The sequence below is a fragment of the Elaeis guineensis genome, chromosome 1 (assembly GCF_000442705.2).
Source record: "Elaeis guineensis isolate ETL-2024a chromosome 1, EG11, whole genome shotgun sequence".
NCBI lineage: Eukaryota > Viridiplantae > Streptophyta > Magnoliopsida > Arecales > Arecaceae > Elaeis > Elaeis guineensis.
Window position 1 is genome coordinate 107,450,119 of NC_025993.2, and position 144,179 is coordinate 107,594,297.

General features: G+C 39.5%; 4 protein-coding genes and 1 long non-coding RNA gene across 5 annotated transcripts; 3 read left to right on the forward strand and 2 right to left on the reverse strand.

The window, feature by feature from the left end:
- The first annotated feature begins 2,608 nt into the window (after nt 1-2,608).
- LOC140856470 (uncharacterized) lies at nt 2,609-44,987 on the forward strand. The gene is made up of 8 exons (XM_073253822.1): nt 2,609-2,684; nt 27,324-27,568; nt 27,647-27,850; nt 27,953-28,045; nt 28,206-28,307; nt 28,401-28,760; nt 37,890-37,920; nt 44,923-44,987. The coding sequence occupies exons 1-8, from the start codon at nt 2,609-2,611 to the stop codon at nt 44,985-44,987; spliced, it is 1,176 nt and encodes a 391-aa protein (XP_073109923.1).
- Nucleotides 44,988-53,803: 8,816 nt separating this feature from the next.
- LOC105038365 (uncharacterized) lies at nt 53,804-65,288 on the reverse strand. The gene is made up of 3 exons (XR_830716.4): nt 65,114-65,288; nt 56,268-56,425; nt 53,804-54,086 (listed from the first exon to the last, which is right to left on the reverse strand). It is a non-coding gene; the product is annotated as an uncharacterized lncRNA (long non-coding RNA).
- Nucleotides 65,289-91,023: 25,735 nt separating this feature from the next.
- Nucleotides 91,024-92,531, forward strand: LOC105038453 (probable serine/threonine-protein kinase At1g01540). The gene has a single exon (XM_010914263.3). It carries the CDS (start codon nt 91,251-91,253, stop codon nt 92,337-92,339), a length of 1,089 nt encoding a protein of 362 aa, XP_010912565.2. The 5' UTR covers nt 91,024-91,250; the 3' UTR covers nt 92,340-92,531.
- A 12,260-nt stretch (nt 92,532-104,791) lies between these two features.
- On the forward strand, nt 104,792-110,505 carry LOC140856472 (uncharacterized). Its single transcript, XM_073253827.1, has 4 exons — nt 104,792-105,001; nt 105,285-105,749; nt 106,086-107,288; nt 110,407-110,505. The coding sequence occupies exons 1-4, from the start codon at nt 104,792-104,794 to the stop codon at nt 110,503-110,505; spliced, it is 1,977 nt and encodes a 658-aa protein (XP_073109928.1).
- Nucleotides 110,506-113,322: 2,817 nt separating this feature from the next.
- On the reverse strand, nt 113,323-115,079 carry LOC105038366 (U-box domain-containing protein 25-like). Its single transcript, XM_010914155.4, has one exon. The coding sequence runs from the start codon at nt 114,811-114,813 to the stop codon at nt 113,578-113,580; it is 1,236 nt and encodes a 411-aa protein (XP_010912457.3). The 5' UTR covers nt 114,814-115,079; the 3' UTR covers nt 113,323-113,577.
- Nucleotides 115,080-144,179: the final 29,100 nt, after the last annotated feature.

Below are 144,179 nucleotides of genomic sequence, written 5' to 3' on the forward strand. Positions count from 1 at the left end.
GAGCAGTATCGTAAGCCGGACAACTTCGAGTGTCGGAGAGCCGACTTGGACCTCTTACCCGAGCTCTGATGCGAGGCACAACTTCGTATGGCTTCCTACCGATAAAAGGTGGCCCGATATTACAACGTCAGGGTGAAGCCGAAGCTCTTCCGGCCTGGAGACCTGGTCCTGAGAAAGGCGGAGGTCTCGAAACCCCTGGACCGGGGAAAGCTGTCCCCAAACTGGGAGGGGCCCTACAAGGTAGCCGACACCTGCGGACCAAGAGCTTACCGACTAGAGACCCTGGAAGGGACGGCCATCCCACAGACTTGGAACGCCGACAATCTGAGGATGTACTATCAGTAAACTCTGTATCCCCCTCACTTGGAATACGAACTCAGTTTTAAACTTTGAAGTCTGGAATGTCGACTCTCCGACTGTTGTTCGGTGCTCACCAAGGGATGCGAGTCCCTGGCGTCACAACTCGGACTTGACGATCTGCTACGACCCGACGGACCGACCACCAACGATGCATCGAACACTTAAAGGACCGACGCATCTGCGGCGATGGGAGTTACACTCTTTCTACATCTAAAACTCTCGATCAAAATGATCGAGCGGAATGATCGGCCGACTCACCGACCCCGCTCCGGTCGGGAAAGGCAAAGCGCCAACGCAACCAACGTCGCGTTCGCGACTTACCGATCGGGTCGAGGTCGGTCGAAGGATATTCGGTTTACCACCGTTTATCACACGGCGCGACACAAGTGCCCGACCTAAGTCTGGGTACTGAAAACTCGACTTGCCATCGCTTTCCCGACCAAACACGTCGACTGCGTACGATGATGTATCAGACGCAGTCCGACCGATCGCATCGGACGACATTCAGGTCATCGGGGTGCACCCGAAAGTCGGTCGACTTTCGTCCCCACGAACAACCTTCGACTTCGCCGGCACGACCGACTCAACGGACTCGTGCCTGGAAGTTGGTCGACCCCCTACTCATGCCAAGACAACGTACGTTCGACTCTGGCATTCGGTTTATGACCTAACGACGGATGTTCGGTCCGGGTCTTAGGACGGGCGATTAATGGTCGGAGTTCGCCTTGCTTACCCTATGATGCACTACCGACTATCTCGACTAACAACTTGGGATGTCGTCGGGTGTCCTAATGCGGTACGTCGGGACTACGACTCTCCGACCTTATGACCCCACGACTACAAGTACATCCTGACAGACAAAAAAAAAAAAAAGAGAAGAGAAGTCGAAAAGGAAATCAGAAATTCCTTAAGTCCATTTGAGTCTACAAAATCGGGTCGAAGCCCGGTTACAAGTGCGCAAAGAAAAACAAAAACGACAGAGAAAGATAAGGCCGCGATCATCCTTCGGAGTCGATCTCTTCGACTGATGAAAGTTCGGGGATGACCGGTGTATCCACAATGTTCGGCACTGGATCGACGGTCGGTGCTGGATAGACGGTCGGCACCGGGTCGACGGTCGGCATTGGATCATGGGCCGGAGCTTGGTTTGGAGTCAGGACCGTCGCTCCTTCGGTGATCTGCTCTGGGACGGCCTCTCCCATCGCAGCGGTGTCCCCCGACGACAGGTCGGCCATCTTCTCCGTAGCTTGGTCCTCGGCCCCCGGTGAAATGATACCACTGAGGTCCAACTCCGGGTACAGAGCTTGGACTGCATCCCGACCGTCTTCATACCCCATCCGGTACGACGCAAAGTCGGTCTCCAGCAGCTCCTCCCGATACCTGTCGGAGCCACGGAAGTCGTCCACCGCCCGACTCAGTGACTCCTTCGCCGACCTCGCCTCCGCTTCCACTCGATCGAGAGAGTCCTTCGCCGACTCCGCCTCTGCCTTCGCTATGTCGGCATTGGCCTGGGCAATCGACAAGTCCTTCTCAGTCTTGGCGAGATTCTCCAGGCTGACCCGGAGCTGCTCGCGTTCAGCCTCGAGCTCGACGACGACGCCGTCCCGTTCACGCCGCGAACGGTGCGCAGTCCGACCCTTGTGCTTGGCTTCCTTTCGGGCCGACTTGAGTTCGGATCCGAGACGAGAGACCTCGTCTACCAGCCTCGCCTCCCGGTCGGTCGACTGCTTCAGGTGTTCGACCAGCACCGCCTTGTTGGCTTCGGCGGCCGTCGCCCTGTCCTTCCAGGCCGCCCGGATGTTCCCGAACCTCCGGTACCCGGCCTCAAGTTCGGACATGGTATAGATTAGCTGCAAACGTGGACGCTACGTCAGGTAAGCGAAATAATGAAAACACTAAGAGGGAAAGAGACGAAGTGGAACTTACCCTGACCATGGTCGGGTAGAACGAAGATAGCATCTCGGTCACCTGCCGAGACTTCAGGACCTCCACGTCGGCTGGGAGAAGGATTCCCTGGCATAGCCTTCTGGCCAAGTTGTGGTCTGCCAGGGCCGACACTCCTTCGGGGGCCTGGGCGCCAGGTGGCACGGCGATGCTCCCCGACCTTTGGTCGTCGGCAGGGGCCATCGGGGTTTTCCCCCGATCGGCCGCCCCGGCTTGTAGATTGGGTAAGGAGGGGATGCTCGAGCTTGACGGAGCACCCCCCGTTGCAGCTGCAGATGCCGTCGGGTGACGTTCGGATTTCCGAATGGCGTCCGATGCCACTCTCATCGACGAAGCCGCCGACGTTCCTTCAGCCGCTTCCTCCGCCGGTCGCTCCTCCGGTTGCACCGTCGGAGCCGAGAGTGCAATCACCGGCTCCGACTGATCGATCGCCGACGCTGCAACGGTCGGCGTCGCTGTTGAGGGTCTCTTCGACGGTCGCGAGGGTCCGGCCCCGGACGCCGGCCTCTTCCTCACCGCATATTGTCTGATTTCGGCATCGGTTGGCCTCATCCTCGATGGTGTCCCTGCGATTCCGACAAGAGGATCAGTATATGCTCGAGAACGAATGCTAAATAAAAAGACAATCGATGGATCGGGCGATACCTAGACGGGGGACCAGGCTCAGGCCAGCATCATAGAGGGCTTGTTCGGTAACAAGCTCCCTCTGCTTCGGGACCGACATGTCCTTGAGTCGGTGGAAGTCCTCCCGGTCGTCCGCCTCCACTCGGCTGTTCTCGTTTGCCTCAGTTCGGGGCACGCCCCAATGAGAAGAGAAGCCCCAGGGAGAAGAAGAAGAAACAAAGAAAAACTGGTTCTTCCACCCGTGGATGGACGATGGAAGGCCAGTGATGAAGGAAAGACTCTTCCGGGGGTTGAAGAGCCACCACCCTCGGGCCTTAGGGTGGGGTCGAAGGACAAAAAATGTCCGAAAGAGAGAGATCCGAGGGTTGGTCGGCAGAAGCTGACACAACAGGGCGAAGCTGATTATTAGCCGAACAGAGTTCGGCGCCAGTTGCGCCGGACAAAGTCCGTAATAATCTAGCAGATTCCGAACGAACTCCAGAATCGGAAGCCGAAGACTAGCCCAGAGGTCCTCGACGTACAAGGCCACCTGACCCGCGGGTGGGTTGTTAACCCGACCCCCGGCCCCAGGGGCGGAAAGCTGGAACTGCTCCGGGATATGATACTGATCCCGAAGCCGATCCACGTTCGGCCCCGAAAGCGAGGAACCTCAACTTCCGGAGTCGACCGAAGGTCATCGGTCGGGTTTTCCGACCGAGCCTCCTGCGGTGAGGTTCTGGCCATGACACCAGAACCAAGAAGAAGACAAGACCGAAGAAGAAGGAGAAGGAAAAGGAAGGGTTTTAAGGAAAGCTAGAGCAAAGCAGGAGGGGGGACGAACCCCGGACTAACCCTTGCGAGAGTGGGGGTGGGCGCAGCTGCCGTCGACGACAGAGAGACCGTTTGGGCAGAGTCTCCGCAGCAAAATCGTCAAAAATAGAGCTTCGAGTACAAGTGGCCCCATATATATAGGGCTGTCCGACGGTCGAGATGACGTCGCGCTGACCAAGACTTCTCGGATGAGCGACACGTGGCGGCATCCGGGCCCTCTTTCGGTCTGGTGGTTCGGTGCACCCATCCCGGAAGGGCCACGTCGCCTTCATTAAATGCGCAGGACGCCGGCCCAACAACCTCTGATGCATAGCGGAAGGGCCACGATTCGGAATTAAATCGCCCGCGGTGATTCGCGTCCCCAATGGGATGCCTGACAGTGGCCCGCGCTCCCAAAACTGACGCCGGATGGCGGTTTGCGTTCCCCAAAAGGCGTCGGACACCCGATCACCTGACACCGGATCGTCCGGCACTCGATCGTCTGACACCCGATCGCCTGACACCGGATCGTCCAGCACTCGATCGTCTGACATCCGATCGCCTGACACCGGATCGTCCGGCACTCGATCGTCTGACACCCGATCGCCTGACATCGAATTGTCTGACGTCGCATCATCGAACAACAGGACACCTGACATCGATTTGCCCGGATCGTCCATCGGTGAGATCAGCAGACTCGGGCCAGGATGCGGTAAAGAATCCACTCCTTTCGCCCAACGTCCCACCCACGTGGAGACGCGGGCCGATGCGACATCAGGCTCAGGAGTGAGGGGGCAACTGTTGGGATATACCGACCGACCGACTCCATCCGACCGACCGACTCTATCCGACCGACCGACTCCATCCGACCGACCAACTCCACCCGACCGACGGCGACTACCGATTGTGCCCCGACCGGAGCGGATCGGCCTAACGAGCCTACGTCGCCTCCGATCGTCTGAGAGCCGACCCGTCACCGACTTCCTATCTGGTGGGACACCGCCGACTCACCACCAGTTTGGATGACTGACATCCCACCTCTACGGGCCCTCCTAGACGCCGAATGAGCGGCGTGAGCTGCAATCCCATCAAATAAACGCCGTACGAACGCCAGGGGGCATTATCCTGCCAGGAAGCCTGGGGCGCTGTCCTGCTAAGGACGTGAATTAATTCCTGGGACCTGTCAGCTTTGTCAACGACGTGACAACCTCCGACGATTTGACAACTCTCCAGTTGTCTACATCACCAACGGCGAGGCTATACCGCCTCCTACTATAAATCGGAGGAGGCAACAGTGCTAGAGATCTCTTCGAAAACTCTCAAGCTCTCTCTCTTTCTCTCTCCCTCTCCTTCTCTCGTAGAGCTCCTTTCTTCTTTTCACTGTTGCCTAGTCTCCTCTCTGACTTGACCGTCGGAGGGTCCCCGCCGGAGCCGCCTCCGGTCAGCGTGGACTTTCTTTTGCAGGTGCTCGTTCCCGGTGACCAGGCGACGAAGGGATTGGCCGTAATATTTTCTAATTAAATTTTGTATTTTTCAACTATGATAGAGTTTTTTTTTTTAGAGAGAGGAAGAGAGAGAACACTATAATTGCTCTTAATATTTAAGCAATATATCCATCTATCATTGTTCAGATATCTATTCCCCAACAATAACATGCGTGAAGGATGCAGTCTAGGATTGTTTAATTGCTTGTCTCACCATAATTTCTTCAATCACTAGTTAATACTATTCTATATATTTAATGAATGATTTTAATGTAAACCTTAATTTATTTGTTCCTGATAGACTACTGTATCAAATTTCAAGTACGGTCATTATGAGTAAATATTCATTGCAACTCAAATTTGTAATAAATCAATGGGAACACTTATATTTCATCGATTATCATCATGTATCTTATCAATTTTTATGATGATATTTTATATTATTTTATTAATTTTTAATTTTTTATTAATTTAATATAAATTTGATGTGATACCGCTATTGCAACGAATATTTATCCAGTTGTAACGCATCATTCGCCACAGCAGCGGAGCCTGTGGATGATGTCCAAACGGCATCTCCGAAACTAGCTTGACATGGACCTTCTCGACCCTAGTGGAGGCCTACAAGATTGGTCAAAAAGAACGGTCCTCGGTCAACCCAATACACATCGCCAGCATAAAGCTGCAACTACTAGGAAGCCCCTTGGCTATTATCTTAATTATACAATTAAAGATGATACTTTATTATTATTGTTGTTGTTGTTTGTATTTTTGAGTTGCTTATATCTCGTTATAAATGATATCAGTGCTACATCGATCAATGCTCAATTGATATGCTTATTGTTGGTTAATAACATATTGGATCAATTAGAATTGGTGCAAGAGTGTATCAAGATAGGAAAATCAATAAATTATAGTTGATGAGCTCCCCTGAGAAGCTAATGAAAAAATTAAACTCAACAAAGCAGACATAAAAATTTGAAGATTACTAGAAGTGATGCTTTGTTTTTAGGTCTTTTTCGTATGAACGCAGTGCCACCCATTTTGGTGAGGACTCAAAATTAAAATAATAACCAAGGCAGCAAGACGGTCGACATGGTTTATTAATTTTATCTATTTTCAGGCATCGGGATTGAGGAGATTAAGCATCTTAGCTTGTGCGCGGAAGCAGCCTCTGATGCTTTTTCTGAATAAATAAAGAAATGAGGAAAAGCAAACAAACAAAATTTGTGGTTTTTACTTCATAGTTTATACTGCCAAATATATTCTTGGCATTCAATAATATGTTGGGGAAGACGGCACATCGGATCCAACCCAAGTAGCACCGGTGCAGTCAAAATAAATAAATAAATAAATAAATAAAATGAAGAGAATGGAAAAAAATTTAGTGAAAGAACTGTTTTGGTTTTTTGGTATTTTGATTTCTCTTCTATTTATGTCGGAGTCATATTATTTTGGGTTTCTTTTTCTTCTTATCTTCATGATTATAACGTCACTTGCATCCTAAGAGCAGTGTTTTTATCTAAATTTTTTGGGTCTAGCTTACCGTATAACCATGTCGAGATGAATTTAGCTTTCATCCTTGTCTGATTTAATTATTGTTGATTGCTGTAGAGAAGGATAATTTTGAAAGACCTCTCGTGATATAATTTTTATATTTATTTTTATCAATATATATCTTAAATTTTTAATAGTATCGGAGGATCCTATTACAAGTGTATACGATTCGATTTGATTTGGTTTGATTTAAAAATATTATTAAATTAAATTAATAAATTATAATTTATAAATTTTATAAATCAAATTATATTATTTTATCACTTAAATCAGGTGAGGTCAGCTCGTGAATTATGATTTAATCTGATTTAATTAATAATTTAATATATTATAATATAAAAAATTAAAAAATATTTTAATATTTCTATCTAAAAATAAATTTTTTTATAATTTTAATTTTTAAAATTATTAAAATGAAGATTACGTCTATAGCCAATCGAAAGCTAGGTTCTATTCTAGATTTTGTGTGTTAGTATGTGTATACGTGCATATATTATGATTTATAATTTGGTCTTGATCTAATATTTTTATAAAATCAGATGAAATCATTAAATTATTTTATATTAAAATCATAAATCCAACTAGATTATTTTAATTTTTAAATCAGTCCATATTGATAAAAATAATTTAATCTAATTCGAATTAATAGTTTGAATTATTTAGTGAACATCTTTATTTATTATAATCTATTTTATTTCTAGTAAATTTTATTTGGAGACGCCTCATATTTTGGTTTCAGAACTGTTGGAGTAAACCAACTGATCTCCAATACACATCGACTGACGTCCGACTCTGACCCACCAAATGAATAGACAATCCTGGAAGCGACTACCGACTATATGTCGGCTGAGCAAGCCGACACTGCTTTCAACCGACCGACCGAACCTCCTTTACCGACTTGATATCGATAAGCAGTCGATGTTCAGACTCTACAAACAACAGACTACTTCGACCATCGATATTTCAGAGATACTAACCGACAACCGACTCCCGACACACAGTCGGTCGACTCATTCAAATATATCATAACCGTCACGGACGGTTACTCCACTGATATCGCGGCGTAATCCATGGAGATTAATAACCCACTGCGAGATTACCGTCCTGTGATTTTACGTCGCTAAATGCGGGACCATATCCGACTATTACGATGATCTACTCTATAAAAAGGGGGGTAACGCAATAGTTTCGGTAAGCCAATTCTTATGCGCTGAGCTCTGTCTCCATTCTCATACTACTGTTGTCCAGTCTCCCCTTCTAACTTAGGCATCGGAGGTCTCCATCGGAGACAACTCCGATCAGTGCGGACTTCGTTTTGCAGGTGCTCGTTCCCGACGAACAGGTAACAAGGGGATTGGCAATAACAGATTAGCGCACCAGGAAGGGGGAAGACAGCAATAGATTGGCACGTCAGGTAGGGGGTTGACAGCGGCAAGAAAAAAACTCGCAATAACGAGAACCAGAGCTCAACGATCAACGACGACCGGCTCGGCGAGATACTCTTCCTGTTGGGAAGAAACCCCCTCCCTTATCTTCGGTAGCAGAGCCCAGTTCTCCACGCCCCGTGGTTACCACAGATGCTCAGATTGCTGCGATTGTACAATAAATGAACGTCCTCACGGAGGTAGTCAAAAGCCTCCAACAACAGCAAATCCAGCCACCACAATCACCGGCGGAGCAATCGGTGGCGCATTCAGCGCCTTCTAGGCATAGCCGCCGTCATCCACGATGATCTCCATCTCCTCCACTAGAGCGGCGATCTCGGCTCTCTCAACGAGATGAGCAGCGACACTCGCGGCACTCTCGACGTGTCATCCACCATTCATGACTCCCCTCTCCTTCTCAGTTAGATTGAGCAAGGAAGGAAAAGTGACTGCGAACACCATCTACCTCTCCCTCTAATTTATCGGGAGGATCAACCCCTGGAGTCTCCCACCATCGACGGCTTGAAGACTATGAACGTAAGTTTGAGAAAATCAACCGCCGACTCGCCCAGCTCCAGACGGACGGTCAGAAATCGTCAAATGACTTCGATTTCCATACCACCCAGCCTCTTTCCCGACTTATTTTGAACAAATCGATTCCGACTCCATTCAAGATGCCGCATGTGGAGCCCTATGACGGTTCTACCGACCCAATCGATCACCTCGAGAGCTACAAGGCTCTCATGACAATTCAGAGAGCAACCGACGCCCTCCTGTGCATCGGCTTCTCGGCTACACTTCGGAAAGCTGCTCGGGTCTGGTACTCTGGGCTTCAGTCGGGAAGTATCCACTCCTTTGAACAGCTAGAATATTCCTTCGTGGTCCATTTCAGCACCAGCCGGAGGTCGGCACAAATCTTGGATAGTCTCTTTTCGATCAAACAAGGAGAGACTAAAATACTCTGAGATTTCGTGGCCTGATTCAACGCGGCCATGCTTGAGGTCAGGGACCTCAACGAAGATATGGCCATATCGGTCATGAAAAGAGGTCTGAGAGGGTCCCGATTTACGTATTCACTGGATAAGATCCTCTCTCAGACATATGCTGAACTCTTAGAGTGTGCATACAAATACATGCATGCGGACGAAGGAGCCTCTAACCGACGCCAGACAGAAGGCAAGGATCAGAAGAAGAAGAAACAAAAGAAAGAAGAAGCTCCGACTGAATCAAGTTAGCCACCTACTGATGAACGAGTTTCGCCTCAACGACAGAGTCCGAGGTCGAATTACGACAGGTATGACTCCTATACTCCTCTTTCTGCTCCTCGTGCACAGATTCTCATGAAGATTGAAGGGGTGGAATATCTACGGCACCTTCCACCGATGAAAACTAGAAATCGCAATTGAAGGAAGTATTGGCGGTTTCACTATGACTATGGCCACGACACCAAATAATGCATCCAGCTCAGAGACGAAATAGAGACCTTGATACGATGAGGCTATCTCGAGAAATATCGGAGGGATCCACCGACTCTACCTCTTCCTGATCGACGACCCCAATCGACTGAGGAAGTTGTGAATAACCAACCAACCGCGGGAGTCATCAACATGATCACCAGACGACTGGACCGGGGGGCAACTTCCAACGAGGAGTCAATGAAGTGACTACAACTCCATGATGTAATAACTCCCTTAGAAGATGATGTTCGAAGAATTTAAACTCCTCACGACGACACTGTTGTTGTTTCGACAATTAGCTAATAAAAGCATGATGGATGTTTTATCCTACTCGACTTCCTTCCAAATGCAACTACTTGGAGAATCAACTGCTTCGGTGTCGACTACATTTCGATCTTCTTGCAAAAACTGACATCCCGACTGTGATTTTAAAGCGACACTGAATATACTTCGACTTTCACTGTAAAAGCCAGAAGATCGACGATCTCGACATCGCGTATACTTCGGCTTTCACTGAAAAAGTCAGAAGATCGACGATCTCGATACCGAATATACTTCGGCTTTCACTGAAAAAGCCAAAAGATCGACGATCTCGACATCGAATATACTTCGGCTTTCACTATAAAAGTCAGAGGATTGACTATCTCAACACGACTACATTTTGATTCTCTTACAGAACCGACTTATTGACTTCAACTGGAGGCCAGCACCGACGACGCAGACTTTTTCTACAAAAGCCATGCTGCCCCCATAGTCAGCTTTCTATTGAAGCAGCTGGCTAATTTGCTGACTTAGTATCAACTAAGAAAGGTAAAATGCTAAGATGATTAAGGTCGGATTGGAACTATACGGACATGACCATTGCCAGTCGAGGGATATTCAACTTACCACCGTTTATCAAATAATACGATGTATTCGATTTAACATCATTATCCCAGCTAAATACGTTGAAAACTATACGACTAGCAGATTCCACAAAGTCTGCAAAATAGTCGGATCAACGACCCACATCCAGAGATTATTCTACATACAATGCGACGTATAAGCCCGACCAAGGTCCGAGCCATGGGTATTCGACTGGCCATCGTTATCCTAACTAAATACGTCGGAAACTACATGACTAGCAGATTCTACAAAATCTGCGAAATAGTCAGATTTACAATCTACATTCAAAGATTGTTCTACAAGCAGATATTACAAATTCGACGACACAAAGGCATTTCAAAAAAATATTTTCATTATCAAAAAGAAAGATTACAAAATTGGACCGAAGTCTGATTACACATCTTTTTTTATAAAAAGAAAAATCAGAAGCACCGACTAATCCTCATCGCCGCTCTTTAAATCGGCAGGCCCACCTTGGATCGGCTTCTCCGATAAAGTTCACCTTCCAGCTCGAAGACGATACGACTCGAGTTGAGTTGTGAAGATGATTGACTGATCCCATTGCTCGGCCAACCACATCAATAGCTTAACCCACTCGTACGGAAACAGAGAGGGTCTCACCTGGTCAACGACTACACCCTCCTTACTGAAACCCGACCAGCAACCAGAGCTAGAGGTGGGCTTCAGATTTTCGTCCGCCGATGAAAATGACTTTGATCATGCAGCTGAGATGGGGATACGGAATACACGGTAACGGGTTGTCGACCCCACCATCGACACCATAGGTGAAAAGCTGACGTCGGCTCGAAGCACGATTTCACTTTCAAAACTGACTTACAATTAGACCAGATAACAGGAAAACCTTTGGATCCGACAGGGAGCCATCGATCGAAATCTCCAACCAATCACCCCCTGCAAGAACCTCACCCATCAAAACCATTTGGAGGGCTCTAGAAAACAACAAGGAACAATTTTTACTCGAAGAGCGGCTCTCTGACAAAGCTCTCCCATCAGAAAGGATGAAATGAGGGATGAGTACCTGGTTGATAGCGGTCCCTTTATATAGGAATGCCCGACAGCCCAGATGAAAGCAGTCAGATCGAGAACACACTGGATGATGACACGTGGTAGCATCTGGATCCATCACCGGTCGACGGTTCGATGCACCTGCACCAGATCAAACCACGTTACTTTCATCCGCGTGAACAACTCCGACCCAATGACACCTCGACACGTGGTGAAAATCTACATGCCATAATTAAATCCCACGACGCCGGTTCACATTCCCGATACGACGCCTGACACCAGATCCTCCTGTCGATACGACGGCTCGAAAGCGACAAAATGACTGTTCGACCATACTCCAACGAAAATGATGTCAGAGTCGGGATTCGACATGACAGACAACAACTCCTTTCGTCCAAGGCAATTAACCACGTGATGATACATGCGCTGATTCACCATTCGACTCGAGAGTGAGGGGCAACCGTTGGAGTAAACAGATCGACCGTCATAAACTGATCGATCTTCGGCACACACCGATCGATGCCCGACTCTGATCTACTAAACGAACAGACAATTCTGGAAGCGACTACCGACTATATGTCGGCTGAGCAAGCCGACACTGCTTTCAACCGACCGACCGAACCTCCTTTACCGACTTGGTATCGGTAAGCAGCCGATGTTCGGACTCTACAGACAACAGACTACTTCAGTTGTCGGTATTTCAGAGTTACTAACCGACAACTGACTCCCGACGCACAGTCGACCGACTCATTCAAATATATCATAACTGTCACGGACAGTTACTCTACTGATATTGTGGCATAATCCATGAGGATTAATAATCCACTGTGAAATTATCGTTCTGTGATTCTACGCCGCTAAATGCGAGACCATATCCGACAGTTACGACGATTTATTCTATAAAAAGAGAGGTAAGGCAATAGTTTCGGTATGCCAATTCTTATGCACTGAGCTTTGTCTCCATTCTCATATTACTGTTGTCTAGTCTTCTCCTCTAACTTAGGCATCGGAGAGTTTCCATCGAAGATAATTTCGGTCAATGCGGATTTTATTTTGAAGGTATTTGTTCTTGATGAACAGAAGATGAGAGGATTGAGAGCAACAAGAACAAATTTGGACCCTTCAAAACAAACACACAAGGAAGCAAACAAATAAATTATTCCAACGTGAATATCACGAGAGAGAGATTTTGGAATTATAACATCAAAGGATAAAATCAAGCGTCGGAGTTGAGCTGAGAGTTTGGTCTGTTGTCGGAGCCAGCGGCTGACATTTCTGGAACAAATAGGCATCAAGACTTCTTGAGTCAGATCTTGGACGTGAGCGGAAAATGTTCATGGCGGATGTTCAGCGGCAACTTCGTCAAAAGTCCAAAAAAGGAAAGCCAAATAGAGAGTTGGAACTCAAAAAAGTCGAATTGATTCGAGTTCGAAAGCGAAAATGGTGTGCAGCTTTTTGACCTTTACAAAGATTCGAGTTACCCCGTCAAAACACCATGCCAGTCATCTCGTTGTTTCGTAATTAAATTTTATATTCTTCAGCTACGATGGATCTTTGTTCAGAGAGAGAAAATTACGACGGTCGTTAAAAATTGAGAATATTCATATTCATATTTATTTTATTTAAAAAATTATAAATATAAATATAAATATAAATATTATTTAAATATAAAATTTTATAATTATATTTATTTTAAATAATTATAAATATAATATAAAAATAAAAAATATAATTATAGATATTATTTATATATATAATTAAACTTTATGACTATAGAATCAAAGATATTACTAAATAGATGATAAATTAAGTTAATAACATATTTATATAGTTATCTATTTTTTAAAAATTTAATAAATATTATATAAAATTATATAGGATTACATATAGATTTAAAATTTGGATACGGATTGGATAATTGTTTATCCATATCTATATCCATTTTTCTTAATGGATATGGATGCAGATATAGATATTAATAGAATTATCAAATTTCTATCGTATTCGGATTAATTCAGATACAAAAATAAATTCGGGTGGATAATATTTATACCACTTTCACCTCTATAATAATTTATTATATTAGTATAATGCTAATATATATTAATATTATATTAATACAATACTAATATTTTAATATAATAAATTTATTAATATAGATATAAATATAATATTATCTCAATATAAATATTAATATATTAATATAAGTATTATATTAATATTAATAAAAATAATATATTAGTATAAATATTAAAATAATAACAAAATATAATAAATATTATAATATTAATATCGATATTTATATTATATTATATTTATATAAATATTAAGATAATATTAATATAATATTATATTATCATTGTTCAGTATTTCATCTTAATTATATTTTATAAAATCATAATCATCGATCTTAAAAGAATATTTTTGGAAGGAGAAAAGCACCATCAATTTTCATTAAGAATGAAAGTGGTATGAATATTATCCATCCGGATTTATTTTCGTACCCGAATTGATTTAGCTAGATATAGATAGAAATTTAAGGATCCGACTAATATCCATATCCATATCCCTATTTGTTAAAAAAAATAGATATGGATATGGATAGACAACTATCCGCTCTATATTCGAATATTCGAATTTATATATAATTCTATATAATTTTATATAAAATTTATTAATTTTTTAAAAATATATATAATTATATAACTATGTTATTAACTTGATTTATAATCTATTTACTAATATTTTTGATTCTGTAGCCATAAAGTTTAATTATCTAAGTAAAATCCATAATTATATCTATATTTCTAATATTCGAATTATATCCATATCTATTTAAAATAAATATAAATATAAATTTTTATATCTAAATAATATCCATATCTGTGTTGTATTCATCAAACAAAACAAATATGGATATGGATATCGTGGTATCCGATCTATTTTCAGTCATAATTTTCATTCTATGAAAAGTTCAAAAATCTATTTTTTTTCATAAATTTTTAATTTTTATGAAATATAAAAAATATCTTCTAATAGAAAGAGATTTTTGTATTCTCTTTCTTCTTAAAATTTCAACTAAATAAAAGATCCCACCTTCATTTTTCAGAAATTATCATTTTTTTCTTCCACTACCGGTGAACCAAACGAGTAAACGTTCCAGCAATGTATCCATTTATCACTGTTCGGAAATAATTGCATATGGGATGGTTGTGGCATCTATCCTATGTGGAACTATTCCCTAGTTTTCATGGGCATGGATTGTTTGACGGAGTCGAAAGCTTGCTTGTCTCACTAGTTAGTACTGTTCTGTATATTTAATAATGACTTTAGTGTACACCTTAATTTATTAGTTTTTGATAGACCACTGAGCCACATTATGAGATTCGGCTGTCAGAATGGGTCTGACGTCCGTCCCATGAGGTCGCACCCAACGTAATCACAGGAGCAGCCTGCGGACGCTATCAAAATAGTATCCCATAAACAAATGAGATGGCTCTGAACGGAAGAGGGACGGCTTTACCAAGATCTTTCACCAACATGCAACCGAACATGAGATGGTTTCACGCGAATAGCCATATGTTTCCTCTCGTTTAATCTTTAGTATCCTTGTTGGATTAAAATTTAAATTCATTTAAATTCATTCATAGATATCATAGTTGGCGATCAAATAGATCCATGATGCAGTTTCTCTTGATCTATATCAATCATGGATCCAATCTACTCTGTTATCATTGGTGATAATTCAAGGCTTCATTCAAAAAAATTAATTAAAAAAAATATTATTTATATTTTTTAATTTTATATAAATATTTAAAATATTTTTAAAAAATAATCAATATGATATTAAATATATGGCCGCATAGAAGTCCTTAATAAAATTTGATTCCTAATCTTTTTTGAGATCTTAATGGGGCCCACATGTCTTTTCTTTTGAAGTGATCCTTTATATTTAGGGCTCATTTTGTTAGAAAGAATTTCCACTTATCGGAATATTTTTCTGTAAAAATAATTTTCGAAATATAATATCTGAGAAAGTGATTTTAACATATTTAGTTGATTTTAAAAAAAATAATATATTTCAAAATATCTTATATTTGATTGAGTATATATTTTTTTGAAAAAATTATATAAAATATTTATTATATTTTTTATAAAAGAAAAAAATTATCTCATTGTATTTATAACTTTTTTAACATATTTTTTAAAAAAAATCAATTCTCAGTTCACGAAAAGTCAAAAACTCATATAAATTCTTTTTCATAAAATATGAAAATTTTATTTCTATCAAAATGCTATTTTTGGTTTATCTTTTGAAAACTCCAACCAGGCAGGAAAGGTTTCTTCGTTAACCATTGTCCATGCTCTCGCCTTCTTCCAACCAAACGAGACCTTGGTCCTTTATCGTATGAACACAGTGCCAAGCCACCACACATTTCTCTGAGGATGCAAAATTAAAATAATAACCAAGGCAGCACGACGGTCGGCAAGGTTCATTAATTTTATTTATTTTCAAGCATGTGGATGGAGGAGACTGAGATCATTAGCTTGCGTGTGAATAAATAAAGAAATGAGGAAAAGCAAACAGACAAAATATGGGGCCCTTCCTTTGGTTTATACTATCAAATATATTCTTGGCATTCAATCCAGAAACAAACACCCAGAGAACCAAGGAAATGAAGACTTTTTAAATTATTCCAACGTGAATCTCATAAGAAGAGAGAGAGAGAGATTTGATTTTTAGAACATAAAAGGACAAGATCATAGTCAAAGTTCAGAATTAAGCTGAAAGTTTGGTTGATGTCTTTTCTTTTTTTATGGTAAAGTTTGGTTTGATGTCAGAGCTCGTTGTTTAGACTTTTGGAACAAAGAGGCAACAAGACCTTTTGAGACAAAGATGTTAGATATGGGCAGAAAATGTTCATGAGGGTGTTCAGCAGTTACTTTGTCAAAAAGTCCAAAGGAGAAAGCCAAGAAAAACCCTTGGGGAGTTGGAACTCAAAAAATTCAAGATTCGTTACATAGACAAAACGGCATGCAGCTTTTTGACCTTTTCGTGCTAGAGCCGAAATTAGTGCATGCAGTCTCGTTAGGTATGCTTTCCACTGGAAACAGGGAACCATGCAGATGCTACTGTTATTTCCTTTCTTCTATATTTGACTAGCAAGGACTTGGACTGCTAGTTCTTAGTATTTGTTGATGGTGCTAAAGATGTTCCGTTCAATTACTGAATCAAAAGTAACTTTAAAAAAAAAAAAAAAAAGAGATTCTCAATGTACTCGATTAATGAATGTTCCGTTACCTGAAAGTGAAAGTGGAAGTGAATTATTCCGCTTCATGTTGTGAAAGTGAATGTGAATGCCAGAAAAAACACCATTTTTTCTTGCTTTCAGAAAGTGGCATGGATAGCTTGTTGGTGTTTTCCAAAGTCTGAATATGAGCAACCTTCTTTCATTACAAAATGATCTGTCTCACTAATTGAAAAGTAGCCAAACCCCAATAGCCAGGGTTCAGCTTTTAGGAATTCACCTATGCAAAACTCACAATAATTCTTCTAAGTGGCACATGGCCTAAGAAATAGTTGGAATGGGCTAATTAAGATCTAAAACTGAGATACTATTATGGTTTCAAGGGCCATGTATATCGGATAGAGTTGTATCTTTCGCATGAAAGATCCTTCATTCTTTCGCACAAATCCATCATTAGATCATGCAATACTGGTTTTGCAGAGATGGATATGGAAAGGTTTGAAGTGCTTTGAGAGCTATGTGGAGCATTATCCAATGGGTGACATTGTGAAAGACGATCGATCATTTTTCGCACGAAAGATACAACACGAGCCCCATGTATATTTGAACCAAATGTGATTGGCTAGAAGTCCAAGTACCCTTCGTGCAACCAAGGCTTAAACTCAATCAAAATGTGCATTCTCCATTTGTATATGTTCATGTTCAATTTGTTAAGGGGATTCAAGATTATTTACCTGATGTAGGTAAAGATTTGTCAGAGGATGCTTGATATGAGGACAGACCTTCCTAATTGAGGCAATGTCTGGTGTCATAATATGATAATATGAAAATTCTAACAATTAGCAATTGCATATAGTTTTCACTTTCCCCATTTTTGAACTCCCTCTGGTGTCCTTACAATTCCCTTCGCATCGGACAAATTCAACAGTTCACAATGCACATTAAAAGTAAGGTTCTATGACATAGGAAAAATGTTTTTTTGGTGACAATAATTGCTATAATCCCACCAAGTACAACAATTTAGCTAACTTCAACAAAATGCCCAAATGAACTCCTGAACAAGATCTTTTGAGTGGTTCGCTCAAAGAATATGCTTTCCATTTGACCATGGAACTTCCATGCTAGAGGTGTAGTGTTGAACTAAGGATAGAGACTAAAGATTGATTCAAAATTTTAGCCCACTTGTAATATTACAGAGTCACAGACTCACAGCTGTTCTAACTTAGGTTCACATACCAACTAAAACGGTGATCCATTTCATTGATGGTTGGAGGTTGCAACACCGTCAAAGTGGTCAAAGCTAGTACTTATTAAATGGATTTGATGACTAATAGATTAGAGTTGACCACCTAATTGCCTCAAATCTATTCAAGTTGGAGGTTTAATTAAATAATTTGTACAATTCCAGTCTTAACACCACCGACTCATCATTCCAAACAGATCACAACTATTTCATGCCTGCCTTGATTCACGCAGGAAGTCCTTGGGCCATGTGATTATAACAATATCATAACATAGCATCTATTATTTATTAATTTTTTGTTTTTCTTTTTAATAAGCAAAAGGGTGGTAGATCCATCTGATTTTATTAATTTTATGGGGAATAAGGTAAATAAAAAGAATTCTACCAATATTTTTTATTCTAATTTTGTGCTTAATTTCATCACACCACGTGATGGCAAAATAATACACTTCGTAGCAAGGAGAAGACATTAGTTGACGCAAGAATTCTTCACTAATTTTCATTCTACCATATCTGTAGCAAATTCTCCCCTTTTGACTGCAAGTTGCTCATAACTCGTGTACCATAACTTGAATGCCAACCAAAAAATCATATCAGCAAGTCAATCTTTGTTGGATAAGGATCCGCAAGTCAGTCTTTGATGGAGAGAGAAGAGAGAGATAAGGGGTTTTTATTCATGCATATATCAGGACTTGGATTTAATTGATGGATGCATTGCATTCACCGCAAAAAATTTGATGTCAACCAACCTAGGTGACATCCTCTCCTCTAGAGATTGCATTGTACACCTGGTGTAACAACTCAAGAGATGTCCAGCTTTGGACCTAGTGATTGTTGCCCAAGGCAAATCTTATGCCTTAGATTAATGACCACTTATCGTTAGACTGATGACCTCACTTGGATCAAATTTTAAGAAAGAATACACTATAACAAAAAGGACATATAGCGACATTTTTTTGCCGACGCTTTTGGAAAGCGTCGGCAAGTTGCGCTGACCTGCCGACGCTTTTAAAAAGCATCGTCGTTTAACGACGCTTAAAAGCGTCGTAAAACTATCCAACGTCAACGCCGATGCTTTTAGCAAAAGCGTCGTTAAATAAAGAAAATGCCGACGCTTTTGTACAGTATTTAACGACGCTAAAAAGCGTCGTTAGGTTCGTTTAATACCTCCGATCTCCCGTGCCCTGATCTATCTCCCGCCGCCCCTGCTTTCCATCCTTTCCTCCGCCGACGGCCGACCCCATCTCTGCCACCGGTAGCGCAGCCGCCGTCCGCCGTTCTCGTTGCCTTCAAAGAAGGAGAAGTCGAGGAGCAGCAAGGCGGGGCTTATTTTTCCCGTCGGAAGGATCTCCCGCTTCCTCAAGAAGGGCAAGTGCGCGGACCGCGTGAGCGCCGGCACTCCGGTCTTCCTCGCCGCCGTCCTCGAGTACCTGTCCTCCGAGGTTGGTCCTTCTCCTCCCTTTTTCTCTTCGTCATTTATGCTTTTGAGTTGCTGGCCGGCTTTCTTGCATATAGCTTGTTCTTGTTAATTAGGGCCGGTCTCGTTTCTTTTTCCTCAAATTTATTGTCCGTCATTGCTATTTGCTTAAACTTGTAGTATGATTCTCAAGGATTAACCAATTGTTAAGCATCTAAAAATGCAGTGGTCCCTTGATTAATTTGTGTCTGAATATTTTGGGTGACAAAATGTTTTGAGCGGACAGAAGTCCTCAAACAGTACAGGATGCATGGTTAAAATATGGGGGGGGGGGGGGGGGAGAGAGAGCACGATTAGGCTTAGGCTTCAACGGTATTAGATTTTCAGGCTGGGACTGGGAGGCAAAGAAGGAAACACAATTTAGCGTTAGGTTTTTCATCAAAAGAAATTAGGGTCAGGCGAAGCTTAGTTGCATTTGATGGGACCCTTAATAGCAAAAAAAAAGAAAAAACATTAGATGGGACCCAGATGAATCCTAGCCCTCCCATTTGGCCCAATTTGTCAGAGGGAATGAGCTCAGGGTGGCTGACCTATGTGATGTTATTATTATTATTATTATTTTCCGAGAAAGACCTACGTGATGTTATCATTGAGGTCAGGTGCGATGGATGATGCTAGAGGAGCCCAAGGAAAATCCCCAACGTTAGCCCACAGAGTGATTTAATTAATTAGGAGCCATTTCTTATAATAAAATGTTGCAATGCTGGAGGAAGAAGAATGGCATGGCAACGTTATTTTTGCTTTTTTATTTTCCCCTGCTCTATTTTTCTTGTTTCAATCATTTTGGTTGGCTGGTTTACTTCTTTGTTTCCATGTCTATGCTTTAATGAAAGGAGGGTTAGGCATTACATATGATTTTTATGAACCACTAGTATGGATATTGGCATCCATGAAAGATTTAAATGCCGACCAATGTTGTGAATATCTCTGTTTTGCTTTATTTATTTTTATTTTTATTTTGAGGCTTGTGGATTACAGTTTGATCACAAAGTCAGAACTTGGTTTTTTTGATAGCAAAAGTCAGAACTTGGTTGCTGAGTTTTATGGATATATAACAGATGAAAGCTCAGTATATCTGAGCTTTTGAAAACGTTGCTGATTGCTTTTCTTCTAGTTTGTTTTGGAAGACATTGATCTTCTTGTTTCTCACAAAATATGGTATCAGCCATAAAATCAATGAAAGTACTCATTGCAGTGCAATGAGTTAAGAACGTACATTGGCTTAAGCAAAAGATCTATGCTCTTAAGAGAAATTATTCAGGTGGATCAACCCAGGACTACTGGACTAACCCTAAGTACTTTGTGCCGTCCGGTTGATAAATGGCATATGTTTTGTAAAATTAACTCAAAAAGTTCTTGAGATAATGCCATAGCAAAATATATTTCATTTAGTTGCTCTGAGTTGCTGAAAAATGTGCAACCATATTTTTAGAAAGTTTCATTAACATATTTTTACGAGGAGTTGTGCAAGTATCTGTTGAGTCTCATATTAGCTATGTGCTAGATAGATCTTAGATATAAAATATTATTAGACATTAGACTTTAATGTTCATTGAGCTTATAGGTGACATATTCAGCATCATCTATTCATATAGGAATTCACTATTAAAATAGTGTTCAGACTCTTTGGGCAGACGTGATCAAGTCTTGGAGCGACTTTAATTTTTGTCACTCTCACATGAGATGGCAATAGCGACTTCCTAATTAGAAGATTGCCGACAAGTTAAGCCAAAAGCTATTGAAAAATATTAAGTAGAGTTGAATAAACATAATTTTCTATGATCAGGTTAGCTACCTATTGCTTCCCCAACTAACATGCCTGTGGGATACTAGTGCACGGAAGTGTGGTTGGTGTCATCGGAGTTAGCTCGACCATTCATGAGGTGCCACATTGGACTGAAAGCTCGCACTGCAACTAGTTTTGGTGTTATAGTTTTCTACAGAATGTCTAATTTAAGTAATATAATTTGTTTCTATACCGAATGCATGTTTTGAGCGTCTATTTTGCTAAAATGAAATATATATATATATATATATATATATATATATATATATATATATATATATATATATATATATATATATATATATATATATATATATATAGGCTTAAACATGCAACATTAAAGATGAAGTAGGTCATTTTTGTAAGTTTGTGGGGTGTGTTTTCAGAAATAGATGTGAATAAACTACTTTTTACGGTCTTTTATGAAAGTTTCATAAAGGGTGGATTTAGAAATACAATAAAATATGAGTGATCAAACGGTATTCAAGGTTTGTACCAAAAAATACTAATAATATCTAAGGTAAACTACAAAGGATATCACATTGTAAATGGTCATTTTAAATTAACTATAATTGAAGTATTAAAATATTTTTCATCTTAATAACTAATATAACTTAAGATTTCCTCAAAAGCAAAAATAAAACTTATTTATTTTAACTAGTAAGTTGTGTAAAATATGATGTCCTAATCAAGCACCTTACAAGATAAAAAGCTAATTAGCTTTAAATTTTGAACTTTCGCATGAGAATTAGGCCCATAAGACAACTTAGCATCTACCATGGACTCAATTTAAGGTGGAGGAAAGCTCTTTTATTTTGATTGTGATCATTTTTAGTTATTGATGTGACTATCCAAATCTAGTTTGTATGTCCTTATTTGACATGTATTTATGGTTGAAAGTGGCTTTGTTTGATTTGTATGGTCTAATGTTCACATACTACTTATCAGTCCAATCAAATGACACTTGTTTTTTTTTTCCTTGTGGCTCTTAGCCTAATGCTAGCGAGATATCAAGCTTTTCATTTATCAGATTAGACTTCATTTTGTCGTGATTGAAAAGTTAAATATCTTTTTTATTATATGGAGATTATGAGCACATGGTGCATAGTTTTCTATATCATTGTGAAATATTCAAGTTGGTTGATAATCTCTCATTAAATTGTAGTATTAGTTGCAACTTTTTATCACAGAAATGGCTAGAGTTGAAATTTATCTAAATAATTTTAAAATGCATTAACATAAAAATTTATCACAGAAATGGCTAGCAATAATTTTAAAATGCATGCTAAGTAGATTTTCATGGGTGTTTTTGTGATGGTTGTGAATTTAATGCCAGGCAATGTTAATTATGAATTAATTTTAAAAAAAATTGCATTTCATAGAAACGTAGACCCGTCTTTTGATTAATGTACATATTCTATTGTATCCGTATATTTATTTATTTTTGTACGGATAAAAGAATTATGTACATTGATCAATTGATTGTCCAGTATGGACAGTTTGGAAAATATGAGTAATTCTATAGGTCATTACCATAATCAAATGGTATGCTGAGGGTTCGGAATAAATTTCGGATGGTATTTTCTTTTTGTTCTTCCTATATGGAAGAACTAAGGGGAAATGCTGTCGAAATTTTTTTCGGCTCTTGTTGCATATCATTTGATTTTTGTAATTGACCTATAGAATTAATGCATTTTCTGAATGAGATAGGACCTTCTTTACCTATTAGTTGAAGATAGCAAGCATTTACTATGTAAACTTTATCTAGCTGTTATTTTTTTGGATTTTATGAAATGACTGATATTTTTTACTCATTGCATTAATATAGATTGTATAATTTTTTTTATTTTTAGATAAATTGCAAGTTCGGTCAGTTTTATCCTACAATGGACAAAAGTTGGATAAATAAACCAAGGAATAGTAAAGAATATTTAGATGGAGTTCATGACTTCATTAAATTTGATATGGAGAAAAGTAGTTTGAATGAAAAGATTTTATGTCCATGTCGGAAATGTGTAAATAGTTCTTCTTTAGATCCACAAAATGTTGAAGAATATTTGGTATGGAATAGTTTTTTAAGAGGTTATACCGACTGGATTTTTTATGGAGAATTTATGTTGCCATCATCATGTAACCAATCCCTGACTCATTTTGGATCCACTAGCCTAGAAGACAATTCTGCAAGAGATGATGATATAAGGGGTTTGATCACAGATGCTTTTGGATTTGATATTCAAAATTTAGGAGAATCCAGTAGTATACAAGAAACAGTTGGGATGTTTGATGGATGTACGCATACGGAACGTATGCATGTTGAGGAGCCCATACATACATCTAATGATGAGACAGCTCGTTATCACACCTTAATGAAAGATGCAAACGAAGAATTATATCCGGGTTGTACAAAATTTTCTAAGATTCTTTTCTTGTACATTTATTTCATATAAAATATTTGAATGGATGGTCTGGAAAGAGTTTTACCATGCTGCTCAAGTTATTAAAGGATGCATTTCCAGAAAGCACTCGTTTACCACCATCGTATTATGAAGCCAAGAAAGTAGTAAAGGAATTGGATCTTGGATACGAAAAGATTTATAGTTGTCCGAAAGATTGTATGTTATATCGGGGTGAAAACGCTAATCAAGAGTCATGCAATGTATGTGGATCTTCAAGATGGATAACACAAAAAGAAGATCGAGATGATGTACTGAATGAATTGGATGCAACGCAGAGTAAAAAGAAACCGGTCAAGGTATTGCGTTACTTTCCTCTTATACCTAGATTGAAAAGGATTTATGCATCATCAAAAACAGCTTCATCAATGAGATGGCATCATGAAGGACGTACAAAGGATGGAATGTTGAGACATCCAGCAGATAGTCTTCAATGGAAAGCATTTGATGATAGGCATCCTGATTTTGCCTCTGATATTCGCAGTGTTAGGTTTGGCTTAGCTTCTGATGGCTTCAATCCATTTCGGACCCTGAGTTCTACCTACAGCACTTGGCCAGTCGTTTTGATACCTTACAATTTGCCACCGTGGATGTGCATGAAACAATCATCACTTATCTTGTCAATGGTTATTCCAGGAGATAAGGGTCCAGGCAATGATATTGATATTTTTCTACAGCCTTTGATAGAGGAATTGAAACAATTGTGGGAGGGTGTTGATGCATTTGATGCTTCCAACGGCCAAACATTTAAACTACGGGCAGCTTTGTTATGGACTATTAATGATTTTCCAGCATATGCCAATTTATCTGGCTGGAGTACAAAGGGACGGGTCGCATGTCCTTGTTGTGGAGATTCAACACATTCAATTTGGTTAAAACATGGAGGTAAATTTTGTTACATGGGACATCGTCGTTGGTTGGAAGCAAATCATCCGTTTCGATTTCAGAAAGATTTGTTTGATGGTACTATAGAATTGGGATGTACCCCTATTCCACCTTCTGGAACTGATGTTCATAGACAAATGGATGGCATGAATTACAGCTATGGTAAGCACTCAAAGTCCTCTAAAAAAAGAGGAAGGGATGATGTTGAAAGCTCAGTGCACGAAGGGTTACCAGAAGAAGTCAGTATCAGTACTATAGATGCAGAGGTGTTTCAAGATCCAGACAATTATTTCGAGGATGAAAATGAGGAAGACACACAGATAGCATCTACACAACAGCTAAGTAAATATTTATGAAAAAAATGAAGTATCTTTTTTGACTTACCTTATTGGAAACATAATCTTATTCGGCACAATCTTGATGTCATGCATATAGAGAAGAATGTTTGCGATAATTTACTTGGAACATTTTTAAACCTTGATGGAAAGAGCAAAGATAACATGAAGGCACGTCTTGATTTAAAAGAAATGGGTATCCGACAGGAACTTCATCCTAAAATGCTTGCTAATGATAGAATTTATGTGCCTCCTGCATGTTACACAATGTCTGCTCGAGAAAAGGATAATTTTTTGGGAGTTTTGAAAAGTATCAAAGTACCCGATGGATATGCATCAAATATTTCATGATGTGTGCATCTAAAGGATCGAAAACTTTCAAATCTTAAAAGTCATGATGGTCACATATTGATGCAAGATATTTTTCCAATAGCTTTAAGATCGTCATTGCCGAAACAAGTTGTTACAATTGTACTTCGATTATCGTCATTCTTTAAGGTGTTATGTTCCAAAGTTATTGATCCTCGGAAACTTGATCAGTTAGAATCCGATATTGCAATTACACTTTGCCAGATGGAAAAGATTTTTTCTCCTGGATTTTTCACTATTATGGTACATCTGCTCATTCACCTAGCTTCAGAAGTTAAAGTTGGTGGACCGGTACATTATAGATGGATGTATCCTATTGAGAGGTATTATTACAAACCTTAAATCTTTTGATAATTTTATTAGAAACAACAGCATACTGATATTTTAATAAATATTTAATTTTTGAAGGTATCTTGTGCGTCTTAAAGATTATGTGCGAAATAGAGCCTATCCCGAAGGCTCGATTGCTGAAGCATATATTGCGGATGAATGTTTGACATTTTGTTCAAGATATCTTCAAGGTGTAGAGACTATTTTTAGTCGACCTCAACGGCATAATGACTTTGTGGAGAATGCAGAACTGTATAAGTTCTTAACTGCTGGAAAATTTTTGGAAAGAGGTGAAAGTATTGTACTTGATCAAAAATCCTTAGCACAAGCACATCGTTATGTGTTACTTCATAGTGACATAATATCTGACCATCGCAGGTTAGTATATTTAAGGAATGACATCAAAATTTAAATTTTATATTAGATATAATGTTCTAAATGATATATTTATATTTTATGCAGTGAATTTTTAATTTATCAGAGACGAGCCAATCATAACATTCGTCCTAATGCAAGGATTGAACAGCGATGGTTGGTCGAGTTATTCCCTATGTGGCTTTCGAATCAGGAGTGATTTATATTTAATTATGGGATATATTAATTTTTGATACATATTTAATATCAGATAACTCAACTGCACTTCGTCATATCATTTTTTGTTAGGTATCAAAGATGATGGAGACAAATAATTCAGATGAACTAATAGCTCTTGCTCGAGGACCTAACAAGATTGTGAATAGATATAAAGGTTTCATAATTAATGGCTTTAAATTTCATACTAGAGAACGAGAGAAATTTAGAAAAACACAGAATAGCGGTGTTATGGTGGAAGCGGATGGAAAATCCTATTATGGTGCACTTAAAGATATCTATGAGTTGGATTATTATGGAAAATTTAAAGTAGTACTGTTTAGATGTGATTGGATAGACATAAACTCACCAAGGGGTTTGAAACAAGATGCAAATGGATTTACACTTGTAAATTTTTCAAGGTTGATACACACTGGTGTGTTATTGAAGGATGATCCATTCATTTTTTCATCTCAAGCTCGTCAAGTATTTTATGTACAAGACGCAAAAGATAAAGATTGATTTACTGTCATCAAAACAAAACCTAGAGACTTATATGATATGGGAAACCAAGTAGAGGAGATGACGATGACACTTATACACAATGTATGCCCTATAATTTTGTGCCAGCTGATGATTTAAATACTACGACGATGTTGGTTAGAACAGAATTCGAAGAAAACACTACTGCTTGATTGTTACTGGTAATAATTATTTATGATGTATATATTTTGCATTAATTATTGTGTTATTTTACTCCATATATTAACTGATTCTACCTTTTATTTATATAAATGCTAGGTGACATCATGCGTCGCAGGGGACGATATGCTGGTGTGCAGTTCCAGTTTTCACAGACAGAGGCCGGTACGTCTTCTTCAGCACAGCAGCCTGAGGCCAGTTCAGCTGCACAGCATTCTGAGCCCTGTCCTTCATCATCAGCACAGCACGATCCTCCTGTTCATCAGCCAGATGATGAGATACACGTGCAGGGTATATATTGTCTTTCATGTAATTTTTTTTTATTTCATTTTATGTATATTTATGATATAGTTACTTTTATGTATTTTTTGCAGACGGATCTGGAAGAGTATGCCCCAGACGCGGACCCACAGTAGTAGGAGATGTGTGGCAGATGCGTGAGGGCGAGAGGATTGTTGTGGAGTGCAATCAGCTAGGTCAGCCAATTAAGAAAGCTGCCTGCTTATTGACTTCATTTTTGGGGACTGTTGCTCGGAGGCCTCAGCTATGTCCGTTGGGCTATGCAAAATGGAATGACATGCTTCCAACGTACAAAGTTGAGCTCCTCCGAGTTATAGAGGTAATGAATTGATGTTCATACTGTATATTAATTGTTAATCATTTATATAATTTATTTTATTTAACTTTTTTTTTATAGAGCAAGTTTGTTCTCCCTCCATCCACTCATGATTTTGTAATGAAGTCTCTCAACCGCAAATGGAAAGAATATAGATCACAATTGAAGAAGGACTATATGAGACAGGGTATGACAGAGGAGGAGGTTGCTAGGAATTGTCCTCCTGATGTACCCCCTCATCAGTGGATGGAGTTGGTTCATTATTGGTTCTCCGAGAGGGCACAGGTATATTATCTGTTTATTATCTTTTTTTCCTAAATATTTTATAAAAATATTAATTTTTATTATATATTATATATATAACAAGTTCTTTACTTTATTTTATAGACTTATTCTGCTATTGGTAGAGCTGCACGAGCAGCTCAGTCTGTTCCTCATACATCGGGGTCGAAGAGTTATGCACGACTCCGACAGGAGTTTGTATGTTCCTTAAACTTTCATAATTAACTTTTAATTTTTATGTTGAAATATTTATATAACTAATATCATTATGTATCGTGGATCATGTCTGTATCATGATACTCATATATTTTTTTAAATTATTATAACTGTTTGCTTAAAATTAAAATTATTTATGTAGGAGGATGAGCATGGGAGGGAACCCGGACAAGTGGAGTTTTACCGGATGACTCATACTCATCAGGATGGTACTTTTGTTCGAGATGAGTCGAGAGATTTATATGTACGGCATTATTAATATTATATTTTTTGCAATGATTTAAATTTAATCTTGTTAGCTATTAATGTATAACTCTTGTTTTCAAAAAAAATACAGGAGAGGGCTACATCTCTCATTGCGGAGCGTGACGACGAGTCCGCAGCATCTACACAGCAGAGCCGTATCGAGGCCGAGGTGTTCACAGAGTTGATGGGACCAGAGCGCTACGGCCGAGTGAGGGGTTATGGAGTAGGAGTCACCCCCACTCAGTTATCTGAGGTTAGTAGATATACGCAGCATGCTGTAGCAGATGCTCAGGATTCACGCGTTCGCAGACTCGAGGTGGAGATACAGGAGATTAGACAGAGTCGTGCCGCTGAGATGGAGGAGATGCGACAGAGCCGTGCCGAGATGCAGGCCATGAGGGGACAGATTGATCGCCTTACATCTTTATTAGAGATGTATGGTTCATCTCAGGTAAACACATAATATTAAATATATATTTTTGTATTAATTTAATGATTTATATATTTTTATTTATAGATATGCAAATCATGCTTTTGATATGTTTCTTGTAGGCTCCTGACACATCAGGCACCCTTCGAGATAGCGGCACGTCACGTGGAGACAACGACGACCATCCGCCTGCAGATTGATATTATTTTATTTTTATTGTATTTTTATATTTATTTATATTACTCTTGATTGTAATGGACGATTAGTACTTTATTTTTATTTATATAAAATATTATCTTTTGGTTTGGTTAAATTTTCTATTTAAGTTTGCTTTTGATGTGAATGGTGGTGATGATTGTACAGGTGTGAATGTGAATGTGGTGATTGTACAGGTTTATGTTCGAATAATTGATATAATTTCGTACAGAAATATATGTATTCTTTTTTTTTTTTTATAGATAATACCTGTATTTTTTTTTTCTCTTAAAACCTTTAACGATGCTTATAAGCGTCGTTAAAATTACTTTAACGACGCTTATAAGCGTCGTTAAAGACAAAAAGCCGACGCTTCCAAAAGCGTCTTGGGAGAGTTTATGACGCGGAGTCATTAACGACGCTAAAAAGCACCGTTAAAATTGCTTTTTGCGACGCTTTAAAGCGTTGTTAAAAATATATTTAACGACGCTTATAAGCGTCGTTAAGACAAGTTTAACGACGCTTATAAGCGCCGTTAATGTTAATTTTTACGACGCTTTAAAGCGTCGTTAAAAAATAACGACGCTTTTAAAAAGCGTCGGCGCTTTTCATCTCCACTCTTACATAGGCGACGCTTTGCCGACGCTTTTCGAAGCATCGTAAAGCGAAATAGCGACGCTTTAAAGGGTCGTAAAATAACATTAATAGCGTCGTTAATGACCATATTTTCTGTAGTGATAGGATATTTATAGAGAGAAAAGAAAGAGAATGGATAAATGAAATTGTTATCACTGAAGTGATGCCTCTATGCCTTATTTATAGACACTAATAGCACTAAGATATCCTTTCATCAGGTCTCTCTAAGCCGTCGTAACTTTTTAATCACATCTATTCATTCACCACTCTTATGAATGGTTACTTATCATATCTTCTCATAATGTACCTTTACCACAAGGTATCTCTTCCCAATAGGTATCTTTTCCCAAAAGGCACATTTTCAAGTGAGAACTCTTGGGTCTTTATCTCAATCACAATCACTTTATCTTGAAAGGAAGGAAAGAATATGGAGTTAATGCAATTCCAACAAGTCAAAGAAACCTCGATGTCAGAGGCCAAAGTTGTTGAAACCTGAATCAACAAGTCACTCTCGGATCCATGACTAGATGTAAATGAGCTAGTGGTTACTCTGAATCAACATATCACGATGGATATCAACTAGGCGCACAAGTCTGACCGCCACCAAAAAGTCTAGAGTTCAACATTGTCATTATCCTGTACAATCCATGTCCTGAATGAGACATTAAAGCCATTTGCAAATTGCCTACCTTGCCAAGTCCACCATTGATTCCAAGATTTCATCTGACTTAGTCTGAACTCAATAAGCCACATCAAGCAGTAAACATTCAGCACACAAGAAGCATCAAACACCTCTAACAATCCTAATATATATATTTTTTTCAGAAAATAGTGATCCTAATACATAGATAGAAACACATTAATACACCTTTGGCAGTCACATCTTGGTCATCTCAAGAAAGAGATGTCAACAGCACTAGAAGCATAGGTGAACATAATAATAGAGCCATATGGCTACAAATATTTGATCTGTGGCTCAAGATGTGAACCGAAGGTGTGTTTTGCTGCTGGTTGTTGCTGTTATCATCATGCTTTCCACTCCTTCTTTTCATTAAAAGGAGGTCAGCCATGGACCAGAACTCTTAAGCACAGAAAGCTCCATGTAACAAATTTTTAGAGTTTTATTGCTAGTGAACAACTGTGACATTGATTATCTAAATTTGCTGCTGAATTCCTAACGAACATCATTCTCGGTAAAAGAACAATCTGTGTTGCATGTTGTTATCATTGTCATGATTATTTCTTACTCTTTTCTCATTAAACTTGAGTTGGCTGGGACCATAACTCTTTAGGTGAAGAAAACTGTTTGTAGGATTAAACAGACTTGTGTGACCTGCCTGCACTGGCATTAATTATTTAAAATCTGTGCTGAACTCTTATCCAAGACAATTCTAAGCAAGGAGTGAGCTGCAATAAAATCTACCTTACTTGTCTAGTATAAGAATATACCTTATTAGTTATATCATAATTTAAGCTGATCCAACTAGAAAGCTAACCTCTAAATCCTCTTATACTTTTAAAACAGCTAAGACAAAAAAAGAAAGATGACAAGGTTCGTATCAAGAATTTGTATTAATCTCTAAGGAACAATTACAAGTCAGAGTGAATTATTAGACATTCTTGTGCATGGGACACCTATGCATCAATAAAGGTAACTTTAATAAGTATTCTTACTATTTTTCTCCTTATGAATGATGTGATTTTCCCTAAACAAAGAAGATTAGTACCCAAAAAAAATTCGGTTCGAGGTGGGGTACACCCCTCACATGTTTCAACAATTGTCCTAGAGAAGCTATGTATGTGAAATCACTTATAATTAAACGGTAGGACTAGAATATTTCTTGTTCTGTATTCACACGCTACTTGTGATGTGATTTTCTCTGGACAAAAAAGATTAGTACCAAAAACAAATCAGTCCAGTGGGGTACACCCTGTTAGTTTGAAGACCATGTTTAGTGGCAGTCCAGACCCAGACGCAGCAACTAGAGCAGGCCCAGCCCAGACCCATGCATAAGCTCAGCCCAGTGCACAGGTGCACGAGCGAGCGGCCCAAGCCCAAGCGGTATGGGGTTGATTGGTGCACGCAATATTTCGTGGACTAGACACAGTCCACCGGTGGTTCACCAGATTTGAGCACCATCCGACAGATGAGAGCTCGCCATACACACGATCAGACGGCTGATATCCCTCTTTACCATGTAAAGCAATGGTGGCCCACATTATAGGCGTGATCGGATGGCTCCTCTTCTTTCTGATTTTGATCGAATGGCTGATGGAGTTCTTCGATTGATTTTGGGCATTTTTCAACTAGTTTTCAGGTGCTTTTTGGACCGTGCGATGTAGATCTAACGACAGGCTTCAGAGTTTTCAACTCAACAATGAAACAGAGTCCTTTTTTTATCGCGGTTTAGACTAGTTCTCTCATGATTTCGAGCTCTATTTAAAGGGAACAAGCAGAGGATTGTAAATAGTGAACAGAGAGACCTGAGAGCAAAAAAATAGAAAATTTTTAGAGTGACGTTAGACTCCTTTGAGAGAAAAAGGGTGTTTCTCTTTTGTAAAAGAGAGTGTGTGAGCTTCTTATTTTCTTCTCTAATTTTGTATTTCATTGTGCTATGGATTATTAAAAGAAGAACGTTGAGAAGGTCTTGCTTGTAGACGTAGGCCAACAATCAGACCGAACCACGTAAATCTGATGTGCTTTTTTTTCTCTTATTTTTATTATTTGATTATCTTTCCTATTTTATATTTTATGTTTGTTTTAGTTATCTTTCCTCTACAAAATGATCTTGTTTCCGCTGTGCTTGTGTGCCGTATGGATTGAGGTGTACTCGATTATCCCTCGATCAATCTTTTCAGTTTGGTATCAGAGTAAGGAGATTCTTTTGTAGCTGATTTGATTTGAAACAATGACGGATAAGGTGACGACAATAAAATACGAGATACTGAGGTTTGATGGATCAAACTTTATACTTTGAAAGATGAAAATGCAGGCGGTATTGATCAAGGATGGTTTTGAAATTACTTTGCAAGAAAAAAAATACAAACCTCAAGAGATGACGGATGGACAATATGAGGAGAAAGACAAGCTGGCAATGGCGAATCTTTATTTGATGTTGGATTATTCGGTATTGTTCCACATCGAGGTCGAGACTACTGCAAAAGGGGTTTGGAAAAAATTGAAGAACTTCTATGAAAGAAAGTCTTTGATAAATAAAATCTATTTAAGACGGTAATTATATAATCTAAAGATGAAGGACGGGGCATCAGTTTAAGAGTACTTGGGTATATTCAATTCCATTGTAAGCAAGTTTGCAGCCCTAGATATCAGAATTGAAGATGAAGAGAAGGCTAGCATTCTATTTTGTTCTTGTTGGATTTGTGCCCTAGAAGTCAATTGTTGGTTGACATATTATGTAATTTTTGAGCTTATATTTATACTTATAATTTTTTATTATCAATAAAGGACTTTTTTCTTTTCAATCATATTTATGTGTCGATGATTTGTCTTAAAAATTAACAAAGATGATTTTTGTATATTCTTAAAGAGTTAAAAATTTGAGACATATATTAATTAGTGATTAATTTCTAAATGCTCCCGATCAATGGATCGTCACGGAGGACAGTGATCAATCCATTTGAGATCGATGCACGGTTCACCTCCCTTGTGGACAGATGAGTTTCGGATCTGCGATGTAGAGACACTGAGATGAAGGTGCAGATGGTTGTTAGAGAATAACTTGTACTGAACGTGACCAACACGAGAACCACATAGATGTCTACTCACTCATCAGTGATCTTCTCGATGCTGCAGTGGTGTGAGTGATCCTTTGACCTGTAGTGTCATTGGCTATTCGCAGTGAGGCTACTGAGTTTGACTGCACATTCTCTTGGTCCCTAGCCATTCGGATCCTTTCTGTGTATGTTGACTTCAGTAGGTTCAGATTCAGTATTTGGAGTAGGATGCACCTAGATGGGATCTATCGATCTTGGTAGAAAAAGAGAAGTCCTATGTGATTTGTGAGACTGAGTTCAGAAAATTTTTGGCCAAAGCAAGTGTGAATACTGGAAAAATTTTTTTACGGGATTCATAAATGAACTCGAGTCGAGTCAATCTAGCATATGACTGACGATGGGGTCTGACGAGCTCTCCATGACCTCCGTCAAGTCGGGACTCATAATAGAAAGATTGAATCATACGATAACTGCACCTAGAGATTCATACTTTCATTCTACTGGATTGTCACTATATACTGCTAGGTGTCACTGATGGATTGTAAGACTCATTGGACGTCATCTTGATGATCGATGGCCCTTGAAGGATAGAATTGAAAATATTCCAACCCATCGAAAAGAGTTTCGATGATATTGTGATAAAGATCATGATATATCTCACTACCAGATAGAATGAAACCTATAGGGTCACACATTAAGGGATTTAATCTCTAATTTATCAATTGGACTTATAAAGTTTCAATTGGATTAGGGTTTATTGAAAACTTATTAGGTTTATGAGAACCATGCTAGCATACGGTTAAACATAATTCTTCTTGGGACTTTGATTTGATCAAGTCTATAGCCTTGAACCTAACCTAAATTTATTTGGATTTAATTGGGCTCTTAATTGTGAGCCCAAAAGGATTTGATTAAGTCAATTAGTTGGCATAATTATCCTAACATTATCTCTTCTTTATCTCCTAATTATCTCTAAGTATGCATGTAGAATGGATGGAAGAATTTGTGGCGCATCTTTTTCTTTTTGAAAATTATTGGGCACCATATCCTAGAGGGGCCCACCCCTCTTATGTGTCATGATATGGAGGAGAGAGAGTGGGGTCCACGCCCCATCTCTTTTGACTAGAGATCCCTTTGTGGGATGTCAAGAGTTGGCGCCCCAACTATCTGACATATATTTCATGGATGTCTGTTGTACATACTTAAAAGAGCTGATTAATTACTATTTATATCTGATTTTATTTGGTATAAATCAGATTTAAAAGGTAAAAAATTCTTATGAGATAAGTTCTACCTTTTTAAGTTGATAGGATTCCTAATACGTATCAGGATTTGTGTCTATTTAAGGGAGGCTTCTAGGGTTTCAAGATTGATTGATTTTTGATCAAGAAAATTCCTCTCTCCCTCTCCACACCTTCTCTTCTTCTTTTTCTTCCTTTCCACACCCAAAAGTTGGATGCATTCCTTCCATATGCCAAGAAACAAGGTTTGCTGACTTAAAGATTGAAGATCGAGGAGAGAAAGAAAAGGCTGCAGATCAAAGGAGTTGGTTTCACAGTTGAGATCAAAGTAGTTGATCAAAGTCTTTAAGGTCAATGTTCTTCTTGAGAAGAAGAATCTCATATGAGAAGAAAAAATTTGAGATCAATCCTGGTGGATACCTGTAGAGGCTGGACAAGTGTGCGGCTTAACCTTCTACGAATCCGAGATCATCGAAAATGGTGAATTTCTACCCGCGCAAAGGTAATGAGATCTGATATCATAATTTTTTTTTAAATTTTAGATTGATAATATGTGCTTTCCTTGAGTTTGGATAGGTTTAGATCTGGTATCTTGCATGTGGGGTTAAAGGGTTTAATCCGATTTATTTTTTGCTGCTTATTTTCAAAATTTTTGAAATCTACACATGCTGCTTATCAGATTTTTTAATAGTGGTATTAGAGCCACATGTTTTGAAAACACATGATCTGATTTTTAAATTAGATCTAAAAGTTTTAATGATTTAAAATCAATTTTGTGTTGATATAAGATTGTCCTGGTTTAGGGTTTACCTCCTATACTGCAAAGGTTGTCCTAGCATAAGATTGATCGATTTTGAAAATTATTTTAAAAATAATTAAATCAAATTTTTTAGATCTAAAAATTAATATATGTGATATATTTAATTTATATTTAGATCTAAAATTAGAATGATTAAAAATTTACATCAAATTGATATAAGGTTATCCTGATATAGGGTTTACTTTCTATATTGTAAGGGTTGTCCTAGTTTGATGTGAATCAATTTTTGAAAAGATATTTTTAAAATATTTTAATTATTATTTTAGATCTAATTATATATATATTTGATATGTATAAATTTAGTTTTAGATCTGAAATTAATATATATGTGATGCATATTTGATTTAGATCTGAAACTACATATATTCGATAAATAAAACTTGGTTTAGATCTGAAACAGTTTCAAAATCATAAGTCATTAATTACATGCAATGAAATATAATCTAAAAGTTATTTTTAGATCTAAAATTATGTTGTTGTATGTGGGTATGGGTTGAACAAATTAAGTCTAAGTGAACAAACTACAATAAGGTCTAATTGATTAGATCAGGCTAGAATCTGTCTTCAATTTTGAGCAGTTGATTGAATCTAATCGATGGATGATTAGGATTAGATCAAAGGAGCTCAAAGTTGACTTTAGTTGTAGTTGACCGTATCGATTCATATTTTGATGTGAGTTGATTGACTTAAGATCGAATTTGGCTTAATGGTTCAGGTCCGTCTCTATAGGTTAATCTAATCGATTCTAATCAACCAATTTAGTGTCTAAGACAAGTATTTAGATGGTGATTATTTAATTGGTTCTATTGTCTGACCTGATCAATTTTGATTGGTATCTAAAAAAAGCAATGGAGAGACCCCCATGCATCTTAACTTACCTGGCTATCTTGGGAGATTCAGTTTTGTGTTGGGTTACTTGTTTACTTGAGTTCATCCATGCCAACTAAGATGGTTAGACATATTGATGTGCCGACCTGATTTAATCAGTCGGATGTCAAATCTACTGATTTAAAAGAGATCTAAACCTAATTTTCTTCATTAAATATTAAGTTTAGAGGTCTTCCATCGGTGTAGAGATGCGGGTACCTTTCTAGCATTGATCATTCTCGACTGGTTACAGTGGTTCGATTGCATCGAGAAGGTACAACCACTCTATTGATATTTGATGTCCCGGGGTAGAGATGGGGTTGGTCCCAATAACTGTTAGGTGAAGATCCTAATAATGGCTTTGTGCCCACTAGTGAACGATGGGTCTGGCTTAACTAAGGAATATGCCAATAACTGTTAGGTGAGGCAACAGGACTTAGAGACCAAGCCCACTGCATCTTGCTTAGTGAAGTAATGAACAAAGTATTGTCCACTCATCAGTCTGTACTTACCAATAACTGTTAGGTGAGGTGTGTATAGATTAATGAGACTGCAGTACCCACTTAAAACTGATCGCGTATAGGTTTCCGTTTCTCCACCCGAGGAGCGTGGGAGATTCGAGAAAATAGTGGAAGCCTTTGTTTGTTTTTAAAATTTTTAGAATAAATAATATTATAAATATAAAATCTAACTAGAAACTGTTCTCTTTGCAGATAACCATGTCAAGTTCAAACCCCTTAGCCCGAATCTTTGATACAAATAGGTTGACCGGTACCAATTACAAAGACTGGCTTCAAAATTTGAGAATTGTTCTCAATTCAAAAAAATTCACCCATATCCTCGATCAGGAAGCGGCTGCATTACCTGCTTGCCCATCTGCTGATCAACGAGCTGCACTTGAGAAGTGGATAGACGAAGATAACAAGGCAAAGTACTGCATCTTAGCATCCATGTCCAATGATCTTCAGTAGCAGCATGAAGATATAAGGACTGCCAGAGAGATGCTGGTTCACCTGCAAGAGTTGTATGGTGAACAGAGTCGCACAGCTCGCTTTAAGGTCTCCCAGAGATTTTTCAGAATGAAGATACGTAATGGGCAAGCTGTCAATGATCATTGTTTGATAATGATCAAGGACATAGAGGAGCTTCAGAAGCTCGGTATGAATATGGACAAGAAATTGCAGGTGGATCTGATCCTTCAGTCTCTTCCTGACTCATATGGGTAGTTCATTATGAACTACCATATGAATAAGATTGATGCTACTTTGTCAGAATTATTGAATATGCTGGTGACTGTAGAGGGCACCTTGAAAAGTTCAAGGGGCAAGTTCTAACTGTGGAGCGGGCTTCCTCTAAAAGAAAGTCTTCTTTCAAGAAAAAGAAAAAGCTCGCAAAAAGTAGAAGAATGAGGCCAAGCCCAAAAAATAGGTTTCGAAGAAGGCTAAGGATAAAGAAAAATATTTTCATTGCAATGTCGAAGGCCACTGGAGAAGGAACTGTCCGACCTACCTGGTGACTATCAAGAGCAGGAAGAAGGATGGGCCTTCTGAAGGTACGTCTGAGTTGCTCGTTATTGAAACTAATCTAATGGTTTCCTCTTCTTCTAGTTGGATTCTTGATTCTTGTTCAAGTGCACATTTATGTACTTCAATGCAGGATCTTGAAGAAGTTAAGAGGCTAAGGGAAGGTGAGATCACTCTTCGAGTCGGTAATGGAGCAAGGGTTGCTGCTGTGGCCGTCGGGACCTACCCTTTATGACTACCATTAAGATTTAGTTTGCTTTTAAAAGATTATTTCTATGTATCTGTAGCCAGTAAAAATTTGATTTCTGTCTCTGTGCTGGCACAAGATAATTATAATTTTTATTTCAATAAAGATATGTGTTCTATTTATTTTGAAAATAAACTTATGGCACATGCTTTCTTGATTGACGGTCTTTACCATTTGTATACGGATGCAAGTATAAACATTAACGAGTGAATAGTAAATGCTATAGGGTCTAAGAGATCTAGAGATAGGATCAACCAAAAGTATCTGTGGCACCTTAGGCTAGGCCGTATTGGAGAAGATAGACTCATCAAATTGGAGAAAGATGGTCTTCTTGGACCACTGACTTTCGAGTCTTATTTAGTCTGTGAATCATATCTTCAAGAAAAAATGATCAAGCTATCCTTTATAGGACAAGGAGAAAGGACCACTGAGATATTAACCCTGGTACACACTGATATGTGTAGTCTATTTGATGTATAAGCCAGGGGTGGCTATTCTACTTCATAACCTTTACTGATGATTATTCACGGTATGGGTTCATGTATCTGATGCACCGAAAGTCTGAAGTATTTAAAAAATTCATAGAATTCAGACATGAAGTAGAAAAACAGACTGAAAAACTCATAAAGGTTCTTCGATCAGATCGAGGAGGAGAATACCTTGGTAGAAAATTTTGGACCTATCTATAGGACAATGGTATAGTCTCACAGTGGACACCTCCAGAGATGCTTCAACTCAACGGGATATCTGAAAGGAGGAATCGGACCCTATTAGATATGGTTTGATCCATGATGAGCTTCACAGACCTTCCTGACTTTCTCTGGGGACATGCTTTGCTTTCTGCGATTCATCTCTTGAATCGGGTTTCCTTTAAATTCGTTCCTACCATACCATATGAATTATGGCATAGTAAGAAGCCAACTCTTGAGTACCTCAAGATTTGAAGATGTCCGATCCATGCCAAGCAACAGCAGGCGAACAAGTTAGAGGCTAGATCATTTAGGTCTCATTTTATAGGGTATCCTAAGGAAACCATGGGATACTACTTCTATCTTCCTGAGGGTCATAATGTGATTATGAGTCACCATGCCGTCTTCTTAAAAAAAGAGTTTATCCAAGATGGAGGCAGTGAGAGGAAGATTGAGCTCGAAGAGAAAGTCTCTGAAGAGCATCAAGTCTAAGGACCTAAACTCAATAATGAGTCAGTAGATGTGATACCTACTCCATCTCGTAAATCAAGTAGAGTCTCCCATCCTCCTGAAAGATACTTAGGTATTCTTATAGAAGATTTAGAGGAAGCGTTCCTTGTGAGAGATAGAAATATTAGGAATGATCTCAAAACCTACGATGAGACAATGTTAGATGTGGACTCTGAAAAATGGATGGATGCAATGAAGTCAGAAATTGACTCTATGCATTCTAATCAAGTTTGATCCTTAGTAGATCCACTTGAAGGTATTGTACCTATTAGGTGTAAATAGATTTACAAAAGAAAGATTGGCTCGGATGGTAAGATAGAGACCTATAAGGCAAGGTTAGTTGCGAAAGATTACAGTCAACGCAAAGGCATAGACTATCATGAAACCTTTTTGCACGTAGCCATACTGAAATTCATCCGTATTCTACTTGCTATAGCAGTATTTTATGATTATAAAATCTGACAGATGGATGTGAAAACTGTCTTCCTAAATAGATATCTTGAGGAAGATATCTATATGGAGCAATCTCTGGGTTTCACGTCCAGTGATAGTGATCACAAGGTCTGCAAGCTGTAAAGGTGCATATATGGACTCAAGCAAGCATCTCAGAGTTGGAACACTTGCTTCAATGATGTGATCAAAATATTTGATTTCATCAAAAATGAGGAGGAGCCATGTGTGTATAAAAAGATCAGTGGGAGCGCTGTCACATTCCTTGTATTGTACGTGGATAACATCCTCTTGATTGGAAATGATATTCCTATGCTGATGTCGATCAAAGTATGGTGGTCGAAAGAGTTCGTCATGAACGATCTAGGAGAAGCTTCCTATATTCTTGGTATAAAGGACTATAGAGATAGATCCAAGAGAATGATAGGACTCTCACAGCATATATACATAAAGGAGGTGCTGAAGAGGTTCAGCATGAAAAACTCTACGAGGGGTCTTTTGCCCCTTAGACATGGCATTCATCTCTCCAAGAAGATGTGCCCTGACATACTTGAGGAGATCCAGCATATGAGTAAAATCTCTTATGCTTTGGTAATAAGGAGTTTTATGTATGCCATGTTATGTACACGCCCTAATATAGCACTTGCCGTGAGTGTCACGAGTAAACATCAGGCGAATCCAGGTGAAGAACACTAGATTGATGTTAAAAACATCCTTAAGTACTTGAGAAGGACTGAGGATTTGATATTGGTCTTTGGTGGAAGATCGGAGTTGAAAGTTGAGGGATATACCGATTCAGATTTTATAGCTGATATCAATGATAGAAAGTCTACATCAGGATGTATCTTCTTGTGTAATGGTGGTGTGGTTAGCTGAAAAGTTTCAAGCAGCCGATCATTGCAGATTCAATTATGGAAGCCAAGTATATTGCCACCTCTGAAGCTAATAAGGAAGCCTTTTGGTTCAAAAAGTTCGTTGCGGAGCTGGGTGTGATAACATCAGATGCCATTGCACTGTACTGTGGCAACAACGGTGCCATAGCTCTCGCTAAGGAGCCCAGGTCTCATCAGAAGTCTAAGTATATAGAGCGGCGATTTCATATCATACGCAAATACCTTGAGAAGAAGTTCGTCGAGGTGCAGAGAGTGGACTCTGCGCTGAATGTGGCGGACCACTGATCAAGCCTCTCAGCCAATAGAAGACCGAAGCTCACCTTGAGAAGATGGGTCTTAGGTATATGGCCAATTGGCTTTAGGTCAAGTGGGAGTTTGTTGGATTTATGTCATAGAAGTCAATTGTTGACTGACACATTATATAATTCTTGGACCTATACTTATACTTATAATTTTTTATTATCAATAAAAGATTTTTTCTTTTCAATCATGTTTATGTGTCTATGATTTGTCCTAGAAATTAATAAAGATGATTTTTTTATATTCTTAAAGAGTTAAGAATTTGAGATATACATTAATTAGTGGTTAATTTCTAAATACTCTCGATCAATGGATCGTCACGAAGGACAGTGATCAATTCATTTGAGATCGATGCATGGTTCACCTCTCTTATGGACAGATGAGTCTCGGGTCAACGGTGTGAAGACACTGGGGTGAAGGTGCAGGTGATTGTTAGAGAATAACTTACACTAAGCGTGACCAATACGAAAATCACATAGATGTCTACTCACTCGTCAGTGATCTTCTCGATACTGTAGTGGTGTGAGTGATCTTTTGATCTACGGTGTCATTGGTTATTCGCAGTGAGACTATTGAGCTTGACTGCACATTCTTTTGGTCCCTAGTCATTTGGGTCCTTGCTGTGTATGTTGGCTTCAGTAGGTTCAGGTTCGCTGTTTGGAGTAGGATGCACTTAGATGAGATCTATCGATCTTGATAGAAAAGGAGAAGTTCTATGTAATTTGTGAGACTGAGTTCAGAAAATCTTTGGCCAAAACAAGTATGAATATCGAAAAAAAATTTTCACAGGATTGTCAAATGAACTCAAGTCGAGTCAATCTAGCATATGACTGATGATGGGATCTGATGAGCTCTCTATGACCTCCGTCAAGTCGGGACTCACAATAGAAGGACTGAATCATACGATAACTATACCTAAAGATTCATACTTTCATTCTACTAGATTGTCACTACATACTGCTAGGTGTCACTGATGGATTGTGAGACTCATCGGGTGTCATCATGATGATCGATGGCCCTCGAAGGGTAGAATTGAAAATATTTCAATCCATCGTAAAGAGTTTCGATGATATTGTGATAGAGATCACAATATCATCGAAACTACCAGATAGAATAGAATCTATGAGATCACACATTAAGGGATTTAATCTCGAATTTATCAATTGAACTTATGAAGTTTCAATTGGGTTAGGATTTATTGAAATCTTATTAGGTTTATGAGAATCATGCTAGCACACGATTAAACCTAATTCTTTTTGAGACTTTGATTTGATCAAGTCCATAGCCTTAAATCTAAGCTAAATTTATTTGGATCTAATTGGGCTCTTAATTGTGAGCCCAAGAGGATTTAATTAAGTCAATTAGTTGGCATAATTATCTTAACATTATCTGTTCTTTATTTTTTAATTATCTCTAAGTATGTATGTGGAATAGATGGAAGAATTTGTGGTGCATCTTTTTTTTTTAAAAATTATTGGACGCCATATCCTAGAGGGGCCCACCTCCTCTTATGTGTCATGACATGGAGGAGAGAGAGTGGGGTCCATGCCCCATCTCTTTTGGCTAGAGATCCCTTTGTGGGGCGCCAACAATCACCTGACATGTATTCTATGGATGCCTGTTGTACACACTTAAAAGGGCTGATTAATTATTATTTATATCTAATTTTATTTGGCATAAATCAGATTTAAAAGGTAGAAGATTCTTATGAGATAAAAATCTACCTTTTTAAGTTGATAGGATTTCTAATATGTGTCAGGGTTTGTGTCTATTTAAAGGAAGGCTTCTAGGGTTTCAAGATTGATTAATTTTTTGATCAAGAAAAATTTCTCTCTCCCTCTCCATGCCTCCTCTTCTTCTTTTTCTTCCTTTTCATACCCAAAAGTTGGGTGCATTCCTTCCACACGCCAAGAAACAAGGGTTGCTAATTTAGAGATTGAAGATCGAGAAGAGAAAGAAAAGGTTGCAGATCAAAGGAGTTGGTTTCATAGTTGAGATCAAAAGAGTTGATCAAAGTCTTCAAGATCAAGGTTCTTTTTGAGAAGAAGAATCTCATACAAGAAGAAAAAGTTCGAGATCGATCCCGGTGGATGCCCATAGAGGTCAAACAAGTGTGCGGCTAAACTTCCTACGAATCCGAGATCATTGAAAGCGATGAATTTCTACCAGCGTAAAGGTAATGAGATCCGATCTCATAATTTTTTTTTAAATTTTAAATTTATAATATGTACTTTTTTTGAATTTGGATAGGTTTAGATCTGGTATCTTGCATGTGAGGTTAAAGAGTTTAACCCGATTTATTTTTTGCTGCCTGTTTTCAAAATTTTTGAAATTTACACATGCTGCTTATCCGATTTTTCAATAGTTCTATATCGAAGTCTTGGGATAATCTTATTATGAACTTGAGTCACGTTGAAACTCTCAAGATGGAGTTAGTTGTTGCATTATTGCTTACAGAAAAGATGAGGTGAAAATCTAGCTAAGGAAGCTCTTTAGCAGAGACCATGGTAGCACGAGACAGGCCTTTGAAAAGGAAACGTGGTGATCGAGGAAAGACAAGATCTAAATCCAAGGACAAAAAGAAGATGAAATGCTGGAATTATGAAAAATCAGAGCATGTAAAGAAAGATTGTCGAGCTAAAAGAGTTGATACAAAATCTGAATCGAAAAAATTTTAAGACAATGTAGCAGAAAGTGAAACTGGTTCAGCTACTTCAGATGACGAAGATGTATTGACGGCATTAGAGAGATCCAAACTCACACGTCATTATATTTTGAATTTGGGGGCATCTTTTCACATGACTCTTTTTAGGGAGTGGTTTCATACATATAAATCATGAGATGGAGGAGTTATCTATTCGGAAAATAATACAACTTGTCCTGTGATTGGAGTAGGAGATGTTCGGATCAAGATATTTGATGGTATAGCTCAGATGGTTTCTAATGTACGATATATTCTTGTATTTCACAAGAGTCTACTATTATTTGAAAAGTTTTGTAAGCAAGACTTAAAGTTTATCAGGGAGAAAGATCAATTGAATGTATCCAAAGGGTGTTTGGTGGTGATAAGGAGAGTACAAATAGGTGGCCTTTATAAATTAGTGGGCGAGACTCAGGTGGGAAAGACAGCAGTAGCAAGTACAAAGATGATATCTCCGATGGTTTGGCATCAATATTTGAGACATATGAGCGAGTGTGGGCTATAATTATTATTAAATAAGGAACTTCTTTTGGGATGCAAGTCAGCGCCATTGGAATTTTGTGAAGATTGTATCTATAATAAATAAAGAAAGATCTCTTTCTCTTTATCATAGCAGCGGAGTAAAAAAATTTTTGAGCTAATCCACTCGGATACTTGGGAGTTGTCTAATAGAGCATTGGGTGGGTGTTCCTACTTTGTCTTCTTCATTGATGACTATTCTCGAAAGGCTTGGATATATATTCTAAAGCAAAAATCTGATGCCTTTGAAACCTTCAAGAAATTTAAGGCTCTGATAGAAAATGAAAAAAATTTGAAAAATAAATGCCTACGTTCTGATCATGGAGGAGAATATTGCTCCAAGAAATTTAAGGAGTTTTGTGATGAACATAAAATTTGGTGACAACTTATGATTCTCGAGATACCACAGCAAAATATTATGGCAGAGAGGTTTAATAGAACACTCATGGATAGAATCCATAGTATGATGAGTACTGCAAAATTTGACAAGAGCTTTTAGATAGAGACTGTAAGCACGGCTTGTTACTTAATCAATCGAGCACCGACAAAATCATTTGGGTTGAAAATATCAATAGAACTTTGGAGTGGCAAGTCAGTAAATTATTTTCATCTCTGTGTCTTTGGATGTGATGCATATATGTGGATTCCAAAAGAGAAGAGGACAAAATTGGACAGGAACTCTCAGAGGTGCATTTTTCTTGGCTATGCTAAAAGAGTAAAGGAGTATCGATTGTGGGACCCTACTACCCACAAGATCATTGTTAGCTAAGATATTATTTTTAATAAAGAATATTTTCAAGACATCAAGAAAAAGTAAGATGATGAAATCATTACTTTTATTGAGTTCTTTGATGCAGGCGATGAGGTGCAAGTAGAACAAGCACAAGTGAACGACGATGGACTGGGCGCGGAGTCTCCATAATCACCTGAGGATGCTATCTCACTGGATGAGCCACCAATGGAGTCTGAGCAGCCTAGGAGGGTCATTAGACCTTTTGTCAGATATGATGACTATGTCACTTCTTTCATTCCTTCTGAAAATTATGTTTGTGTTTATGTTGCTTTGGCAAAAGAGGACGAGCCAACTTCATACAAGGAGGCATGTGAGTCCACTAATGTTGGAAAGTGGCATTATGCTATGAAGGAGATAGAGTCACTCTAGAAAAACAAGACTTGGTAACTTGTAGTTCTACCAGAGGAGAAGAGTCCGATCAGATGTCGGTGGGTCTATAAAGTAAAGAATGATACAAATAAAAATGTGAAAAGATTCAAAGTGCGGTTGGTGGTGAAGGGTTATACTCAGAAGCTAGAAATTATTTTGATGAGATCTTCTCATTGGTGGTTCATCTTACTCCTATTCGGATTGTTCTGACAATCGTGGCAGTCATGGATTTGAAGTTTGAGCAGATAGATGTAAAGACAGCTTTCTTGCATGGTGACTTGGAGGAGGAGATCTATATAGCGCAACCTAAAAGTTTTGTTGAAAAAGGCAAGAAGGAGTTGGTTTGTTGACTGAATATATCGTTGTATGGTCTTAAACAGACATTGAGGTGTTGGTACAAATGATTTGATTTCTTTATTGTAAGTTTGAGATTTGATCGACTGGAGGTAGATCATTGTGCATATTTTTGCAGTTATGATGATGGAAGCTTCTGTATCTTACTGTTGTATGTCGACGATATGGTGGTTGTAGAGAATAGTGGGAGTCGGATATCAGATCTGAAAACTCAGTTGACTGAGAAGTTCAAGATAAAGGACTTAGGAGTCGTGAACCAAATACTCAGGATAAAGGTGCTACAGGAGAGGAAGGATAGGAAGGTCTGGCTTTCACAAAAAGGATGTATGGAGAAAGTTCTACGGTGCTTCAATATGTAGAATATAAAGTCGGTGTCTATCCTATTTTCTATTCAGTTGAAACTGTCAGTAGAGCAATCATCCAGCATGGAGCAGAAAAGGCTGATATGGCCTGGATACCATATTCATCAGCAGTAGACAGCCTTATGTTTGTCATGGTATGCACAAGATCAGACATTGCACAAGCAGTGGGAGTTGTGAGCCGGTATATAGTGAATCCAGATAGCGACCATTGGATAGCAGTAAAGTGGATCCTCTGGTATCTGAGGAGGATGACTGATCATTCACTCCGTTATGGTTCAGTGGGTTTGGAGTGCATTGGGTATGCGGATTCTGATTTTACAGGAGATCAGGATAAGAGAAGATCTACCATAGGCTGTGTTCTCCATGGACGGCGGTGCTATTAGCTGAGAGTCTAAGCTTCAGTTAGTAGTGGCATTATCAATGACAGAGATAAAGTATATTGCAGTGGCATATGCATGTAAAGAAGCTGTCTGGCTCAAGAAGCTTTTTGAAGACTTCAAGGTGAAATAGGATGTGATGAGGGTGAATTGTAATAGTCAAAGCATATTGAACTTGGCGAAAAATCCGGCATTTCACTCTTGGACGAAGCATATTGACATTCACTATCACTTGGTGAGAGATGTGGTTGATGATGGTCTAGTCTCATTGTTGAAAATTCATACAGATGCAAATCCAACAGATGTGTTGATAAAATCAATGACTCGAGGGAAGTTCAATTGGAGCAAAGCTTCTCTCGATCTTGGAGCTACATGAGGAGTGGGAGGTTGGCAAGGCCTCTAGGAATGACGTTCTTGTAAGTTCGGCACATGTCTTCAAGTGAGAGAATTATTAGCTTGAAGCCCATGCTCAGCAGCAATCCAGACCCAGACCCAATAGCCAGGCCAAGCTCGACCCAGACCCACGCGCGAGCTCAGCCCAGTGGATGGGCACACGAGCAAGCGGCCTACGTCCACGCACATGGGTGCGCATGCACGAAAGCGATGGCCCAAGCCCAAGTGGTGCGGGGCTGATCAGTGCATGCAATATTTCATAGATCAGGCACGGTCCATCGGTGGTTCACCAGATCTGAGCACCATCCAACAGACGAAAGCTCGCCATACACGCGATCGGACGGCTGATATCCCTCTTTACCATGTAAAGTGGTGGTGGCCCACATCATAGGTGTGATCAGTCGACTCCTCTTCTTCCTGATTTTGATCGAACGGTTGATGGCATTCTCCAATTGATTTTGGGTGTGTTTCAGCTGGTTTTCATGTGCTTTTTGGACCGTGCGATGCAGATCCAACGGCAGGCTTCAGAGTTTCCAATTCAACAATAAAATGGAGTCCTTTTTTATCGCGGTTTGGGCTAGTTCTCTCATTATTCCGAGCTCTATTTAAAGGGCACAGGCAGAGGCTTGTAAATAGTGAATAGAGAGATCCGAGAGCAAAAAAACAATGAATTTTTAGAGTGATGTGGGACTCTTTTGAGAGAAAAAGAGTGTTTTTCTTTTATAAAAGAGAGTCTGTATGAGCTTCTTATTTTCTTCTCAAATTTTGTACTTCTTTGTACCATGGATTATTAATAGAAAAATGTTGAGGAGGTCTTGCCCGTGGATGTAGGCCAACAATCAGGTCGAACCACGTAAATCTGATGTACTTTCTTTTCTCTTGATTTTATTGTTTGATTATCTTTCCTATTTTATGTTCTACATTTGTTCTAATTATCTTTTCTTTACAAAATGATCTTATTTTCACTGTGCTTTTATGCTGTATGGATCGAGATATGCTCGATTATCCCTCAGCCAATCCTTTCACACCCCTAACAAGTTATCGACAATTGTCCTAGAGAAGTTATGTATGTGAAATCACTTATAATTAAAGGATAGGACTAGAATATTCCTTATTCAGTATTCACACACTATTTGTGACGTTATTTTCTCTAAACAAAGAAGATTAGTACATGTTGGTGCTAAAGTTCATTGACGCCGTATTCGCTGGAGTTGCAGGTGTGAACAGGAGCCTCCAGATGGTGTATCTGCAAAAAGTTCGGATCGAAAAATATTCTGACAGAAACTCTCCAATGCTCAAGTCAGCTAGAAGAACCAACAAATAGAGGACCGTGGGGCTTAAAATTATTGCATACCTGGGGTTAATCTTTTTATCTCCTTTTATAGACGAAGGTCGAAGTCATAGTCACAGGTGGACTGGCATGATTATACGAGATTTGAGATAGATTTTGCGTAATATGCCAACTATTTGAGAGATTTTCGTGTCATGAAGATCATGGTTGCCTTATCTGCTCCTTGATGATTGTTATCCAAATGGCGCTAGCTTTTTGAATTTTGATTTGGTCGGTTCAGGTCGATCAGGGCTCGGTATTAGTCGATGATGAGTTTGAACTGTATACTGACCGACTAGGAGTCAACATCAAATTATGGACGATTAAAGATTGGCGCCAAGAGCCGCTTGATGAGGGATCGGTCAAAGATACTACCTGACCAAAGGTCGGTATTACATGATTAGGGATCGAATACAAGATGATGGTCGAGATTCCATACTACTGACAAATCAAATGAGAGTAAAAGAGAGGCACGTCCGCTGACTCAAAATCGTACTGTGTCTTATCCGACTGGAGGTCGTCAAAATTTACAAACGACTAATAGTCAGGGGAGAAGAAGTTGTTTGATCATAAATCGATCCTACGTGCTAGTTGAGTAGCTATTGGAACTAAAAATCGGACGATCAGGGGTTGGACTAAATGCTGGCCGATCAAGGATCGAATATTTAATCGGACAGCCTTTAGTTGAAATTGTCAAATTTGGACGAGCGAGTTATGATCGACTGTTGGTGCGGCTGAGGCATATTGGCATGGGCTTAATGGACTGAATATCTATCAATTTTTTCATGTTATCGGTCTACTCCAAATTCCCCCAATAGTACAAAAAATATATCAATTCAGTGGGGTACACCCCTCACAAGTTATCGACAATTGTCCCAGAAAAGTTATGTACGTGAAATCACTTATAATTAAATGATAGGGCTAAAATATTTCTTATTCAGTATTTTTACACTATTTGTGATGTGATTTTCTCTAAACAAAGAAGATTAGTACCCAAAAAAAAAAAAAAAAGGTTCGGTGGGGCACGTCCCTCGCAAGTTATCAACAATTGTCCTAGAGAAATTACGCATGTGAAATCACTTATGATTAAAAGATAGGATTAAAATATTTCTTATTCAGTATTCACACACTATTTGTGACGTGATTTTCTCTAAACAAAGAAGATTAGTACCAAAAAAAGTTCAGTTCAGTTCAGTGGGGTACGCCCCTCACAAGTTTCAACAATTGCCCTAGAGAAGTTATGTATGTGAAATCACTTATAATTAAAGGATAGGACTAGAATATTTCTTATTCACACACTATTTGTTATTTCCGCCAATCTGGCCCGACGGAGTAGATAATTAGAAAAGTTCTATAGGTGTGATGGATAAGTATTCACTACTTGATGGATGAGAGCTTGATAGAAGGTTCCTCCCAAAAAAAAAACAGAGAGACATTTTGATAGAAGAGTAGAAGAAAGGAAATCCCTGCATAGGGATCAGTTCCTTGCTGAACAACAACACTACCAATCCAAAATCCAAAAGAGGACACATGAATTAAATCCAAGTCCTCCTAATGAAGCAGGTTAGAATCACTGGCCCAAACACGTCCAGTTCAGCAGCCATATTTCTTGTACCAAGAAAAACTACAAGCAAGGAACAATAGGAAAGCAAAAAAAATTATGGATTAATATTTGAGAAATACAGAAGTAGCACTGTACAGAAAGAATAATGCCTTCAGCAGAAGATCACAGAGACCCTTGAAAAAAGCTTCTGCACAAATATCAAGCTAATGAGAAGGCAGGTAAGGACTTACATCTTAGCTCTAGAACAATTGGAACTCGTCGTACCTAAGAAGCTAACCCACTTACAAGAAGGCCCTAACATTCTTTTCTGTCTTTTTTTCCTCAGAAAGGAGATCATCGACTAATTCCTTGATAGTCTTCAACATATCAACCGGATTCAAACTTGGCTGGTGTACTTTCCTTTCTGTTGACATTCCACTTTCTGTGAACCAAAATTTGTGGCAAGAGCATTAGTTGAGATCTCCCAGCTTGCTTCTCTCCTACTCCAGCTTGATAGCCTTACCTCAGACCTTGTGATGGGTAATTGCAACTCCGAACCTGACATGAGCTCAGACTCAGAGACTGCATTGTGAAGCCCATTGCTCTTTCTACCACCAATCTCCTCATCAAAATCTTCGTAGCTACCATTTTGGGAGATCTTCATTAGATCCCCACCAATCTCAAGGTCATCTTCAGCTTTTAGACGCATGTCACCATATGATTCATCTTCTGTCCCCCTGAAATGGCTGAAGGTGGTGGTATCATGACTTCCTCTTGTACATGGGCACGGAATTTGTTTCTTGATGGTTTTATCCCCATGCAAAATGCTTCTTGGAAGTTTCTCAAGCAACCTCGATCATAGATAGGGATGGCAATGGGTAGGGTTTGGGTCGGATAGTATACTACCCATCCCCAAACCCGAACTTAATACCCTATACCCAAATCCTACCCGATACCCAATCGGGTAAGAAAAGAGATACCCATCCCCGTACCCAACGGGTTCGGGGATATCCGTGGGTAATCCATTTTCCCATATCCAATCCATACCCGCCCCATACCCATCCATTCTATACAAAAAAAAAAGTAAAATAATTTTATGCATATTATCAATCAAAAATAGAATTACCAATTATATATATATACATACATACATACGCACATACACACTTCTAACACACACACATATATACATGCATACATATATGCATGCATACATATACATACATACATATATATAATTATATATATATAGAGAGAGAGAGAGAGAAAGAGAGAGAGATCATATATATGTGTGTGTATATGTGTGTGTGTATATATGTGTGTGTGTGTGTGTGTGTGTGTGTGTGTGTGTGTGTATATATATATATATATATATATATATATATATATATATATATATATATATATATATATATATATATATGTATATGTATATATATTCGGATATGTATATATGTATATGTATATGTATATATATATTCGGATATGGGTTCGGATATTATCCATATCCATAGGTTCGGGTCGGGTTCGGATAGAAAATAGCACTACCCATACCCTACCCATACCCGTACTATAGTTTTCGGGTTTTACCCAAACCCGAACCCAAACTCAGTCAAACCCTATTTTTCGGGTTTGACCGGGTTCGGGTAGGATGTATACCCATCGGGTCGGGTTAATTTTGCCATCCCTAGTCATAGATATCGGGCCTCTTGTGAGCTCTGCATCAGACATAATTCACATGTTATTGTTATATAATGTCAATCAAATGGAAGTTTGGATAGCAAAGCATAAACCTAACAAGACTTGACTAGGATTTCATTAGCAAGAGGGAAGAAAAGGATGCCTAGAACACCATCTGAATAATCCACGATTACAGATGTACTAAAAATCAGCACTAAGAGCATGAATTTTGTAGTAGAAAATTATTTCTGGCATTATTACTTTGATAAATCACATATCCACATTTGGAATTGGCTTTTCACCTGTGATCATCCGCCAAAAACATGGATTTCAATGAGAAGCATCTGTAGAAGCTGGCCAACATTCTTTTTTTTTCAATTTCAAATTAACTCCAGCATATTGTTTATTATTTTTTTTTCCAAATCTTGTTCGTTATATTTGAAAATCGAAGAGTCCAAATTTCTTGGTATTTCGGCTTTCAAAATATTCGTAGAAGGAAATCGAAATCAAAAACAAACCTATTTCTCCTTCTCTCTCTCCTATGTTCTTCAATTTCTCTCTCTACTAGTGTGTGCGATTTTTTTTTCCGAGCTTCGAAGGCTTCGACGACAAGAGGAAGACATCTTCCTCTTCACATGAGTCCCCCGTTGCTCTCTCCATCTCTCTTCCCTGTTCCTCTTCACCGTCGGTCCTCTGGTAGCCTGTTTCCTTCGCTGTTGGTTCGTCGCACTCTCTCTTTTTCCCCCTTTGAGGAAGCCCCGAAGCCCCTATTCCATGGACTTCTCTCTCTTTGATTGAGAGAGACAAGTGGTCCAAGTGGACTGTGGTTCGTGGAGTCTTAAGGCTGAATCAAACTCAAAAGCCACTAATCAGTAATTCGATATCCATAGACTTCTCTCTCTCTCATTCCCTATTTCTTCTATTTAAATTTCTTTAATTTTTCAATAGTTCTTAATTCTAATTATGATGATTGAAGATTCTATTTAATTTTTTGAGTGAATAGTAAATTAGTAATGTTTAATGTTTACTTTTTTGAAGGGCACACCGCATATGAATATTTGATATTTGTGTATGTTTTAGACTTAGTATTTTAAATTTAAACTTACCTATGCTTTTTGAGTGTTCATTAATTAATAAATAGGTATATATTTTGATTATACTTTTATTTTAATATTTCTTAAATTATTTTATTATACAAATTTTGATTTTTTGCTGATTCCTATCATTTTATAAAAAAATTAAATTTGTTACCGAATCTTACGATTCGAGTCACGATTCGATTCGCGATTCAAGATAAGGCATGGGCGATTCACAAGTCGAATCTTGATTTGACAACTATGGCTAAAGGAAAGAAAGAACCGACCTGATTGGTACCAATTAGATACAAACGAAAGCATGTGAGACAACCAACAAACCACAGAGAGATGAAACAGTATATCATAAAAGCTACAGAGGAAGGAGACCTTTCATTTAATTCCATACCATAGGATAATCCCCATCCATGAGAGATTTGATGTACAATGCAGACATCCATTTTATGTGGATATCAAAAGTTCTAAAATTTGATTGACAAAATGCTAATTAATTAAACTGACCACATGAAGATAATAGATTGGACGATGGTTATTGGTTAAGTTTAAAGTTGTTGTATTTCTCCCCCTTTTATTAGCCCTAGAAATTTTGAGACGAAAACTGCTGCATTTCCCCTACACCTATTGTAACTTTTGTTACATCTTTTTTGAATTGGACGATGGGGATCCCACAGCGATGATTCAAGCTGTTGTAACTCATGTGGTCATGCTTTCATTGCATCATATGGTTTGTCTTACATGGTAGGTCTAACAAACAGAATTTATGTACTAGTAAAAATGTTAAATTATGATTCAGTATGTACTTTCTTCTCTTCATGATTATTCTTAAAATAAAACTTTTTTTTTCAATTATTTATATAATATTCTACATTAAGAAGAGAAAAACAAGAAATAAGGATCAAAATTTAGATACAACGAAAAACAAAAATAACTATAACAATCATCACAAGACATTCTATGAATTCTAAAATATTGGAGGAAATTGAATACAATTGTTCATCTTCAGTGAATTGTCTAAATATAGACATAACACATGCTAGAATATTTTCTTTTTGAATTATATTCTTGCAATATAATAAAGTATTTTTTTATAATATACTTAATGATCTATTGCTGAATTTCATAACCTCAAAAAATCAGACTGCATGTTTTGCGAATTGTTGCCGTGCTAGTTACTGCCTCCCCTGCTACCATGACTTCTTTTATAATTATGATTCTTATGATGGCATGTATTACTTTATGTTATTTAAATTATCCAATTTTTAACCACTTGATGCATCTGCCTAACCGGATCTGAATGAAAATCCACTCAACCAAATCCTAATCTACGACCCCCTTCTCTTTCTCTATAACATATATACTTCAAAGTATCAAGATCAAGATCAGTTTTTTGGATTTGCAAATTATAAAATTTATGATGTACTTTTACTCATTTGTTATATTCCTACCGTCCATTTCATGTTTGATTGATATAGTGTATATTATGATCTTTTCTATCTATCTATCTATCTATATTGATGAAATAGTAAATCACACTATAACTATCACATGCTCAATAATAAGGGCATGGCACAAGATTTGAGTTAAAAAGCTGAAATATGCCCAGATAATCTGCATCTATGTACTTCTAGTAGAAGGAAATGCTAGACAAGAGCTTTTGCTTGTGCTGCTTCTCAAAAGTGGCAACAATGTCATCTATTGCATCTTCCCAGCAATCTATTGCTTCAAGCTGCACCATAAACATGATCTGGATGAGCCAAAACTTTAAAGGAGATTTACCAACTAATTTAGTGAATTTTGGCATGACTTCAAGTTTGAAACAACAGAAATGGAACAACAATGATTCAACATTCTTTCCATCCATTGTTTCTGTTTGACAAAAATCTAGTTTGGTTGAATCATACACTACTAATGCATGGTAGGTTTTCTGTATGCCATACATCCACTAATAAGCCTCAGCACACAAGCAACTATGGAAGTTAATTTCAATCTTTGATCTTATTTTCCAAAAAAACAGTAACATTTGATGAGCTGATTTGATAAAATTGCATTAACTGTAGTAGGATAAATCAATTAACAAATCCACAAATCCATCTTATGCTAACATTAGTAACTGTATTTTTACACAAAAATTGAAATTTAAAGTTTCTTTGGCAATCCATAAACAGAAATACATGCGAAAGAAATAAGTGCAGGGAAAAATTGAAAAATGAAGAGAAAAGGTTCTTTAAACCAAAACACAAGAGGGCCCAATACAGTCAGAGGGATTCATCTTCCCTACACTAAATCACAAAAGAAAATATCCGTCCAGCTAAAGATGTCCTTAATTAGAAAGAGATAGAAGACTCACCATTATTGCTGCCAATGCTGTTGCACGGTTGGTGGAGGTCACTAGCATTGTCGACATGGGTTGGATACCCTAGGGAGGAAGGTGTGGAGAAGGAAGGAAAAGTAGCACGTAAAGGGGAAAGGGATGCGATAGGTCAAGGACCAATAAATGCTAGAATATCTTTTCCATTGGTTTGGGCGGATTATGAAACTACTCTAGTATGGAATCTATACTTCATACTCCAAAATCACTTTCCAAACACCATATGGTATTTCTTAATATTGGGGCTCAAAAATACCAGAGTATTAGGAAGTACTCTAGTATTTTTGGGCATGAAAACAGGGTCTAGGTATCTCACAAAATTCTACTACAAGAACACTTTAAAAAAAAAAAACACTATTCATGTGGATCGATACTGATTTACTTTTGAAACACTATCTTGTTGCTTATCTCCTTCAATTCACTTTCTCTTGTCTCCTCTCTCTCATATCACTAAAATTAGACTGAAGTTAGGCAGAAACTTTTATCAGAGTCAAGGACTGTTCTTTTCCTTTTCATGGGTGTAGTTTTAACAACTAGTCCTTCTCCCCAAACTTGATTTTTTGAATCACATTGTTACCAGTTAGAGTTGTAATAGCAATACTTGCTCAATGGTTTCACAAGCCTGATGCATGTCACAAGCTAAATGTTAGCAAATTTAGGTGGAACCATAGGAATGCAAAATTAATAGGCTTGCCACATCTTTTATACATTTTGTTTTTAACATTATTGTTTCTAGTCCCAAATGGCAAACAAATTAGTGAACAAGGATGTAAATATCAATTATGAGAACCCTAAGCACTATTACAGGTGGGTAGGGCCAAGCTTGTTTTTAGCCTATGATATCCTTAATGCATGCTTAAACTGATTCTGATAAATAGGATTAGGCTACAAACATTTTGCAAGTTAAACCTATTCCCCTCACAGACCTTAGAAAAGTCAAGTGATGACCCTATTGAAGCACAGTGTGGGTGAACAAACTTCAAAGGGAACAAGGTTGACTAGAAATTCAACCGAGAACTTGCTAAATGTATATTCGGAAGTATATGTTTGCTTACATGAACAACAAGAAGATAGCAACAAAGGCATGCTCTTTGCATCATCTTCCACCCATCCACAAACCCACATAACAAAGGGAAAAAGAAAATACATCATCTCCCCAAAATCTATGACAGTTCATTCAAGCTCGTCAATTAGGCTCACCCAATTAATCATTGTCACATAACCCACCATACCCTGATGGGGGAAAAGAATCAGTTTAATGTGTTGCCAATCAAAGAGAGAGAGAGAGAGAGAGAGAGAGAGAGAGAAGCATGATAAATCACATTCAAATGCAATTGAATGGCTAAAACTGACACACAAAAGTATATGCCTTAAGATTAAGGGCATTAGTTAAGCCACGCAGCCAAATAACCAAGTGGCTTAGGTTAGGCTGAGGACTGGATAACAAATCAAGTGCCTAAATCTCAATATGACAAGCATAATAATCAAAGGACCCACTTCTATAATATGTTCATATGCATGTATGCATGCACTGCATACCTTCTGGCATAAATCCAAAGCACTTGGCCCCAACAAAAGCTTCTTCATGGTTACTTTTTGCATCCAAATTGATTATAAGTACACTTTTCATCAATGTATGCTCCCGACTATTTAGATCTTCCCAAGTTCAATCCAGCAGTCACAACACTAGTATGCTTCTGTAAACCAAAAAAAGCAAAGAAAATAAATGAATAGGAAAACATGCAAACAACCTTTTTATCAAGTACATGCTTTTTAACATTTTAGTTGATGGACCAAAAGAATATACATGAAGTGAACATCTGAAACTGATGTAAGATGACTGAAGGATCATCTCACAGGTGCTTCTGAAAAAGCACAACCATTTTTGATGACAGAAAGGTTAACTTACAAAGAATACTCAAATACACAGGCTTTTAACAAGGTCAGCTTATATTTGCATATAAAAGCAAATCATACTATTGATATACTTAATCTCCTACACTATGGCCAGAAAAAACACAGATCAAGATTTGGCAGAAAAATGAGGTGATTATCTACGTTTAGCATTGTTAGCACTAGCAACAAGAGACGTTTGGTTAGAAAGGGGACTGGTTATCATGAATAAGGAGCTCAAATCAGGGACACATGATCAGTAGAAGATTCCATCTGGAAAGTATTAAGGAAACCTAGTTTCAATTCTACTCGTGGCCCTCTTTGAAGTTCTTCTTTTCCAACCATCAAAACAGTAGTACATTTTTGATGTGGCTAAAAAGTCTCATTTCTTTTGGTAAATGGGACATGAGAGATCATTGATTTCCGGTTGTCAACTTCTCGAGAATAAGAACTTATATGATGGCCAAGATTCTCAATTATCCCGATCTCACTCCAAGAACTTTTAGACAAATCTCCCAAATATGCAGTACAATGTGTCCCCAAATACAAGAAAGAAACTAATCATAACATCTGTTAGTGCAGAATTCCACCGAAATCGGAGAAGCTGGAGTCGGGATGACCGCGGCCGCCGCCGGAACCTGCAAGGAAAGTCTAAATCGGAGTTGGGGGTGCTCCGGCAAGACCCTTTGACACTCAAGTCAGTACTCTGCTTCAACAAAAATGGAGTGCTCGAGAAAAAATTTTAGCAGAGTTTTGAAATAGAGTTTAGAGCTTAAGGAATAACGTATCTGGGGGGTCCCTTTTATAGACGGAGGAGCATAACTGATTGACAGCGACGTCCGTAACCACCTGGTAGTGGGCCGTTCGTGGCCGCGCAGAGTTTGTTGCGGAGAGTAGTGGCGTCAGAAGGCGGTTCAGAGCCGCGTGGGGTTTGTTGTGGAGAGCGGGGTGGTGTCCGTTGTCGCAACTTGCCAGAGAGTGGTGGGATCATGTGGAATATGTTACAGGGAGTAGAGTGGGGTAGTGCCCATTGTCGTGACTTGCCAGAGAGTTCGGGCCTGTTGGCTGAAGCTCGGCTGGGACGTCTGATGGAGCGGAATGACTTTCTGTCCCTGCAATTTGGGAGAAGCTTGGATGTTTTCGAAGTTGTTGATGGGTTAACGGTTGTGGAGTGCCATTGGTGCTGTAGACGGGAGTCATCTGCTGTAGAAGCTTGGATAGGAACCACCTGTTGAAGAAGTCCGGTAGGAGTCCGATTGCTAAAGAAGTCCATCTGGGATTTGCCTAATGTGGAAGCTTGTCTGAATATTATCCGCAGGAGAAGTTCGGTTTCATGAAGAATCTGACGGAGGGTCGGCCGGTGGTGGACTTCGGATGGCGTTGGGGAGGTTCATTCGCTGGAGAAGTCTAAGGATCCTGTATAAGTCTGGATGGCGTTGTTGAAGTCCGGCTGCTGGAGCCCGTCTGTTGTAGAAGCTCGTCCGGAATCCATCCGCTATGGAAGTTTGGATGGAGCCTGATACTTGCAGAAGGCTGAAAGGAGGCCTCTTATTGTAGAGGCTCGGTCGAAGATCGATTGTCGTGAGAGCTCAGTGCAGTGACCTGGCCGGTGGAGCCTATTTCGTCTGAGATCCATCCACCGTAGGAGCTCGGTTGAAGTCTACCTGTGATAGAAGTTCGAAAGAAATTTATTTACAGTAGAAGCTCGGATAGAATTCGCTTACAGTAGAGGTCCGGAGTAGACCGCTCGCTGTGAAAGTTCAGAATATACTGCTTGCGGTGGAAGTTTGGAGTAGACTGCTTGCGGTAGAAGTTCGGAGTAGACTGCTCGTAGTGGAAGTTCGGCTCTTGCAGGAGCTCGGTTGGAATCCTGAAGGTGGTCGACCGCCGTAGAAACTTGGGTAGAGTTTGATTACTGTAGAAATCTCATTGCCGGAGAGGCTCGGATATCGATGAAGTCCGGAGGAAGTTCGGAGAATAGTTGATCACTGTAGAAGGTCGGCTGATAGTGAGGCCCAGAGAGCCTTTGGAACGGCCCGGTAGATGGGTGGAGAAGCTCATTGTCGGAGAAGTCTAGACGGTATTATGAAAGCTCGGACGGTCGAGGGGGTTCAGAGAGACGCCACACAAGGTCGGAAGCCGGAAAAGTCCTGGAAGGGTCGGTATTTTACAAACTTCGATCGGGGGGTATTTTATACCCAACACCAGTCCCTCTACTCCCGAGTTCAGGTTCCGAATGAAGGGAGTACAGAAAAATTCTCACGGTCGAAGTTGCCCCCCTCGATTTTTGCACTCGGTGGTTGCCAGATATTTTGGTGCTTGGCACGCTGATGCCGGTCCTCCTCCAGTCGAAACCTCATCGACTGTTGCGGCCGCCGCTGTCGATCTTTCGGGGACGCCGAGCCCCTCCACTTCTGTCCCAGAGGTCCGGAACCTCTAGCTTTGTATTTTTCTTTTGTGGTGATTTTTTTCATTCTCCTGTACTTGAAAATTATTTAATCAATAAAATTGGATTCTTCTTTACAAAGGGCCCTCCCCCTTTTTCTCTTCCTTCTGCATTCTTTTTCTTCTCCTTTGTCTTATTGTACTAATTTGAGTTGTGGCACTTTTACCTCCCAACGACAGTGCCCTGTCGAAGCCCTTCCCCTGCCATAGGGGATTCCTCTGAAGTCGATGATCCGAGACCTCAGAAGGGAAGTTCGTCAGTTGACAAAGAAGTCCGAGAAGCTGGAAGACGAACTTCATCGACTGAGAAAAAGTCATTCGGAAGTCACTGCAGAGGCTACTCGCTTTCAGGACCTCCACAGGAAGGGTCTCATGGGATACACCCGGAGGAAGGCCGACTTTGCAACGGAGCTTGAGGAACTCTGGAAACGTGCCAGCGACCGATCTTGGACTCAGGCTTCCAAGATCAACTCCCTTGAAGTCGAGCTGGCGGCCGCACGGGAGAAGATCGGCCAGTTGGAAGGGAGTTCGTCCTGGCTCACAATCCAAGCCGACCGCGACTGAGACTGGTCAAAGAAATTCTTCGACCTTCAGAAGCAGCTGCAGGACGCTGAGACGAACTACAATGTCTACCGAGTCGATTAGAGTGGACAAGTAGAGGACTACCGAAGGAAGCTCCAGATGGTGACCGATGAAGTTGCCCGCCTTCGGAGGCAGTTGTCTGAGAGAGTCCAGCTTGCCTCTACATAAGGCTCTGACGAGCTTTGCTCCTTAAGGGGGACCCTAGCAGAACTATCTGCGGCCCTTGGACGAGAGGAGGCCGAACTGCAGCGGCTGAAGATTCAGCTTGTCCACGAGCAGCAGGCGGTCAAAGATGTCGAGGCGGAGTCAGAGGTCCTGAGGAAGATGCTTCGAGAGTCGGAGGGCGAGAGTCGGTGGTTCCACCAGATGTACCGGGATATGCTGCTGAGAAAGATGGAACTAGAGGAAGAGGTTGAAAACTTAAGGCAATCCCTAATAAGGACCGAAACTGAGAGCTCGAAGTTGGAAGAAGCTGGGCTTCCTTAGAGCTCCTTTCTTTTTTTTTGTTGTTTCTCTTTTTTGACCTTCAAGGCTTTGTAATGTATACTTCACTAATAAAATGAAAAAAAAAAATTTCATTATCTTGTCCATTCTTGTATTAAATTATTATTTATCAAACTTCTTTTATCTTCCGCCTTGTTTGGCGTCGGCGTTGTTTGTGATTTCTCGTCTGTTCTTGCTTTGAGTCATTGTTTACCGAACTTCTTTTGTCTTCCGCCTTGTTTGGCGTCGGCGTTGTTTGAAAGTTCCCGATTGTCGCCGTGTTGATTTGCCTTTTTTGTTCGTGGCCGTAGGTCTTTCCGAGGCTATTTGAGTTTGACGCTTCCTCCTGGTGCTCGAGCTTGGAGACCCGAACTTCTCGTTATTTTGAGAAAGTCGATTTCTTCTCGACCTGTGTCGAGTGCCCTTTTAGTGACTGAGAATTTTTTGATAGGAGTATCCCTCCTCATTGAGACGAGGTCCCTTGTGTCTTTGATGTAGTTTATTTTTCACTTATCACTGATGTAGTTCGTCACTTTTCCTTTTCATCTCCCCTTATATTTTTTTTTTGTGTTCGAGTGAGGATTTCCCCTCTGCTCTTAACGGGGTCGTGAGAGCATAGAGGAGCCGTTGAGGAGGTCTTCCTCTTCACCCAGTCTTGATCGACTGGGCTTTTATTTGTGTCAGGACGAGGTTCTCCTCTTATTCCCAATAGTCAATTTCAGCTCATGTTAGGATGAGGTTCTCCTTCTATTCCTAACAGGACTGTGGGGGTACATAAGGGCCGCTGCAAGGGCCTCTCCCCTCATCCGATCTTTAAGTAATCGAGTCTTCAACTTTACTCATGTTAGGACGAGGTTCTCCTTCTGTTCCTAACAAGGCTGTGGAGGTACATAAGAGCCGTTGCAAGGACCTCTCCCCCCATCCGATCTTAAATAACCGGGCCTTCGACTTTGCTCATGTTAGGACGAGGTTCTCTTCCTGTTCCTAACAAGGCTGTGGGGGCACATAAGGGCCGTTGTAAGGGCCTCTCCCCCCATCCGATCTTAAATAATCAGATCTTCGACTTTGCTCATGTTAGGACGAGGTTCTCTTTCTATTCCTAACAAGGCTGTGGGGGCACATAAGGACCGTTGTAAGGGCCTCTCCCCCCATCCGGTCTTAAATAATCGGGCCTTCGACTTTGCTCATGTTAGGATGAGGTTCTCCTCCTGTTCCTAACAAGGCTGTGGGGGCACATAAGGACCATTGTAAGGACCTCTCCCCCCATCCGATCTTAAATAATCGGGTCTTTGACTTTGCTCATGTTAGAATGAGGTTGTCCTCCTGTTCCTAACATGCTTAATTTCGATTGTCGAAAGGAGCTGTTCCTTGTTGTTATGAGCTCAAGCCAAAAAGAAGATATACAAATATGAAAAAGGATTTTTATTTGAGGCAAAGTTATTGGCAATACATTCATAGATTTTTCGAATCTCATGGTCGCGGAAGGTCCGTCCCCCGTCGGGGTCCTTCAGAGATGGAGTTGATGATCCCAATTGGAGGCCGATCTTCAGGCTGGCCCTCTCTCCTTGGTGGCTCCAGTTGTGGCAGGGCTCTTGGCCGATCTTCCCTACCCTCAGGCCGGCGTCGAATGAATCTGTTGAGCCGATCTCGCCTGATGAGCTCCTCAATCTCGTCTTGAAGCTAGATGCACTCCTCCGTGTCGTAGCCATGGTCACGATGGTAGAGGCAGAACCTGTTAGGGTTGCACTTTTCGGAGTGGGTGCGCATCCTTTCCGGCCTCGGCAGCTGCTTCCTGACCTCCATCAACACTTGGGTTTTCGATGCGTTGAGAGGGGCGTAGCTGTGAAATCTTCCCGGGAGAGAGTCCCGTCGAACTCTGTGGTTAGGGCTTCTTTGCCTACGGGCCCAGGGAGGAGTCTGGACACGCTTGTGTCCGGAGGGAGTTCGAGAATGTGGCTGAGCTTCACTCGGCCCTTTTTCAACCGCGGGCTTGCTGGAACCTCCCGCCTGTCGCTCCTTCGTAGTCTCCTCGTCCTTCATCTTGAAGGCTTCTTCTGCGCGGGCATATCCTTCGGCCCGAGCCAGTAAATCGGCGAAGTCCCTGGGATACTTCTTCTCCTAGAAAAATAGAAGATTGTTCTTTTGAAGGCCGCCCTTCAGGGTGGCCATCGCAACCGATTGGTCTGAGTTCCGGACCTCCAACGCGACGATGTTGAAACGGTTGACGTAAGCTTGGATGGATTCTCCCTCTTTTTGCTTGATGTTAATGAGGGACTTTGAACCTCTCCGGGGACGTCGGCTGCTGACAAAATGAGCAACGAACTGGTGGCTCATCTGGTCAAAGGAGAAGATAGTACCCGGCTTCAGTGCTGAGTATCAATTTTTGACTGCTCCCTTCAAGGTTGACGGGAAAGCTCGGCATAGGATAGCGTCTGGCGCACCATGGAGCAGCATTATTGTCCGAAAGACCTCCAGGTAGTCGACCGGATCTGAGGTCCTGTCGTAGCTCTTGAATTGGGGGAGCTTGAAGTTTGACGGGATCTGTTCCTGCATTATCATTTGGGAGAAAGGAGGGTCAGTACAGATGTCCTCACCATAAACAGGGGGAGCATGGCGGAGCTCTTCGATCCACCGGTTCATCTCCTGGAGTCTTCAATTCAGGAGGTCTTCTCGACTGCGGATCTCAAGGGTCTTCTGGTGGAATGGAGGTAGGGACTCTCTGGGGGTGGAATCGGGGTCGGATGGTAGGCTCTCCGCCTTCTGCTTCCCTTTTTCGGGAAAGACAGGGCGACTTGCCCAAGTGGCCCATCCGATTGTCGGATTCTGAAACTCCGACGATGCTCTTTCCAACCGCACTGATGCCTGCGGCTGCCGTGGCTGCTGCTGCATGGCCTGCACTGTTTCGGTAAGATCTTTGACCTACTGAACCAGCAGGTCGAACTGCTCCATGCCGACTGTCGTTGCCGGAGGAGGAGGAGCCTGAAAAATTGGAGACGAGGTCGGATCTTGCGGAGCTCGCTGAGATCTGACCGCGGAGGCCGTAGATCGCCTGGTGGATGCCCTTCGGGGAGGCATCAGGTGGAGATCTGGAGGGAGAAGGAGAAAAGGGTGCCGGAGAAGATGATCGGAGTCAGTCCCGTTGAGCACTCCTTTAAGAATAAGGGTACTGCGAAGACACACAGGGCCCTTCCTCTAGCGCCAATTCTATTGGTGCAGAATTCCATCGAAGTCGGAGAAGCTGGAGTCGGGATGACCGCGACCACCGTCGGGATCTGCAAGGAAAGTCTAAATTAGAGTTGGGGGTGCTCTGGCAAGATCCTCCGATGCTCAAGTCAGTACTCTGCTTCAATAGAAATAGAGTGCTCGAGAGAAAATTTTAGCAAAGTTTTGAGATAGAGTTCAGAGCTTAAGGAATAACGTATCTGGGGGGTCCCTTTTATAGATGGAGGAGCATAACTGATTGACAGCGACGTCCGTAACCGCTTGGTAGTGGGCCATTCGTGGCCATGCAGAGTTTGTTGCGGAGAGTAGTGACGTCAGAGGGCGGTTTAGAGCTGCGTGGGGTTTGTTGTGGAGAGCGGGGTAGTGTCTGTTGTCGCGACTTGCCAGAGAGTGGTGGGACCATGTGGAATCTATTACAGGGAGTGGAGTGGGGTAGTGGCCATTGTCGTGACTTGCCAGAGAGTTCGAGTCTGTTGGCTGAAGCTCGGCTGGGATGTCTGATGGAGCGGAATGACTTTCTGTCCCTGCAATTTGGGAGAAGCTCGGATGTTCCCAAAGTTGTTGATGGGTTAACGGTTGTGGAGTGCCGTTGGTGCTGCAGACGGGAGTCATCTGCTGTAGAAGCTTGGACAGGAACCACCTGTTGAAGAAGCCCAGTAGGAGTCCGATTGCTAAAGAAGTCCATCTGCGATTTGTCTGATGTGGAAGCTCGTCTGAACATTATCCGTAGGAGAGGTTCGGTTTCATGAAGAATCTGGCGGAGGGTCGGCCGGTGGTGGACTTCGGATGGTGTAGGGGAGGTTCATCCGCTGGAGGAGTCTGGGGATCTTGTGAAAGTCTGGATGGCGTTGTTGAAGTCCAGCTGCTGGAGCCCGTCTGTTGTAGAAGCTCGTCCAGAATCCATCCACTATGGAAGTTCGGACGGAGTCCGATACTTGCAGAAGGCTGAAAGGAGGCCTCTTATTGTAGAGGCTCAGTCGAAGATCGGTTGTCGTGGGAGCTCGAAGCAGTGACCTGACCGGTGGAGCCTATTTCGTCTGGGATCCATCCACCGTAGGAGCTCGACTGAAGTCTACCTATGATAGAAGTTCGGAAGAAATTTGTTTACAGTAAAAGCTCGGATGGAATTCGTTTACAGTAGAGGTCCGAAGTAGACCACTCACTTTGGAAGTTCGAAATATACTGCTTGCGGTGGAAATTCGAAGTAGACTGCTTGCGGTAGAAGTTCGGAGTAGACTGCTCGTAGTGGAAGTTTGGCTCTCGCAAGAGCTCGGTTGGAATCCTGAAGGTGGTCGACCTCCGTAGAAACTTGGGTAGAGTCTGATTACTGTAGAAATCTCGTTACCGAAGAGGCTCGGATATCGATGAAGTCTGAAGGAAGTTCGGAGAATAGTTGATCACTGTAGAAGGTCGGCTGATAGTGAGGTCCAGAGAGCCTTTGGAGCGGCCCGGTAGATGGGTGGAGAAGCTCATTATCGGAGAAGTCCGGACGGTATTATGAAAGCTCGAACGGTCGAGGGGGTTCATAGAGACGCCACACAAAGTCGAAAGCCGGAAAAGTTCTGGAAGGATCGGTCTTTTACAAACTTTGGCCGGGGGTATTTTATACCCAACAACATCGTTTATCAAGAAAATCAAAGAAATCACAAATTTACCAAGACAGCGATGAATGCGATTCAAAGGCATCGCTGAAATCAAGTTTTAAATTTTTTAAGAAAAAGATTGCGGGAATGTAAAGAGCAAAATGTCCAAGAACCAACCTTCAATGGTCATATCGAAAACCTTCTCTTCGAAGATGAAAACAACATCAAAGCACCCATTGGCAGCATTCTCCTCCCATCTTTGGGGCGAGTCTTCACGTTCGAATTCCTCTTGAGCATCGGCAAGATCCCGTGCCGTAGCTTCATCACGGTTCACACCATAGCGTGCCGTAGCTTTGTCTCTCTCTCCCCCTCCCCCGCCCCCACACGTCCTCCCTCTTTTTCGTTCCTTCTACAAGGAACAAAACCTTGAACCGGGTCGGGTCGGGGGATCTGCCTAGATTCTCGACTAGATTCTTTAGATCGATCGATATGGTTCTATCCGAACCGTGATGGGCCCGGTCCGAGAATTACGGTCTGTGGTCTGACAGCAATGGAAGGGGATGGGCCGATGTTTTCGACTACGACCGATTTCGCCTTCTCTTTTTTCGAGGAAAACTCAAACCTTTCCCACAAGCTTGTCTATAATTTCAAACTAGCAGGGAGGCATGTCCATTGCATGTTCTTTTTGATAAGATAATAAAACATGACATAATTATAGACCATATATTATGTTTTAATGCTTCAAATCTTTGAAGTTAAGCAAACAGAGTACATAAAATTTGAACTGAATATTAAAAAAATATCTTGTAGATGGATGAGAAATTGATTGTGATGTTTAAATTGCATCTTCCTTGCTATCATACTGATCTTCTTTTCTAGTGTACTGGGTATTGAGATTTTTATTGTATTTCCTTCACTACCATATTCTAATATTTGTTTGCATTTTTGTTTATATAGTGAAGTTGGATTGTATTTTTTTTTTCTTTTCTTAAGATAGATGTTGCCACCGAAATCTGGATCAATCTCTAGGCGCTGAGCTGACGAGGTGGCTAATGAAGTTGGTAAAATCCTTGCTCAGATCGGCAAAGTTAGTTGAGATCATTACCAGTCTTCGAGTTGTAGAAGTAAAATTGGATAGTGGTAGCTATGCTTGGATGTGGATTCCTAATGCCGAATCTAATCTGAATTAGAAAAGAAGAAGTTCATTTGTCGGAGTGTGTCTGAAAGAAGACTATTCGATTATACCTTGTAATTTATATGGGCCAGAGTGGGCTATCTTGTTGCCAAGTAAAGAAGAAGGCCACACATGTAATTGCTCAGTAACAATTAAGAGCACGTGCATCTTCCTCAAGCATTTCGTTCATGCGTTACAACACCTATACATCTTATCAACGTGGATTGCTTGCGAGGATTGACTATAATAACTCGTGCATCTTGCTTGAGAGTGTTTTTTATTTTTTGGGGTCCATGCATTACACTCGTGAGTTTCACCAGCACGGATCGCTTTTGAAATTCTAATATCTCTGTACACCTTTATCTTGTGTTTGGTTGGGATCATGAGAAGAAGGATGGATGAGATTAAAAGGATGGATGGTTTTCATCTATCATTTGATTCAAAAAATTTTAGAAAGAATGAATGAAAAAAAGTAGATTGTCCATCCACTCGTGCCCACAAATCTGGATCCTTCCAATTTGGGAGGATGCACGGAGGATGGATGAGATTTGTAAGGAATAAATTATAAATCCTATTGGGATAGATCCTCATCGATTTGCCAACTAACGTTTGTCCTCATTGTCCCACTGACTAAGTGTGCGATATTATAAATTAAACCGACTTAGATCGGTGGAAGAAGTCCAAGTCGATATTTGACCGACTAAGTTTGACATACCATTGGTGTTTGACTGACAACTTCCTCGATACTTTACTGACTATCTTAATTCCATGAATTTAAGGATCAAACGACGGTTATGCAGCACGAGTATTAGCTATCCACGGTCGTGGGGCATAATAGTCGCCTACAAATGATCCGTTACTCAGCCTTAATAGCGGTTAACAAGGTAACCATCTAGTAAATGCCATAATTCTGATGTCCTGTATTTTTGAGATGGAAGTTACACAGTAACGGCATTCTTTACTGTATATATAGCAGTAAGAAGGGAGACTGGATAAATTTTTCTGATTACAAGTTTTTGGCTCTCACTTTTTGGCTCTCTTTACTGTTTCCTTTCTCCGATTAATTTAAGTATCGGAGAGTCCTCCGTCGAATAATTTTCAGGAAGAGGACTTCATCTTATAGGTTCCCTGCCACCCAGCATTTAGGTGCTACAACTTAGCTTATCACCGACCTACTCGCCAGAGATCGGCAGCAACAGTTTGATGTGTCAGGAAGGGGAAGATATACTCTTCTACGAGGACCACTATGGCCAAGACGAGAGCGTAAAATGCTTCTACCAGTTTTGCTCGACATTCATCACGACATGATGCACTTTCGGTGACCATCGCGGAGCCCAATGCTTCATGACCGGTGATCTTTGCGGACCAACAGTAGTTTGTTGCCCTGGTGCAGCAAGTGAAGACAATACTGAAGGCTGTCCACATTTTGCAGCTGTTGGGTATAAAGTGCCCCTCCGGCCGAAGTCTGCAGAGGACTGATCCTTTGGGGCTCCTCCGGCTCCCGACCTTATACATGACGCCTCTTCGAACTCCCTCGGCCGTCCGGACTTCTTCGACGATGGGCTTCTGTGTTCACCCATCGGGCCGCCCCGAAGGCCCTCTGAGCCTCGCTGTTAGCCGTCCTTCTACAGCAATCGACTACCCCCGAACTTCTTCCGGGCTTCGTCAGCATCCGAGCTTCCCTGACAACGAGATTTCTACGGTAACCGAACTCCTTCCAAGTTTCTACAGCGGTCGACCGCCTTTAGGATTCCAGTCGAGCTCCTGCGATAGTCGAACTTCTACCACGAGCGGCCTACTCCGAACTTCCACTACGAGTGATCCGTCTCGAACTCCTGTTGCGAGCAGTCTACTCCGAACCCTTACAGCGGGCGGCCTACCTCGGATCCCTACTGTAAGCAAATCCCATCCGAGCCTCTGCTGTAAACATATTCCTTCCGAACTTCCATTACAGGTAGACTTCATCCGAGCTTCTTCGTAGTCGGGTCCCGCGACAACCGACCTTCGACCGAGCTTCTACAATAAGCGATCTTCTTTTAGCCTTCTACAAGAACCAGACTTCGACCGAACTTCCATAGCGGTTGGATATTGGACGAGCTTCTACGATGATCGGGCTCCAACAGCTGGATTCCTACAACGATCGATCGCCCCCGATGTCTGTCGAACCTCCCCAACGCCATCCGAAGTCCATCATCGGTCGACCCTCCACCAGATCCTTCATGAAACCAAACTTTCCCAATGGATCATCCTCAGGCGAGTTGCCACATCGGGTGAATCCCAGACGGACTTCTCTAGCAATTGGATTCCTATCGGGCTTCGCCAACGAAAAGTCTCTGTCCGAGCTTCTACAGCAGGTGACCCCTACCTGTAGTATCAGCGCCTAAGGTACCCGACAACAGTAGACTCGTCAGCAGCTTCGAGGATATCCGAGCTTCTCTCAGACCAACAATAGAGAGCCATTCCACTCCATTAGATGTCCCAGTCGAGCTCCAGCCAACGAATCCGAGCTCTCTGACAAGTCATGACAAGAGCCGCCCTCCTGCTCCACTCCCTGCAACAGATTTCATGCGGTTCCACCACTCTCTGGCAAGCCACGACGAAGGCCACTACCCTGCTCCACTCCCTGCAGCGGATTCCGTGCGGCTCCACTACACTCTGGCAAGTCGTGACAACCGCCACCACTCCACTCTCCGTAACCAACTCCACGTGGCCCTGAACGATCCCTGGAGCCACTACTCTCCGTAACAAACTCCAGGCGGCTCTGAACAGTCCACTGCCAGGCGGTTACAGGCGTCGCTGTCAATCGGGTGCCCCCTCCGTCTATAAATAAGGACCCTCAGATACGTTTTCCTCTAAGCTGGTAACCCTATCTCAAAACTCTGCCAAAATTTTTGCTCGAGCACTCCATTTTTGTTGAAGCAAAGTACTGACTTGAGCGTCGGAGGATCTTGCCGGAGCACCCCCAACTCCGGTTTAGACTTTTTTTGCAGGTCCCGACGGCGGCCGCGATGATCCCAGCTCTAGCTTCTCCGACTTCAACAAAATTTTGCACCAACAACAGTAGAATGCAAAATAGCAACAGCAGCAACAGCAATGGTTGGAGGAACCGATGCCGTAGGATGCACTGTTCCGGCACAAATGACAGCCCTATTCTCTGTCCCACCACTCGGATCGACACTTCCATTGAACTAGTCATCGACTTGTCCGACACACACCTCACCCTGACTCCTGGCATGCTCCACATGCCAATTTCGGGGATTGCTGATCTCCTTCCCCTCGACGAGTCTCGCAAAAGGGGAAGAGACCATGATCTCCATCAAGTTCTTCTGGGGAAGGCTCTACCTTAGGATATTCTTTGCACCCCGACGAATCTCAAAGATGATTGGATGAATACGATCGTAAGTTGAAGGAGCTTAATCGACGACTCAATCAGCTCTAAATAAATAGTCGGGATTCTACCGACATTCTCAGCATCAACATCGGTCCACCATTCTGGTGGCAAATTTTGAAGGAGCCGATCTTCAGTCGGTTCGAAATGTCACAGATCAAGCCGTATGATAGCTCCACCGACCTACTCGACCACCTTGAGAGCTACAAGGCTCTCATACTTTTTGAGAGGCATCTAATGCCCTTTTTTGTGTTGCTTTCTCGATCACTCTCTAGAAGATTGCTCGAGCCTGATGTTCTGAGCTTTAGTCGGAGAGTATTCGAGCATTCGAGTAGTTTAAACAATTTTTTGTGACTCACTTCAGCACCAGCAGAAGGATGCTAGAAACTTCTGATAGCTTTTTCTCTATCAAGCAGCAAGACAGAGAATCATTGAGAGATTTTATAGTATATTTTAACGTTGCCACCTTAGAAGTTCGGAACCTTAATGAAACTACGGCCATTTCGGCCATGAAAAGGAGGTTGCAAAGCTTCAAATTTACGTATTTTCTAGACAAGACACTTCCTCGATCTTATGTCAAACTCCTTGAGCGTGCATAAAAGTACATTCAGGCTAAGGAGGGTGTGACTGACTGGCACCAATCCGAAGGCAAAGGTCAAAAAAAGATGAAGAAAGGTGGAACCTTGGTGGGATCTGACAGAGGGAGGCTCCTCCTTCCCAATCAAGTCTGAAGTCAAAGAACTTCGGTGGCAGGTATGACTCTTACACTCCTCTTACTATCCCTCGTGCACAAATCCTTATGGAGATAAAAGGAGAGAGTTACCTCTAATGATCTCAGTCGATGAAAATATGGCTGACATCTTGAAATAGGAAGCAGTACTGTCAGTTCCATCGAAACTACGATCAAGACACTGAACAGTGCATCCAATTAAAAGATGAGATGAAAACTTTGATTAGGCGAGGATATCTCGAAAAGTACCTATGGGATCGATCAGTGCAGCTGTTTGCTAATCCTTAACCTCAGCCATATCCCAAGAAAGAAACTCATGCTTAATCGATGGTGGATGTGATCAACATAATTTTGGTAAGATAATGGAAGCTTCACTGATATGTTATTCTACGATGCTTTCTCCCGAATGCGACTTTCTATTAATCAACTAAAACTAGTCAATATATCATTAATCAAATTCATAGATGACTCGATTAAAGTAGAAGGAGAAATAAAACTCTCTGTTACTGGGGGACAATAACCTCGACAATCGACTGTACAACTTAACTTTCTTGTTGTCCAGGTCCTTTCAGCCTATAATGTTATATTGAGATGATCTGGATTAAATATGCTTCGAGCTATAGTTTCGACATATCATTTGCTCGTACGTTTTTCAATGAGAAATGGGACTGACGAAATTAGAAGAGATCAACAATTGACTCGACAATGCTACCTGACTGTGATTAAGGGAAAGAGGCCTACTGAAGCTCTTCCCATCGATGGGTTGGATCAGAAAGAAGAAGAAAGCTGGGGAGAACCCGCAGAGCAACTCATTTCAGTACCTTTCAACAATATAGATCCAACTAAAATCATCCAAGTTGGATCCTCATTAAGTGACAACCTTCGAAAAAAGCTCATGACTTTTTCGAGGAAAAATATTGATGTTTTTGCTTGATCTACCTCCGAATGCCGGGCATCTCTTCTGATGTGATTGTCTATCGATTGAATGTCAACATCAAATGCAAGCCAGTGAAATAAAAGAAAAGAAGTTTTGCCTCCAAGCAATAGAAGGTCATCGACGAAGAAGTTGACAAGTTGCTAGGTGCCAACTTCATTTGTGAAGCAACTTATCCTGATTGGCTTGCAAATATCGTAATGGTCAAAAAGACTAATGGCAAATAGAGAATATGCATCGACTATACCAACTTGAATAAAGTTTATCCGAAAGATAGCTTTTTACTTCTCAGAATTGATCAACTAGTCGATGCCACTTCGGATCATCAGCTACTAAGTATTATGGATGCCTTTTTCGGGTATAATCAATTTGGATGGTGTCTAAGGATGAGAAGAAAATGACATTCATCATCAAGAAGGGCTTATGCTATTATAAAATCATGCCTTTCGGACTTAAAAATACTGGAGCTATATCTCAACGGCTAGTCAAGAAAGTCTTCAACAATCAAATCGATCGCAATATAAAAGTATACGTTGACGACATACTCGTAAAGAGTGATGAAGCTTTCTTTCATATCGACGATCTAGTGGAAGCTTTCGATATCTTAAGAAAACATCAAATGAAGTTGAACCTGATCAAATGTACCTTCGAAGTAACTTCAAATTTTTTTTTCAGATTTATGATGACAAGATGGGGCATAAAGGCTAATCCTGAGAAAATTAAAGTAATCCTTGATATGAAGCAACCGACTTTTTGGCGAGATATCCAAAAGTTGGTTGGACGTGTTGCATCTCTTAGCCGATTCATCTCCAAATCGGTGGAATAATGTCTTCCATTTTTCAAAATTCTCAGGCAAATGAAAGACTTTACCTGAACGGAGGAATGCCAAAAAGTTTTCAAAGACTTGAAGTTATATCTGAGCTCCCCACATCTCTTAACAAAGCCGAATACAGGCAAGGAGCTGCCTATGTATTTGGCTACAACCTATGAGACCGTGAGCTCAATGTTAGTTCGAAAAGAAGACAAGGTATAAAAATCTATCTACTATATAAGTCAGGTCTTGCATGGGGCAGAAACAAGATATTCTCGGATCAAAAAGATTATCTTTACTATTTTTACGACTATACGATGACTACGTCCCTACTTCCAAGCCCATTCAGTAAAAATTATAATCGATCTCTCTTTGAGAACTTTGCTCCAACGACTGGACACTTCGGAGAGAATGGCAAAATGGACCGTCGAACTCAATGAGTTCGATTTTTCTTACGTCCCTTGATCTTCGATGAAGGCTCAAATACTCGCCAATTTTGTTGTCAAATACACATCAACCAATGATAATGAAATCAAAAAGCAATCAAAAGAGAAAAGTTCAGAGCTTGTATGGATTCTGCATATGGATGGAGCTTCAAATGCCCAAGATTGTGGGGCACACCTCATCTTAACCAATATTGACAGGATGGTGATCAAGTATGCCCTTCGATTTGCTTTCAAGACCTCCAACAATCAAGCCGAGTATGAAGCTTTGATAGCAGGATTGAAAATAGCCAAAGACCTTGGCGTGAAATGACTAAAAGTATTTACTGACTCTCAACTGGTAGCTGGACAATCTTGAGGGGAATATGAGGCCCGAGATCCTGTCCTGCTCAGGTATCTTCAGAAACTCAGATCTCTTCAAGTAAATTTTGATTATTTTAAGATCTTCCATAACCCGCGCTCGAAAAATGCCCAAGCTAATTTCTTATCCCAACTCATGACCTTCGGATGCAATGAGTTGGGTAAAATCTTTGTTGAGCATCTGGATAATTCAAGTATCGATACCGAAGAAGTGCACCAAGTCCAAATCGATCATGAACCGAATTGGATCGATCTATTCATCAAATTCTTAATAGATAGAACTTTGTCGGTCGATCATGTTGAAGCATGTTGGATAAAGTGATTGGTAACTCAGTATGTACTAATCGATAATTGACTTTATAAAAGATCAACGTTTCTGCCCTTGCTCAAATATCTTCATCCTTTCGAAGTCAACTATACTCTTTGAAAGGTACACAAAGGCATTTTTGATAATCACTTGGGAGGTAGATCATTATCCTATAAAATTCTTCGATATGGATATTATTGGTCTACCATACAAAAGAATGCTGCAGATTTAATACAAAAGTGTGACCAATGCTAGAGATTTGCTAAAATCCAAAGGCTTCCGTCAAGTCATGTTACGACTATTTTGTCTCCTTGGCCATTTGATCAATAGAGAATCGACATACTTGGTCTGTTTTCATCCATCAGTGGGTAAAGAAAATTCATCATTATGGCCATCGACTATTTCATTAAGTGGATTGAAGCCGAGCCACTGACCTAAATAATAAAAAAGAAGACTACAAATTTTCTATAAAAATCAATTATTTTTTGATTTGGTTTACTCCAAGTAATCATCACTGACAACGATCGATAATTTAATAATGCTAAATTTGAAGAGTTTTGTACGAAATATTAGATTATTCACAAACTTACATCGATTGAACATCCGTAATCTAATGGAGAAGCCGAGGTGATCAATAGGATGATATTACAGGACTTAAAGACAAGATCAGGACAAGCTAAAGTTCAATTGGCCGATGAACTCTATAATGTACTTTGGTCCTAACGAACTACTCCTCAGATCCCAATTGAAGAGACTCCTTTCAAACTGGCCTTTGGGATGGAAGCTGTAATCTCGATGAAAATTGGTCTACCATCAACTCAGGTAGAATAGTATGATGAATTGGTTAATTCAGACAAACGATGTATTGACTTAAATTTACTCGATGAAACTCGAAGACAAGCTCAAGTAAGGATGGCATCGTATCAACAACGGATAGCCCGATATTATAATTCTCGGGTCAAACCCAAGATCTTCTGAGTATGAGAGCTCATCTTTAGAAGAGTTGAAGTCTCCAAACTAACTGAGCAAGAAAAGTTATCTCCAAATTAGGAGGACCCCTACAAAATTTCAGAGATACTCCGACCAGGGGCATATAAAATCGAGAACTTGGATGCACGAGAATTTTTTAGACTTGGAACGTAGAGAATCTACAAATATATTATCAGTAAGATTATCTGATATATCAAAGATTTTTTTTTATAATGTTGTACCGATAAGTTCATATATTCAAAAATTAACCGAATAGCATGGTCGATTAACACCCAGCCATATAATTACATCATCGGTTAGTACCCGACGAAATGTTATTCGACTGACATCCGATTAACGAAAAAGCAAAATAAAAGCTAACATTCGATTAGCTAATTTGGAGATTAAAACATCCAAAAATTAATTAGTTGGCTTTTGATCGATTGTATTAGTTAGTCGGCTTTCAATTGATTGACTAAGGATTGAATGACCTGAAATAAATTAGAGAAACTCTCTCTCACCGACTATGTCTTGAGTCGACGGGATGTTTTATGATATCCGACTATGTGCTGATTTGATGAGACATTCTATAATATCTAACTATGTATTGATTCGATGGGACATTCTATAATATCCAACTATGTCCAGATTCGACGAGAAGTTCTACGATAACTGACTATTTGGACCTAGAAAAAGTTTTCTAAGTCAATCTTATCTGTTATAGTTTATGACTTTTTGCCGACTATCTTACTTAGTCATTTCACGAAAGCAAATAAACCTAAAACGATAGAAGAATTGCAGAGAATTACACAAGAAAGAATTGAAGAAAGGAGATCATTTTATTACAAAAGAGTTCGGTACAAGACTGACCGACAAAAGCAAAATACAAAAAAAAAATATAAGGACTTTGAGGAGTCTGAGGATGGCCTTCTGCATCGCTTGCTTCCTTGTTGCTTTCTGATTCTTTTTCTTTAGGAGCATCCTCCCATTGTAACCCGCTCAAGTCTAATTTGGATTGAAGATGACTGATGGCCCTCTTGCAGTCCTTGAAGCCAACTCGATAGGCGACTGTGGAACCTTTTGTGACTTCATTCTTGAACTCCTGGAATGTCTAAAACTCAATCAGTGTCTAAGAAGCTGCTTCTTGGGCTCGAGTTTCCATCGCTAATAATTTTTTCTGCATTTCCTGAGCGATTTTCTCGACGTCCTATCTTTTGCCCTTTTCCTCTTCAAGGGCAGCTTTTGCAGACTCTATCTCCTTTTAGGGGTCGCCTTCAGCATGACCAACTCTTCATTATTCTTCTTCAGCTAGGACTCCAAGCTGGCGGTCTTGTCCCGAGAAGGAACCAACTCGATCTCTAGTAGAGCAATTTTTTCCTGATATTTCTTCTCTTGCTCTCCGACTGCTTGGAGAAGTTCCTCAGTGACTTTGACCCGAGCATTGACGGTCTGGGCCTTGTCTTTAAGCTGGCGGTTGAGTCTCCTAATAGTGGTCAACCCTTCATATAAAATTATCACATCATGTGCCAGCTGTAAAAGAGAAGAAGAATTCAACTAAGTCAATAGTTTGGCAAAAGAAGTAATGACCAAATATCAGAAAGATAGTAAACTTACCGACATCAATGATGTGTAGGATCCCAAGATGATCTCCTTGACTAGGCGGATCTTCTTTTCTTTCTAGTCGGCAGGAAGTATCACCATCTTCATCAACTCCCCGACGAGTCGATGGTCTCGGAGTGCTTTATCGGTTGTCTTGAAGCGCATCTCAAGGGTGATATAGGCCTTTTCGAAAGAGTCCAAAAAGTCGAGTTCAGTGGTGAATGTGGGGGGCATTGGAGCCTTCCCCTAGTCGGTGTCTCCGCGTGCCGCGATCCAATCGCCATCCAACTCATCTCGAGCCAGTAAAGCCTAGACCGCATTGATGAGCCTAGTCGGGGCTTCGATGATGACGACGTCATCGTCCTGCTCAGTCTAGATCGCTGGTGCCAGAGGTGACAATGAAGACCACTCGGGCAAAGGAACTCAGGGTGACGATGGGGGTTGTGTACTCCTGGGGATCTAAGAGGAGGGTCCTTCCCTTGGTTTCTTCGACGGACCTTGAGAAGATCTACCAGGCCCAGAACTTGGACTCTTCTTGACAGCACAGCAGATTGACTCAACAGAGATTCTCATACCTACAAATTGAAGAGAAAGAAAGTTAGCCTATAAGCAGAGAAAAAATTGATGAAAAGACTTCAAGAATTCACAAAAAGAAATTTACCTAAATGATTGGTCTGACTTATTCCGACATCATACAATGACCGCTCCTCGAGGAACTCTTGTTAGGTGGGAACCTTGACATTGAATAGTAGGTCATAATGCTCCTGATCTTTTTCAAGGACTACTTCATTTTTATTTGAAGAAAGATTAGGGGTAGTCCAGATCCAACAAAAACCCCATGGATGATCGGCACTAACATAAAAAAATCTATTCTTCTATCCATAAATGAAAGAAGGAAGTCTGGTAATGAATTGATGATGATATCAGAGACTGAAGAACTACCATCTCTTTTTTCGAGAATATTTCTTCAAGATAAAAAGAGTATAAAAAAGAAAATTTCTTGACTCAAAATAAAGAAGGTGGTAAAGAATGGCAAATGAAGAGAGGATCCTAATGGAATTTGGGGCTAAGTTGAGCGGGAATGACAATGTACAAGTCAAAGACAATGGTGAGAAAAGGATGTACAGAAAATCAGAGTCCTGAATGAAGAAACTTCTCATAGACAACAATGTAGCCGTCCAAAGGGTGGACAACCTTACCATCTTCGTCGGGCGCCATCAGCCGATACTGACTAGGGATATGGTAGTGATCTCTTAGTCATTGAATATCTGCCTTAGACATCTCGGACCTCTCATGAAGAGGTCCGATGAGATTCTCGAGAGCTAGCTGATCATCCAACCCTTGAAGATCTAGATGGTCCTATCGAGAAGAAGAAACTTCCTCGAGAGCATCCCGAGGAACATCCTCGGTCTTCCTTCGGACAGTCGGAGTTCGAGAATCTTGATCTCCCACCATGTTCTCATCTCCGGACTCTCTCCCCCACAAAGTCATTCCTAAGTAAAATCCTAAAAAGCTTAAAAGGATGGAAAGGGAAGAGAAGTTCAACCTTAGAGAACGACTGATGATGAAGAAGAAGAAATTGATGACAATGGAGAAATCGATGAGAAAGGAGAAGATCGACGATGATAAAGCCTAAAACACCCCAAAGGAGATGAATCTTACACTCAACTAAGGATGGAAAACTCTGGATTGAAGGTGAAAACTTTGAGACCAGAAGAATACCTGAAAGGGAGAAGACTCCTATTTATAGATACACTTGATGGTCATGATCAACCCAGAAAGTCTTAACATCATCGAAGATCCCGACATATGGCTGTAATCACAGTTGACTATTCTCTTGGCTTTTCGACGCACTATCATTAAGATTTTGCCAAATAAGCCAAATTCGTCCGACAACAAATTGAACAAATGGTTGGCTGACATGTGGTCGACTTGGGCTGCTCAAAAAATTATTATTCTACCGTCTGATCTTCTGTAATCATTATGGAAGCTTGCTTCGAACGATTCATAGCATTAACTGCTACACGTCCTGTGAAGCAACAGGGCCGTCGCATGTCTTATGAAATGACAAAATGACTGCTCTTTTTGCGAAATGACAGAATGGTTGGGCGCCAGCTTTCGAGACAATAATAAATGAAGTTCGTTGGAGAAAGCAGCTCGGATCTGTACAATTAACTTATTTCATCTGATTATACTACAGAATCAGACTCAGGAGTTGGGGAACAAGTATTGGGATAGATCCTCATCGATTTACCAACTAACATTTATCCTCATCACCCCACCGACTAAATATGCGATATTATCAATTGAACCAGCTTAGATCGATGGAAGAAGTCCAAGTCAGTATCTGATGACTAAGTTTGACATATATACCGTCAGCATTTGATCGATAACTTCCTCGGTGCTTCACTGACTATCTTAATCCTGTGAATTTAGGGATCAAACGACAGTTACACGGCACAAGTATTAACTATCCACGATCGTGGGGTGTAATAGTCACCCACGAATGGTCCGTTACTTACCCTCAATGATGGTTAACAAGGTAATGGCCCAGTAAATGTTATAATTCTCATGTCTTGTATTTTAGAGATGGAAGTTACACAGTAATGACATTCTTCACTATATATATATAGCGGTAAGCAGAGAGTTCGAATAAGTTTTTCTGATTACAAGTTTATTTAGCTCTTATTTTTTGGCTCTCTCTACTGTTCTCTTTCTCCGACCAACTTAAGCATCGGAAGGTCCCCTGCCAAACAACTTCCAATAAGAAGACTTCATCTTATTGGTTTCCTGCCACTCAGCATTCAGGCACTACAACTAGGCTCATCACCGACCTACTAGTCGGAGATCAGCAGCAACAAATCCTAATAATAATCCATGCCTCAGATATTCTCTTTCATCTCTTCTTTGTCATTTCTCTTCTCCTCATGGCTTTCTTAAATAGAAAAAATGTTGGGTTGGGGTGGAGGGGTGGGGCACGGGTGGGGGTGGGGACATTGAATTGGTTCCTAAACAGAGAAAAGTAGGAGAGGGGAGGGGACAGTGTTTGGCTCCTGTAGATTCAAAATAGAAAAAAAATTAGAGTAGTTTTTTTTAAAAATTTTAATCATAGCTTGTCATCCATCAAGACCGTTAATTTGCACTTCAAATCCTTAAGATAAACCATAAACAATAAACTTTTTTTTTGCCAAGCATTCCATTTAACAATAGTGCTTGAGGCCAATCATTCGATTAGCATCTAAATTAAGAAGAATTACAGTATGAGAATATATAAACACTATTATTGAAATATTGAAATATTCAAGTTTTAGTATCTTAAATACTATAAATTATTTATTTTATGAATAACTAATTATCTTTTGAAATATTCTTTTAGGATAATATATATGAAAGATAGTTAGAATGATGAGTGGAAGAAAGATCAGAAAGCTAAATAGGAAGAGCATTCTGAAAATGAACGAGTTGATTGGATGGACTATTCTTTTCAAGTTATAAATATATTAGAATAAAAATGACGTACGGCTATAGTTCAACTTTTATGCCTTGTTATCTATTCCACACGTTTGATGGGAGGATTTATTAATTCAAACTATATAGATAAAGCAATCAATAACAATAGCAAAGAAAGATAAAGTGAATGTCAAAAATTAATGGAACAAATTTCTAATAGTGAACATTGCCATGATTCACTCTATATGGGGCTTATGCATTTGCAAAGTTGTGTGAAATACTTAGAGGCACTGGTAGGCTCAAAGATAACAGAAACAGTTGTATTGAAAAAAAAGTAGCCAAATTTCTTTATATTTTGGTATATAATGAGAGAAATCGTACAATCTCATTCTTTTGGTGCCATTTCTTAGAAACTACAAGCCATCAATTTCATAAAGTGCTAAAGGCTATTATTACTTTAGAAGATCTATTTCTCAAGCAACCAATTGGATCAGAAGTTCTTGCATATATGTGGAATAGTAGTAGATACTATCCATATTTCAAGGTAAATACAACCTCATGACTCATTTTTAATAATTAATTATTTTAACATATGTAGATATTTTTAATAAAAAAAATTATGTGCTATATCTATATTTTAGGATTGTGTAGGTGCAATTGATGGAACATATATTCATGTAAAAGTGCTTAGAATGGATGCACCAAGATATCAAGGTAGAAAAGAGTATCCAATGCAAAATGTATTGGCTGCATATGATTTTGATATAAAATTTACATATGTATTATTTGGATGGAAAGAAACTGCATCTAATTCAAGAATTATTAAAAATACTCTTGTTAGAGATGATAAACTTATAATACCTAGAGGTAATATTAAAAAGCTTTCTTAAATTATAGATTATACATATTATTATTATTTTCTAGCAAGTAAGGCTTGAGAACTTTTCTCATCTTTAATAGAAAAATATTATCTAGTAGATGTGGGTTTTATGCTAAGAAGTGGACTCAAAACATCATATAGAGGAGTGCGTTATCACTTAAAAAAGTACTCAGAATATTTTTTAGAGAATCCTAAAGAATTATTTAACTTGCAGTATTTTTCATTATGTAATGTTATTAAAAGAGCATTTGGTATATTGAAGAAAAAATTTGTCATAATTTTTGGCATGACAGAACCTCAATTTTCAACTAATACAGTTACTAAAATGGTACTAGCATGCTACATTTTAGATAATTATTTGATGGGTGTAAATCCTGATGAAACATTAATTATGGATGTTATAGCCCAAGCCCAAGCCCAAATTAAAAGAACCAAGCCCAAAAAAAAAAAAAAAAGAGGAAGAACAGGGGATCGGGAAAAAGACTCTCGGTAGGAGTCTTCTTCTCTGATCAAACCAAGGAGATCGGAGTCCTAGGACCACCAGGAGTCCTAGGGCTCTCTATAAAAAGACCCTCCCCTTCCTTAGAAGCCGATCATCGGTTCTATTTCCCTCTCTTCCTCCCTGATTTTTTCGATTGGAGCCGCGGATACTCATTTCTTTCTCGCCGTGATTGCTCACCGGCGGGGTCACCGGAGGCCGAAGTAAGCCTTCCTTCTCTTCCTCTCTTCTTTCCCCTTCTTCCTGTGCCTTTGTGCGCGACTACCGGCGACGGGTGTCGCCGATTTTTGATCGAAAAAGAGACTCCTATTTTAGCCTCTTCTTCCCTTTGATTTTCCGACGTCGGCGATCACAACCGACCGCCGGCCTTGCATCTCCGAACCCGGGAGAGTAGCCCCCCTCTGCCGCCGGCCTCCGTCGTGATGGCCGTGGCCTAAATGGCCCGGCAAAGGAGGGGACCCGCCGGTCCCCTGTTTTGGCCTGGAAGGAGCCCGAGAGAAAAGAAAAAAAAAGAAAAAGAAAAAAGAAAAAGAAAAGAAAAAGAAAAGGAAAAAGGGAAAAGAAAAGAAAAAAAAGGAAAAAGGAAAAAAGAAAAAGAAAAAAAAGAAAAAGAAAAGAAAAAAATAAATAAATAAATAATAAAATAAAAATGAGAGAGAGTTTCTCTCTCTTCTTTCAATCTGAACACTTACTTTCTCTCTCTACTTTCTCTCTAGAATTTTCTCTCTCTAGATTGTTTCTCTCTCTTGATGAATTTCTCTCTCCAAAGTTATTCCTCTAGAATTAGCGTAGTGAAAGGCTTCATTTTGATGATTTTGATCGAGTTTAGGGAAGAGTCTGATTTTAAGTGCGATTTTGATTTTGAATTTATTTCGATTTAATTTTGAATTAAAATTAATATAAAAATATAATTTTGGATAATAGGCACCGAGGAATCTCTTAGAAGTTAGTCGATCTATTCATTCAGTTCTCCGTGAAAGGTAAGTAATGAATCATATTCTCGAGATATTTTATATTTATTTTGAAAATAAATAATTATTCTCTGAAATTATGCATGATTTATGAAATTATGTTTTGAAAGAAAAGTGCTTTTGAAATATTATGGTACGTCGATTATGCACATGTTTAGTGAAAAATTATGATATATTATGATACAAAAGTATTTTGATACAGATCGGATTTATGCTCTCAGCCTAACTATGTTTCGTGGGCCCCACCAATGGAGATTATACGTTGGTACTCAGTAGATCCTGCCAGTGGGGGTTGTGCACTGGTATTTAGTGGACCCTGCCAGTGGGGGTTGTGCGCTGGTGTTTGTGGACCCTGCCAGTGGGGGTTGTGCACTGGTATTCAGTGGATCCCGTCAGTGGGGGTTAAACGTTGGTCATAGTCGAGGCTATTGAGTTACGAGAGTTTTGAATCGAATCGGATTTATGATTATATTATATGTGAATATTTGAAAAGATTGGATTTGTATAAAATCAGCATGAAATATACTTTAATGTTTATTTGCAGCATTGTTCTTGAAAATTATATAATATCTGAAATATCTAGTTGAGATATTTGTTACTTACTGGGCTGTCTAGTTCATTACCTTTCTTTCTATTTTTCAGATTCAGATAATTAATTACGAGCGTGGGGAGAAATATTGGGACAGAGCTTTTAGAGGCGAGATTTAGCATTGTCAACTTCATTGAACTTAGATCTATTGCTTTATTTTTAGTAAAATTTTATTGGATGTAAGATATTTGATTTAATTACTTGAATTCAAGTTGAATAATAGTTATTTGAATTTATTTCACTGTGATGCATTGATATCGTGATGAGATGCCTTGCATGCTTATGGAGAGAGTTTTTCATAAGTATGCGGCGGTTGCCATGACCCTCGATTCACAATCTCAGGTCGGGGGCGTGATAATTAATATGGTATCAGAGCATAAGTGGATAAATTATGACACATAGAATTAGACATAGTATGAGTGTAGGTGGGTAAATATTAGAAATATTGGGACGTTAAAGTATGAGCATCATAATAAACCCATCCTAATAAATAGATAAATAAATCTAATAAGGTTTTACTACTACAAGGTTATCATGCCTCCCCGTAGAATGACAAGAACTATTCAAGGAATTGCAAGAGAGACATCACAACTACGGGATGGTAGCACTCCCCATCTGACTAGTGTTACCCCTCAGGAGGAGGGAGTCGTAAATCCTAATAGGAGTACTTCGAGAGCACGTCAGGAACCAGATATTGAACATTAATTTTACATAAAATGAGATCATAATTTCAAAATCTTGAAATATTAAAAATTTTTGAGATGTGATCTTGATAGATAAAAAAAAAATGAATGGTTTCGTTTCAGATCGATATTGATGTACCGACTTTTTCTTATGAAATGATCTAAGAATGAATTTATATCAAGAATTACAATATTAAAATATTTGTGGATGAGATTCAAGTAAGAAACTATGAAGACTCAAGCAAGAAAAATTTCGAGGACGAAATTTTTTTTAGAGGGGAAGAATGTTATAGCCTAAGCCCAAGCCCAAATTAAAAGAACCAAGCCCAAAAAAAAAAAAGAGGAAGAACAGGAGATCGGGAAGAAGACTCCCGATAGGAGTCTTCTTCTCCGATCAAACCAAGGAGATCGGAGTCCTAAGACCACCAGGAGTCCTAGGGCTCTCTATAAAAAGACCCTCCCCTTCCTTAGAAGCCGATCATCGGTTCTATTTCCTTCTCTTCCTCCCTGATTTTTTCGATTGGAGCCGCGGATACTCATTTCTTTCTCGTCGTGATTGCTCACTGGTGGGGTCACTGGAGGTCGAAGTAAGCCTTCTTTCTCTTCCTCTCTTCTTTTCCCTTCTTTCCGTGCCTTTGTGCGCGACTGCCGGCGATGGGTGTCGCCGATTTTTGGTCGGAAAAGAGACCCCTATTTTGGCCTCTTCTTCCCTTTGATTTTCGGGCACCGACGATCACAACCGACCGCTGGCCTTGCATCTCCGAACCCGGAAGAGTGGCCCCCCTCTGCCACCGGCCTTTATCGTGACGGCCATGGCCTAAATGGCCCGACAAAGGAGGGGACCCGCCGGTCCCCTGTTTTGGCCAGGAAGGAGCCCGAGAGAAAAGAAAAGAAAAAGAAAAGGAAAAAGGAAAAAGAAAAGAAAAAGAAAAGGAAAAAGAAAAAAGAAAAGAAAAAAAAGGAAAAAGAAAAAAAAAAGAAAAGAAAAGAAAAATAAATAAATAATAAAATAAAAATGAGAGAGAGTTTCTCTCTCTTCTTTCAGTTTGAACCCTTATTTTCTCTCTCTACTTTCTCTCTCTAGAATTTTTTCTCTCTAGATTGTTTCTCTCTCTTGATGGATTTCTCTCTCCAAAGTTATTCCTCTAGAATTAGCATAGTGAAAGGCTTCATTTTGATGATTTTGATCAAGTTTAGGGAAGAGTCTGATTTTAAGTGAGGTTTTGATTTTGGATTTGTTTAGATTTAATTTTAAATTAAAATTAATGTAAAAATATAATTTTGGATAATAGGCACTGAGGAATCTCTTAAAAGTTAGTCGATCTATTCATTCAGTTCTCCGTGAAAGGTAAGTAATGAATCATCTTCTCGAGATATTTCATATTTATTCTGAAAATAAATAATTATTCTCTGAAATTATGCATGATTTATGAAATTATGTTTTGAAAGAAAAGTGCTTTTGAAATATTATGGTATGTCGATTATGCACATGTTTAGTGAAAAATTATGATATATTATGATACAAAAGTATTTTGATACAGATCAGATTTATGCTCTCAGCCTAACTATGTTTCAGTGGGCCCCGCCAATGGAGATTATACGTTGGTACTCAGTGGACCCTGCCAGTGAGGGTTGTGCACTGGTATTTAGTGGACCCTGCCAGTGGGGGTTGTGCGCTGGTGTTTGTGGACCCTGCCAGTGGGGGTTGTGCGCTGGTATTCAGTGGATCCCATCAATGGGGGTTAAACATTGGTCATAGTCGAGGCTGTTGAGTTACGAGAGTTTTGGATCGAATCGGATTTATGATTATATTATATGTGAATATTTGAAAAGATTGGATTTGTATAAAATCAGCATGAAATATACTTTAATGTTTATTTGCAGCATTGTTCTTAAAAATTATATAATATCTGAAATATCTAGTTGAGATATTTGTTACTTACTGGGCTGTCTAGCTCATTACCTTTCTTTCTATTTTTCAGATTCAGATAATTAATTACGAGCGTGGGGAGAAATATTGGGACAGAGCTTTTAGAGGCGAGATTTAGCATTGTCAACTTCATTGAACTTAGATCTATTACTTTATTTTTAGTAAAATTTTATTGGATGTAAGATATTTGATTTAATTACTTGAATTAAAGTTGAATAATAATTATTTGAATTTATTCCGCTGTGATGTATTAATATCGTGATGAGATGCCTTGCATGCTTATGGAGAGAGTTCTTCGTAAGTATGCGGCGGTTGCCATGACCCTCGATTCACAATCTCAGGTCGGGGGCGTGACAATGGAGATTGATCAATCGTTTGCATACAGTGAGATACCTATTGAAGCAAATGCCACAAGAAGAGAAAATGATCAAGATGCTAAGCAAATGGCAGTAATTAGGAATAATATAGCAGCACACATATATATTACATATGGACCTACTTAGCCTCCAAAAACAAAAACTATACATGGACTTTGATACACTTTTTGTTTTGAAGTTTATTTGTATTACCTTATCTCAAAATAATTATGTTTGTAATGATGTTATATACTTTTGTTATTAAATCATTAATTTTTTGATTTAATTTAAAATTTTAATTTACTTGATTTATGCGTATTATTATGATATGCAGTTTTTGTGAAATGCTATAGAACTAAGTGAGCAACTAACGAGGAGGATCTCATTGAACCTCCACAAAATTTTTTAAAATGGATACTATTTTGCTTGATGCTTTAATAGAAGAACAAAATAATGAAAAGAGACTAAATGGTGTTTTCTCAAGTACAGCTTACAAAAACATTATCGATATATGCATTGAAAAGTTTCAAGTCCCATTGACCAAAGCTAATACTAAAAATCATGTTAAAGTACTGAAGAAAATATTTGGTATTGTGAGTGACATTTTCAAGGGATATAATAGATTTTCATGGAGTCTTCCGACAAAAAGATTTGAGGTCGAGGATAAAATATAGGATCAACTTATACAAGTTAATACTGAACTAGATTAATTACTTTTTGTTTTTCATATATTTAGATATATATATATATATATATATATATATATTGAATTTTTTTATTTGCTTCTTCAACAGGTGAAACCCAATGCAAGTAAGTGAAAATACATAGAGATCCAATAGGAGGCAAACTTCATGCAGGATGTTATTAAAGATGGAGTTGAAAATAATAATAATGAAGGATAGAGTCCATAATCTCCTAGTGAAAAAATTTCTCAAACAAACCCTCAGTTAGGAGTATCATCTACAGATAACAAAAGAAAAATGATTGATGTATTTGAAAAACAAGTGGAAGTTATTAATGCTGGAATAGCTAGTGTAGCTGAAGTAATTAAAGAAATAAATTATATTGCCGAAAAAAAGACTTTCAATTGCTGAGAGGAGGGTTATAATTGCTGAAAAGGTAAAAAAGATTGCTGAGGATAAAGTGTTTAATAAGTTGCTGAAGATCGATGTTCCTGAGCATGAGCTTTTTGATGTATTTTTATTTTTAATCAAGAGTCAACAAAAAATTAGAGGATTTTTTAGAGTTTTAGCTTATATACATAAAAAAATTATTGAGCAAAATGATGGCTGAAGCTAAAGATCTTTAAATAGTTAAATATTTTATAGAAGTGCTTGAAAGTTGTTCTGTCTTATATTTTGTTATGGATTGTTTATGATGTCTTACGCATCTATATTTGCAACTTTGATATTAGTACTATTAAAAGTTAGATGTTTAAGAGCTTATTTTGTTTGTTGGACTGATCTTTTATGTAGTTGCCATAAATCCTTTTATTATTTTATTTGGAATGGTTTTTTGTCTAATTATCATCAATTTATTATATTTAAATATTACTATTTATATGTTTGGATGAAATTTGATGAACTATTTAGGTGTGAAAAATGTATCGCTTATCTACTTCTTTCTTATTAACTTTTGATATCAAATTAGGTTACTATGTAAGAACTTCAAATCATGTTTGTTAAACATTATCCATACTTTAATCAAATAATTTTTTTATTTTATCTATATTATTAAATTTTATTACTAATTATTTTAATTTTAGGACATAATTTCATAATTACAATTAAATAAATTAAAATTATCTTATATTTTTATTTATATTTATTATTTTTTAGTTATCTATTTATACAAAAAATAATTAAATATTTGAATTAAGTTATACATTAATTAGTTACTTATGCAATTAATAGATATAATTAATTATTAAATCAATTCTTTTATAATTAATTTATAAAATTATTTATTGAAAGAAATTAAATTAAAATTAAATATTTATATTTTTCTATAATTATAAATTATATAGAATTTAAGCATATATATTATCCTATTTCCTTTAGGATAATAAGTAGTATGAATGGATAATAATAATAATTTGTTATCAAAAGGTAATTTAGTAAAAATATCATCCATCCTCTCTTCCATTCTTTCTATATCAAACTGAGGAAAGAATCATTCATATCCATCATTCTATGTTTACCAAATAGACAGGAGGATGGATAGATCTTCCATCCATCCTTCCTTCCATCTATCCTTCCTTGCTTATCCATTTTTTTTCTAATCCATTCTCTATACCAAATAGAGCATAATGCCGGTCTCAAGGTGAATCCTTATTAGTTGGTCAGTAGCCACGGCGGTAAGATTAGTTCTGGGGCCTATTGGTAGACATTTTAGAATAAGTAAAAGTAATTTGATCCAGAAAGTTGATGGCCCAATGTTCCAAAAAACAAAAATGCTCTCTTTTCCATATTGTATTACAAAAGGAGATGCTTTGACGTTGTGAAATAACCCTTCTATAGGTTCTGTTTTTCAACTTTTAGGATGAGCATACCCTTACATGAATTTTTTAAAAGTCTCCAATTCCCAAGAAAATAAAAAGAGCGCAATCAAAAATCACAATTTATTAGGAAATGAAATGCAATCAAATATCACAATGTATTAGAAAATAAAGTGCAATTAAATATCCCAATATATCAGAAACAAATATGCCTTTTTTTTTTTTTTTGTATCATGATAGATTAGAGGAAGATGCGATTAAAATATCATCCCATGCCATTAGATATCACAATTTATTTAAAAAAAAAAAAGATACAACTAAATATCGAAACCTACTTCTTATCTTTTTTTAATTTTTTTGGTTTTATATTTAAATCTAGTTATCCATTTTTAGCATTCCATTTGCATATAATATAAATTTGTTATGATGTTGAGCAAGCTCCTAATATTCCTTTGATTTCGGACCCTACTGTTTGTCTAGCCCTCTCAAGTTGGAAATTCGAGCGCGCCAAGAGTATACTTGCTTCCAACAGTTCCACTTGCAACATTTTGTTTCTAATAATCCTCGAAAAACCTCCTTGTGATAGGCTCTTATTGATTTTTTTTGAAATATCTCATATCTATAAGGAAGCTAATAATATAACTTTTTAGATTTATCAAAAATTAATCATAATAATAATATTTGGTTGATTGTTGTCCACTATTTTTGAGCTTGTGTTTAAAGTTACCTACAAGTATGACATCATCAAGATTTTTATTTGTAATGAAGAAAGTATTGCTGTGGCGTTGCCCCCCAAGGTTTCTGTGGCGTTCAAGCATTCATAGTATATCCATTGGAAGCAAAATATCAAGCTGGACGTACCCATCAAGACTAATCAGAATAATGTCCGAAATTTACCCAGTATGCTATTCCTTTGATAAAAGGTATCACGGGTTCCTTTTTTTTACATCCTGGATCACTGTCATGATGTCGATTCTAATATATTTTTATGGTTATGTCCATGGAAGTCAAGCTTTAGGACCATCATCTCTCGCATTCAAGTCTACCATCTCATTTAGATCATGCTCTTTTCAACAAGTTGTTTGACCATAGGCCCTTTGGATTTTGTTTTTTTATTTTATTCCCTTTGTTACGGGTCATACTACTTCAGCTACTATCCTCAAGATTTATCCTCGAATATATTTTTCAGATCGACTGTAATAATGAGATGGACTCCAAACGATGAACATCATCTAGACATCCTGATAATTTCGTCAAATTTTGTCCCTGGCCATCTATCGAGGATATCAACACACTGCCGATGACTATGGCTGACAACTCGCCAAGACCATCATAGAAGAGCCAGAAGAGAATGATCCCATTGGCTTTTGTTCAAATCCTTGGATCGAGTGCCAACCGATCTCAAAGTCGAGATCTTGCCGACCAAACAGGATAACTTTCTGTATCCAACACCAATGAGAATATATTCGGACTAAGACTTCGATTGTGTTGACCTCAGATTACCGACCTATTCAGTCATGCAGACCACCATTAAGAATCTTCGTTAGAACGTGGTCACTACCCACGATTTGCAGATCCAAATGATCTAACAGATCATGATCCTACCTGCCGATCTATGTAATGGTTTACGATTTCATCTTTATATATATATAAACAGGTAATGAGAGGACCCTCAAGAGACGCAACCTCATGCAATATTAAGTTCATACTCTTTCTCTTTTTTATCGTTCTTAAGCTCCAGCTAACTTAATCATCAGAGAGTTCTTTATTGAAAAATCACAGGCGAGTGTGGACTTCTTTTACAGATCACTGTTGGAGCCTCAATGATCGGACCATCCTCCATCCTCAGCCACATCAGTATCCTCCAAAGCATTGACATAACACATTTAATAACTGATTTCTATTATATCACACCCAATTCCAATTCTATTATCAGATGCTAGGTTAAGATATTGGCCCCATAACACCAAGGTTTGATTCAGATTATACTCTTTCTTGCCATTAAGGCAAGAGGCGGGGTTTCAACTACTGGAGAAAGTTAGAGGATAGGATAGAGAGTAAGGTAAGCATCCGTCTTAGTTCTCACCAAACACTGAGCAAGATGGAAGATACTGGGACAGTCCCCACTTCAGTGTTACTCCCCCCATGTTAGAACCCCTTTGTCTCACTAAAAACAATAGTCACTCCACCTATCTCACTTAGTAGGGTTGTGTAATAAATAACATAAATGATAATGCAATTAGATATATTAAAATTGATGAAGTTTGGTTTAAATAAAGTGTAGCATTCTTCTGGAGGCCTTGAAGAAAATACTAGGTACTTCGGTCAGTCTTCGATCTGGTGACGGTCAAAATTGGATAATTAAATATTATTCTTCTAGATGTGAGGGGGAGAGGACCGGAATAATGCGGCTCATTTAGTCTTGCTATGCTCTTATATGAGTGCAGCCCTCAATAGCCATCCCTAGGCGATAGATGACTATCAAACAATACGCACCGTGTATGATAAGATACATGCTCGTCAATTGCCTAATTTGATTAATATTCATCTTCTGATGGCACCCATCAAGGATTATCTTAAAAGGGTTTGTATTCTTTTCGATAAATATTTTTGATGGTCGAAAGTTAACGGCCTTTAATAGAGTTGGAAGACTTATGTGAATTAAGTGATGATTTTGTTTGCCCGAAGAATGGAAAGAGATAGAAAGGATATCTACTCTGGATTTAGCAAGGAATCTTACTCTCACAAAAGTTTTTAACTCTAAAACAGAAACAAATCAATCAACTATTAAATCAGCTTAGACTAATTACTTTAAAATATCTAAAACATTATTAAAATCACCTCAGACTAATTATTTTAATATATTTAAAATATATATTCCGATGGCATGACACCTTATGTATGTCACTTGAGAAGGTGGACTCATCATGCACCTTACTTAAGTTACTGTTTAATAAAGATCTTAAATATTTATTTTTTTAATATAAGATTTATGTTCAATAATCGCAAATGATAATATCATGGTCATTGATCAACAAATCACATGCACCTAACATGCCTACAGCAGTTGCCTCAGCCATATGTAGTCCACTTGCAATCCCCATCCTCCGTATAAACCGCACCAAACCTCAGCTACCATACAAGATCCCAAAACTAAGCAATTTATGGAGTGGTGATTGATTTGGGTGCTCGAAGGATAAAAGAGAATGCTTGGTACGGAAAAGTACTTTGGAAATCTGTTTGATCACAAGTCAATTACATAGTACATACGTTAGAGAAATTATCTGATAACAGTGCACCAAAATGGACGCATTGATGAATAAAATCTGCAAAAACTAGCGGTTGTGAATGACGGACCATATGGTACATGCAATATAAGGTGGGAAAAAAAAAAAAAAAGAGAAAAAACTCTACTACCTATGATTACTTCCCCACAACCACGTCATATATCACATGATCTGTCGCCAAAGATTGTAGAAATATACCATCCAAAAGGTAGAAAAGAGGAGGGCAGAGAGAAAATGAATGAGAAGAAAAGCCAACCCTGTTGACTCCAAGCGACGACCGCCAAACCAAAACTGACGCTGGACTAAGAATCACGAAACTTCCCCCCACCTCTCACTGTCCAATGGCATCTCCCTCTCCTTCCTCCTTACAATCAAAAACCCTCCCACCAAACCCCAATTCCAATCCTCCTCCTCCTCCTCCTCCTCCTCCTCCTAAGAAAGGATTCGGATTCCTGCCATGGACCCCCCCTTCCGGGCCCTGATCGCCACCGCAGCCGCCTTGTTAATAGTCGTTTCCCTCGTCTTCACCCTCCTCCACTTTCTCTGCCTCCGCCACTCGAAATCCCGATTCTGGTCACTGCCGCCTTCGCCCCCCATCCCGCTTCGCCGGCCCCCCGCCCCCTTCGTCGCTGCAGATGAGACCGCCTCCTTCGACCCATCCCTCGACCACATGTCCCTCAACGATCTCGCCGCCGCCACCAAGGGTTTCGCCGCCGACGCCATCATCGGCGATGGAAGCTTCGGGTTCGTCTACAAGGCCCGACTCTCCTCCGGCGCCATCGTCGCCGTCAAGCGCCTCTCCCCCGACGCCTTTCACGGCCTCCGTGAGTTCCGCGCGGAGATGGAGACCCTCGGCTGCGTCCGCCACCCCAAACTCGCCCGCATCCTGGGCTACTGCATCTCCGGCGCCGACCGCCTCCTCATCTACGAGTTCCTCGAGCGCGGCTCCCTCGACCACTGGCTCCACGAGTCCGACTCGGTCTCCTTCCCGCTCCCCTGGCCGATCCGAGTCCAGATCGTCCGCGGGGTCGCCGCCGGCCTCGCCTTCCTCCATGAGGGCTGCCAGCCCCGGATCATCCACCGCGACATCAAGTCCAGCAACGTCCTCCTGGACGCCGACTTCGGTGCGCGGATCGCCGACTTCGGCCTGGCGCGGCGCGTGGACGCGTCGCGGACGCACGTGTCGACGCAGGTGGCGGGGACGATGGGTTACATGCCGCCGGAGTATAAGGCGGGGCTGACGGCGGCGACGGTGGCCGTGGATGTCTACAGCTTCGGGGTGCTGATGGTGGAGGTGGCGGCGGGGGAGCGGCCGAATTTGCTCCGGCGAGGGGAGGACGGGAAGGAGGTGAGTCTGGTGGCGTGGGCAAGGAGGATGGTGGAGGAGGGGAGGGAGATGGAGGTGTTGGACGGGAAGATGGGGAAGGAAGAGGTGAGAGAGGAGGAGGTGAAGGGGTATTTTAAGGTGGCGTATAAGTGCACCGATGAGAGCTCAAGGAAGAGGCCTACCATGGGAGAGGTGGTCTCCCTATTGGATCACATTTAATTTGATTATTTCACTGGCACAGTATATATTGCTTTTTGCTTGTTATAATTTAATTATTTTTGGATCATGGTATATGTATATTTATATATGACACAGGTCATCTGGATAAAGGATTTGGATGAGTTCAAGCATGTATTGGTGTTCTTTGTTTGTGTGGAGATGGTAAATGGCCTGGACTTGGACTGTGCACAAGCAACCATGCAATGTTTTGTGTGTTGTTTCTCACTTGTAGATACTGAGTTTAGCTTGATCTGGCTTCCAAAAAAAAAGAATCTGGATTTGGCTTCATGATATCCTTTCTAACTTAACTCATTTGTTTCCCTATATATAAATAAGATGCGTTTGTGGATGACTAGGAAAAGAATGAAGGATTAGGCCTGTGAAACAAGTGAGCTGCATGTTTTTTGAGTAATTCGTGTCTTAGCTTGAAATTCAGCTCTAATTAGACTTGCTCAGATTGAGAATAGGTTGAGCTGGGGATAGGATTGGTTTGCTCGAGTTTGGCTAAATTTTGCTCAAAAATATGTATTATATATCATTTGAGTTTTTTCATAAATAAAATTAGTTTTATTATAAATTAAAAAAATAATTTATTTTATATTAAATATATATTTTTTCATCGTCTATAAAGTGAATTATCAAGTCCTGACTCCATCATAGCTTTGGACATCTCTCTGTTTCTTATTTCCAAAAGTGCTCCCATTTTTTTTCTTTTAGGAGAGAGCACAACATCATGACTCTAGCTATTTGGAGGCAGCCTTTTAGAGATGCATTGCAGTTGCAAGATTCTGGTTCTTCAGACCATTGGGACCTCGTGTTTCTCACATCTGGATTAAAACAATCTTTCTTCCAGATTGACTTGATTGCAAAACAAAATAAGCTGGGCTTGACTGAGATCAGTCAATACTCTGTTTTCGAGAGACGACGATTAGTGAAGTGTACCCATGCTATTCAACTCGAGTTTTGCTACGATATTTTTTTTAATAATATTTTATTATAAAAAATATTTAAGATATTTCATTATATTTTTTATATATTTTTTTATTTTTTAAAAATAATATTTTATTATATTTTATTTTTTTTCATATCTTCTCCTCGTCGCCACCAACCTCACCGTCGCCGCCTGCCTCCCCACTGCCACTCGCCTTCTTTTTCCTTCCGCTACTCAAACCACCACCTCTTCTCTGCCTCCGCCACTCGCCTTCCCATTGTCACACTGCTATCGTTCGGATCCGCCACCCTTTCATCCTCTGCTACTCGCGTTTCCATAGCCCCACCATTGCTGCTCGAGCCCGCCACCGCACATTGTCCCCATCCTCCTCCTTCGCCCACCTTTCCCGTCGTTGTCCGCCACCACCGCCCTCCTCCTCTATATCTCCTCCGCTCAGGCCACTTCAGGCCGTCGGAACTAGAACCAGAGGATGGAGCAGTCGGATCCAGAGAAGTAGGTGGCTACAGTGGTATGGTCGAGGCGACGGGGCTTGATTGGAGGTGGTCGAGGTGGTGGCGGCAGTCGAAGGTGAACGAGAAAAAAAGAGGGTCGAACGGGGTTTGATCGCACCGACCAGCAAAGGAGAAGTGGAGTGTGTGGGCGGGGCTTGATCGGCGGCCAGAGATCGAGAAGGAGATGATGGGGAAGAAGCAGTCGCAGTGGTTGGAAAGAGCAGAGGTGGGCAGGGCTTGATCGGCTGGTCAGAGATCGAAAAGAAGGTAGTTGAGGCAGCGAGGGAGGGGTGGGGCTTCATCAGTGGCGGTCAAGGTGGTGAGGGGAGAGGAGGCCGCGGTGGTCAAAGGCAATGGAGAAAAAATAGGGAAGGAAAGGGAAAGAAAGAACGAGACGGAACTTCCAAAATAATTGATTATCAAAAATATCCCAAAACTTCTAATTATTTGTAGGACCGGTCAATTTTTGATTTTCAAATCACCTCCATAATTTGAATTATTTACCGCATCAACCATACACATGATTGATTAAAATTGATTGTGGATGGATAAATCAGTGCCATTTATCCTGAATCAGACAGGTAGAAAAAAATTTATAATAAAAAGATTAAAAAAGGTTTTGAAGTACTGTAGCAAAACCTATTCAATTGAGAGCTCATCTCCTTGATTTTGAACCTTAAACAGCATCTGCAGCATAAAGTTTCAGTAACTTAGACAAATCAAGGGCTCTCGTTGATCGACAAACAACTCTATCATGTGATTTAACAAGTGTTGCATGGATTTGAAATGAGAAGAGACAATTATAATTATTGTGGACCTATATCTCGGCCTCGGTTATCACATCTTCAGCTTCGATCGAGCTATAAAAGATTAATACTTATCAGATTACGGATAAACTTCAGATATGAAGATCGTCTAGCATGACTTAATGAGTTAGCAGTAGTACCTACTTCTCAGCTCAATTCTGATTCTCCTCATCCTTGGACAACCTACCATAGCTCATACACAACTAACTAATCTCAAACAACCTAGGGTCAACATGTGCTCCATAGTCTCTAAAATCTCAGCCCCGGACGATCTATTATAGATCGTCCGTAGCCAAGTTAAGTTTCTTGCTGCCATATTCATCTCTCCCTTTCAAATTGGAAAAGTTCAGATAGAATGAAATTCCTCCGCGATCGAATCTTCCATAAAAAAAAAATATCTTATCCGAATCAATCTAGACACCAAATTCGGAAAGCTACTCAAACTTTGAGATAGATACGACTCCAACTCCTCTTCTATAAATAAAGGAGCTCCGAGACCCTCAAAGTAAGCTTTCGATTTCTTACTCTCTCCTCTCATTATTTTTCATCTCCTAACTTGAGCGTCGGAGGGTCTTCACTGGAGAACCCCCCGGTGAGGACTTTTTGTAGGTATTCAAATGGAGCTCCAACAATAATTTCTTCCTCGATCATTTTCACTTCGGTAGTTGACCTCAAGCGGAGAGATCAGGAGCAATACTTGGTGCTAGAGAAAAATTCCCTTGACTGATTTCAAGGTCCTATTTTAAGAAGAGAGAGTTCACCACCAGACACCATGAGGATGCAAAGGGGCGCATCGAACGCTGATGAACACTTAATTTAAGTCACTAGAGACATTAAATATTATGGTAATTGACGTTATTTTATAAGATTTTGATGCTCTCTAATCTATTTTGCAGGTAATTAGGAGTTTGGGTTCATACGATTCAAATTGGACTCAAATCAGATCAGATTTGAGTGAATTAAACAACCAGCTCCTATTCTAGTATGAACGTGACTTAAAGATCAAAGGTCAAGAAGCAATCTCTCCAATCAAGAACCAAAATTAGAAGATAAATGGAACTAAGTGTGAATACGACTTAAATATCAAGGGTTTAGATTAAAAGATCACTCTTCATGAAGATCTAAGTGTGAATGCAACTTATTGATCAATGGAGGAGAAGCAATATGAAGATCCAAAGATCCTTATTCATACTCCCACCTCTCTTTTCATCAAACCCTAGCTTTCTCTTTATAAATATACCCCAGCCCTCCTTTCTCAATACATCAGCCCCCTTATGGGGTTCTTCATCTTTTTCCCTCTCTCTCCCTCCTCTCCTCCATCAAAGCTCCTCTCTTTCTCTCTCCTATCAAGCCAATGCCTAAGTTTCTCTCCAAGTTGTTGTCTCCATCTCTCCTTCTTTTTTTTTCATAAGTCTAGGGGAGGTACTAACCCTAGCATGCCTTCCATCAGATCTAGGAGAGATCCTAATCCTAGTACCACTATCTTTTCCTTCTACATATCCTCTTCCATCTACCTTTCTTCTTTAGAGTTCCTGTACCAAGCCTTCCAACCATCCTGCCACTGTCTGCAAGGAGGAAGATGAAAGGATTTAAGGAAGCACATCACCATCGAGCGCAGCCAGAAGATCAACTTGGTTTAGTTATTTTGTACTATAATTTTATTTCTTTTTTTTTATGTATGCTTCTTTATTTGATTAATAAAAAATAATTTTTTTATAATTTCTATGCTTCTTTCTTAGTTTTTTGTAATCTATTATTTTTTTCTTTTATATTTTCGAAACAATCAAGTAAGATCTCTGTAGATACGATCCCGACTCACCCTATCTATAGAGTAGTGAGTAGGTTTAATTTTGGTGTGCTACGACACACATCAAATTTTGACGCCGTTGTCAGAGATCTTGACATGATTATTTTAAAAAAAAATCAAAAAAATCTATAAAATAATAAAAAAAATATTTTATTATTTTTTAGATTTTTATTTCTTGCTTTAGATTGCTTGACTGCCTTAGATACTTTACTGCGTTATATTTCTAGTTGATTATTTTATTTTTTTACACTCTTATTTTTCATAATTTATTTTATTGATTGATAAATTATTTTTATTATTAATTAATTTATTTTAATTACTTAATTATCTTCTATTTATTTTTTAAAAATTTTTATCTTATATTGCTTTTCATGATAGATTTACTGCTCTTTAGCTAGATTATTTTATTTACATGCATAAATTTTTTTTTTGCTTTCTATAGCCTAGTGATTTACTGCATTCTATAGCTTAGAATAATTTACTACTTTATATAATTAATAATTTTTTATTTTTTAAATAGATTAGACTCCTTATCTTTTATTTAGATTATATAGTTACTTTTTATTTTTAACTGTGAGATTACCTTATTTACATAGTTAAGTAGTTATTTTATTTATTACTGCTCATTATTCCTAGTGATTTACTGCTTTCCATAGCTTAGAATAATTTATTATCCTAAAAGTAGATTTAATTTGTTACTTTATTTATAGGTTACTTACTTATCTTTTAATTTTAGTATTATTTACTTTCCATTTAATTAGATCCACTAGATCTTCTCATACCTAATTAATCTAATTTAAAACTTATCTCTTATTCTTTTTTGCTTAAAGATAACATAATATAAAAAGAATACAAAGATACCACATAACACTTAACTAATATGAATAAACTAATTAAATCTTAAAAACTACTTAACATATTTGGAAATCTTTTTTTTTTTGCATTACATATTTTCATAAAATACTTTAAGGGCACTTAACCCAATTAAACAAGATAAGGTGGGAATTTGATCATCCTTTTTTGATCCATAAATCACAATTCTGTATTTGCATTGACCTGAGCCTCTAACTTAAAATTAATTAGACATTGGCTCCTAAGAACTCTCGAGCTTAATAGGATAAGGAACCCTAAGAGTTGGACTGGGTTAAGGTTGGTCAGTTTAATTGGTGTCTAGTAAAGTGGTTCAAAGATTACATATCGAAGGAAGGTGGTTCATTAATTGGTTCCGTTAGCTGATCTGACCAACTTAGTTTGTGTCTAAGAAAAGCAACGGAGGGACTCCAACCAACCTTATATTTATTTAGCTAATTGAGTGGCTAGCCTTTTACTTGGAGTGTTCGAATGTGACTTTGACAGTTAGGAGCTGTCTAGATCTAGATTAACCCCAGGATAGAATTGGTTTGATTGTATTACTTATTTAAAAAATAAAAAATAAAAATAATTAAAAATAATCTTTGCATCTATCATCTCTAGGTCTAGGGCTCTCTTAGGGTTAGGGTTCTCATCTTTAGAACTTCTCTCTTTCTTCCTCTTCTCTTCTTCTTCTTCTCTCCCTCTTCCTTAAAAAAAATCAGAAAGGGATTGTTCTGATCTAGACCTCTTGAAATCAATCAGAATAATTCGATAAATTAGATCTGTGCTAGGAATATGGATTTCTGTAGTAGAGAGGATGAGTTGTCTCATAAATTAGATCCGTACTAGCTATTAGACACTCTCTTTTTACATCTTTTTTTTCTGCACAACAAGTTGAATGCCTAACCATGCATCAATTTTTTGAGTTTAGGTATGAATATGTTCATCAAGATCAAATCCAAATAGCCTACGAATCAGAAAATAATCTATTTTTTAATGACTACAATCTAGGTTGGGGGTTCAACCAAATTTTGCATGGAACCAAACCCAGTGGGTACCTCAGCAACACAAGAATCTATGTTGGTACAAGCATCCTATTATGACTTGCCCTATTCACGATATCAGTCTTCTCCAACTATTTATGGCTCATCATTTGAAGAAAAGATTTTGCAAGTACTAGATAGGATTGAAAGCACCAATCAGCTCCTTCACTCCTCTATGCAATCCTTAGTTGAACTAAAAATTCAAGTCAATCAATCAGTACTTACAATCAATAGAGAGGAGGAAAGAGAGCTACTTAATCAGTCGAGAGTAACCCAGAGGAACAATACCTGGCTAGAAATTTTAATGTCTCTGTAATTTTTTTTGAACAATCGATTATGACTCTCAGAAATGAAATAGTCCTAGAACAACTCTGCACAACCAAAACGACCAATACAAATAATTTGACTAATACAGAAATATCTAGAGAAAAATTCAAATGGTGGGACGAACCAATTCCACCATCATTCTACTTACACATGGTCTCATTCTTAAGTATCCTAGAATCATCCATTTCTTATAATAGGAAAGGAGGACAAATTGATGAAATAGAATTAATTAAGACTTTCCAAGGATCACAAATAAATAACATAATAGAGGAAGTTACCCCTACAATTCTCTTCCAGAATTTTTTAGATCCCTATTTAGCTCACTTCGGAGTGGATGACTTTGATGTCGATGGATATATCACAAAATAAATGATCTAGTCAATATGCCCTATCCTACAACCACCCTACTTTGGATAAAAAAATATGAGCCATCACCTAACCCCCCAATAGCTCTCTTGTTAGAATCACCATCTGTTCTAGAACTAAAGCCACTTTCTGATGCACCTACTGACACCCTTCTAGTGATCCCTAATTAGGAAGCCCAACTTGTAGGTATTCTAAAAGCACATAAAGAAGCTGTTGGATGGGATATCTCTGAAATGAGAGACGATGATATTGAGATTTTTATGATTGATTTTTTTTATTTTTGGCACTACTTTTCAGGACTGTCTCCAAAATCTTTCTATGATGTTAAAACGATGTATGGAGATAGATTTAATGTTAATTTAAAAAAAGTACCATGCTATAGATTGGAAAGAGATAATGTTGAAATATGTCATATCCGAGACAAAAATTAGAGCAGATCAGGTTATAATTGAAGAAATTCTTAAACTTTCATCCCTAATCTTGGTTCAACAAACACAATACCTTCCCGATCATCAAAAAAATTATGAAAATATTGTTAGTTCCTGGAATTGCATACTTGCTCAATACATTCTATTGGTCCGGGCTAATCATCATAGAACACTCTACAAATATTTTTCTACTATGATGACAAGGCCTCCTGATTGGTCCTATCCTTTTGACTCTTTAAGGGATGTACCCAAGTTAGTTATAGGTGGGACTCTCTTATAGTTTCTGACTGAAGGTGTTAAACTTAATATTTGTTGGGAGGTAACCCAGCTTATAATTTTTTATTTATTTATTTTTATTTCATAGAAATCTCTGAGAAAGATAACTAGCCAAGTTGAATCTCTATAGTGGAGTGGATGAGTAATGCTACTAGCTAAAGTTGGGGGGAGAGCCACGTTCACATCAGCTGAAATCAAGAATACATCACACCCAACAATGAAGGATCTCTCAACAATGAATGCGCACATTAAACTCAAGTGGTATCCTTCCTTGTTATATTTTATTATGGTTTTCTTCTTGCATTGGAGACAATGAAAATTAAGTTGGAAGGAAGAATAATTAATTTAATTAAGTCTTCGAGTATAGTCAGAAATAATTAGTTTTGTGTATCCAAATTTTATCTCGATTTAGAGTTAATCAGGCACCCTAATCAATGAGTGATTAACAATCTAGATAATTTTAGAGATACTGAATGATAAATTATTAAGAAAATCCAATGAATGGTAGGACTTAGACTAGACCAAATTTTGAAGTATTTTCAGAACCCTCTTTCGACCATTTCAATGAAGAATCTGCTTCATAGGGGTAAAGGTGGAAAGGTCAAGATATATAAATTTTTTTTACTGTAAAAAAAAAGAAGATAAAAAAATGATTTAGCATTGTCTCATTGAGTAACTGGGCCCCTTCGCCTAAATAAGCATTATAGTTCGCGTCAAAAGATGGGGATGCTAAAAGACTGTTATAGAGTCTGTTTCATCTTGTAGCTTTCTTTGGACTCGAGTCAGTAAGTTGGAGGGGTATTCTACATCTAATATCCTAAAACTAACTGGTTTGAGAGTCATTGGCTGAAAGCTTGTTACAAGAGTCAGCTAGAAGGCTCAAGAGGCTAAGACATTGTACTAGATTCTTTTTGAAAAAAAAAGATAATAAAGAGACTAAATTATAAAAAGATAATAAATCTTGCTCACATTAAGTTAGAAGATTTAAAGAGTATAGTGGAGAGTTGGAGAAAGAAAATCTCTAAAATTTTTATGGCTAATACTTAACCACTAGTTGGATCGAATTGATAATTTAATAAAGTATCTCTTTAATGGTCTAGTCAGATATCAGCTACCATTAGGAATGTCCAAGATAACTTTCGACTCAAGGATAATTTGATACACAATGCTAATGTATCTATTTTACTTGAGGATGAGTAAAGTTCAAGTTGGGGGGTGTGATGAACACTTAATTTAAATCACTAGAGATATTAAATATTGTAGTAATTGATATTATTTTATTAGATTTTGATGCTCTCTAATCTATTTTTGCAGGTAATTGGGAGTTTGGATTCAAACGATTCAAATTGGATTCAAATCGGATCAGATTTGAGTGAACCAGACAACCAGCTCCTATTCTAGTGTGAACGTGACTTGAAGATCAAAGATCAAGAAGCAACCTCTCCAATCAAGGATCCAGATTAAAAGATAAATGGAAACAAGTGTGAACACGACTTAAATCTCAAGGGTTCAGAAGAAAAGATCACTCTTCATGAAGATTTAAGTATGAATGCGACTTATTGATCAACGGAGGAGAAGCAATATGAAGATCTAAGGGTCCTTATTCATGCTCCCACCTCTCTTTTCATCAATCTCTAGCCTCCTCTCCATAAATATACCCCATCCCTCCTTTCTCAATATATCAGCCTCCTTGTGGGGTTCTTCATCTTCTCTTCTCTCTCTTCCTCCTTCTTTCCTTCATCAAAGCTCCTCCCTTTCTCTCTTCCCATCAAGCCAATACCTAAGTTTCTCTCCAAGCTACTGCCCCCATCTCTCCTTCTTTCTTTTCCATAAGTCTAGGGGAGGTACTAATCCTAGCATGCCTTCCATCAAATCTAAGAGAGGTCCTAATCCTAGTGCCACTATCTTTCTCTTCCACATATTCTCTTCTATCTATCTTTCTTTTTTGAAGTTCCTGTACCAAACCTTCCAGCCATCCTATCGCTATCTACATGGAGAAAGACGAAAGGATTTAAGGAAGCACATTACCATCGAGCGCAGCTAGAAGATCAACTTGGTTTAGTTATTTTGTATCGTAATTTTATTTCTTTTTCTTTATGTATGCTTCTTTATTTGATTAATAAAAAATAATTTTATTATAATTTTCATACTTCTTTATTATTTTTTTGCAATCTATTATTCTTTTTTTTTATATTTTCAAAACAATCAACTAAGATCCCTATGGATACGATCCCGACTCACCCTATCTATATAGTAGTGAGTAGGTTTAATTTTGGTATACTACAACACGCATCAAATGCATCACAATGCTCCAATGGTAGGCAGGCCAACAACATCCCACTGACTAATGCACCACTGCCACCGATCTAGGAGAATCCATGCCAGCAGCACCGATTTCTTAAGATCAATACAATAGCCTCATCCAGCAGGTGCAAGCACTTTTGGCTATGGTGAGAGGGATGCAGCAGAACAGTGAATCTTGTCTTGCCCTTAAAAATTCAAAGCCAGTCAAAGAAAGATCAATGACATAGCCCAAGGATGGGAGCCAGTCATCATAGCCATCCTGGTAGTCCACTCTGCCACAGACCTAAGCGGTCACCATCCCGATCTCGAGAAAAATTTGACTCTAGATTATGTTTCTCCTCGATGTCGTCCAACATGGGAGGACGACTTGGAAAAGAGGTTCCAAGAGAAGCAACAACGGATTAACACGCTATAGGCATCGAGGCAGCCAGATGATGACTTAGGATTCAACGTCGATCCACCATTCACACAAAAGATTATGAACGAACCTCTGCCACCTTGGTTCAAGATGCCCTAGATGGAGCCGTACGATGGAACCGCTGACTCCGTGGATTATTTGAAAAACTTCAGATCTTTTATGCTCCTGCAAGGGGCAATGACATGACTCTTTGCCAAGCTTTTTCCTTAACTCTGAGGAAGACTTCTCGCCACTGGTATTTGAACCTGCAATCGAACACGATGGACTCCTTCCATCAATTAAATCGACTGTTCATCGTGCACTTTGTCGGCAGTCGCTGATAGTGCCGTAACTCAGATTTTCTGATCAGCATAAAGCAGAAGGAGAATGAACCTCTTCAAGACTATATTAATTGCTTCAATGCCGCGACCTTGGAGGTGCAGAACTTAGATCAGTCCGTGGCGATGACCGCATTAAAGGATGGGCTTCTTCAGAATGACCTCCTCTTCTTGCTCAAACTAAACTACTCAAAGAACTTTGCTGAAATGCTGAAACAGATGGAGAGGTATGCTTAAGTCGAAGAAGCTTGGGATCGGCAAGGGGACAGCCTCGGTGGAGGATCATAGCAGAACGTCGGGCAAAAGAAGAAGAAAGATTATTGATGAGTACAGCATTGATGCACGGAGCCAAAACCTTGTTGTTCTCAAACCCCACCTCGAAACAATCGATCTAGATCCCCTACAGCACCTCGTTGATCCAGGGTCCTCACTCCTAATATCATCACCCGACTCCAGATGCAAGGGGACGAACTAGACACACTCATGATGGGGTGATAAAAAAACTAATCTACAAGATGAGGTAGCCGAGCAAGCAAGGGACGAAGGTGGGGTCAACGATAGTTCGGCTTCAACCAAGCAACTGAGCGAAACTTCCAAGTGCTAGAGCTCTCTTACAACAATAGAAACGGTAAAAGCAAAAGTTATGGTGGTCCTATTTATAGAATGCCTGGACGGCTCCGATTTATTATCGATTTACCTCTCCCAGTCGATGTACAAATGGCAGTCTCCGATTGATCAAAACATGGCTCTCATGGATTCGACAAACCAACGATTCAGATTTGAAGATGGTTCTCTTTAGGAAGTCGATCATCGACACGTGTCAACAAAGGATAACTTGACGAGATCAATCTAGACCTCGGACTGGTACTCTCTTCGATCAGCCTATTGAAAGTTGAGCTTTGAGAGTGGAGGACATCTGTTGTGGACCTATACCTCGACCTTGGCTGTCACATCCTCGGCTTCGATCGAGCTATGAAAGATTAATACTTGTCAAATTATGGATAAATGGCAGATATGAAGATCGTTTGGCATGACCTATCAAGTTAGCAGCAGTACCTACTTCTCGATCCAATTTTGATTCTCCTCGTCCTTGGACGACCTACCATTGCTCGTATACAATCGATAAATTTCAAACAATCTAGGGTCAACGCGTGCTCCATGGTCTCTAGAATCTCGACCCCGGACGATCTTGATGTGCACCATCATGAAGAAAGAGATGATCACATGCCATATATGGATCCAAGAGCCAAATTGATGATTTTGCTCACGTGCGTAGAAGCATGATGTGGTGCGAATCAGATTTGACAGGAATTTGAAAGAAATTATTGCTTGAAAAAAGGATCAAGTTTAGAAGCTTGTTTTGTTCTTCCTAATTCACCATGATCTCCAGCCACCATCATTTCCATAATAGCAAGACGCAATCAAGGTTGTTTTGTTCTTCCTAATTCACCATGATCTCCAGCCACCATCATTTTCATAGTAGCAAGATGCAGCTAAAGTTATTTTGTTCTTCCTAATTCACCATGATCTCCAGCCACCATCATTTTCATAGTAGCAAGATACGGCCACTATCATTTTTTTTGTAGCAAGATATAGCCACCATCATTTCTATGATAGTCAAATTCTGTTATTTTCTTTCATTTACTGAATTTATCTTATGTTCCCTCTCTTATCTATATAAAGGGAGGCGACCTATATATTCAATTCAGATTTCAATGAATGAAAATGAGTATTGCTGATTTCTCTTATCTAACCCCTGTGTGTTAGTGGTGAGTTATAAACCCTAGAACTTATCACTCATATTCTTCTTTTCTTGAGTGTGGCGTTCTATCCCTTTGTGATCTGATTGTGGCGATTTTCTTATCAATCAGATTTCAAAGGTTTCTTTTTTTTTCTCTTTTTCTGTGCTCCAACCTTTATTCTTACCTACATAAAATAGTTATTTAGGCCTGGACACATCAGTTTGGTATCAGAGCCTGAGGGAGTGTTTGACATCCAAATCATGTCTGGAGGAGACGAGGCCCCTGTCATTCCTAGAGGTATGAGTTTGGAATAAGCTCAGATTATGGGGCTCCAGCGGCGTCAAGAAGAGATGATGGAGCAACTTAATCGCCTAACAAAGCGTTTGAGTGGTTGGCAACACTTCCCCCACCACTACAGCGGCATGGCCATCCAGCACCACGACGAGTTGATCGTAATGATGAAGAGGAGTATGATGAACCCGGAGATGATGATGGTGTGGAGGAACACCCATGGCAAAGACGGCAGTAAAGAAGTTTGGGAGACAATATTAAGATGAGGATCCCATCCTTTAAATTAACCAGCTCACCCGAAGAATATCTGGAATGGGTGCAACATGTGGAGAAGATCTTTGAATGTCAAGACTATTCTGAGATAAAAAATATAAACTTGCTGTACTTGAATTCACTGATTATGCTAATCTTTGGTGGGAGAATGTGAAAGCTCAGCGTAGGAGGGATGGAGAAGAGGAGATCCGAAACTGGAGGCTTATGAAGCAGATCATGGAGAAGTGATTTGTCCCTCAATATTATAAGCAGGAGCTGTACATCAAGTTACAAAGCTTGAGACAAGGGAGGATGTGTGTTGAGGATTATATCAAAGAATTTGAGATGTTGATGATGAGATGCGATTTGCGAGAACCTCAAGAACAGACCATTGCAAGGTTCTTAGGAGGCTTGAATAAGGAGATTGCTGATACGGTGGAGTTGCAATCTTATGTGTTCCTTGACGATGTGATCAAACTTGCTGTTAAAGTGGAGAGACAGTGCAAGCGTGGTGCAAGTAAGCCAAGTAAGACTACCAACTCATCTTCCTTATCACCATGGTCCGTCCCTAAGGTGGTGCCAAAACAAGTCGAAAAAGGTGATTCTAGCAAGCAAGTCACAGATGCGGCCAAAGAAAAAGAGGTGGGGAATTCACAACCTCTCAAACGAAGTCGAGATATTAAGTATTTCAAGTGTCTTGGTTACGGTCATATAGCCTCTGAATGTCCAAACAAGAAGGTGATGTTCATTTGGGAGTCACAAGAAGAAATTGAAAGTGAAGATGAGGCTATTTTGGAAGAGGTAAAAGAAGATTATATGGAGTTTGCAGATGAAGGAGAGCTGTTGGTTATTCATCGCAACCTGAACCTACAAGCCAAAGTGGATGATGAGCAGCGCGAAAATATCTTCCATACCAAGTGCACCATCCATGATAAGGTATGTGGTGTTATCATTGATGGAGGTAGCTATACCAATGTGGCTTCTACTATTTTGATAGAAAAACTTAATTTGGTGACTATGAAGCATCCCCGTCCCTATAGATTGTAATGGCTTACTGACGATGGTGATATGAAGGTTACAAAGCAGGTTGTAGTACCTTTCTCTATTAGCAAGTCCTACAAAGATGAGGTTGTTTGTGATGTGGTTCCTATGAAAGCCAGCCATCTTCTTTTGGGAAGGCCTTGGCAGTACGATCGGAGGGCTATTCATGACGGCTTCAAAAACACCTATTCATTTGCCAAGAATGGAAAGAATATAGTGTTGGCACCACTTAGCCCGCAACAGGTCCAGAAGGATCAGCTTGTGATTGAAAAGGGCAAGAAAGAGAACCTATTTGCCAACAAGGGGGAAGTGAAGCGAGTTTTGACTAACCATGAAATTATTTTTGTTCTTGTAGCTAAGCAGGTTCCAAGTGAAGAAGTCTCCCTTCCACCGCAAATGAAGGAGATCTTAGAGGAATTTACAGATGTGTTCCCGGAAGAATTACCAAAAGGATTGCCACCAATCAGAGGGATCGAGCATCAGATTGATCTCATTCCAGGATTTGCCCTACCAAATAGACCAGCCTATAGATGCAATCCCGAGGAGGCCAAGGAGTTGCAGCGGCAAGTTGCGGATCTTTTGGAGAAGGGTTATGTAAGAGAGTCTATGAGCCCATGTTCAGTACCAGCTCTGTTGGTACCAAAGAAGGATGGATCTATGCGGATGTGCATGGATAGTAGGGCGATAAACAAGATCATAATAAAATATCGCTATCCAATCCCGCGATTGGACGATATGCTTGATGAGTTGCATGGAGCTAAGGACTTTTCAAAAATAGACCTTAGGAGCGGATACCATCAGATTCGCATGAAGGAAGGTGATGAATGGAAGACCGCATTCAAGACCAAGTTTGGATTGTATGAGTGGACGGTCATGCCATTTGGCTTGTCCAACGCACCTAGCACATTCATGAGATTGATGAATCATGTGCTGCGTAAGTTCATTGGTGATTTTGTGGTTGTATATTTTGATGATATTCTAATTTTTAGCAGAAATCAGGAAGAGCATATGGAGCACCTCAGGGGTGTTTTTGAGGTTCTGCGACAAGAGAAGCTATATGGCAACCTCAAAAAGTGTCATTTTTGTCAGGATCGCATAGTCTTTCTTGGCTATGTTGTGTCACAACATGGAGTGGAAGTTGATGAGGAAAAGGTGAAAGCGATCAAGGAGTGGCCTGTTCCTACTAATGTATCTGAAGTAAGGAGCTTTCATGGCCTAGCATCCTTTTTATCGGAGGTTTGTAAGGAACTTCAGCACTATTCTTGCTCCTATCACTGAATGCATCAAGAAAAGAGGAGAATTCAAATGGACTGAAGCAGCCCAAAGGAGCTTCGAGTTGATCAAGGAGAAGTTGAGTTCAGCACCCATTCTAGCTCTACCCGATTTTTTTAAGACTTTTGAGGTAGAATGTGATGCCTCCGGTGTGGGCATTGGAGCTGTTCTGATGCAAGAAGGGCGTCCCATAGCATATTTCAGTGAGAAGTTGAATGGTGTAAGCTTGAGCTACTCTGTCTATGACAAGGAGTTCTACGCTCTGATTCGGGCTTTGGAGACTTGGCAACATTATTTATTGCCAAAGGAGTTCGTCATCCATACTGATCATGAGTCTTTGAAGCATTTGAAAGGATAAAGCAAGCTGAATCATAGACATGCCAAGTGGATGAAATTCTTGAAAACCTTTCCTTATGTGATCAAATATAAAAAAGAAAATATTAATATCGTGGCTGATGTACTTTCCAAGAGGTATGCTTTGATTTCATTGCTTAATGCTAAACTAATGGGATTTGAGTTTATTATAGATCGATACAAGGACGAACCAAAATTTACAAATATTTATGAAGAGTACGAGAAAGGAGCTGTAAATGGCTATTACATGCATGACGGATATTTGTTTAAGTCAGGTCGGCTGTGCATTCCTAACAGTTCCATTCGAGAGCTTTTGATGAGAGAAGCTCATAGTGGTGGATTGGCGGGTCATTTTGGAGAGAAGAAAATATTAAAGGATAGTTTGGATGATGAGGAAGACTTGGATTTGAGGGCAAATCCTACTCAACAAGGGAGAAATGATGTGCACCATCGTGAAGAAAGAGATGATCACATGTCATATATGAATCCAAGAGCCAAATTGATGATTTTGCTCACGTGCGTAGAAGCATGATGTGGTGCGAATCAGATTTGGCAGGAATTTGAAAGAAATTATTGCTTGAAAAAAGGGCCGAGTTTAGAAGCTTGTTTTGTTCTTCATAATTCACTATGATCTCCAGCCACCATCATTTTCATAATAGCAAGACGTAATCAGGATTGTTTTGTTCTTCCTAATTCACCATGATCTCCAGCCACCACCATTTCTATAGTAGCAAGATACAGCCAAAGTTATTTTATTCTTCCTAATTCACCATGATCTCCAGCCACCATCATTTCCATAGTAGCAAGATACGGCCATTATCATTTCTTTTGTAGCAAGATATAGCCACCATCATTTCTATGATAGTCAAATTCTGTTATTTCCTTCCATTTACTGAATTTATCTTATGTTCCCTCTCTTATCTATATAAAGGGAGGCGACCTATGTATTCAATTCAGATTTCAATGAATGAAAATGAGTGTTACTGATTTCTCTTATCTAACCCCTGTGTGTTAGTGGCGAGTTATAAACCCTAGAACTTATCACTCATATTCTTCTTTTCTTGAGTGTGGCGTTCTATCCCTTTGTGATCTGATTGTGGCGATTTTCTTATCAATCAGATTTCAAAGGTTTCTTTTTTTTTTTTCTCTCTTTTTCTGTGCTCCAACCTTTATTCTTACCTACACAAGATAGTTATTTAGGCCTGGGCACATCAGATCTATTATAGATCGTCCGTAGCGGAGCTAAGTTTCTTGCTGCTAGATTCGTCTCTCCCTTTCAAATTGAAAACGTTCAGATAGAATGAAATTTCTTCACGATCGAGTCTCCCATAAAAAAGGAATATCTTATTCGAATCAATCTACACACCAAATCCAAAAAGCTACTCTGACTCTGACTCCGAGACGAATACGATTTTAACTCCTCTCCTATAAATAAAGGGGCTCCAGAACCCTCAAAGTAAGCTTTCGATTCTCTGCTCTCTCCTCTTATTGTTCTTCATATCTTAATTTGATCGTCGGAGGGTCTTCATCGGAGAATTTTTCGATGAGGACTTTTTGCAGGTATTCAGGTGGAGCTCCAGCAATAATTTTTTCTTCGGTCATCTCCACTTCGGCAGTCGATCTCAAATGGAGAGATCAGGAGCAACAATAATACATACATACATATAGATACTATATACATGCAGGTATGTATGCTGCAAAAAAAGAAAATAAGGAGGAGGAATGAATACATCGAAGAGCTTGGGTGCTGACACAATGATCTTGGAAGGCAACTCCTGGACAATGATATCTTAGTTCTTTGCTATTGCGGAGCCCTCAGTTGGTAATTATCCTCTACTAGTCGTTGCTCGAAGATTCATTTTGTATTGCTCATATTGCCTGGCTATTCATATTTATAAGAAAAAAAATAATACTGTTGATTGGATGACATTAGCTAAATATACTAAAAATATGTTTTGGATAGTAGGAGCTAAAATTTTGCATTGACTTCATGTTTTGATCATATCAGATGTTTTTGGATGTATTTATATAAGAGCTATTTAGTAGCTAGCTTCAAAAAAAAAAAAAAACTGAGGTGAGGCAATTTTGTACAATTTATGATGGTGAGATTAAAAAAGCAAACAAATAATAGTTTGAGCCGGTTTTGACAGACACAATTAGGCCAAACCGGTATATGATCGGTCCAAGACTGGACCAACCTCCATGTAATAAGGAAAAATCTGACGGCTTAAGCACTCTACATAGCTGATTGTGGGCTGGGGTTGGGCACATAAAATGTCAACTTTTAAATAATCTGGTCCAAAGCTTGAATAAAAATGGATATAGTTGGGGTCAAAGGTCTGGCCCACGATCAACTCAGGTGCGGAGACACGAAAATTGAGTGGGAAAAGTACGTTATTTTCTCCGCATTCTATTAAAAAAAAAAAAAGGAAAGGACAAACACCCTGCACTGAAAAGCCTAATTTTGGTACACTTAATCTTATTTATTTGTTTTTTATTTATTATTTTTTGTTTTTGTGTAAAAACAATGCCCAAGTCAAAAGTGACGCACGATGTTTGTTGTACAGGATGTGACTGCCAACAGGCAGGAGATAGGGTCCGTTTTACTCCTTCGCACATACCGGAGGAACAGGATGGCCAATGCATTCTCATTAGCTTCGCTTCATCTTTCTACATTAATAGTATTAATTTGTTCTTGTAACCGGGTGAATTCCTAATATTGCTACAGATATACTCCATTAGTCTGGTAAACTTGTTTCTGAACGAGACTTGGGTCTTGTTGCTGCCGGCAACTAGCCTGACGCTGGAGCTGATGAATCCAGAATAGATAGAGTTTGATCTAGAGTGCTAAAAAAGGACTTATAAATTAAATTTTTTATTAAAATTATTTTGATGAAATCTTTCGATGTTCAAGTCAATCACCAAAGAGCAATGAAAAGAAGAAAATTTGATCAGAGAGCTTACCCAGAGATTTTTTATTATTTTTGAAAATACAAATAAGAGAGGCAAAGTGAATCATGCTACTTCTACCTTATCTAGCCAAGATGAGCTGTTATCCATTAATTTTGGGGCATATATAACATATGAAGTAGATAAAATAAGTATTCTGATGCATAATTCCCGCTACGAATTTCAGATTATCATCTCGACTTGGTGCTAACCAAGCCGACCAAGTCATCATGTTGCCAAGGTTCTGATATCGTCGGTCTAAATCGAGATACACTGCTATCCCATATTAGGTCTATGGGTTGGCACTTTTCTCCTCATTACGTGCATTATAAAGTTTTTAGTAGCATTGCCACCATACTTCTCAAGTTTCATATTTGCCCGAGAGTTCCTCCATGCTTTAGTAAAAATAATACATGTTTATGTGGACATGCGCACATATGCAACTCCAAAGGAATTCTTCTTATTGGTTGATTTGGATCAAGTAGAAAGTAGATTATCCATGGACAAAAACGGTAAGCTTGGACACTGACAGTTTACTAAGCATTTATTTTGTCAAAAGACTACTCGATAATTACCCATGCAGATGCCAATAACTGAAAAAATAACTTATAAGTGGTCAATTAATTCACTGATGTATTACTTCACTAAAAAGGAGGTAATTTGAGATATTTTCAGAAGTCAACACTATAACATGTTTGTGGGACTAAAATCTTAGAAAAGGATGCAAGTTAGCAATAGTGGAGCAATTTATTGAGTCGTGGCACTTTAGTCCCCAAGAAAAGTAGGAAATAGGAAATACATTATATATATATATATAAAACTGTGGATGGTGGTCCCGAGTTCTTATCCCCATCCTTATTTTGGCTTAAGGTCCCAATTCCGTGGGACAAATCACAAACTAATCAGTGGGCTAAATGGCTTCCCATTGGTGGAGAATGCATGGGGACCATCTGCAAAAGTGAAGTTGATCTCCATCAACTTCCCCCTAATAAATGACCCCCACAGACCACATTAGACAAAAAGGATGGAAAAGGACAAAGGCGGCTCTCTCATTTCATGTGTTGGCCACTGGACTTGATCTTAGATTGGCCAAGCCATGTGATATTATGGTTCAATCCATCTTCATGTGATGACCACCACAACCATGATTCAAGCCAACAACTAACCATGCCCTTCCCTTCTCTCTCTACCTCTCCCTCTTTTGCCATCTTCCTTCTTGCCAGGCTATAATTCCCAATTTGGATTGACCAAGACAAATTGCATTCAAAGACAACGAAGGAAACCCCACTCCCATCCTTCTCAAAAGTTTGCCCCAGATGTAGGCAGGCAATCACAGGCACCAGTTCAGCACCCAAGCAAACACTTGTCCCTTCTTCCACAGCATATCAGACCTTTAGTGATGGCAGATGCAGCTGGAATTACTTTTGCTGGGCAGTAGTTTCTTTGGTCTTCAGTTTTTATTGGGGTCTTTGACCCCCCATGTACCAAAAAAAATAAAAAAAAACACTTGTGAACTAAAAGGAGTGGAAGAATCCTTCTTATCTTTTCCTTTGCGCATCTCCATCACGGCATTATCTGAGCAACCCAGCTTTTAAGGGTTTGTCTTGCTGTTTCTCTTTCCTGAGTTCGGCTCATGGTATAGAAATGTAGTTTACTCATCCAGTTTCCTTTGTAGATGATTGAGAAAAACAATAAAAAAAAAAAATCTCTAAACCTTCTCATCCTATCCAATTCTATTCATAGTTATCAAAATAGTCCACATTGAATCTAAAAATTCTTCTGGATCAGTAGAAAGCATAGGATAAATTCTTTCATTAAACATTTTGGTCCAGAAAGCCCTGTGGCTTCCATCATGTCTACTGGGGCCCTTTTATATGATCAACCACGCAATATGATTATGTCCATCAGAGCTCTTTTTCATAAGTAGGCAATGCAGCTAATTCTTATTTCCTTTTCTGATATTTTCAGGTTCATCTGGGATCATAATTTAGACATCTTAGATCAAAATTTAATTTTATTTTTAGAAAAAAGAGAAGAAAAGTTTGTGTGTTACAAGTGCTTTGGAAATTTTGCTCTAGTCTGCAATGCCCTTCTCTATGTCACCAATGATTTCTGTACACAAATTCCGACTCGACATCGTTTAACTTAAACTTCTATCATCATTTTGTTGTGAGAAATCTTTAAATTATATTATAACATGATTTGGCAAATAATGGTTCATCCATAAATTCATGGTACGTTTGTCACCCACTCATGCTCTATATTCATTGATCTCCATTAATGCTGCTTCCTGCTCATGGACTTAAATTTATTGTTGATCCTAACTGGCTAACCATAACAGCTACCTGCAGCTAATTGAAAAGCTTATTTAAGAACACACAAAAAGATATATCTAGGGATTGGGATAGAGAAAGTTTACCTACCCTCAACATGACTGACCTTAGTCAGAGTCAAAAAGGCAGGGAAATAATGAAACACAACTCCCTCCCTAAAATCTAAAGAAAGAATAACATTCCATTCTGCAGCTACCAGGCAAAGTAGAACAGCTTTTCTTCTACTTTTTCTGTCCATTGTGTACTTAACTCCCAACCCAAAAAAAAAAAAAACTATAGAAAATAGCATCCCAATTGAAGTCATGTTACCTATCCATCCTTTCCAAATCAAAATCCATACATACAAAACCATACATACACTCTTCACATCCCAGGCCATCCATTCAACAATCCAAACACTACTCTTATGTCCACATATCCCACATCCCAAACTCACCACTCACCCCACTCTCATCTCTGCTCCATCTCTCTTTACCCCCATTGATTAATGGAAATAAGGAATTATATGGACTTAATTATCTCAAAATTAACAAAGAAAGAAAGAAAGAAAGAAGAAATTAATTGTGGATTAATAGAGCTGGGGTCAGAGAATGGAACAGTGGCAATAGAGTAAAGCTTTAGAAAGGCTGTAGGAAGTCGTCGGAGTTGGCGATGGAGTCGTGGTGGGGCCACGCCGACCGGAGAAGCTTAAGGAGGAGCTGAGCCTTTCTCTTGGCGCGGTCCGAACACCCCCCTTGCACCATTAGGAGGAGTTGAGTCACCAACCCGGCCCCCACAGCCTCCCTCTGGAGCCACTCTGACCCTCCTACAACCGCCACCAGCGCCCCCGCCGCGTGCTCCGCCGCCCTCTCCGACGCCTTCCCCGCCATCGCCCTCACCAGCGCCACCACCGCCGCCGCCCCTCCCCCCGCCCCAGCCACCACCGCCTCCCTCCCACCCTCTGTCCGGCACAGCAGCTCCACCGTCGCCAGTGCCCGCTCCGCGTCCCCGCGCTCAGCCGCCAGCTCCCCGATCCGCCCCACCACCGCCGCCGCCGCCCCCGCAGCCACCGCCCGCCCCCGGTTCTCCTTCGCCAGGCAGAGGGAGAACAGCCCCCGGATCCCCGCCCGCACAGCCCGCGCACTACTCCCCTTCTCTTCCAAAAGCCCCACAAGCCCCTCCATCACCCCCTCCGTTGCCCCCACCGCCGCCCGCGCCCCCGCCGCCACCGCCTCCAACACCGCAGCCGCACTGATCCGCGCCTCCATCGCTGGGTGCTCCCTCATTACCTCCACCAATCTCCTCAACCTCTCGGGCCGTCCCGCTACCTCCGCGCTCTCCCCTTCCGTCAGAGAGCACATCGCCAGCACCCCCATCGCCTCCAGCCCCAGATCCGGATGCGGATCCTCGAACGCGATCTCGATCAACGCCGATCGGGTCTCGTGGGTGGAGATCACCGCCCGATTCTTATCGCTCTCCTGCGCGAGCGAACGTAGCCGCCGGAGTGCGGCGGAGCGGGTGCCGTGCTCGCCGGCGGAGGCCTGGGAGACGAGGAGCCGGACGAGGCTCGGATCGGCCGGTTGCTTCGGGGTCGGGATCCGCTCCACCCCGAGTGAGCGGTGAGCGACGCACCACTCCTGGATGAGGCGGCGCAGAGTGTGATTCGGTATAAGAGTAAAGTCGGTGAGCGGCGTCCGGGTGACGGGACACGTCGTGTTCCCGGTCGCCACCCACGACTCGATGCTCGGCCGGTCATAGGTTTGGCCCGTGCACACGGTGACAGGATCCCGCATCAGCTCCAGCGAGATCGGGCACCGGAAGTGGTACGGTACCGTCACCCCCTCCAGATCCAACGGCGCCACGCTCCCCGGCATCCCGCCTCACTTCACAAACTGTTCCCCGGTAACCTCTCTCTGTCTCTCTCTACCCCTCTCTTTAGAAATCAATCGACCTATCCGATAGTTAGCTCCGGTCTCTGGGGTGTCAACAAGGCGTGGGCTGGCGCCTCTTATCGGGCGCTTCACACGTGCGGGTAGCTGGCCTCGCTCGGGGGTCCAGCCTTCCCAAAATAGCCCTTTCGGGTTGGGCCTCCCCAGAGCGACGGTCACATGTGCCATGTGTAATCGCGCTGTAACCATCCCACTCCCGTTACCATCACCCTACTGAAATTGTGGGAATATTTGTTGGGGGGAGTTGGGGGAACGTCGGCCCCGTGGGATGCTTCCTCCTTCAAGGAAGGTCCACTGATCCAATGGTTGTCCTTTCCACGACTGGCCAGCTCGTGCCCCGGCGGGGTTTCGTGCGTCCCCAATGTGCCCAGTTCGAGTATATCAGGGCCGTCCATCGGTGAATGCTCGCGTCTCTAGGTATGTTGGGAAGATTGCGATGGGTGGGTCAAAGGGTATCGAGGGTGGGCGGTCAAACATCGGGGGGAGGGTACGACCGGGAGATGGGCGGGTCCCTGGTGTCTACGAACCACCGGGCCTCTTTATTCGGGCGCGGGACGAGCCGGCTCCCTAGCCTCGGGGTACAAATATTCTGTGAAGACCACGCCATCGACCTTCCTCTGCTGTTACCCTTGTACGGCGTACACCCGTATCACCCAATCAATGGTCTGCACGCGTCTTAAGGTCCTGCGTTGCAGTGTGGGACCCATCGGAGGATCTGGTATTTGGTGCGAGTTCTAATCGTACGATATTACCGCAAAGCAACGTGCCGACGCAGGCTGTTCACGAAAGGTTTTCAAATCGTCGACACGTGGGCCGCGGAATGGGATGGGGCTCACACGGGTGACGTGTCGCGTAGTACAAGCGCAAGCGTGCGGAGATGGGGGGACCACCGGGGGGTGTGTTCCCGGTCAACCCGGCAGCGATGCCGGGGGCAGCCAGTCCTCCGCCCGCCTTGCTACCCGTGCACGTGCCAGACCAAGGCCGCACGTGTTCCCAGCTGGCTCACCTCCCCCGCCCAGCTTTGACCAACGACCGCCTCGGGTTCGGGTTACGGTACGGAATTCCTCGCAGGGAAAGGCAAATGACTATAATGCGCCACAGGATCCTTGTGCGCTCCTCGAATTCTAGCCGTCCGATCATGTGATTTGGTGGCTGATGGCCTATCCGTCGGCCGTGAATTTTTGCGGCTGGTGTCTGTCTGTGCGTGAGTCATCCGGACGGATGTCTATCCAATTGTAGCACGTGAGGAGTGGAGGGTAGGGTGTGAACGTGATACGTGAAGCACCAGACTCCTAGCCAGCATGAGAGTACGCGAGCTCAATGCGAGGAAGGTTCCCGGAAGACTATGCTAAAAACGTGCATTGCTTAGAAATTTGTTCCTCCCATGAAATTATTGATATATTATCATTCCCTATTCAAATATGAAAAATATGCAGTGGAAATGACTCTTATATCATATCAAAAGCATATCAAACAAGAATGACTTCTAAATTGTTTATTCCTCTCTCAACCATCATTTAGGTAGGTTTGGACATGCACTATCTTTGGGCACAGAAAGCATCGTGCTTTAAAAAAATTCGTTCTAAAATTTAATTAAAAATAGATATAATTTAAGCTTGAGATCTGTCGGGATAACTAAATCTGTTTATCTTTGGTTCACACTCGGTATCCGACATCTTCCGATTCAACATCGGTATCCGATTCTTCGTTGGATAACTGATGTTAGATCGATTGACCCAATTTATCGCGGAATACTTCAATTGGTCACAAGAGTCCATGATTCGATTTACCGACAAATTATCGATATCTGACTACTCATCACACCGACAACCTCTCGATATCTCAAAACTTGAAGAAAGATCGATCGTCTGTCAGTTCCTCTCTTAATTTTTTGATTATTAGTTGATAACTCATGGAAAGTAATCAACACAATCCGACATCCAGTCGGTCAATCGATATCTATCATGCTATCGATGACTTTGACATGAAATATAAGGGGCCGATCGCCCAATCGATATATCAGCTGTACCAACTTCTAGTTCGCATATGAGTATCATCGACCCCTGGTCGGCATCTCAAAAACAACCACCGCAAAGTACGTGTAATGGCCACATTTTATGATGATTAGTGGGCATTAACTGCCCACTCCACGATCATATAATGTCGGGATAAGCGGGACCCCACATGCTTAATCATTTTCAAACATTTCCAACAACTCATCTATAAAAGGAAGATAAGAGAACAGCGATGGTAAGCCCGTTCTCAGTACTAACACTATGCCAAATTTATTTTTCAACTTTGTTCGACCACTCTCCACTAACTTAAGTATCGAAGGATCCTCATCGAGCAACATTTCGATCAGTGGATTTTTTTTTGCAGGTAATCCTTGATCAAAACCAGACGCACACAAAGATTGACCGTAACAAATTAGTGCGCTGGATAAGGAAGAAGAAGCAAGAATTTTGCAACCATGGCAAAGACAAGAGCGTAATTCTCCACTGCTTCTGCTAGGAAGTCTTCTACCAAAAAGACTGTCTGCCACCACTGATAGAGCCCAGTACCTTACGTCTGGTTATTACTGTAGATGCGCAGCAATTCACTGCCATGATGTAGCAGGATACAACCTTGATGGAGGTGGTGCATAGCCTCCAACAACAATAACAACAACAGCAACCAGCAGCAGAAGAACCAGTGCCGAGTACAGTGCCATCCAGGCACAGTCATCGCATTTTGCGACAATCTCCTTCTCCACCCCTGGAATGACAACATGCTCGATGGTCTCATGTTGAGCTTTCACAATCTCGACACTTCCATCATACCGACTATCGGGAGCAGTTGTCTCGTTCTTCTTTCCATCATAATGCAAAGAAGGGGAAGAGGCCTTGCTCGCCTCCAAGTTCCTCACCATCAAGTTCTTTTGGGGAAGATTCAACTTTTGAAGTCTCACAGCAATAGCAACTAGACGGCTACAAGTGCAAGCTCAAAGGAAATGACCATCGACTCACTCAGATCCAGGTCGATAGTCGAAGATTTTTTGATGATTTCGGTATCCATACCACACCACCGTTCACCCAACACATCATGGACGAACCCATTCCGACTCGCTTCAAAATGCTCCAGATGGAGCCATACAATGGCTCCACCGACTCCATCGACCATCTAGAGAGCTACAAAGCTCTTATGATGATTCAGGAGATAACCAATACCCTCCTATGTATAACCTTTCTAGTGACACTTCGGAAGGTAGTTCGAGTTTGGTACTTCAGACTTGGTCCAAGGAGCATTAGCTCCTTTGACCAACTTAGTCAACAGTTCGCGGTACATTTCCGCACCAGCAGGAAGCTACCGTGTACCTCAGGAAGCTTCTTCTCAATCAAACAACGAGAGAGAGAATTGATTATTTGGAGCGCTTCAATGCCATCATCTTGGACATCTATGACCTGAATCAGGATATGGCGATGGCAGCTGTTATCCAGGGATTACGTAGTTCGTGCTTTACTCCCTGGATAAAACAGCTCCCAAATCATACTCTGAATTTCTTGCACGGGCTCAGAAGTATATCCTTGTCGATGAAGCTGCCACTACCCGATGAGATGGAGAGGGTAAAGGAGCTTCAAAGAAGAAGAAGACCGAAAGAGGATCATTTCAAAAATGAATTGAGAAGGAACTTTCTCGACAATCGACTTTAAGATCGAGGAGCCCAGCCTACAAATATGATAGCAATACTCCACTCTTGGCTCCTCGATCTCAGATTGTCATGGAGATTGAGAAAGAAAACTACTTTTGGAGGCTTGAACCGATGAGAGCTCCATCGAGTTCTCACAATCGGAAGAGGCATTGTCAGTTTCATCGTGACCACGGGCACTACACCGACGATTGCATCCAACTGAAGGACAAAATTGAGGCCCTTATCTGTAGAGGCTACCTCAAAAAATTTATCAAAGGTCGACAGGCTGGAACCTCTGTTGATCAACCCCTGCCACTTATTGAAGAAATATCTAACCGACCAACCGCAGGAGTGATCAATATGAACTCAGGCCGACCAAGAGACTAGGGGGCAAGTTTTAAAGAAGAGTCGTCTAAGAAGTGATGACAAGATAATATAATCTTCTTTTTAGATGAAGATGCTCGAGGAACACAGACCCCTCATGATGATACTGTCGTCGTCTCGACGATGATAACAATTATGATGTAAAAAGGATACTTGTAGATAATGAAAGTTCTACAAATATTTTATTTTACTCTACTTTCTCTCAAATGCTTTTGCCTCCTGATCGAATCTGAAGAGTTTCTACATCTTTAGTCGGCTTCACCAGAGATGCAATAAATGTAGAAAGAAAAATTACTCTCCCTCTAACTGCTGAAATCGATTCACTACAGAGCATCGTTCTCTTAACATTTATGGTCATTAGAGTGCCTTTAGCTTATAATACCATACTCGAACGATCGGGACTCAACGCATTGAAAGTGGTAGTTTTGACATATCATCTGCTTATCTAATTCTTAACAAAAAATGGGATCGGAGAAATGCGAGGGGATCAACAACTGATCTGACGTTGCTTCGTGGTATCAGTCGACACCAGCAAATCTCAAGATCTCCTTTCGATTGATAAATTAGACCAGAGAGAGTGAAAAAAAGGATGAGCCAGTCGAACAACTAGTCTCAATTCCATTGAGAAAAAATGATCCGATGAAGACTATTCAAATCGGATCACTTTTATCCAAGTCGGTGCGAGAGCCATTACTCGACTTATTAAGGAGAAATGTCGACATCTTCGTTTGGTCAGTAGCTGATATGTCTGAGATCTCCTCAGAGGTAATAACTCACCGATTAAATATTGATCCAAACTTCAAATCGATGAAACAAAAGAAGAGGAGTTTTGCCTCCGAGAGGCAGAGAGCCATCGACGAAGAAGTGGATAAGCTTTTTGCAGTTTACTTCATCAGGAAAGCCCATTATCCAGATTAGCGAGCCAACATCGTGATGGTGAAAAAAGCCAATGAAAAGTGGTGCATTTGCATCGATTACACCGATTTGAATAAAGTTTATCCAAAAGATAGTTTTTCTTTATTGAAGATCGATCAACTAGTCGATGCGACATCGGGACATAAACTATTGACGTTCATGGATGCTTTCTCAGGCTAAACTAAATTCGAATGGTGTCTGAAAATGAAGAGAACATAGCTTTCACAATGGATAAAGGCATCTACTGTTATAAAATGATGTCGTTTGGCTTGAAGAATGCCAGAGCGACTTATCAACCATTGGTTAATAAAGTCTTCAAGGAACAAATCAGACGTAATATAGAAATCTATGTTGACGGTATGCTTGTGAAAAGCACCGAAATGCAAGATCATATTTGAGATCTTGGAGAAGCTTTCGACACACTTAGACGACACCAGATGAAGTTAAATTTGACTAAGTATGCTTTTGGTATAATAATCAAAAAAAATTTTGAGTTTCTCGTATCGCAACGGAGAATTGAAGCTAACCTAAGAAAGATAAAGATCATTCTTGATATGAAGCATCTCAGTTCTAAGAAAGAGATATAGTAACTGAATGAAAGAATCACCGTACTTAGCTGATTCATTTCAAAATCGATAGAAAAGTATCTACCTTTCTTCAAAATCTTACTGCAAACCAAGAACTTCTCATGGTTAGAAAAATGCCGATAGGCCTTCGATGACTTAAAAAGATACTTGGCATCTCCTCCACTACTTACAAAATCGAAGGAGGGAGAGACACTGTATCTTTGTTTGGCACATCTTCAGAAGCAGTCAGCTTGGTCTTTATCAGGGAAAATGAGAATCAAACCCAACGGCCTATCTACTACACAAGCAAGATACTTCATGATGCTGAAGCCAGGTATTTGAAGATGGAAAAGCTGGTCTACACCTTGGTTATATCGACTCAATGACTTCGATCTTACTTTTAAGCATGCTTTATGGTCGTCCTGACAAATCAACCCTTAAAGGCAATTTTGTAGCGACCAGATACCTTCGATCGCATAGCAAAGTGGATGACAAAACTTAACAAATTCAATATACAATATCATCCACGACCATCAATGAAGGCTCAAGTCTTGGCTGACTTCATCATCGAGTGTATAATATCCAATAATAAATTCAATGATAAATCGGTACCCAACAATAAATCCAATAATCAATTGAAGTAAAGTGCAAATACAAAGGCAAACGCAGAGTCTGTTTGGATATTGCATATTGATGGAGCATCCATCGCTCAAGAAAGTGGAGCTGATCTCATATTCACAAATACTGAAGGAGTAGTAATCGAATATACCCTCCGACTTAATTTTAAAGCTTCAAATAATCAAGTCGAGTATGAAGCCTTACTAGCCAGCTTGAAGATTGTAAAAGATCTTAAGGTAGATAAGCTGAAGATTTTTACTGACTCGCAATTGATCCTCGGACATGTTGAGGGCGAATTGAAGCTCGAGACCCAACTATGGTGAAATATCTTCAAAAGGCGAGAGATCTCATGCAGCCCTTCAGATACTTTGAGATCTCTCATATCTCCAAGATAAAAAATTTTTGCACTGGTGCACTTTTCTGACTAGCAACTACATCTTTCAATTTACTTGGGAGAACGTTCGTCGAATATCTCGAACAGTCAAGTATCGATAAAATCAAAGAAGTACAGCAAATAAATGACGAGCCAAATTGGATGGACCCAATCATTCAGTACTTGATCGATGGGACTATACTTGGTACCCATCAGAAGCCAAATAGCTAAGGTGGATAGCTTCACAATATATCTTTATGAATGGATAACTCTACAAGAGGCATTCTCTCTTCCACTAGTCAAATGCTTGAGGCCTACCGAAGCTGACTATGCTCTCCGGGAGGTCTACGAAAGGACTTGTGGAAATCACCTGAAGGGCAAATCATTGGCTTATAAGGTACTGCGACAGGAGGATTATTGGCCTACCATAAGAAAAGAGACTATCGAGTTTGTTCGAAGGTGCGAAGCATACCAAAAGTATGCAAATATTCAGCATCAACTAGCCAGCCAATTGATATAAATCATTGCACAATGGCCTTTCGCACAATGAAAAATTGATATACTCAGTCCTTTTCCTCCTCCGACTAATCAGAGAAAGTTTTTAGTTATTGTCATGGATTACTTCACCAAATGGATGGAAGCCAAATCTCTGGCATAAATCACTGAAAGTAAAATAGAGGATTTTATTGAGAAGTCCATCATCTACTAATTTGGATTGCCACACACCATCATCACCAACAATGATCGATAGTTTGACAATCAAAAATTTAAAGAGTTATATGCATAGTACCATATTGTTCACAAACTTACCTCAGTCGGCAATCCACAGTCGAATGAAAAAGCGAAAGTGATGAACCGAACAATCTTACATGGTCTCAAGATCAGATTAAATGAAGTCAAAGGCCTATGGGTCGAAGAACTACATTCGATCTTATGGGCATATCGGATAACTCCACACATCCCAACGGGAGAATCACCATTCAATCTTGCATACAGAATGGAAGTGGTGATCCCATTGAAGATTGGATTACCATCGATGAGAGTCGAATGGTATGAAAAATCAAGCAACTCTGATCGCCGAAGAACCGACTTAAATCTACTTCCGAAGACTTGATTATAGGCTCAGATTAAAATGACTGCATACCGACAAAGGGTGGCCTGGTACTATAATACAAGGATCAAATCAAAAGTGTTTCATCCTGGAGACTTGATACTAAGAAAAGCAGAAGTTTTAAAATCCTTGAACCAAAGCAAGCTCTCTCCTAATTGGGAAGGTCCTGATAAGATAACTGAAACTCTTCACTCGAGAGTGTATCGGCTTGAAATCATCAACGAAGTGTCCATTCTCCGAACATGGAATGCCAACAATCTACGTACGTATCATCAACAAAGATGTCTTTGATAGATACTTGAATAAAATATTTTCGACATTGTAGACATCTTCACTAAGTATTTGGGCTATCTACAAGTTATGTACTAGCTCGACTTTGGTCGGACAAATGCCAACTCCAGTCGGCCAAACACCGACTCCGATCGATAAAGCACTGACTCCGATCGGTAAAGTACTAACTCTGGTTGGCTAAACACCGACTCTAGTCGGCCAAACACTGACCCCGATCGATCAAAATTAATTGGTTAATCATCGGTTACAAATTGTGCCCTAAGTTTAGTTGGTGAATGTCTGACTAAAAGGCAAATATTTTGATATCAGTCATATTATCGATTGTTATTCGATCATAAAAAAAATAGAAGATGATCGCATTCAATAAACATTCGACACTTGGAAAAGATTCTTTCATTGCCATTATCAACAAAAAGTTACAAAATCAGACTACGTCTGGTGACAAAAAAGAATAGGAAATGAAGTTACACTGACTCCCCTCCAACTTCATTAGCTGCTCCTTTGGTTGCCGCTATGGCTTTGATCTCCTGGACAGTCGGTTCTACTTCGGCAAATTTCAGTGAGACTTCTATAGCAATTGGTGCAACCTCTTCCATGATCAGTGCCTCTCTTGCCACCCTTTCCTCTGGAGCTGGAATGCAGATGCTGCTCAGGTCAAGATTTGAGTAAAGTGCTACGACTGTATTTTAGCGATCTCTGTATCCAACCCAATAGGCCTCATTACTGTCCTCAAGGACTCTTGCTTAAAGTCTTTAGATTTCTTATAATCCTTGATGGCTCGACTTAAGGCCTCCTGAGTAACCCTCACCGCTTCCTTGGCGGCAGTTGACTCAGCATCGTCAATGCTAGCCATGTTTCGATCGCTCGATACTGCTCCAGTACGAGTTCCAACTCATGAAATCTGTCATCGCATTTTCCTCGAAGTCAGTTAATGATGTCCTTCTTCTACTGAATTCGGGCTTCTTGGAACTTGGCAGACTTTTGGGCTGATTCCAACTCGATTTTAGTTGACTCCAACTTGGCTTTTCAGTTGGAAGATCTCTTTCTTGTGTTTCTCCTCTCATACAGTCACCGCCTGAAGAAGTCCGACGGCAGCCTCTTTGTCGGCATTTGCGGTGGCAATCTTATCAGTATGACCGACGGAAGTTGACAAGCCTCCAAAATCCTCTCTCTATCGTCGATATGTCATGCACCAACTGCAAAAACAAAAAGAAGAAGAAGAAGAAGTTAGAATGACAGGGCATAAATAGAGAAAAAGTGAATAGATAATGAAATACTAACTTACACTAAGGATTGTGGGGTAAAATGATAAAAATATTTCGGACACAGTTTGATCCTTTCTATTCTCCTGGTCTGTAAGGAGAACTGCAACCACCAGAAGCTTTCTGGCCAGTCTCAGGTCACCCAGGGCTGATTCACCTACAGGCATCCGAATATTGCAATGTTCCATAAAGCCTTCTGGAACATTTTCACCAGCTCCATCTAAAACTCGTGGTGCTTCTCCATGATCCTGGGTGGATGATTGATCGACTGGTGCCACCATCCGTTTGGGTGTAAAAGAGTGTCGGGATAATGACGCTGCCTAAGATGTCATCAGCACTGCACTGGCTGACGGTGGGTCGACGATCGCAACGTTATCATTGCGATCGATCGAAGGGGCCTTGTCTGTTGGAGGGACCTCTAGAGCTGCCAATGCAACAACAGGATCCATGCAGGCTTCAGATGCACCTGTCGAAGGCATGTCAGTTTGAGCCTTCTTCGGATCCCGAGACAGATCCGCACCAGCAGTGGATCTCTTTTCGATGGCATTCCACCGAATCTTATCTATCGATGGCCGCATACCTACAAAGAAGATTACAACGACTTAGCCATAGTTTTGAAATTAAATCCAAAAAAAAAAAGCTAAAGTAACGCTATACCTATAGAGGGCGTTGAACTAAGTCTGGTGTCGTACAAATTTTGCTCTATCAATAGTTCTCGTTGCTAAGGGACTTCCATATCTTTTAACCAGAGGAAGTCTTCATGGTCGACAACATCGACTCGGCTGTGATTGTTCGGGCTCACCCTGGGTTCACCTCAAGAAGAAAGAAAATTCCAATCTGAGGAGGAAGAGATAAAAAAGAATTGATTCTTCCATCCATAGATGGAAGAAGGAAGGTCGGCTATCAACTACAGACCTTGTCTTGGACTAAAGAACCACCAACCCTTGACCTTAGGGTGGGGATGAAGTATGAAAAAAGTTTGAAAGAGAGACGATCTGGGATTGGTCGGGATCATATGGCACAATAAAGCAAAGCTAATGACTAGACGAATGGAATTTGATACAAGCTGGGCAGGACAGATTTGATAGTAATCAAAAAGATTTTGAACAAACTTCAAAATTGAAAAATGAAGACCGGCTCTAAGATTCTCTACATAAACTGCAACTTGATCGAGAGAAGGGGAGTTCACCCGACCATCTGAACTAGGGGCATAAAGTCGGAACTACTTCAGGACACGATATCATGCTCGTAGCTGACGGACTTCAGATTCGATCACAGAAGAAGCTTCTGTGGCCAGATTCGAAAGGGAGTCATCAGCCGGACCAACCGACCGATCATCTCGAGAAGGCACAATGTTGAAAACTCTATCTACAGATCCATTTTCTCTAACTTTAGTCTTGCCTTTCTTACTGCCACTGGCCATGTTAATGACAATAAAACTCGACAAAGAAGGAGGTAATGACAAAGAAAAGAAAAGAAGAAGGCCAACCTGGGAGTAAAAGCTTGACAATGCAAGGAAAAAGAAGAAGATGATCCTAAGCCCCTGGAACTCTCGGCACCCATAGGAAAACTCTCAGTTGTAGGAGGATTGCAGACAAATTATAGTAGGAGACCCAAATGAAGGAAAGCGACCTTATATATATATAACCCATTGATGGTTGGGATAAGTTTGTTTAAATCCAAACATTCTCAGATCCTGACACGTGGCAACGTCCGAACCGATTATCGTTCGGATCTTTTGTTGCACCTACCGTCAGATTGAGACACATGGGCACAATCTTCGTGAATTGATAGGAGCCAACAACTGTCGGACACATGGTAACTTCCGACCGGCTAAAATCAAATCAAATTAGATCGTTCCACCGTCCAATCGATTGCAATATTAAATAACCATCTTCTCAATTTGACACCCTAATGATGATCGCACGATCATCGAAATGACCAAATGGTTGACGGTTCTGTTTCCAAGAAAATCATTAATACTTGCAGCCAAAGCGACCGTAGAATCCAACACGAGATCAAAATAGAAGATGTGCAGACTCCCATCATCTAACGCGTCAAGTCACTTTGGACTTGAAAGTAGGAGGTAACTGTTAGGATAACTAAATCTGCTATCTTTGATTCACACTCAGTACCCGACATCCTCTGATTCAACATCGGTACCCGACTCTTCATCAGATAACTAATGTTAGACCGATTGGCCCAATCTGTTACCTAATGCTTCAATTGGTCAAAAGAGTCTACGATTTGATTTACCAATAATTTATCGATATCTGACTACTCATCACACCGACAACCTCTCAATGTCTTAGGTCTTGAAGAATGATCGACCATCTGTCTGTCCCTCTCTTAATTTTTCGATTATTAGTTGATAACTCATGAAAAATAATCAACACAATCCGACATTCAGTCAGTCAGTCAGTATGTGTCATGCTATCGATGATACCATCGATGACTTCGATATGAAATATAAGAGGTCGATTGCCTAGTCGATATATTAGCCTTACAGACTTCTAGTCGGCATATGAGTATCACTGACTTCTGGTCGGCATCTCAAAAATAGCCAGCGTAAAGTATGCATATTGGACACATTTCATGATGATTAGTAGGCATTAGTTGCCCACTCCATGATCATATAATATCGGGATAAATGGGACTCTACGTGCTTAACCATTTTCAAATGGTTATCAATAACTCATCTATAAAAGAGAGGTTAGAGAACAATGATGGTAAGCCGATTCTCAGTACTAGCACTTTGTCAAATTTAGTTTTTAACTCTATTCGATCATTTTTCACTAACTTAAGCATCGGAGGATCTTCGCTGAATAATATTTCGATCAGTGGACTTCCTTTTGTAGGTAACCCTTGATCAAAGCCAGGCGCACATGAAAATTGGCCACAACTAGATCTAACCCATAATTAGCTCTATATTCAAACTTATTTTATTCTTCATGACTTTTTTTGTTTCTTCTAGTCCTTGAATGACTCATTTTCATTTGAAAATATGTAAAGAAAGGGAGGAAAAAAAATTTTGCATGGTTGTTAATATGGTATCAAGTGAGCGTAGTAATATAGCATGATCAAATTCAATTCATTCCCAATAAATATGGTAACTTTAACACCTCAATATCATATGATTGAATTAAGCTAAAATGACAATACGACTATTTGGCTAAGTAGAACATATGCAATCAAAATTTGAGATCGAGTTCTATTTCATCCAAATGACTATTTATCTTAGCATGGAGCTAATTTGGGCTCTCTTGCCTCGGGCAACAAATAGAAGTGCAAAACATGACATATTCAGCTATCATTACTGCACAATTCCATGTGATTACAACTACCCTAAACAGTTACAATCGGATGTGATGTGGTTACAAAAGAATCTTTAATGGTTAAAACATGACCCTTGGTTGTTAGAATGCGATCTTCAAAAATTCCATATCCTTTAGCTATAAATGGATCCTAAGAGTCTCCATGAAAGTTAACTCATTAATTCTCATATCTCTTTATTTCTTTCTTCATTCTAACTTAAGCATTGAGTGGTCCAATCAAAGCAAATGAGTTCTCTAGCTTTATTTGTTATATTGCCGATTAATAGAAGTCTCCATCAATAATCTAGGGATTCATAATTATTGCTGCCAATCTTCGGTGAGATGGTCAGTAGTGAGCTGAGTTGTTGCGCCTGAGTAGTGGATGGTAAGAAACCCACAAAATAAGTCCTCTTGTCAAAAATTATTCGACGGAGGATCCTTCGATTTCTAAGTCAGTCGAAGAAAAGAAACAGTAAAAATCCAAAAAAGTGAGAGCTCAAAAGCTTATAATTAGTCCCACTTATCTGATCTCTCATGGCTTACTACTTTATATAGAGTAAGAAAAGTCGTTACTGTGTAACTTCCATCTTTGAATATTCAGAACGTAGAAGTTACGGTGTTTACTAAATGTTTACCTCATTAACTACCATTAAGACTGAGTAATGGGCCACTCGTGGATGACTATTACGCTCCACATTCATAGATAGTTAATATTCATGCTAAATAACCATCATTTGATCTCAGATCTACAGGATTTAAATAGTCAGTATGATGCCGAGAATGTCATCGATCAGGTGCCGACTATATGTTGAACATTATCAGTCAGATATCGATCACATGTCGAATCAAGTCGATCAAATACCGACTTTGTCAGGTCCCATCGATCAAAGTCAATTTATTCCATAATATAGTATACTAAGTCGACGTAGAGATGAGGAAGAGAAATAGTCGTCACGTACTCAGTCGGTAGGGAGGCGGGGAGGAGAGATAGTCAGCTAGGCAATGAGGATCTATCCCAATACATGCCCTCCAACTCTTGAGTCTGATTTTATAACTTTAAATGGGCGATAGGAGTTAACTGTCATACGGATTTGAGTTACTTTTTCAATGATCTTCTTTTATTATTGCCCCAAAAGCTATGTTCAGCTGTTTTGTCATTTCATGGAGCGAGCCATCATTTTGCCATTTTGTAAGACATGTGGTGGCTCTATCACATCACAAGGCATACAGCAATTAATACTGCGAATCATTCAAAGCAACCTTCTATAATGATTGCAGAAGATTGGGCAGTTGTATAATGGTTCATCAAGTGGTCCGAGTAGCCCACGTGTTAGTCGGTCATTAGCTTAGTTCATTGTCGTGAGGATCTACCTTATCTGATGCAATCTCAATGGTGGTGCATTAAAAAATTAAAAAAATGATCAACTGAGATTACTACCACATGTTAAAATCTCTGAGGTCATGACTTTCTATGTTGATCATGGCCATTGAGTGATTTTATAAATAGGGGTTGTTTTTCCCTCAGATAGTCTTCTGACTCCAGAGCCTTCACCTCCAGCCCATAGTTCTTGTCCTTAGTAGAGTATAGGATTCATCTCCCTGGGGTTGTTTAGGCTCCTTCATCGTCAACCTTCTCCCTCCTCATTGATTTCTCCATCGCCATCGGTTCCTCCTTCATCGTTGTCGGTTGTTTCCTAAGGTTAAATTTCTTTCACCCCTCTCCGTAGGTTTTTGCCTTCCTCTCTTTAAGTTTTTTATTTATAAATGGCTTCACCTGATAAAGAGATCGAAGATGAGAACATGATGGGAGACCAAGGTTCTCAGACTCCAACTATCTGGAGGGAGACCAAGGTTGTTCCTCAAGATGATCCAGAAGATGTCTCTTCTCAACATGATCGACCTGATTCTGAAGAGTTGGATGAACAGTCTGCTCCTGAAAATCCTTTTGGACCTCTTCATGAGAGGTCCGAATTGTCTAAGGCCGATATTGAACAACTAATGGATCATTATCACATCTCTAGTCGGTATCGATTGATGACGCCCGACGAAGATGGTCGGATTGTTCGCCCTCTAGATGGCTACATTACCGTCTATGAGGAGTTCCTCTGCTTGAGACTTCAATTTTCGATACATCCTTTCTTTATAAATATTTTTGATCTATATGAGGTAGTTCCTGCCCAACTCACCCCCAACTCTATTAGAATTTTGTTTTTTTTTTGTCGTTCTTTGTCGTCTTCTTCATTTTGAGCCATGAATTTTTTTTTTCATGTTCTTTTTATGTTGAAAAAATATCCTTGAAAATGAGGATGGTGATTCTTCAGTCTCCGATATCATCGTCAGTTTATTATCGGGCTTCTTTCTTCTATCCACGGATGGAAGAATAAATTTTTTTATGTAGCCACCGACCACCCTTGGGGCTTTGATAGGGTTTGAACTATACCCAGCCTTTCCTTAAATAAAAATAAAGTAGCCATGGAAGAAGATCGTGAACAGTATGACCTTCTATTTAGCATCTAGGTTCCCTCGCAATGGGAGCTCCTCAAAGAGTAGTCATTGTACGACGTTAGAACAAGTCCGACCAATCACTTTGGTGGATTTCCTTTCATGTATCCTTGTAGCCTTTTTCGTCAATTCTCTTCTTTGCTTGTAGATTAACTTCCTTCATTTTGACTAGTAGGTATGAGGGTTTCGATCGAATTCATCTGCCGTGCTGTCAGGAAAAGGTTGAGATCTGGGCCTGACGAACCCTCTCGGGGTCCATCGAAGAAATCAAGGGAAGGACCCTCTTCATGGGTGTCGAGGAGCATGCAGCCACCGTTGCCGCCCCAAATTCCTTTGTCGGAGCAGTCTTCGGCACCACCTCCCACACTAATCATTTCAGTCGATGATGATGTCATTGTTGTCAAAGCCTCGATTAGGCTCATTAGTGCGGTCCAGGCCTTGCCAGCTCAAAATAAGTTAGGTGGCAACTGAACAGCTGGTTAAGGAGCTGCCGACCAGAGGAAGGCTCCAATGCCCCCCACCTTCACCGCCGACTATGGTTTCTTGGACTCTTCCGGAGAGGCCTACATCACTGTCAGGATGCATATCAAGGCAACCGACAAAGCACTCCACAACCATCGACTCACCAGGGAGTTGATGAAGATGGTAATGCTACCCACCAACTGAGAAGAAAGGAAGACCTACCTAGTTGCGGAGATGATCTCGGGTTCCTATGCGTCATTGATGTGAGTAAGTCTCCTATCTTTTTTTTTCGGTATTCTTTTTTTTATCGAATAATTCCATCTGTCGAGTAGCTGACTCAACAAAATTTTTTTTTCTTTTGCAATTGGCACATGACGCAACAATTTTGTATAAGAGGTTAATCGCTTTTGAGCGGCTCAACTCCCAGCTTGAAGATAAGGCCCAGATTGCAAATGCTCAGGCCAAAGTCATCGAGAAACTTCTCCACACTGCTGAAGAATGGGAGAGGAAGTATTAGGAGACGATTTCTCCACTGGAGATCGAGTTGGTATCTTCTCAGGACAAGGCCGCCTGCTTAGAGTCCCAGTAGAGGAAGAATAAGGAAGAGTCGAACATGCTAAGGGCCAACTTTCAAAAGAAGATGGAGTTGGCAGAAGCCGACCTTAATGAGGAGAAGGGCAAAAGGCAAGAGGCTGAGAAGTCCACCCATAAACTGAAGGAGAAGTTGTCGGCCGCAAAGACTCGGGCCCAAGAAGCAGGTTTTTGGGCACTGGCCGAGTTTTGAAAGTCCCAGGAGTACGAGAACGAAATCATAGAGGGCTTCGCGGTCACTTACTGTCTTGGGTTTGAAGACTGCAAGAAGGCTATTGGTCGCATGCAACCCAAGTTGGACCTGAGCATGCTGCAACAGGAGAACGCTCCTGGAGAAGAAGGTTCGGGGAGCGACGAGGAAGTAGGTGACACGAAAGACCGTCCTCCAACTCCATGAATTTTTGTTTTGCCTTTTACTTGTATCTTCGCTTTTATGCCTCATCTATGTACCAAACTTTTTTTTTGTAATAAAATAATCTTCTTCTTCATTCTATCTTGTGCATGTCTGCAGCTCTTTCATTTTTACTCATCTCTATAAAATGACTAAGTAATATAGTCAATAAGACTAAGTAAGATAGTTGATAGGAAGTCGCAAACTCATAACCGAGAAGATAGATTTAAAAAAAAATTTAAGTCAAGTAGCCTAATTTTATAGAATCTCTCGCTGAATTTGAAATATAGTCGTCGAATCAAAACATCATCGCAGATCATTCCATCAAATTGAAATATAGTCGTAGATCATTTCATTGAATTGAAACATAGCCGTAGATTATTTCATCGAATTGAAATATAGTCGGTTAAAAAAAATTTCTTTAATTTCTTTTAGATCATTTGATCCTTAGTCAGTCGAACGAAAGCTGACAAACTACCTTAACTAATCGAGCATTAGCTTTTATTTTGCTTTTTTGTTAATCAGGTGTCAGTCGAATAATATTTTGTCAGATACTAGTTGACGATGCAATTATATGGTCGAGTGTCAAGCGACCATGTTATTTGGTGAATATCAAATATTTGAACTAATCGGTACAGAATTATAGAAAAGAAAATTTTTAATTTATAAGGTAATCTTGCTGGTAGTACATCTGAAGATTCTCGACATTTCAAATTCGAAGAATTTTCATACTGTCCAAGTTTTTGATTTTGTATGCCTCTGGTCATAGAATTGTTGAGATTTTATAGGGGTCTTCCCAATTTGAAGATAGTTTTTCTTACTCGATCGGTTTGAAGACTTTAGCTCTTCCAAGGACAAGATCTCCTATGCGGAAGATCTTAGGCTTGACCCAAAAATTATAGAACTGGACTATCCTTTATTAATAGGATGCCATCTTTAATTGAGCTTGTCTCAGAGTTTCATCGAGCATGTTTAGATCAGCTCATCATTTATCTAAGTTGGTCGATTTGTCGTAGTGTTCTATCCAAGTTGAAGGTAGGCCAATTTTCATCAGGATCATGGCTTCCATCCCGAATGCCAATTTGAAAGAAGTTTCTCCGATCGGAATCCAAAGATTTGTTCGATAGGACCATAGGACACTGTAGACTTCATCGGTCCAATTTTCTTTAGCTTGCCCTAATCTTATTTTCTGGCCTTATAATATTGTCCTATTGGTCACCTCAACTTTTTCATTAGATTGTGGATGCCCAACCAATGTGAGTTTGTAGATAATGTGATATTTTGCACAAAACTCTTCAAACTTGACGTTGTTGAATTACCGACCATTGTTGATAATGATTACTCGAGATTAGATCAAATCGATAATGATAGATTTTCATAGAAAGTTAGTAGTCTTTTTTTTCATTATTTACATCAGTAGTTCATCTTCCATCCACTTGGTGAAATAGTTAATGGCTACAATGATGAATTTTCTTTATCCACTAGCAGGCAAAAAAAGATCAAGTATGTTGACTCCTCATTGGTCAAATGGCTATGGCATCGAAATGATCGTCATATGACTTGACAAAAGTCTTTGGATGTTGGCAAATTTTTGATATTGGTCGCACTTCTGCACTAAGTCGGCAGCATCCTTCTACATTGTTGGTCAATAATATCTTTGTCAGAGAATTTTGTAAGATAACAACGTGGCCCCCAAGTGGTTACTACAAATACCTTTATATACTTTCCAAAGAGCATAGTCGACTTTGAAAAGATGAAGACACCTGAGCAAGGGTAGAGACATTGATCTTTGATAGAGTTGATTGTCGATCAGTATATACTGAGCCATCAATCTCTTCATTCGACATGCCTCAGTAGGATCAGCCAGCAAGATTTCATCGGTTAAGAACTCGATGAATGGGTCGATCCTGTTCGGTTCATGACCATTTGGGACTTGGTGCACTTCTTCGGAGTCAATACTTGGATTCTCCAAATGCTCGATGAAGAGTTTTTTCAACTCGCCATATCCAGAGGTCATGAGTCGGGATAAGAGATCAGCTCAGGCATTCTCTAAGCGAGGGATGTGGAAGATCTCAAAATAATCAAAATTTGCTTAAAGAGATATAAGCTTCTGGAGATATTTGAGTAAGACTGGGTCTCGATGTTAGATGTATGCCCTAGAAGTTAAGTTGGCCGACACATGTAACCTTTCTAGTAGTATAGTTTTATAATTGAACAAAATAAATAGGATTATTTTCATTCATGTAGAGTCATATGTCCATGAATCATCCAAAAAATTAATAGGATGATGACACATATCCTTAAGAGTTGAGAATTTGAGACGTGTGTCATTGCTGACTAATTCCAAAATACTTCCAATTGATAGATCATCACGAGAATGATGATTGATCTAATAAGATTGGTGCATAGATTGTTTTTCTCTGGATAGATGAGTTTCGAGTCTATAGTATGGAGATATTGGAGCGAGAGAGTGCAGGTGATTATTGAAAAATAATGGTACCGAATGTGACTAACATGAGTAGTCACATGGATATCTATCCAGTCATTAGTGACATACTCGATACTATAGTGGTATGAGTAGTCCTCAAACTTGCGATGCCTCAGCTACTTTTTATAGCGAAGTTGCTGTAGTTTGACTACATATAAACATGGTCCCTAACCATATAGATTTTTGTGATGGATGTTGGTTGTAGTAGGTTTATTGTAGGAGTAAGGTGTACATTTAGATGGGATCTATCAATCTTGATAGATAAAAAGTAATCCTATGTTATTCATGAGATTGAGTTCAGAAGACCATGGCCATGGTAGACTGAATGATGGAAAAAAAATTTCATAAGATTTTACTTATGAACTCGAGTCGATTGAATATTACATATGACAAGTGATGGGGTTTGATGAGTTATCCATAATCTCCGTCTTGTCGTAACTCATGATAGAAGAACTAAATCATACGGTAACTGTACCTAGAGGTTTAATATTCTGTTCTGCTGAATTGTCACTAGATACTACTAGATGTCACTAATGGATTGTGAGACTCGTCGAGCATCTCTTGTTGATCAATGATTCTTGATGGATAGAATTAGAATCATTCCAACTCATCAAAAGGAGTTTCAATGATATTATGATAGAGATCACGGTATATCTCATTATCAGATAGAATAGAATCCATGAAGTTATACATAAAAGAGATCTTTATCTGATCAGATGGTTGATCTGTGATTATGAATCACGGAGAGATTTAATTGTCAATATGATTAATGATTGATCTAATGTAATTGTTAAACTTATTAAGTGTTAATAAGTTGTAGAAGGATTAATTAACAATTGGATTACTAATTGGCTCAATTTGATTGAGCAATGAAGTTGAAATCAAGTCTAATTGAATTAGATTCAATTTAGATTGGTTTGGATTTGATTAGATCAAGTCTAATTGGATTATGAGATAATCCAATTATAAGAGAGATCAATTTCTTGTTTAATTAAGATTTGAGTTTGACCTAATTTCTAATTAAATTAAAATTTAATAAAAAGATTTTGAGTTTCTATTTGGATTAGGAATCCTCTTCTAATTCGGTGCAATCAATCCCTAATTGGCTGAAAATTGAATTGAGTTTGACTCAAGCACCAAGAGAAGTCTTAAAATCCTGAGACTCTCTCTCTCTCCTGGCTACCCAAAACTCTTCACACCACCTTTTCTCATGCACTCTTTCTTATTTTTACATGAGATTTCTCATGCAGAAACCCCTCCACACCCTCTTCCTAGCGCCCCCTCTCTTCTAGATAAGAATGAAATTAAATTCAAAAGGGTTTTGAATTTGATTTCAATCCTTATGAGATAAGGATTGATCCCCTTCTTGGACGCCACCTTGAGAAAGGTTTTTGGCATAGGAATGGGAGCAAATTATTTGTGTGAAAGTGTTCATGCCCAAGGTATATTATACACCATAAAAATAAGGAGGCATCCAAGAGTTGGATGCCTCCCTAAACTTCTCTCCTAAACCCTATTCCATGCCTATATAAGTGGAGACTTTTTGGGTGTTGGGGTTGGTTTTTCAACAAAAAAAATTTCAGATGTGAGTTCCTTCTTGGCATGAAAAAGTGAGAGAGGAAGAGAGTCTTCCTCTAGGGCATGAGATGAGTTGGGAACTCCTCTCTAGGGTGTGGGTTTTAGGAAGAGAAAAATAGAGGAGAGGCATCTCCTCTTTTGGGATTTTTCTTCTAACATGTGGCGTGGGTTTTTGTGAGAAAAAGAAAAAAGAAGAGAGAAAGAGTTCTTCTATTCCTTCTTCTTCCTCTTCCTCCTACTCTTCTCTTTATTCTCTGAGAGAGTCTTAGAGAGTTAAAGAAAAACTACATCAATCATTAGGAGGTATCTTCTACAAGAGAGCTAGCACCCTGATGAAGATACAGGCCTCTGATTGGATCAAAGACTTCGTGTGGATATCCATAAAGGCTGGATGCGTGTGCGGCTGATCAAGAAATCTCAGAGCATACCACGATTACCAGCTGCAGAGATCATCAATCCACGCAAAGGTATGAAGATCGGATCATCAATTTAAAATTTTTAAATATGATTTTTATTTTTTAACATCTTAATTTAGTATGTGAATATTTCTGACTATGTGTAGATTAGATCTATATATTGTATGCATGATAGATTAAAAGTATGTTAATCTAGATCAAAAATCTTTCCACTGCTAGTTTTAAATTTCTATATGCGTATCCTGAAAGTCAAACTTCCTTCAAGTGGTATCAGAGCCATGATTTTTGTTTTACATGTATGTTATTAAGATCTGAAAATCAGATCTTTAGATCTAAAAATTAGATTTTATAATTAGATTAGATCTAATTTAAATACATGTAATGTATTAAATCTTATTTATACATGAGATGTATGAAATCTATTTATGCATATGTGATATGTGTAGATGTTAATTAAATTCTTAGTAGCCTAGTACTCATTGAGATTTATAGTAAAGGCTATCCTACTATAGAGGACTATGGTAGAAGAGGTGCTTGTATGAATTAAGAAGAAGAACCGCCAAAAGAAAGAATTTACTTTTGTGTAAAACTATAGATCTAAAACCATTTAGGATCTAACCTTAATTGAAAAGATATTTTAATGTTTAGATCTAATTTTTGATAAATATATATGATATATTTGATCATGTTTAGATCAGATTTTATACTTGTATATGAGATACATAGATTGTTAGTTTAGATCTGAAAGTTGTTTCAACATGTAAACTACCTCATGTTCATAACGTACTTAATTAAGATCTAAAATTAAGAATTAAAGATCTGAAATTAAGCATAAAATATGAGAATTTGGACTTGAGTAGTTCAATTAGGTCTAGTAATTCAATTATATTTGGATGATCGATTAATACATGGTAGAACTCAATCGATATGAGTGATTGATCCAATCCAATTAAAGTTGATTAGGATTAGGTCAAGAGTGCTCGAGATCAATTCAATAGTTGTAGATTGATCATATCAATTAACAGTCAAATATTGAATCGATGAACTCAAAGAGTTGATTTGGCTCAGAGGCTCGAGCCTAAGTTACACAAGCTAACATATTTAGAATTGATTGATCTATTGATGTCTAAGAAAAGTGGTTTGGTTCGACCTAAAAAGAGATGATTATTTAATTGATTTCATTCGCTGACCTGATCAATTTATTGATACCTAAAAAAAATAACGGGAGAACCCCCATCGATCTTATACTTTCCTAGTTAATTTGGTTGATTAGTCTTGATGTGGTTGCTTGGTGATTCAAGCTAACCCATACCCTTAGGATTAATCATAACAATTATGATAAATTATGATTAAAGAGACCTAAATTAAAAATTTCTTTGTTAATATTAAGTCATAGGATCTTCCATCATTGTAGAGTGTAATGCCCTCTCCGATATTGATTGTTCTCGGTTGGATACAGTAGTTCAGTTGCATCAGAGAAGAAGCAACCACTCTATTAGCATGAGATACTGCAGGGTGGAGATGAAATTGGGCCTAAGATCTATCAGATGAGGATCCAATGATGACTTCACTCATGCTCAATGGTGGGTCTGACTTAACTAAGAAATAAGGTTAAGATCTATCAAGTGAGGTCTCAGGATTTAGAGATCAAATCTGCTGTAATTTACTTAAGAAGCATTGGACAAGCATTGTCTACTCATTGATTGACATATTCATCAAGATTTGTCGGATGAGATAGTATGACAATCAGTGGGATCACAGTATCTGTTAGGAATCCAAACTTGCGGAGGAGTTCTTATTTTCCTGCCCGAGGAGTGTAGGAATTCATAGAAATAGTGAGAGATAGTTTGTTTTTAAAATAAAATTTTTAAAACAAACTACATAAATTAATTACAAAAATCTAATTAGAATCTTCTTCTCTCTGTTAGGAAATGTCTACCTCCAACCCTATTTTCAATTTTAGAAAACAATCGACTAACCAAATTTAATTATAAGGACTAGCTTAGGAACTTAAAAGTTATTTTGAGTTTTAGAAGCTTAGCTATGTTAAGAATCAGGAAACTCTAGTGTTACCAAGTCGTTCAACCACTGATCAATCAAAAGTACTGAAAATTGGATGGCGGATCGTAACAAGATCAGGTGTAACATATTGGCATCTAAGTTAAATGAGTTGCAACCCCATCGTGAGGTCATATATACTGCTTGGGCTATGTTAACTCACATACAAGAGTTATATGGTGAGATGAGTCAGTCTGTGCGTTATGAAGTATCTGAAAGATACTTCAACACTAAGATGAATTGAAGGCAGTCGGTCTACGATCATCGTTTGATAATGATCAAAGATTTGAAGGAGCTTGAGAAGCTTAGTGTGACCATGCACAAAGAATTGTAAATAGATTTGATTCAGTAATCCCTTACTGATTCATATAGATAGTTTATGGTAAACTACCAAATAAACAAGATTGATTGCATCATGATCGAGTTATTAGACATGTTGGTGACCACTAAGGGGATCTTGAAGAGTTCAAGGGGCATAATTCTCACTGTAGAATGGAGAAACTATCTTGAATACCTAAAAATTCTAAAAAAAAATGACAGAGATGTACCTTTAGAAGGTATGTCTGATTTGCTCGATAGTTTTCATAAAGATTACAGTACCATTTATTTTAGAAATAAAATGACTGGATGTGGCTTTATGATTAACAGTTTTCATCATTTACATATTGATGTAAATATATCTGAGTAAATAGTGAGTGCCGTTGGATTTGAGAGATCCAGTAATGAGATAAACCTCAAGTATATATGATACTTTAGGCTGCATCATATAGGAGAACAAAGGATTTACAGACTAGGATGGGCCTTTGGGCTCGATGACTATTGAGTCATATCCAGTCTATGAGTCTTATCTTTAAAAAAATATGACCAAACTATCCTTTGTGGGATATAAAAAAAGGACCACTGAAATATTTATCCTGGTATATACTGATGTTATGTGTGGTCCATTTGATGTGGCAACTAGAGAAGCTTATCTCTACTTAATTATCCTTATCATTGATTATCTACGGTATAGGTATATGTATGAGATATACATATCTGAAGCCTTTGAAATATTCAAAGAATTCAGATATAAAGTAGAAAAATAAATTAAAAAATTTGAAAGATACTTCGATCAGATCGAGGAAGTTAATACCTAAGAAAATTTTTGGTTATCTCATAGAAAGTGGCATAAGTCTCGTAATGGACTCCACTTAGAATGCCTCAACTTAATAAGATTTTTAGAACGGAGAAGTTGGACCTTATTGGATATGATTTGATCTATAATAAACTTCATTTAACCTTTTTGTTATTCATTTAGGGGACATGCTTAGCTTACTATTAATTACTTGATAAATTGGGTTCTCTCAAAATTCATTCTTACCACACTATATGAGATATAACATGATAAAAAATTGAATCTTAATCATCGTAAGATTCGGAGATATCTAGCCCATGTCAAGCATCTGTAGGCAGATAATATAGATATTAGGTCTATGAGAGCTCGTAGAGTATCCAAAAGAGTTTTGGGATACTAATTTTGCTTTAGGATCAGAATATGATTGTTATCCGACACAGTCTTTTTGAAAAATAATTTATCCATGATGAAAATAGCGGGAGGTAATTATAGCTCGAAGAGAATATCTTTTAAGAGCAAAAATGAGTCATAGAGCCCATAGAACCTATTGAGCCAGTAGATAGTGTACCTCATCCACCTCGTAAATCTAGTTTATCTCCTATCCTTGTGAAAGGTATATAGATATGCTTACAGAGAATGTAAAAAAAATATTCCTCACAGGAGGTAGAAAATATGGAGATGATTCCTAAAAACTACTATGAGGAGGTGTCATCATTTCTATGATGCGATCAAAATATTTGATTTCATCAAGAATGAGGAACTAGGGATCTTTAAAAAAATTAATGGGGGTGCTTGACATTCCTTATATTGACGTAGATGTCATTTTCTTAATTAAAAATATTGTTCCCACAATAATCTTGGTTAGTCTGATTGTGAAAAAAATTTTCCATGAAAGATCTAGGAGAAACATCCTGTATTTTGAAAATAAAGATTTATAGAGATAGATCTAAAAGAATGCTTCATTTATCACAGAAAATATGTATAGAGTAAATGCTGAAGGGGTTCAGCATGAAGAACTCCAGAAAGGAGATTGTTACCCTTTAGGCATGGAGTTCATCTCTCCAAGATGATGTGCCCTAGCACATCTGAGGAGATTGAGTGCATGAGCTTCAATTTTTTTTGCTTTTGCTATAGAGAGCCTCATGTATGCTATGCTATATACTCGATCGATATATCTCTTATTATGGTGTCACGAGTAAAATATCAGTCGAATCCAGATAAGGAGCTTTAGATGGCTGTAAAATATATTCTTGAGTACTTGAGAAGAACTAAGGATATATTTTTGATCTTTGGAAGAGAGAATTTAGGGTTTAGGGATATAGACTAATGATAGAAGGTCTACATCAGAATTATTTTTCTACATTATGGTGGTGTGGTATATTGAAAGAGTTCCAAACAACCAATCATCGAAAATTCTACTATAGAGATAGAGTTCATTTCTATTTCTAAGGGTGTTAAGGCAGCTTTCTGATTTATTTAGTTTATTATAGAGCTTGAAGTGATGACATAAGATATCATATAACTCTACTGTGACAACATCGATGTCATAGCTTTGGCTAAAGAATCAAGGTCTCACCAGAAGTTTAAGCACATAGAGCGACGATTCCATCAGATTTGCGAATATCTCGAGTGTCGAGGTGTAGAGAGTTAGACTCCATGAAGAACATGGTGGATCTGCTGACTCAACTGCTGTGCCAGCAGGAGACTAAAGCTCATCTTGAGAAGATGAGACTTAGGTTGATGGGCAATTGGCTTTAGTATAAGTGAGAGATTGTTAGATATATACCCTAAAAGCCAAGTTGGTCGATATATGTAACCTTTCTTGTGATATAGTCTTATAATTGAACAAATAAATAGGGTTATTTTCATTCATGTAGAGTCATATGTCCATAAATCGTTCAAAGAATTAATAGGATGATGACATATATTTTCAAGAATTCAGAATTTAAGACATATGTCATTAGTGAATAATTCTTAAATACTTTCAATTGATGGATCATCACAAAGACGGTGATTGATCTAATAACATTGGTGCATAGATCGCTTTTCTCTGGATAGATGAATTTTGAGTATACAATGTGGGGACATTGGAGTGAGAGTGCAGGTGTTTGTTAGAGAACAATGGTACCGAGTGTGATCAATACGAGTAATCACATAAATGTCTATTCATTCATCAGTGACATACTCGATGCTGTAGTGGTATGAGTAGTTCTCAGACCTGTGGTGCCTCGACTACTCACAATGGGGTTGCTATAGTTTGACTACATATAAATATGGTCCCTAGCTATATGTATCCTTGTAGTGGATGTTGGCTGCAGTAGGTTCACAGTGAAGTAGGGTGTGCACTTAGATAGGATCTATCGATCTTGATAGTAAGGAGTAATCCTATATTATTTATAAGACTGAGTTCAGAAGATCATGATCATGGTAGAGTGAATGATGAAAAAGAGTTTTTATAAGATTTTACTTATGAACTCAAGTCGATTGAATATTACATATAACAAGCGATGGGGTTTGATAAGTTATCCATGATCTCCATCTTATCAGGATCATGATAGAAGGATCAAATATACGATAACTATATCTAGAGATTTAATATTTTATTCTACTGGATTGTCACTACATACTACTAGGTGTAACTGATGGATTGTGAAAATCGTCGAGTATCATCTTGATGATCGATAATCTTTGATGAATAGAGTTAGAATCATTTGAACCCATCGAAAGGAGTATCGATGATATTATGATAAGAATTATGATATATCTCACTACTAAATAGAATAGAATCTATGAGGTCATACACAAAAGAGATCTTATCCGATCAGATGGTTGATATATGATTATGAATCATAAAGGGATATAATTATCAATATGATTGATGATTGATCCCATGCAATTGTCAAACTAACTAAGTGTTAGTAAGTTACAGGAGAATTAATTAGTAATTAGATTGCTAATTCTCTCAATTTGATTGAGCAATGGAGTTGAAATTAAATCTAATTAAATTAGATTCAATTTAGATTAGTTTGGGTTTGCTTAGATCAAGCCTGATTGGATTATGAGATAATCCAATTACAAGGAAGAATAATTTTTTGTTTAATTAGGATTTAGATTTGACTTAATTCTTAATTGAATTAGAATTTAACTAAGAGATTTTGAGTTCCTATTTGGACTAGAAATTCTTTTTTAATTGGGTGCAACCAATTTCTAATTTGTTAAAAATTGAATTGAGTTTGACTCAAGCACCAAGAAAAATCCCAAAACCTTGAGACTCTCTCTTCCTTGGCCGCCCAAAACTCTCCATGCCACCTTTCCCCATGCGCTCTTTCTTATTTTTGTGTGAGATTTCTCATGCAGAAACCCCTCCATACCCTCTTCCTAGTGCCCCCTCTCTTCTAGATAATAATGAAATTAAATTCAAAAGGGTTTTTTTTGAATTTGATTTCAATCCTTATGAGATAAGGATTGATCCTCTTCTTAGATGCCACTTTGAGAAAGGTTTTTGGCGTAGGAATGGGAGCAGATTTTTTGCATGAAAGTGTTCATGCCCAGAGTATATTACATGCCATAAAAATAGGGAGGCATCCAAGAGTTGGACGTCCTCCAAAACTTCTCTCCTAAACCCTATTCTATGCCTATATAAGTGGAGACTTTTTGGGCATTGGGGTTGGTTTTTCAACAAAAAAAATTCAGATGTGAGTTCCTTCTTGGCATGAAAAAGTGAGAGAGGAAGAGAGTCTTCCTCTAAGGTGTGAGATGAGTTGGGAACTCCTCTCTAAGGCATGGGTTTTAGGAAGAGAAAAATAGAGGAGAGGTGTCTTTTCTTTTAAGATTTTTCTTCCTATATGTGGCGTGGGTTTTTGTGAGAAGAAGAAAAAAGTAGAGTGAAAGAGTTCTTCTATTCCTTCTTCTTCCTCTTCCTCCTACTCTTCTCTTTGTTCTCTGAGAGAGTTTTAGAGAGTTGAAGAAAAATTGCATCAACCATCAGGAGATGTCTTCTACAAGAGAGCTAGCATCCGAGTGAAGACATAGGCCTCTGATTGGATCGAAGACTTTGTGTGGATATCTATAGAGGTCGGATGCATGTGTGGCTGATTGAGAAACTTCGAAGTATACTACGATCATCAGCTACTGAGATCATCGATCTACACAAAGATATGAAAATCGGATCTCTGATTTAAAATTTTAAATCTGATTTTTATGTTTCAGTATCTTAATTTCAGTATGTGAACGTTCCTGACTATGTGTAGATTAGATCTATATGTTGCATGTAGTATTTTAATCTAGATCAGAAATCTTTTCGATGCTAGTTTTAAATTTCTACATGTGCATCCCGAAAGTTGGACTTCCTTCACTCAGACCTCATATTCTCCTCAAAATTGTCTGGCAACCAACTAAGAGTTGATGAACACTTTTAGGCACTTCACGCTAAGATTTTTGGCTATCTGCAGTCTCACTATCAATGCTTCATATTCGGTTTGATTGTTGGAGGCCTTAAAATTAAACTGAAGAGCATATTCGATCACCATCCTGTCGATATTAGTTACAATGAGATCTGCGCCTCATTCTTGGGCATTTGAAACTTCATCTACATGTAAAATCTATGCTGGCTCCGAAGTCTCTTTCTTAGATTGATCCTCGATTTGACCATCATCGATTGGCATGCATTCGACAATAAAGTCGGTCAAAATTTGAGCCTTCATTGAGGATCATGGAATATAAGAAAGATCAAACTTATCAAGTTCGACTGCCCATTTTGTCATTCTTCCCAAAGTGTCTGATCATTGGAGTAATGTTTTCAAGGAGAGATCAGTTAAGATTTTTACCAAATTGGCTTGAAAGTAAGGGCATAGTCGTCGAATAGTCGTGATGATATTGAAGACGATCTTTTCAATCTGAGAATACCTTATTTCAGCCCCGTGCAAAACTCGACTTATATTAGTAGATAGATTTCTGTACCTTATTTTCTTCTCAGACTAGCATCGAGTTGACGGTTTTAGAAGTTGTAGCCAAATACATATATAGCTCCTCACCTATATTTGACTTTGTCGAGAGTGGAGAAGAATTTAAATATTGCTTCAAGTTATCGAAAGTCTTCTGACATTCTTCTATCCAAGTGAAGTCTTTCATCTGTCCGATGATTTAGAAAAGAAGAAGGCATCGTTCTGCAGACTTAGAAATAAATTGATT

Coding starts and splice junctions, on each gene's coding strand:
- LOC105038366 (XM_010914155.4), bottom strand. CDS start 114,813: ATGCCGGGGAGCGTGGCGCCGTTGGATCTGGAGGGGGTGACGGTACCG.
- LOC105038453 (XM_010914263.3), top strand. CDS start 91,251: ATGGACCCCCCCTTCCGGGCCCTGATCGCCACCGCAGCCGCCTTGTTA.
- LOC140856470 (XM_073253822.1), top strand. CDS start 2,609: ATGGCGTCCGATGCCACTCTCATCGACGAAGCCGCCGACGTTCCTTCA. Junction 2,685..27,323: donor CTCCGCCGGTCGCTCCTCCG/GTTGCACCGTCG, acceptor TATTTTTTGCAG/ACGGATCTGGAAGAGTATGC. Junction 27,851..27,952: donor GGTTCTCCGAGAGGGCACAG/GTATATTATCTG, acceptor TTTATTTTATAG/ACTTATTCTGCTATTGGTAG.
- LOC140856472 (XM_073253827.1), top strand. CDS start 104,792: ATGGGGCTCCAGCGGCGTCAAGAAGAGATGATGGAGCAACTTAATCGC. Junction 105,002..105,284: donor GCAAAGACGGCAGTAAAGAA/GTTTGGGAGACA, acceptor TATTATAAGCAG/GAGCTGTACATCAAGTTACA. Junction 105,750..106,085: donor CTGAATGTCCAAACAAGAAG/GTGATGTTCATT, acceptor GGTGATATGAAG/GTTACAAAGCAGGTTGTAGT.